General features: G+C 42.2%; 4 protein-coding genes across 7 annotated transcripts; all 4 read right to left on the bottom strand.

Moving 5' to 3' along the window:
• Positions 1 to 12,162: 12,162 nt before the first annotated feature.
• On the bottom strand, positions 12,163 to 28,079 carry pdcd6ip (programmed cell death 6 interacting protein). 2 transcript variants are annotated; one of them, XM_065470940.1, is made up of 18 exons: positions 27,789 to 28,079; positions 25,460 to 25,514; positions 25,303 to 25,372; positions 23,897 to 24,024; positions 22,702 to 22,855; positions 21,703 to 21,803; positions 19,563 to 19,694; positions 19,097 to 19,319; positions 18,809 to 18,932; positions 16,942 to 17,119; positions 15,739 to 15,850; positions 15,367 to 15,536; positions 14,770 to 15,018; positions 14,427 to 14,561; positions 14,202 to 14,296; positions 13,954 to 14,089; positions 13,674 to 13,864; positions 12,163 to 13,186 (listed from the first exon to the last, which is right to left on the bottom strand). In XM_065470940.1, exons 1-18 carry the CDS (start codon positions 27,992 to 27,994, stop codon positions 13,000 to 13,002), a joined length of 2,646 nt encoding a protein of 881 aa, XP_065327012.1. In that variant the 5' UTR covers positions 27,995 to 28,079; the 3' UTR covers positions 12,163 to 12,999. The 2 variants fall into 2 exon arrangements, with proteins under 2 accessions (XP_065327012.1, XP_065327013.1); XM_065470941.1 differs by having other exon boundaries at positions 19,563 to 19,679.
• Positions 28,080 to 30,790: 2,711 nt separating this feature from the next.
• ubp1 (upstream binding protein 1) lies at positions 30,791 to 47,540 on the bottom strand. 3 transcript variants are annotated; one of them, XM_065470938.1, is made up of 16 exons: positions 47,259 to 47,540; positions 42,343 to 42,494; positions 40,552 to 40,628; positions 40,356 to 40,461; positions 40,152 to 40,258; positions 39,850 to 40,002; positions 39,654 to 39,764; positions 36,412 to 36,519; positions 36,088 to 36,194; positions 35,938 to 35,992; positions 34,740 to 34,833; positions 34,527 to 34,617; positions 34,233 to 34,351; positions 33,992 to 34,134; positions 33,165 to 33,216; positions 30,791 to 33,070 (listed from the first exon to the last, which is right to left on the bottom strand). In XM_065470938.1, exons 1-16 carry the CDS (start codon positions 47,327 to 47,329, stop codon positions 33,033 to 33,035), a joined length of 1,584 nt encoding a protein of 527 aa, XP_065327010.1. In that variant the 5' UTR covers positions 47,330 to 47,540; the 3' UTR covers positions 30,791 to 33,032. The 3 variants fall into 3 exon arrangements, with proteins under 3 accessions (XP_065327010.1, XP_065327009.1, XP_065327011.1); XM_065470937.1 differs by lacking the exon at positions 47,259 to 47,540 and adding an exon at positions 45,945 to 46,886; XM_065470939.1 differs by lacking the exons at positions 36,412 to 36,519; positions 47,259 to 47,540 and adding an exon at positions 45,945 to 46,888.
• Positions 47,541 to 50,049: 2,509 nt separating this feature from the next.
• Positions 50,050 to 110,088, bottom strand: clasp2 (cytoplasmic linker associated protein 2). Its single transcript, XM_065470936.1, has 45 exons — positions 109,148 to 110,088; positions 103,686 to 103,764; positions 98,018 to 98,121; positions 97,374 to 97,465; positions 95,301 to 95,376; positions 94,389 to 94,486; positions 90,703 to 90,773; positions 78,543 to 78,683; positions 75,047 to 75,120; positions 74,847 to 74,939; positions 74,576 to 74,721; positions 74,322 to 74,457; positions 74,166 to 74,236; positions 73,989 to 74,048; positions 73,752 to 73,829; positions 73,355 to 73,522; positions 71,886 to 71,926; positions 71,335 to 71,487; positions 70,670 to 70,693; positions 69,242 to 69,343; positions 69,011 to 69,037; positions 68,088 to 68,114; positions 66,164 to 66,337; positions 65,884 to 65,928; positions 64,626 to 64,733; positions 64,237 to 64,299; positions 63,536 to 63,642; positions 62,915 to 62,938; positions 62,609 to 62,764; positions 61,173 to 61,264; positions 61,026 to 61,089; positions 60,263 to 60,322; positions 59,966 to 59,968; positions 59,351 to 59,514; positions 58,153 to 58,231; positions 56,584 to 56,727; positions 55,656 to 55,799; positions 55,431 to 55,537; positions 55,140 to 55,281; positions 53,063 to 53,258; positions 52,779 to 52,972; positions 52,550 to 52,678; positions 52,155 to 52,361; positions 51,866 to 51,982; positions 50,050 to 51,486 (listed from the first exon to the last, which is right to left on the bottom strand). Exons 1-45 carry the CDS (start codon positions 109,343 to 109,345, stop codon positions 51,409 to 51,411), a joined length of 4,656 nt encoding a protein of 1,551 aa, XP_065327008.1. The 5' UTR covers positions 109,346 to 110,088; the 3' UTR covers positions 50,050 to 51,408.
• Positions 110,089 to 112,515: 2,427 nt separating this feature from the next.
• On the bottom strand, positions 112,516 to 125,121 carry fbxl2 (F-box and leucine-rich repeat protein 2). The gene is made up of 14 exons (XM_065470935.1): positions 124,560 to 125,121; positions 121,202 to 121,263; positions 117,680 to 117,734; positions 116,985 to 117,059; positions 116,657 to 116,751; positions 116,043 to 116,207; positions 115,811 to 115,937; positions 114,428 to 114,502; positions 114,173 to 114,303; positions 113,799 to 113,859; positions 113,640 to 113,684; positions 113,346 to 113,402; positions 113,016 to 113,228; positions 112,516 to 112,687 (listed from the first exon to the last, which is right to left on the bottom strand). Exons 1-14 carry the CDS (start codon positions 124,587 to 124,589, stop codon positions 112,580 to 112,582), a joined length of 1,299 nt encoding a protein of 432 aa, XP_065327007.1. The 5' UTR covers positions 124,590 to 125,121; the 3' UTR covers positions 112,516 to 112,579.
• Between the last annotated feature and the right edge of the window lie 6,902 nt (positions 125,122 to 132,023).

Genomic DNA, 132,023 nt, shown 5'->3' with positions numbered 1-132,023 from the left:
ACAATTAAAGCTCAGACATTTTTTGCTCTCCTTTCAAATTTTCATATTTTTCCAAAGCCTTCTATCTGCTCTAAAGGACCAGATTTAAATCTTTGGCGGGCTGGCTCTGGTCCCCAGTCCATATGTTTGCCACCCCTGCCACAGAACAGAAACTATATATATAAATAGAAAACCATCCTACATGTTGCAGGGTTGGTGTTTGAACTTTTCTTCCTAAATCTCAGCTTTTTGCCTATTGCACAATATACGTGTTAAGCAGTGAATTGTTGCTTTTACACTTCTGTTTTCGTACTGATTTCATGATTAATTTAAACAGTGTTAATTAGTGATTCTCAGACGTGCTGCTAGGTAGATATCTGCAGGTTTAGACACAGCCAGTTTCCCGTCTTAAAGTCTCACTGAGCTCTAACTTTATAAGCGTTCACATTTATTACCCAAAAAGTCGAGCTCTTCTTGTTACCTAGTAAACAGAGTTTTATAAAGCTTTGGCTACTATAAATAGGAGGCCATGGCTTCTTCTTCTTTTCTTTTTTTTAACCATTGCGTCACATGATAAGAGCAACCAGTGTTTATGAATGTACCCATGCAGATAAAGTCATATCCTTTGATTGTCAGTGCGCGTAAATGTCTGTGTGTGCATGTGTGTACAAGAGATCGAGTGACACCTCAACAAGTGAAGCTCATAAATATTAATAGGGGCCTCATGAATATTCAGCTGGCGGCCTATGAATATTTAAACTATGATGGAGCATGTGGCCGTGCGACTAGACATCCACAGACAAGAAACAGAAAAATAGACCTCCTCTCCTTTTGCTTCCCAACCTCAGTGAGATGCAGCTTTTCTTTAAGGCCTCATTCATTCTAATCAAGACAACATAATTTTCATGATTTCGTTTTCATGTGAACTATGGCTCAGGGTAAGAGTAATGATCATCAGGATACTTTGCAGCACACCACCAGCTTCTGTTTCCAAATGAGGCAAACCTGCTGAGTGGAGGCTTACCGATTCAAACCCTGTAAACTGTCCACATTATAAAGATGAGATAAAAATAAAGATACATTCTGCAGATTAATAATGATAGTATGCATTACAGCAAAATAAAATTAAGACGACCTTTACAGACTTTGTGCCATCCTGTTCTATATTTACTACATTTAGATTGAATAAATGTCTTCTTACCATGTACATATTCTATGCTTTCTGTTTTTGCAGTATTTGAATAATCAGCACAATAATTGCAGTAAAAGTATTTTCCATGTTTGCGGAAAATTCAATCATGTTTTTGTAGCTTTTACACATGGAGTAAAACACATAGACTGTATGCAAAAGATGGACATAGCTACCATGATGTCACGCATTAGTTTAGAAAGTCCCTCAGTCCTGCCATCACGCTGGTGGATCCGGCTGAGAAACTGAGAAACAATGCATACTTATAAAGTGATGCATCAGTCACTGCGTAGATGAGCCTAAAGCAAATCCTGCTTTGTTGTCCCACTGGACACTAACAAAATAAACATTATTATGTATGCAGTAAGACTTGAAACTGATGACTGGAGCACAAAAACTCCAAAGTGTTTGCTGAGAGCAAGAGTCAAGAGGGTCATTTGACCATAGTCTTTAACACAAACAGATCTCTTTGAAAGCAGAGAGCTCGTCCCTTGCTGGTCATGAGAATGAATGCAGTTCTGCACAGACTTCGCTTTTCATTCGTACACTCTGTGAGCGATCACAAAGGTGTGGTTTTTGCAAAGAGGACAGCTATCTGCTTGTTAAGTCTGACATCATTAGCATTTCTAATGCTAATCGTTCCTTCACTTCTCAAAAGTAACAAAAACTGAGGCAATGCTGAAAGTTAAAAATGGTCCACATTCTTTAAACTCCGGTAAAATGATCAGTCTGGCTATTTCAAAAAGGTTTAAACTTCCAGGCATCTGTGAAAATGAGCATTTACAAGGTTTAGCTGAGTTCGATGTTAGCAGGAAGTTAGCTAGCAAACTAAAGATGATAAACCATGTGCTGATTGCAGTATGTTTAAAAAACTAAAACGGACAGCTCTGCTGTAACTTTGGATGTAAACAACTAAACAGTAGTGATGTTTGGAGGGTTAGTTGACCTATAAAGATGTGCTAACTGCTGGCTAGCTACAGAGCTATTGTTAAGCTAATGTAAACGCCTTAGAAAGGGAAAATGTTGGACAAGGTTTAAATTGTTCAAGTACAAGTTTCTAGTTGAGGGTCACTGACGGGCAGACACAGACGCTGTCACATGAGAACATGTGAAGGACACTGAAAATGGAGATGCGATGATCCACCAAAACCACTGGGTTTGCCATTAGTTTGTTGCTTGCTATGATCTTAGACGTAATGTCAACACTGAATTCTCAGTCATCCTGAGAGTGTTTCTCTTCTGACGTGTCCAAATATTTTGTGTCTGGGACACTGCGAGCCCCGGGCTCTACTTATACCATAAAAAAACATACAAAAAACTTTGCTTAAAGACGTGCTGCACATAAACAGCGCTAATAGAGAAGACGGAGAGGCCGAGAATGGCCTCTGATCCTCTTTGAGGTGTTGAGGTCAACACAGTAGACGCCTGGAAACAGGGATCCTATGTTATCACTTAATAAGCAGATAAGGACTCTCAGAATGTGTGTGCGATGTTGGAGAATAGGCAGAGTGTGGGTAGCAGCTTTCTTGAGAGCAGCAGTGAGTAATAGAAGACATTTGTCACAAGAAAATCAATTCAAGGTTCAGATCATCAGGTTCAGAATCTAAGACTTTTTTTTAAAACGCTTAATTGAAGGTCGGATTTAGAGTTAAACTTAAATATAGGTTCAGTTTGTGGTTCTGAGGGTTTGAGTTGTTATCTTGGTGGTTAAACCTTTTGATTAAGAGGTTTGTTAGGAGGTTTCAGAGAACGTCAACACATAAAAAACCTCAGTGTATGAGGTCTGTGTCAGAAAACTGTGTCAGAAAACAACCTCAGGCCAAAAGAAATCTGAGGCCTGCTCGTCCAAACCAACTCAAACTTCAGCAGTGTACTCACTCAGGTACCCGGTAACACACCTGTCAAATTTAAAGTGGACGGGATGAATGGCTGCTGAGATGGACAGACAGATCTCTTAAATTATGGATAAGACATCACATGAAACCTGGAAGTTTTTGTGTTGCAGAGAAAGTGACCCAACATAGCTGTGCATATGTAAACATTCTAACTATAACAACCTATGCATGCCTACATAAATCATTCTCTCATCTGAAATGGTAAAAGATTTTTAAAAAAGTGACAAGAGGTCCTCTGAAAAGGTTGCATTTTTTTAAATAGCAAGACTCACTATTCTGCATCACAACAGGGTTCACATTAGTAACACAGATATGACTATTCTCATTGGTAGGACGCCTGACGTGCATCATAAGCGGAGACTGCAAATATATCCTAGCATATGGATTACAGGTTTGGAGGTTTCAGGGGTGCGATTCGCCGATTTCACAATGATCGAGTATTCTAATTAGAGATATCACATGCTGCTCTTTATCGCCCACACACAACAGAGAAGAAGAACATTAACCTTATTTAAAGGGGGCTCCTGTGTTCGCTCTGTTATGTAATATCCTCTGGTCTAAACTGTACCTATTTCTGAAGGTATTTGAGGTAAAAAAAAAAAAAACAAACAAACCCAAAAAACACTAAGAAGTGCTGAAAACAATGCTGTAACACCTTTGGGTAAGTGGGTGATGAATTTAGATGCGGTGCGTCAGCAGTCAGAATTATAAAACTGTGAGCACGGCGAGGATGAATGAGGGTTCAAACGTGGGTAGGGCAGAGAGGGAGAGGAGAAGGAGCTCGGGAGAAGAATCCACCCGGCTGGGTTTTTTTTTTTTTTTGGTTTTTTTTCCTAATCAATGAGCGTGACTCACTGTGGATCACCGCTTACACGGAAATCATCCAAGATGGGCTGAGCTCAGTGAACGAGGCTCAAACTTGCGTAAATGTGGCCACCTACACACGCACACCTTTACACACACACACACGCACGCAAATGCGTATATATTGTATCATAAGACGATGTGTGAGGGTGAAGAAGGTGCACCTGTTAAGTGATAGACCTCAGCAGCACAATGGCTGTGTGGGTTTGCGGTCTATAACGGATGTTTGACAGGCTGATGAGCTATGGCACTCACACACACTCACACACACACACTCACACTGCTCCTTCCTCCACACATTCACCCCCCTCCCCTCCTCTTCTGCCTGTCTTCTCATCTCTTCAGGCGGTGGGCGTAAACTCCCTCCTTTTTTCTTCCTAAATGCCGTCTTTCCATCTCCACTCTCTGTCCCTCCTCTGCTCCTCCGGTCCTTCCATACGCGTTGTTGTGTTTTCTTCTTCTTCTTCTTTCTTTCTTTTTTCTTCTTCTTCCGCCGAGTGCGAGTTTGACAGGCCTTCAGAGAGAGAAACACAGAGGGGAGAGGAATCAAACAATCCCCTCAATTAGACGGCCCACACAAACGTGCGTCTGAACTCTGTACCATCTTCATCAGCTGTCGCAGTTTTCATCTTTCAGTCGCAGACACCTTTGTTCCCGAGTTGAAAACACACTGTTCACAACAAAAGGCAGAGGAAAAACCATTTAGCTTTGAAGAACAGGAAGCCGCGACGAGCTTTTAAGGTTTATTTGCATCTTAGAGGAGGGAGTCTCTTTCTCGCTCGCTCTCTGCTTCTCCTGCCTTAATTGACCCATCAGTTTGCTTGAAATTTGCTAAATTTACTCAAGCGGTGCGATGGCATTCACCATGCAGATGGATCTCTGCTGATTTTTGCCGCAAGATTTAATATAATCTGGCACGTTTTGAAAAGGTTTGAAAGCAATTAAGCATGAGACGGAAGATATGTGGAGGGCGTGGGATGCTCTTACAGTCCGGGGTTGTGCAATAATTATGATTACAAACAAGGGGGAAAAACACAGTTGGATATCTGATGTGGACGAATAATGAGCGGGTGGATTTTACACAGGAGCAGGGACGCAGAGGAACCACATCCGCTTTGGTCTCATGCCACTAAGCAGACTTTCAGCTGCTAACTGAGGCTTGATGACAAAACACAATGGATATACACTTAAATGTGAGGCTCATATCACAAACACACACACATGCACGCATGCATGCAGACAGCATGAGACCGCAGGCTGCAAAAGAAGCGAAAGAGAAAGTAAAACACAGGAAGTGAGACGCATGAAGTCCACGCAGAGAACCTCCGGACGTTCAGGGATGAGTCAATACTGTAGTAACACTGCGGCGCACTGCAGCATACCTGGAGGGGCTCAGACCTGTTGATGCAATCTGTGCTAGGAAGTCTCCACTTTTCACTTTGCTGCCATCAGTCTCCTCGACTCTCGGCTGTCAACCTCTCTCCCACTCCCAACTTTTCCTCCCACGACTCCCACCTCCTCCCCTCCTCCATCGCTCATGTGTTGCTGAGAAGAGAAGAAGAAAAAAAGTCCCTCACACCGTCTCATTATGCTATTTTAGTCACGCTTTCTTTTGCACTTTGTATCTGGATTGTCTTGTACTTTTATTTAAATTCAAAGTTCACTGGATGTGAATGCAGATTTTACTTATTTGGCTTTTTTTTTTTTTTTAAAGCTTCCTGAGGATAGAAACAAGCAAACAGGTTGACCTTCTGGAGATTTTCCTCAGATCCTACTGACAAATTTGCTTTCTGTCTCCATTTTTTTTACGCATCTGTCTTCTTCCCTTCCACCTCCTCCTCCTCCCTTTCTTTGCCTCCCACCATGAGGCACCCAATCTATTCTCTCCCCTTTATGAACCATCTTCCTTCCTTCTAATTCTCTGAATTACTCCCTTTATCCATCTCTCTGTCTTCCACTTAACTCTCCTGCCTGCATTGCTGACCCAGGAGCCTCAGAGCCTGTTCTTTCAACCGTGGCCATCATGACCATAAGCTGAGTCGCAAGGCTATTTATATTTGTTCCTAATGAGGTGAGATTTCTCTCCGCCATAGCAACGGTCTCTATGGATACCCTGCACTTGGATACCAGATCCCATCCTGTTTTAAATGTCTTATTATGGGCTGCACCCCCACCCCCCCTTCCTCTTGTGTGTCATAGCCTAATTAATTCTGAATTATTCGCCTTCGTGTCAACGCTGCAGAAAAATCGCCTCAAATTTGCCACCGAGCTGACGGCATCAGCACGAGTTTACATCAGTTCAGCCGGTCAGTTCAGTGCAATGGATCCGCACAAAAGCACAACCTGATGCACAGCTCACTTCTTCCAAATCATCAACTTCTGCAGAGGAGAGGAGAGACCTCTACAGGTGCTCTCATTATTTGAAACACGCACACACATATTTTTCAGGAGTACCTGTCTGATGTGTGCACGAGTGTGAGACGCTGATGGGTGCGCCACTGATCAGGTCTGAGCCTGTGAGCCGGTGAGGAAGCGGTTGCAGTGCAAGACCCAGGCAGCTGAGCTCAGATCATTAGAGGAGCTCTCTGTGGATGGGTGGGGGGGTCACACAGGTGCTGAGTGAGAGCCGCCGTCTCATTTCCTGCCACAAAGTGAGACAGCCAATCAATAGGGCGACAGCGCAACTTCTGGAGAAAGCCACAGCGGTGAGAACACACGCGCACGCAGACACACACACACACAAACACACATACAAGCACAGACAGGGCACAGTGTCTTTGTATTTACAGTAGCACTTGGAAATGTTCCCTGCCTTCTCCTGATGACAGACGCTCTGAGACAGCAGCATGCACATGTACTCACACAGGTACACACACACACACGCACGCACTGACAGGTGCTGCATTGTTATGGCATGTCCAACTCTGGCAGCTTGTTTTCCTCAGACCTCTCACCCTGTGTGATGACTCAGAGACAGGGAGATGAAAGGAGAGGCAGGGACAGGGGGCTGGGGGAGGGAGGGTGAAGACAGGGTGGGGGGGGGGGGGGGGGGGCAAGTGGGTGGAGGTGGTTGGATGTGGGGGTTAAGTAAATCATATCATTAATGCTATGTTAAGAGATTGGTTTGACCTCTGCTTGGCTGTCTGCATATGCAAATGTGTGTGTATGCGTCTGGCCTTTGTCCCACAGAAGCAGGTGGTAGCAATGACGTCCGTCTTCTTCCCAGCAGCGCACTCTCTCTCACACACACACACACATACACACACACACACACACACACACACACACACACACACACACACACACACACACACACACACACACCTACTTTCTCTGTGCGCTCTCCGTTGGCAGTCCCACTAGATTCTATCATGCTTGAAATTCACTCATCATATCGGGTGGCCTCACTGTGCCGCTCGCTGACACAAATTGCGTGCACGCATGCAAACAGACCCACCGACACACACACACACACACATATATACTGCATGCAGGAACACAGAGCGCGCTGGACTGACTTGATTATACAAGCAGAGCGGCTCAACCTGACAGAGGAACAGGCACCGAAAAGGAAACACGAAAAGAATATAAAAGGCTTATTTGCCCGTGTTGTATAAGCATGTTTCATCTTCCCACTCTCGCCTACCCTCACCCACACAGGTTAGATCCAATAGCTGGTGCCAGGCCTCTATCTTGCAACACAAACATCTCCATGTGAAGGAAATATTGCAGTGGAGTTCGTCTTTTTTTTCATAATCTCTTCCCTCTACACCCACACATGCACATAGTGGAGGGGGGAGGGTGGTGAGAGGAAGATTGGGGGGGGGGGGGGGTAAAAAGGAGAGGTGGTAAAAGAAAATGAAAAGAGAAGAGGTGAGGGGGGAGGGATGGTGGCGGTGATGGTTGAGAGGAAGAGAAGTGCTCATGAGAGCCAGGAGGTAGTTGTTATAGTAACTGTGTCTCTATACCTGTCAATCAGAGCTATTTCAGGCATCTCGCTTCTATGGGAAAAAAAAAAAATCGCACATAGCAGGGCCAGAGAGCTGCTTTAGTAGAGGCAAAATTATCAGGCAATGCACAGGCACTGATACTGGCAACTTGTGAGCTGACAGATAGCTGATCAAATTAACACCATAAATGAGATTTTAGCACTGTGCCTTTTCCTTTTAGAGCTTCTCGCACTCTCCTCAAAGAAAGCGAGCCGAAGGAGGAACGCTGAATGATAGCCAGGGTGTCTGCACACTAAAGAGGGGCCGTCACAGCAAAACTTATTCAATTACAATCACAATACAAGACCGCATACCTACACTGGATTTTTAGTCTGTGGTGCTTTCTTGGGAAGACAAAAGTCCGCTATTGTCCATTTTTCCCCGATCACACAGCGAGTAAAGGATTGATAATAATAATAATAATAATAAAAAGTCCTCCATAAAAACCTTTGGAGTCACTCTAACAAACAGACAACCTGAACCAATCACAGGCAGAGGTTAAAAGTTCACACAGGTAGACCCTCACTAACAAAACACCTGATAACTTCCAGCATCACTCCTGTTTAAACTACAAGGAGGGTTCATCCATGTATGTTTTATTCTCTATTAACTTTATAGAGCAAAGCTCCCAATTTACCAGTGGATCTACGTACTTACTCTCACCTATGATCAGGAGCTCTGGGTAGTGACAGAAAGAACGAGATCACAGTTACAAACTGTGAAAATTAGCTTTCTCAGAAGATCAGCTGGCCTCTCGCTTAGAGTAGAGCCACTATTCCTCCACATCGAAAGGAGCCAGTTAAGGTGCATCTGACAAGGATGCCTCCTGGGCGAGGTGTTCTGGCCAAGTCCCTATGGAGAGACTATATCTCTCAGCTGGCCTGGGAACAACTCGGGGTTCCCCCGGATGAGCAAGAGGAGGTGGCAAGGGAGAGGGAAGTCTGGACTTCTCTGCTTAGGCTACTGCCCCCACAACCCGACCCTGCATAAGCAGAAGAAAATGGATGAATGGAAGTTTTTGTTACATTTTTTTTAAATATTACAACAAATGGTTCAACACAACACAATACCTAGTCTCTGAATATAGAGCACATAGAACACAGCACACGGGCAGTGACAGGTATGGCCAGTGTTGACCTTATAGTAGACAGGCAGCAAAGGCGATCAGTCATTGATGAGATTTGAGAGCGCCGAAGTGACTGAAGAGTCCCATCCTGATAAACTTTTCCCATGAGGAACTGAGCAAGCAGGTCAAAAATTCCAAAGGAAAGTGTTGCCGGAAGAATTCTGTGAGGTTTTTTTGCCATTTATCCAAGACATAAAAACTGTTTCCCTTGCAGCGTGTGCAGGAATACCAGTTAAAAGGAAAAGTACCGTTGTGTCAACAATCCTGCTGCTAAATTTAGAAGAACATAAAAAAATGTGCTGCAGGAAGCATGCAGGTGTTTTTACTGAGAAACCCCTGCTGCTGATTTTGTATACTGTGATGAATGCCTAAAGCTTGTGTGTGGTTCTAATGTCAGTCCGGTCTAATTTGTGTAGATCTTTATCTCACTGGAACTTCCCAGCAAACATCCAATTTTGTTACATTTTTGGGATTTTTTCCATGTTGGACAGTTTTTAGAGCTTGACACAGTCACTGTGAACTCCCACCTCAGTTTCCTGTTCTTAGCTGACGGGAGCGCAGTGCGCAGGGTGGTCTTGTGCTGCAACTTGTGATGTGTTGTACCTTCAGAGATGCTCTTCTCCATACCTTGGTATATATATCATTAGGCAGGTGAGGAAAAAATCCTGTAAACAAACAATGCTTTCCAAAATGGAAGTGTTAATCATTTATTTTCATCAATCAACAAAATGCAGTGAATGAACAAAAGAGAAATGTAAGTCAAGTCAATATTTGGTGTGACCACCCTTTGCCTTCAAAATAGCATCAATTCTTCTAGGTACACTTGCACACTGTTTTTGAAAGAAATTGGTTGGTAGGTTGTTCCAAACATCTTGAAGAACTAACCACAGATCTTCGGTGGATGTAGCATCCTTCTGTCTCTTCATCTAATCCAAGACACATGGATGATGTTGAGATCAGGGTTCTGTGGGGCCATACCATCACTTCCAGTACTTCTTGTTCTTCTTTACGCTGAAGATAGTTCCTAATGACTTTGGCTGTGTGTTTGAGTTTGTTGTCCTGCTGCAGAATATTTTTATTTGGGGCCAATAAACAATCATTTATATTTCTGAAAGTGTTCTTTGTTTACAGCATTTTTTCCACACGTGCCTAAAACTTTTGCACAGTACTGTATATATTTCTATCTCTAGAAGTGGTTGATAGAAAAGTTCCTGATTTTTCACTGTCATTTAAATGTTTATCTGGTAATTACTTTGGTGTAGTATAAAAGGACATAAGGCTGGTCTTTATCATGTTTTTATATAATAATTATGCCCTCCTTAACATTTTTCAAAGCAGTCCATTGAGGCAGGTTGGAGTCCTTGCTGAGTCTATTTTGGCGCCTGGGCCTTATGTTTGACACCCTTTCCATAAACCCTAGAGATGCTTGTGTGGCAAAATCCCAGTATATCAGCAGCCACGCTCAGAGTCTCTTAATTCCTTTTCCTTCCTCGTTCTGAAGCTCGGTTTGAACTCCAGCAGGTCGTCGTGTCCGTGCCTTCGTGCCTAAACGCTCCGAGCTGCTGCCGAGTTAAATAAGTGTGCCTGGTAAGTGGCTGGTTAGTGTACGAGCTTCAGCTCTATATTCCATTATTTTATTAAATGTGCGACTGAAACAGTCTTTACATAAACCCTAGGACAAATGAAAAATTGCCCCAAATCCCCCGTTTGGGTATCTCTGCGCAGCAATTCCTCTAATCGAGTATTTCTTTGTAATTATCAACATCATAGCCAAAGAAAAGCCTCGATTCAGCCTTATTACCGACAAACACATGGTGAGGAGGAGAGCAAAGCGATGAGAGAAAGAGAGAGAGAAGAGTGGGGGAGTAAGAATAGTGTGAACACCAATATGGCTGAGTGCGGAGTTTGGGAGCCATTAGGCAGAAGGTAATTAATACCTGTCACTGCAGTGCTCTGTTCGCTGCCTTTATTCTGTTTCAGACCAATTAAAATATGACACTCCTCCGGTGGAGAACGCCTTGTTAAAATTAAACGGCAGAGACGCACAGACACCTTTGATAAACACATCCAGAGCTACAATTGGCTTTGGCAGCAGCGTCGGCAGAGCCATGCTGTATAGATATACACAGAGAGAGAAAAACATGGCAGTGTGTATGTGTTGTGTCACTTCCAGTAGGAGATGCGAGCTGTTAGATCTGATTAAAACTGTGTTTCCTTGTGAGTCTCACTCCAAAGCGCGAGCGCGCACACTGACGTAATCTTATGAGACGTTTATGAGCCAGGAGATACTGACCGGTGTAGATAACTCACTGCCAGCGATTCGCAGCTCGGACAGCAAGGACAGACGAATGGTAAGCAAAAACAGATGAGCCAGGGGAGCGAGGAAATGCCAGGTGGTGTACAAAAATAATAATTATTTAGAAAAAAAGAAAAGAAAACGCTTAAGAGCAAAAATCTGATGATAAGAAGGAAAACAAAGGATGGGAAGAGCACAGAGGGAAAATTAAGTGAAATATGGTGAGCTTTTTTTAAAGAGTTGTGGTGGTAGGAACCCGAGAAGACAGATAAGACAGAAGAGAGGAGAAAATGGAGAGAGAGGTGGAGTGATGGATGTAGGCAGGGGACCAGCAGCTCTCTGCCAACATCTCCATGCATCCTTCCAGACATCACACTGCGCTGCCATCTGCCTCCCTGCCACACACACAAACGCGCGCGCACACACACGGGGAGGAGATATGCGAAATCATTAGCGTCTCCTGACACTGAATAAATATCTCGGGATGAAATCTGTCTATGGAGAAATCACCTGCGGGGAAATATGATTGGATGAGATCACGACCTCACTGGAACGTAATTTGCATGTCATCTAAATGGGATCTGCCCCCAGTGCTCGGGGGTCAAAAAGCATCCGATTAGTTGGCTGGGACAAGTCAATCTCTGATTGGCTGAAAGAAACAACAACGGCAGGTAAAGTGCTGCTTCACACCCCCTGCTCCCCCTCCCCTGTGAACTGCAGGACTGCCCTCTTCTGGCTGCTTTACAAACCTCCACAGTTTAAGGAGAGGAAAAAAAATCAATAAATAAAAGACATCCAAAACACATAAAGACGGACAAATGGCGTCTGGCTGCTGTTGTTTTTAATCTCGAAGGTGATGGATAAAAACAAAAACACAAAGAGCAGGAGTGGCGCACACAGAGTGTCTCGGTTAATCACATACAGAGTCTTATTTATACATATATTTATATAGCAGAGCCATTTCTCCCACTTGTACAGCCTCTTGATTGTAACACGGAAATAAACCCACATTCCCGGGGTGAGAGAGCGAGGGGAAAGAGTGAAAGAGAAACAAAAACAGTCATCTACATTAGAAAACCTACCGGCCATTCGTTTTTCTGTTGTTTTTTTTTTATAGATTTATACATCAGAGAAGCATCAGTATTCATTACAAAAATAGCAATATAGTTAATATAGATGCGCTGGGAGATTTGATTGAGTCGATACAGATGCACAGTCTCCAGCGAGGAAATGAAGAGCCGCTCTGTGCGCCTCGATGAGTGTTGTTACAGCAGTCCACCTCAGTCAAAGAGTCAGTTATCATCGGAAAGAGGTTAAGGGTTTAATTTAATCAACAAAACTTTTAGAAAATGAGTACATAAAAAAAATAAAGAGGAGGAGGAGGAGGAGGAGGTGTTAGTGCACTGATGAAAGCTGAAACAGTTTCAGGGAAAAGTGCTGCCAGGATCCAGAAAAACATGAGCTTAACAAAAAGAAAGACGAGTTACAGAAAAGTGTTAAAGGCTTTTCAGCAGCTCCACCTTCACACAGCCGCTGTCAGGAGGAGAAAACAAAGTGTAAGACGAGTGGAGGAGCCCATGGGATTGAAGTGTTATTGCTGGGGATTTTTTTTTTTTAAATTTGGTGTTAACATGTGAGGAATATGGGGATGAAGAGGGGAGTTATTGCTGAGGGTAGTAGGGCTGTTGCTGAGGGGGTTGTTGGGGGTAGCCTGGGTAGGGCTGTCCTGCTGGAGCAGTTCCTGGGTATCCTCCCTGACCCGGAGTCTGGTAGGGCATGTAGGGCATGTTGGGCATGTTGTACTGGCCGTAAGCATAAGGATTGTAGCCCATAGGCATCTGGTAGTACCTGCAGGGAAAGACAACAGACGAGACAAACTTCAAACATTGTATAATCAAAACACTTCAGAGTCAAAGGTTGCAGACATCATTTAAAAGTTATCATGAAGCAAGTAACGCCCTCTTCTAGCATCAGTATACAGAGCTAGAACGGAGTTTGGGTTTAATGGCATTTGCAGCTGGTAAAATTAAAGACCATCTATAGATTTTTAATTGCTCCATGTTTACTGAGAAGATATTTCATGCACTTTATCTTCAACCTGTAGCTGCAGCTTTTCATCTTTATTTTTTTTCTCAGATTATTTGCTTCACTGAAGCCAGAAATCTGTTCCTGCCACATTTTCTTCTTATAAAAAGTAGCAGCAGAGACTCTCCGACCAATGAGAATGCGAACCGGTCGACCTGCAGCAGTTTTTTGTCACTTTAAGGACCAAATGAGGTGCTCAGATCTGAGAAATCCACTGAAAAAAACAGAGAGGACAGATGTGAAAACTGACCCAGGGTAGCCTTGGTAGGTGGGGTAAGGTGGTCCCTGGGCCTGGGGTGCCATGGGTGGTGGGTTGTTAGTGGGAGCAGCGGCAGGTTGTGAGCTGGCGGGTGTGGTGGAGGCTGCCTGAGGGGTCACGTTTGGTGGAGGTGGCCTGGCTGGGGGCTGGGGCTTTGACTCGGGTTGTTGAGGCTGCACAGGCTGGAAGACGTAAAGGGAGAGAACAGAAAGATGAGCACACGACTGACAGATGTTGATAATATTCAATGTTGGGCTGAGTATCCGCTTACAAAAACGGTTCTGGGTGCAGGGGTCGGTCCGGGAGCTGGGGCGGCGGGGCCGGAGGGGGCAGCGGGAGTGCTCTGATAGGCGGGAACGTTGAAGGCTGGAGCGCTGGGCTCTCGAGCGATGCTCTGCTGCAGGTCCCTGAGAGCAAAAATCAAACATCACAAACAGCAAATAAAACAAAACCCAACGCACCATCTGCAAAAACAGTCTTCCTTCTTGGCCAGCTTGGAATGACCGTGCGGGTACGTACTTGAGGAGTTCATCGCGCTCTGTCTTACGGGCGAAAACGATGTCGCTGCATTTGTTCTGGAACTTGAGCAGGATTTCTGTCAGGTCGTTGTAGAACTGAGCGGGGAGAAACAAACGGGGACAAAAATAACTAACCCGGTTTGGGACGCACAAAAGTAGAGCACATCTGACAAAAGATATGCATCGCTGCGGCACGGCTGGTCCCGCTGTTCTGCTGAGCACGTACCTTGGTGCCCTCGCGCAGGTTGTTGCTGATCTCCATGTAGCTGTCGTGGGCCGAGGCAAGCTTCTTGAGGACCTCCTCCCTCTGGTTGGAGTCTGTGTTGGACTGCTTCAGGCTGCTGAACTCCTGGTGGGACGTCTGGAAGCAGATCGCAGGTCGAGAGGACGGTTAACCTCCGACTCCTTTTATTATGTATGCACTTTATGTCCATCTATGCGTTCTTTTAATCTGATACAGTTAAAGCATCATTCCCGTGAGGGAATTCTGACCCAATTTAAGGAATAAACACACATAAAGGAATAAACACACATAAAAGCCGCACACTTCCCACCAAAGCCGCCTGTACCTGAACTTTCCCCAGCAGCTCTTCCTGTGTGCGGAGGCTGGCCTGCACTCGCTGGTTGTAGCTGCCGTACAGCTGGTCGAGCTGGCCCAGCGACAGCTGCTCCTCATTGATGGCTCCATCCTGAGCCAGCGCCGTCAGGAAGGTGGTGGACATGTCAAAGGTCACGGCCTTGATCTCTCCCTCCATAGTCTCCCTCTCTTTCTTTACCTCCTCCAGCTGAGCGAGCAGAGAGCGCAGCACGTTCACTACCTACAGGGGAAGGTAGACAGATATGACTTTTTCACAGTCCGACATTAACCTCCGACCTTTCACCCTCGTTACAGTGAGCCCAGCAGCTGGAGAGAGGTGCAGTTCTTTCAGTTCTGCTTGCTTAGTTATTTGAGCTCCCCAGTGAAACACAACACAGTATCAGCAAAAAAAAAAAAAAAAAAAAAAGGGAAAAGGGAGGCAGTGAGGGGAGGAGGTAAAGGGCCATAAGGAACACAATGTCCACCGGGGGTTTCTGTGCAGCAGGAGTCGACGTTTATGGGACACACACATAAAAAAAAAGCACAATATCTAAGCTCACAAACAAAGATGTAAAGATGTCAGACAGACCTCGCTGCCCTGTAGTGTCTTGGTCGGGTTGGCAGAGGGGATGGCGGCGTTGAGCTCGTTCTCTGGTTTACACAGCAGGGCGATCATGTCACAGTGGGTGTTGTAGCGGTCCCTCACCACCTGGTCGGCCTGCACTGCCTTGTCCAAGATGTTGCGGAAGTTAGCGCCCTCTGTGTAGGGAGAGGATTAGAGGAACTAAGAGAGGGCTTTTTACAGCGCAAAAACTTGCACGACAAGTTTGTGTCCAATAAATTAGGAATTTCCTGTTGTTCTTTTGCAGCGCGCTCAGTGTGTAATGGCCCCAATAAAAAAATAAAAAATAAAAAAAAGCCCACCAACAACAAATGAGAGCAACAATCTTCCTTGGCATACCGGCTCGAAGGGGCTTGTAGAGGTCTCCAGAGGGAGTTCTGCTCCAGCGCTGGCTGAACTTGGTCCTCAGCTCGTTGTCGGTCGTCTCTTCATTGTCCAGCATCTTCAGAGACTAAAGGACGAAAACACAAAGACGGTGAGAGGACAAAAACACCACTGATACACATCGATTAGCACAAAAGTGCTGTACATCTAAAATAATCAGAGGACATAACACCAGCATAAGATAACAGAGTTTAAAAACACATAAAATGAGGAAACCCGAGTAAGAAATGATACAGAAAAGTAATCAGAACCGATTCTGAAGGTGGGTTTTCAAACGGGTTTGAATATGTATCATGTTGGGGAGGTCCTGATGACACATGAGGAATCTGTTAGACTATTTGGATATTCTTATTATTGTTATTATAATGTCAGGATACGGAAAAATTGCTTATACAGCTGGTGAGATCGTGTCATTGCGGCATGTATTTTCAGAAACTGCCACACTTGAGACACACAAAGCAGCGATTATTACATCAGTGATTATAAACTTTGCTCGTCCATATTTGTCTGCCTCGTGTACTTTTTAATGATCACTCAACATGCATGTTAAATAAAAAACTGAAACTGGAGTTTAATTAAAAATAAAAACTCAATATATAAAAAATTTAAATCTCAAATAATAGTCATTTTTTGGCGAGCTCAATTGTATTTTTTTCTTTTTTTTTTGCCTCCTTTTAGTCTCATTAATGACTACTTTTTAGGAAAATTAGGGCATTTCGGTTTGGACTTTTCAACTCTGCCAACAAACTTGGAGGCAGATTGTGCTTTATGTTTTCCCTCCCATCTGTTTATTTGTTTGTCAGCATGATGTTTAAAAAATGGGTTGGCTGAAGCCGGTGGACAGACAGTCCTTGGCCCAACGATCAGTGGATTAGATTCCTGTGATGATGCGGATCTGGGATTTCCGCCATTAGGAACGATTAAGAGTTTTTTTAGCATTAATACGCTCTTCTGGTAATAATGGTGGTAGAAAACTCCAACATTCGCGGCGTCCAAGCCAGGATTCATATGCTACGTTTTCAAGAAAGCAAAGCCATATGACGAACAAGCTGTTTGCAGCCTGTTGTTCTAAAAGCGGCTTCTTTGCTTTGTTAAACAGATTTTGGGGTCGCTGCAAGCAGGAAGGTCAGACGGCACGTGTCTGCTCGCGTCACCGACCTCATCCAGGATCTCTCTGTTGCGGGTCAACAGCTCGGGCAGGTCTCTGATGAGCTGCTCGATGCTCTGCAGTCCTCCGTGCTGCACGACGTTCCTGGCCTTCTCAGCAATGGATTGTGGGATGGAGTCTCCTGACAGATCCTCCAGAGCAGCTGGCAGGTTTAGAGACGCCAACACCCTGATGGAGAAACGCATCATCTGTCAGTTATTACGGCTGCTTGAACATTAATTTGTAGCTCGTCAGCACGGAGCTCATTAAAAACAGCTTTTACAAAGTTTACTTGGAGAAAATGAGTTAAAGTAAATATTTTCATTTTACTGCTTTAATTTAATGACAATGCACTCATGTTGACGTCGTTGGCTCAAATTTCTAATAAAGATCTTCAAACGATGTGCTGAGAGCGCCGCACTGACGACACGAGTGCTTTTATCGACACATTAATGGTACCTGATGCTCCCTCATGTTATGAATTATTAAATTTATTTACAGAAGCACTTACTGACATGTTAACAGGAAGACACAGATCGCTCAGTGGTTTACACAAACAGCAACTCATATGAGAGTTTCCACATAAACTCGGATGGTGAAGTCGTTCTTTTTACGTTACACAGAGCAGGAGATCTTCCAAGAAATACTCCTGCATCAGGACACATGATCGCCACTGCTTCTCTAGAATACTGCTCTATTCTCACACGGGCCTGATGTGATGTTATGCAAACTTTGTACCAGAGAGACACGACAGGCAGAATCCCGAATAGAAATCTTTGAATCTTCACCATCTTTAACACACGAGCCAATCGCGTTGTCACACTCACTCATTCATAGTAGTTTGTAGGCTGCCTTCTTTCAGCTGCTCCCTTTAGCTGTCGCCTCCATCTCACCCATTTCCAGCATCCTCCTCTATTCTCCTTCACTACATCCATGAACCTTCTCTGTGGTCTTCCTCTTCTCCTTCTGACTTTGTCTCCAGATCTTGCTCACTCTCAGCATCTCCAGCTCAGCCTCCTGTCTTTTTGTTAGCACCACCGTATCTAAACCGTACATTGTGTACTATCCTAGATTTTCCTTTCGCTGTGTGTAGTAAAGATGTAGGTAAGTGTACTTTTTACACACCCATAACATGAATTAGGATTTCTTATGGTGCTCTGGTGGATAGGGGAAAGGCAAGTATGGTGGTGTTGCCTCACAGCAAGAAGATCCAGGGTCCTCTCGCCCTATGGTAGCTGAGATAGGCTCCAGCAACCCTGACTTGGATAAGTGGAAGAAACTGAATGGCTGGCTCTGATTGGAGAAGCCACGTTGATCACGTTGCAGAAGCCATAATAGATGTGTTTTTTCTTTTTTTGTTTGTTTTGTGTGCGCAGTAAAAGTTACTTATGGGGAAAAAAGACTAGCTTCACCCGTGACTCTATATATGCAGTTTTCAATGAAAACCAGAGCATCAACATAATAGCTCATCCGGCTCATCCTGTGATCCATCACAGTTCGCAGGTTCTTGCATTAAAGTCAGAAAGAAAGTGCACAAACTAATAAGAATTCAAATCCACTGAGCAGTCACCAAGGCTCACAGTCAGTCATATCTAGGACAAACTCAATCTCATTCACTCGAATCTTACCAATACTCCATGAGGAGCAGCAATTCCTATGAGCAACTCTCATATTTCATTTAGATGGAGGCTTTAAAATTACTGCCACCATCATTGCCCCAAAGTGATGAGGCTTTCTTTAATATCATAAACCTTGTTTGCAGTAGCAAACTGGCTGATAATTCAGGTTCTTGCATAAAGCCCCACATGTGATGGCGGAGAATCGCTCAGAGCTGGAGCTCATGTGAGGATATAGCTTTACAGACACAGCACAGCATACCCGTTGCAGAGATTAGTCGCCTCCCTCATGGTTCCCACCAGTCTGTTAACAGTCTCGGCCTTCCTCTGGCTGTAAATGCTCATGGACTGCTGCACGGCCATGGGAACCATCTTCTCAAACAAGTCTGAAGTGATAAGATCAAGACAGGCAAATGGTTTTAAACAAAAAAAATAAATCAGTTTTCAGATCATATAAAGACTCAGCTGAGCATCATTCTCAACACAGTTTCCTTCAGTTTTATCAGATTATTTCATCGTCTCAGTATGGAGGTGTGTCCGCGGTTCGTACCTGAAAATTTCTGACTGAGTGGGGGTGTGATGGCGGTTGGTTTGACCAGCGCTGCTTTGCCGATGTGCTCGAGGTCTTTGACTTCGGGCACCCGGTCGTGGTAGATGAAGTCGTTGTCTTTCTTGGCTGCTGTGAGGGATCGGTTGATCTTGTCTGTCAGATCCTTAACGCTTACGTACTCGTCGTAACGAGACGCCACAGTCTTAACCAGCTCTGCTGCGTGCTGGATTGATCAAATAATGGAGGAAAAGTTGTGGAGAAGCATCTTTTTTAATATATATATATATATATATATATATATATATATATATATATATATATATATATATATATATATATATATATATATATATATGTATATATATATATATATATATATATATATATATATATATATATATATATATATAAAAATAACGTTTTTTGTTTATCTAAAGGGCTGTAAAGCGAGGGGAAATCTGTGTACCTGCAGACGAGCAATCTCCTCCCCGAACCTCTTCTTCTGCTTGGCCAGGATGCTCTGATGCAGCTCGGCGTTGGCTTGCATGATGCAGTGCTTAGCCGCCAGCACCGGAAGCACTTCCTGAAAATAAAAATACTGACCAGGGAGCGGCAACCACAGAGCAACACGCAGGCATGCAGACATATATAAAAACACACGCACATACACGCACATTGGCAACGCAAACCATAAGATGGCAGGCGCACATCAGCGAGGTAAAAAAAATCAAATGAAATAAATACAAAAATAAATAAAAATCACATCACAGAAGCCAGTGACAGACAGGGGTGACAGAGAGGCGTGCAAACACAACACAAGCACGCACGCACAGACACAACCAGGGCAAACGCCAGCACCACGGCAAAGGATGCAGAAAGAAAGGAAGACAACGAGAGAGAAAAACAGAACAGGCCATGAGTGTTTTAACCTTCCAGAAAAAGCTGTTTCATCAAACAACCCAAAACCAGGTGTGTGTGTGTGTGTGTGTGTGTGTGTGTGTAAGGTGGTTTGAAAACAAAATGATAAATTTATCTTAAACAGTTAGTCTGAAATCAAGCTGGACCATTAAAACCTAGAATGGGTCCACTGTCCAGCTTTTTAAAATGTTTTTTTATTATTACCTGGTAAGTTTTCATACTTTTAGGTTTGACTTTGTTTGTTTACATCTGCAATACAGCTCCTACTACTAATATATACTGAGGCAACTGAGGGAAAGAGTTAAGTCAACTTCCTCCTGATTGGCTGCCCCTTGCAAACAGAAGGTTTTATCAGCAGGTGAGTGGGACAGCTGTGCTCACATATTAAGCATGACTGAGCTGTCTGAATCCTGAATCATGTCCTCATTTTTCAAATTTCTGGCCATGTTTAATATGAGTGTTACGGCTCAGCGGGGTCTGCAATGATTTTCCTCCAGTAGGTGTTTTCTCCTCTCGCGTACTTTAGGTACTGACCTTGGCAGCTGGCCACAGTCAGCAATTAGGACAGGTAGGTCAGGGAGGGGAGCACAGTTGTCCTTGCAGTGCAGTGACGTGACTTTGTGTTTTAGCTCAGAGGGAGAGGAGGGTTTAACTTACTCTGTTTTGTTATGTTCTTTCTTTTGATGGTGATCATGACTCGTCTGTCTCTTAGTTTAATTAATAATAAAATAAAAATCTTTATTCTGCTCCTTTTTCCCCCCAACCCAGAAACCTCCCCATATCCTCTGGACTTTTAGGTGAACGTAACTATGAGGACAAACTGCTGTAACAGCATATATGAAGCTTCTTTCTCGTCACAAGGGCAAGGCATGATTAGTGACTCTTAAATAGTCCCAGATTTGTCCTATCAGAGTCATATAAAGATTTTTATTTATCAACAATAAAATACGGAGAAAAAAAATCTCAGTAGAAGCTGAAAGCTAGTCTCGTTTTATACAATTAACTAACAAAATATTAGCCGATTATGTTTTTTGTTGGCTGACAAATTGATAAATCCTTTCAGCTTTAAGGTATACAGATGGAGAATTTTGCGTTTTAGTGTAAGAAAAAATATTTTTCAATGAGCTATAATTTACATTTGTACAGTTTATATCAAACATCATCATTTCTAACATGTCACAGCTGTTACATTTAGACATGTGGAAATTCCCACGTTTAAATACTTCAGTTATAACTTATAACAGCTGCTTTTTTCTCTATTTTGATGTTCTTAACTCCAAAATATTAAATGTGCAGCGTGGACCTTTGTTAGTGTGTGTTTCTATGTGTGGTTGCATCATTTAAATTGTTAGTAACTACTTTAAGATGTCTTTGATTAAACGGAGAGAAACCAATCAGAAAGAACACAGGTCAATATGTAGTTGAGTATTAATCAACCAGTCGCAGTGAAAACAGGATGGAAACAGAAAAATGAGAACACAAAGGGTGTGAATGGGACAGTCCCACAACCCGAGTATATTTCCCACATAAACACAAAACGATACACACAACCAGACACACTCTAAAGCATTAAGAGTCCACGCTCTGCATGTCTGCACCCCACGAGCACATGGCTGACCGTGGATGTGTGGGTTTCCATCTCGTGGTTAATGTGTAACTTTGTGTGTGTGTGCGTGTTCTTCATATACCTTGGGGAGGTTGTCCTTATACTGGCACTGCTTGAAGGCATCTCCGTAGAAGTCTGCCGCCTGATTGGCCAGCTTAGCGATGACAGCGTCTTTCATCTTATCTACATGGTGAACAAGAGCCTTTTAAAAGGATGCACCAGGCAAAGACAAACACATGAAAAGACTCCAGATAAGAAGCTGCTTTACTCAAAATCACACATTAACCCTCAAACACTAACGCCGGGTAGTCTGACAGTCCCAGGAAAGGATGGACCAAAGAACAAATTCCCACTTCCATTATTTATTTATTTTTAAGATTTTTTTTTAAATTATCACCAAATTCTTCACCAATTTTAGAAACTTGGAGTGCGCTTGTGATGCTTTTTTCCATTTTATGAGATTTACTTTAACATAATTTGATGGGAAGTATTTTTTATCGGTATATCCAGTAAAATAGACCCAACGTTATTGATAGTGATACAAAACTGGTTGATTGCTTTGGTCAAACTCTAAAGTGGTTCTCTGAGTGGTTTTCAGAGCTGACTGCTTCCACTGCATTAAAACATCACAGCAATACATGTTTGAAAAGTAATCTACAACAAAATTACACAACTTCTCAGCAGATGAGTTTTTGTTTTTTATATAAGAACCTATTTTATAATGTAATCTCTAAAACTCCAACACACAAACTGTGCAGACAGAATGGGGACAGAAGCTGAGTGTAACTGGGACCTAAACTGCTCCCATCAGCACTCGAAATTAATCTTGAGACCAAAAAAAACTGCTTAAGTGGGTAATTAAAGATGATATATAATTAATTAAAGTACAATACTTCATTTTATTTGTAACATAAGCTTCTGTGAAAATGTTAACTTGCAAGATGCCCCACGGAGCAAAACTCTTAAGCAGTAGTAGAAGCGTCATGCATTTTTTAAAAGTATTCAAAGGGGCTTAAAATAGAGTCTGTGTTTTAAATAAATGATAATCTTAGTCATGTCTTCAGGGTCAGGGCTTTGGTACCTGAAGTGGCTTTAAGAAAGAAGACCTCCTGGGCCTGGGCCAGCATGATGAGGCTCAGGGTGCCTACAGTCTCAGGGGAGATGTCCATGGTGGGCTCCCTGTTCAGAGCAGACAGCACCGTGTCCTTGATGTGGCCAAACGCCCCACTGGCCAGCTGCAGGAAGACACGAAGAGGAAAAAAATGAATCCAATCCAACACTAAAAGAAGATTTTTCCCCAAAACAGGGCTAACTGTGGCTTTCAGCCAGCTCCATGGGCCTCAAATGCATCAACAATGTGCAGGAGATCACACAGATCAGAGATAGCAGCACCGTCGGGTCACATGTTTGATAAGAGCGTCACATGTTAGAAAAGAAAAAAAAAATACAAATTTGTAAGTCCCGCCTGCTTCTGTCACACTCGGATCTCGAGCCTGGAGTGAAACGTGTCAGATTTGCATTTTGTTTGTTTGTTTGGTTAACTCTGCACTCTGCAGGCCTACTCTTTCTGAAGCTCGACATCCTTCTGGGGAAGCAGATCAATGCAAATATTTACTATCATCAGTGAAAAAGTCAGACTGATGCATTTCACTTCAACTCCTCGAAGTGACTTATTCAGTCTGAAGAAGTCACTTGGATGAGTGACGAAACGTTTCTCCCACAAAACGCTACGTCCAGATGAACAGATTCAACTTTGGAGATGGGGCTAAACTGTATGAAGCTCATCCTGATAAATTTCTGACAAAGAGGACAAAATAGACGTACAGCAGAGTAAACCCAAAACAGCTGTAACAGGATGGATCATAAAGGTGCTACAAAGAGCTTTGAACACTTCCTGGCTTCAAAAAACACAGGAAACCGAAACAGAGGAGAGAAACACTCGGTGCATCTACTCTCTGGAGAACATTTGTACAAACATTTAAATCCTGGAGATTTTACCCCTTCTCTAAATTTCAGAAACAAGAAGAATCAACTCAGTTAAAAAACAAACAAACAAACAAAAACAAAAAACAACAAAAAAACAAACACAAAAGTTGAATATTTCTCCATATTTTTGTAAAAGACAGCTTGAGTGAACTGTTTTCTGAGAGACAAAGGTATAAATTATCTTTTTTTTGGTGGGCTCAGGGTTTAGGTTTTGTTTAAGGATAACTAAATATCATCTAAGTTTTAACAGTGATGGTATACTGTATGTTACTGTGTGGTAGTACACCCACCTGATAGTATTTGGCAGAGGTCTTCAGTCCCTCGTCATTATCCAGATTCTGCTCTGACGCGATCTGACTGGCCAGAGCTGCCACGTTGAACAACACACACGTCTTCTCATAGCCCAAACTGGCCAGAGCTGCAACACAAAAGCACAAGAGGGCTCACTCTCAGTTCCACAACATACTTGAGATTTTCCACTAACCAAATGTGACGCAGCATACAAAAACACGGCCAAATTTTTACTTTATTACTGTGTAAAATGTTACTTTTCTTAAAATTTCAAAAGTTCTAGATCAACATGCTTTTATTTGATTTATTTCTATAAATTTCTATCTTCAACATGTCAAACGGTGTTTGTTCTTTGTATTATTGTGGTTTAGTCACAGTGCAAATAGATAAATAGTCATTTACAGTAAGTTTGTAAATGATTAAACTTCTGATAAAAACACTGCTACGTTTATAACAAACTGTTGATTGATCACAGTCACATGACGTTATCGCCACAAGCTTTAAGTGGCCAGGCATCACAAACAGGGAAAATCTGATTGGTCAGGTCGCACCCCTAGGTGTGCGTGGCTGCACTGAGCTGGGGATTTCCCATCCCAGCTGAGAGGTTTGCTCATTACATAGTTCTGAGAGATATTTAGAGACAGCGAAGTTGAGATAACAAGCACTGAAAATATTGGAAAGTCCAGATTGTTTGTGACTACGTCACTGCTTTTGTTTTTGTCCTGATTCTCTGTCTCTTCTTGCGCTGCATGGGTGAGAAAACTCAGAGAGGACAGAGTGACATCAGTTTTTTTCCCAACCGAATACTGAAACAGCTGTTTGCATGAATTTACACAAACAAGCATTTCAACCTCTTAACATCAATATTTTCACTCCTCCAAATTAACAGAAACAGAAACAATCCAATGGTTGAGAACTCTAGCTGATCAATATGACGTAATGTTAGTTCAATAAAGACAAATTTATTCTTTTTTCTTACGGGGCCTAATTTAGTAAATACATTTCACATGGCCTTGATGAACTTTAAAGTAACTGTGTGTGCATGTAATTTCCCGTTGCTCTGTTACACAAGAAACACATGTTAGCATCACATACGTCTTTATGAAATCTTTCGAACTCCATATGACATCTTGTTGGGCCTGTTTCGTATGTGCATTGAATTAAAAAGAATTGTTTCTCACTGGGTGTGTTTCATGTCTGTGTATGTGAAAGAAAGAGATGAAAACACAAAGAGACAGGAGGAATAAAAGAAAGAACAACAATTACGTACCTGAGGGGCAGAGTTTTAAATTTACAGGAACTATTGTGATATCATTTCCTTCTTTTACAGCCAACTGTTATACACACAATGATATGCACGTGTTCTTACGGAGGTAAAAATACGTGTTAAAAAAGCCAAACTTACCGAGCTTGACGGAGCCACCAAACAGCGATCCTTTATCAAAGGCATCCTTCCATGTGAAGGTTAAGCAGAGCTGCAGAAACAGGAAGAGGCTTTGTGTTTAAGTGCTTCGGCTCAGTAACTAACACACGGTCATGTGTGCTGCAGCTCAATCATTTACCTGGTTTTCAGAAAAGGGGAACTTGGGCTCGACGGCACACAGCTGATCATAATATCTGCGGAGAGAGACGAAACACCACAGATTGAAACTTTGATTTTGTTTGTATCTAAATCCAGAAATAACGTTCCTCTAAGAATTACTCAAAGGGACTTCAACTCATGGTAAGTTAGGAAAAAAGTAATGAAGAGACTTTGAAACATAATTGAAATGAACCAGCTGTATAGAGGTAGAGAATGTTATGACATCTGTGGTGTGAGGAAGCTCAGCCATTTCAGAGTCATCTGACAATGACTCAGGAAACAACATCACACACACGCACGCACATACACACACCTCGGCTCTTTGTCCTATCAGTATCAGCGCCTGCGATGTGTGAGCGGTCTATTATGAGGTATGACATCAAGGAATCCCTTTAACCGATCCTTCAACATTTCTCTCCTGAACTCAAAACACATCAGTAAACACACACTGGCGTTTAAAACAGAACAAACTGCATACAAAGTTTGTTTCCTATTCTCTCTCTCTCCCTCTGTCTCACACACACACACACCTGAGCAGCGGAAAGGTGAGCCGAGGCGTGCCACCTGGTTAGCTCGAGAGAGAAAGAAAGGTTCCTACGCAAACAATGGTCACCATAGTGACACAATGCTAACATTCAGTGATGGCGGCTTATTCAGTTTCGGCATGCTTCTGATCGGTCCTGAGCAGACTGCTACTAACCCACAGGTCCCACATCACACACAAAAGTCTGTGAGTTAGTTTAACTAACAGATATATTAATCTTTTTCAGACAGAATTATTTTTAAATTGGCTTCTATCAATATTTCCCTCAGAAAAACCAAGAAAACAAAAGAGCATAAACTAGCGCTCACACAGTAAGGAAATTTGTTCACATGTTTTTAGAGGGACAGGACAGAAAAAAATAACTGGGCTGACTTTTGATCAATTATTCCCAGTCAGTTATTTAAAATCAAAATATTAAAATAAATAAACAAACAAACAAACACAAACTTCAATATACCTACACAACAACAAAAGGTCGGGATCATGAATTTGCATACCTGGATACTTACTAAGGTAATGTGAGAAGACTCTATGCATTAAATAAATCATGAGTCACATTAAAAAGACAAAGTCCATACCTGTATATCACCCAGGAATAAGAAACAGGCCTGTTCATTGCAGAAGAAAGGCTACACTGAAATTAACCCACTAATATACTTTTGTGCCCTTATTTTGGACGTTAACTTTAATCTCAGCGGTCATGAGAACACAAAGGCTGCAGGTATATAATAACCCGTCAAGTTTAAGAAAAGTCACAAATATTAAGCTGATTTTGTCCCCCAAATTGGAGTTTATAAACACATTTATCCCTCTCCCTGGAAAATCTAATCCCCACCCCACAGCCTGGGGTTCAGGATTATCTGAGTGCCACATCTCTCTCATCCCTCATGAGTGCCATGCCTCATTTAACAATTATAAGTAAGTGTAGTTACACGGGAGGAAAGGCACCAGTTAACAACATAGAGGTGACAAGGACACAGAGGGACTTTGTGTCACAAAAATATATCACATCTATCCTACCAACTTCCTCTATGCAAAGCACTTAACACAGTGACACCATTTATGCTTTATGGAGCTCTCAGTGACATCAGCAACTTCTGGCTGACAGGAAAAGGCACGGTCTGGACTCTCTCCCTTTTGTTTTTGCATCTGTAGATGAGCAGACACATACTGAGGCTGTTCTCACCAACACAACCTCTGTTAGTGCTGACAACCGCGTCAAAGCTGCCAGTTAGACGTGATTAAACTACATTTTGCTATTGCTAACACTCACACTAAAGGGGCTTCCTTCTTTAGGCTTTTGTGACTGGTGTCTGTGTTTTAAGTATAAGTTTGTTTCTTACAACTCAGGTTCTTTTCTCACATTGAGAAAGTTCAAATTCAGTGTTTAAGCTAAATCTACCCAACCTTTAGTGTTCTTTGAGCCACTTTAGCGTAAAGGCCATAGCTGTAAGTGTGAACCAGCTCGGCTTTCCATGCCCAATTTAACCTCACAAGCAGTTGACAGTTCGGTTAAACCAGCCAGCACATCCCGCCTGTATTCCCCCCGCAGGGAAACTTGGCAGGAGTAACAAATGACTCAGTTATTTCCCCGAGAGCGTCCTCCTAGCATCTTAGCTCGGTGTTAGCAGCTCAAAGCTAACCCCGCTGGGTGCGGCGATGGCCGAGCTAAATCAGCGCCACAGGTGAGACAGCCGTCCGAACAGTCGGCGTTAGTTACACAGCAGGCGGTTCACGTGTTATGAAACAGTGTTTTGTTTTTTACCTGAGTAAAATCTCCAGGGAGCTCTCGTGTTTGTCTAGCGGCCTTCCTAGCGCGCTCTTGCGGAGCTTGTTGAGCTCCTCCACGGCGCGGAGATACTCTCCCTGATCCTCGCTCGCCGGGTAAGTAGACGTTACGAATTTCGACAGCGGTTTCACCAGATCCACTTCGGACGATTTTTTCAACGGGACTGAAATAAACGTCGCCATTTCGGCCCGTGAAAGCGCTTTATTAAATCAGAAAAAACAGATGGGAACAGCGAGCCAGGGACACAAACAAGAGCGACCTAACCACTTCCTGGATTCTGACAAGCGACGTCAATTACGTAATGGGAAGCGCCGAGGCGCACCGCGCAGACTCAGTGCCGCTTTACTGAGAAATGAGCAAATGGAAAGAGAAGGAGCTTTGATCTTTTTTTTCCATGATTGAACTCCGCTAAAACTGCTGTAAATTGCTGACCTATATACTGCCAAAGATATCTGAAACTTGAAAGCTATCACGTCACTGTCACGAGGTAGAAGCTGCAATCAGTTTTTTGTTTTGTTTATGTTTTTGCCAGTTTCCCTTATATGTATCTTTATATATATACAGATAATATAAAATCTTATTTGGCAAAAAGAAAAAAATTCAAGCGAGATCTGGCCAAGAAAACAACAGAAACTGAAACAACTATAACATAACAGTTCTAAAAATATACCATAAGTGGCCAAAGAGGATTAGATTCATTACAGTGTAGAACACAGAGTAGGTACAATGAAGTAGTCATAAGAATATTTCCAAAACAGGTAATTTCTTTATTTTATATACACCTCCACTGTAAATCCTATTGACTACAGCTTATTTAGCAAAATAAACAAGGATATTGGACATTTAACAAATCGTATACAGACACTGGTTGTTCAGCTTGCCTTGCAGAGGCAAGCTGAATAACACCAAAGGACATTAAAGACCACAGAAGAAAGCTAAACTGGATGATGGCAGAATACTTTTTTTGGTTAAGATAAACAACTCTGCAACATCTGCGTCAAGAGCAAGGAAATAGACATATCATTATCAAAGTCTACATTCAGAAAAAAGCTTCTGAATGTCAAAACAGAGGTGTTTACAAGAAGGTGTAAACCACAGGGTACAATCAAGAACAGGAAGGCCAGATCACACTTAACTGGAATACACCTAAGAGAGCCTGCACAGTTCTTGAAATAAATTAAATAAAACGAGCATGAACTTGAACCACAATGACAAGGAGAGAAAATATAGAGAAGGAAAGGATCTGATTCACCTGATCTCAACCCCAAAACCTTTGGGTTACTAAAGATAAAACCGAAAGCAGAGAAATCCACAAACAAGCAGCAGCTAAAAGGTGTCATCCAAGGCACATTTGGATGTTTTCACAAACTGTACAGCGCGACTTTATAAAAGCACTGAATATTTTACACATTATAAATTCTATTTTCTATAATTTCATGTATCCTTTCTTTTGTTTCTTCATTTTCTACTTTGTCACCAAAATGGTGAGACAGTTATGTGCAAACATTTGTCAGTAAAGATGATTATTGAGGAGAGGCATATCCCCCAGAATGTAGACACAATGATGTGGGTTTTTGTCTGGTTTGGTAATTAATTTGCACCTGCTATATTCACTCCTCAGCCCAGGTGTGATACAGCCTCTGATAAGAAAAAACCAGAGTGACAATTAGCATGATTTTGGGTCCCAAACATCTGCTTTGGGGGATCACAGGCAGGTGTTTTGTGCTCACAATCTGCTTGATAAATTATGAGTCAATGCGGTGCCTCATTTAATTGTCCTGCAACAAAAGGCCACTGTTCTGCACCATCACCTTTGTCAGTGTGCAGTGCAACAGGAACAAAAACAAAATAAACAGAATAAACAGCTGTTCATTATGTGTCACAGCTGATGTTTTTGCATGTTCACTAACTGAATTTATTGGCTAAAGCTAACAAAAAATAATGTGATTGCCTGCATCACTAAAGGAGTACTCCATAATCTTAAAGGAAAACCATGAGTGATGACGAAGAGCCTGATAGATGAAGACTGTGATGTTTGCAGATGACATTGTGATGTGTGGGGACAGTGGGGAGCAGGTGGATGAGAGCCTGGAGAGGTGTGAAGAGGAATGAAAGTAAGTAGAAGTAAAAGAGAATACACGTGTGTGAATTAAACAGGTGGAACAGAGAAGCTCCGAGGAGCAGAGGATGAAGGTGGACAGGGTTAAAAACCTGGGGTCAACCATCCAAAGCAACAGACAGTACACAAGAGAGGTAAGGAAAAGAGTGGAGGAGGGGTGGAGATGATGTCAGAGGTGATTTTTGACAGAAGGATATCAGCAAGGGTCAAAGGGAAGGTTTACAAGATGGTAGTGAGACCTGACGTGACGTATGGTTGGAGATGGTGACACTGATAAAAAGAGAGGGGGCTGAGCTGAAGATGTTGAGACTTTAATGTGGAAGTGAGCAGAACAGACAAGATTAGAGATGAGCACATCAGAGGGACCATCAAGTTGAGCCATCTGTGGAGAGACAAGATGGTTTGGACATGTGCAGAGGAGGGATAGTGGATATACTGGACAAAGGATGTTAAATATGGAGCTGCCAGGCAGGAGTTAAAGAGGGAGACCACAGAGGTAGTTCATGAATGTAGTGAAGGAGGACATTGCAGAGGGTTGTTGTGACAGGATGCTGCTTTGGATAAGATGAGATGGAGGCAGATGATTCACAGTGGTCACCCCTAAAGCAGCTCAAATTTGCAAATCTATGAAGTCTAAGTTATAAATCATTGACCATCATTTTAATCTTTCTAATGCCTGAACAACAACATAATTGCCAGAATACTTAATTAAAAAACAAACAAACAAGTGTTTATCAAACCTACCTACAGAAAAATAAAAATATCCATTATATCCATCATCCATTATTTTCATTTTGCAAGTTTAGTTTTTGGGTGAAAAAGACAAAAAAAAATAAAAATAATAAAGCAGGACACCAGACAAAGTTATGAAATCATTTATTCCCAGCACGTGGTTGTGTACATCTCCAGCATATGATACTGTGTACATGAGAAGCATCATCATCATCATCATCAGACATTAGGCTGTACATCAACAGTGGTCACCTCTCGAGCTCGCACTCTCTTACACACAGTCACACAGACAGTCACGCGGTCAGGCCTTCAGCGGACCAAAACTGCTAATCAAGAGTTCGCCGGACTCGCTCTATTAATGTCTGAGCTGATGACCACAGCTTTACTGCGCTGCGGCGCTCACGTCCTCCTAAAACACCACAAGAGCTACAGTCCTGGCTCTGGCGTGTGGTGAGACAAAAAACTTTTTTTTTTAGTCTCGACATTCTGTTTTATTTATTTTTTTGTTCTCCTTCTCGGTTAAGAAGAGGGTAGGGGCAGTAGGACTACTGACTACACATCAAGCTTGAATTTTGTGAATTTCTTCAGTGCAGGCTTGGTCTCTAACGTCTGGAAAAAGACAGAGGGGTTACAGTCACTGACAAAAATTACCATTTCCTACCTTTCCCCATCTTCCACATGCTCTTTACTACATTAGCAAGCTAAAACACGGTTTCATTATACCAACAGGAAAAAAGTTTTGTTTTTTTTATTTTTTTAAACTGACATAATGAAGTCTTTGCAAGAAAAGAAAAATGATACGAGTCCACACTTAGACACACACACACACATTCAGACACTGACACGCTCAAGTGTACGCACTTCAAAAATGCTGAAACACCGTGTACCAAAAAGGATTACGTTGACTTAACTGACCCCCCAGGAGCAGTGAGAGGCTTCCCGTCACTTTTTCAAAGATAAGGGCACTCGAAAGACACGACTTCCTGCGTTCAGCTACATAAAAATACAAGGTGGATGTGGTGCTGTGAAGGTTTTCTGCTCTCCAGAAATAAGACTATTGAAACCAGGAGATAGCGGGTGTTTGGTATTTTTTCTTTGCAAAGCAGATCCTGGAACAGAGGGTTTATTACTTTTGCGCACAAGCAACGCTGCTAAATTTGACTTAATTGTCTCTTAATGCTTCTAAGGTGTCCAGAGTCAGGCAGAAAGAAAAAAAAAGCCTATGAATGTAAAAACCTGTTTGGTCCCCATGATAGGAGGTTTTTGGATAGGCTGACTGTTTTCTTAAGAGGTTTCGTCCTTTTGTTTTGTTTTTCCTTCTTGCACACAAACGGCCAAGAATCACATATCTCTGAAAGAGTGTTTCAAAGTCAGTACACAAAGCAGAGGAGTCAAAGATGAAGTGTATGTGCTCTGTGTGTGTGTGTAAATGTGAGTAAAAGATCGCTCTATTTAAAAAAATAAAAAAAAAAAAGGAAAAAGAAAGAAAAAGAGCCAGTATGGCACCAGAAACACGTAAATTCAATGAAAGAAACGGCTGATCCATAAATAAAGCACGAAGTAAAACGAGTAAAAGCTCAGAATAAACAGGACGTGCATCGGGAAAGCTGGGCGTGACGTCGCGTCAGCACAGAGATATGGCTGTAAATCACTGAGGACGACTTCGCGAGACGAGAGTTAATGAAAGCAGTCCGTCTGACAAAGTCAAAGAAAAACAAAAAACATCTACAAAACGCCCGTTTCTTTCCGGGGTTACCAAGCTTGGCTGATCAATACGTGGTTGGTTAATTAATGGTTTATTAAGACAAATCCATCGAGAATGTTAAACAAGCAGGGCACGGTGGGATTCTCCTTTAAGCGAGTTAGTATGAGATCGCATGCTGTTCAGCAGTACAGGTTACCAAATACTGGCCTAGTGCTGGTTGTGTGCGTTGTGAAGAAGGGCAACGAGCAATAAGGAAACGCTTTCCTTCTCCTGCCGACCCCCACTCCTCTCCCGGAGCCGCCACCCTCCGATCTCCACACAAAAACCATACAAAAGACAAAAAAATTAAAAAATAAAATAAAATAAAAATACATAGAACATTGCTAACTTTCCCCCCTTTATCCCACATCCCACCGGTCTCTCTTCTTTGAACTAAATCTCCTTCGTTAATAATGTTTTCAATATGAAACAGTGGACACACCCATGTCAGATTCTAACATTTACATGGCTTTAGCGCAGTCTGTCTGCTTCCCGTCGAGCTATCGCTTAGAGAGACAGGGAGGAAGAAGAGGGAAAGAGTAGAGGCAGGCAGAGGGATGGACAGAGGGAGGCTTCAGCTCCAAAACAGAGGGTGGAGAATTAGTGATGCCATCTGTCCTCCTCACTACTTCAAGATTAGATGGAGTCCTTCGCCCGACTCATCTGCAGAGAAGGGGAAAAGTGAAGGGAGACATTATATCCTCGTCAAACAGCGATCTAGGTTGTGGCTTTCTATCTGTTAGCATAGACTGCTGACCTTTGACAGTGCTGATTAAAAAACAGCTCTCGTCAGGGAAGTTGTAAACCATCTGTGGGAGAGAAATAAAAAAAACAAAACAAAAAACAAACAAACCAGGGTGAAGCGCTGGAGCTCATGAAACATTCTCAGCAGGTTAAAGGTTTGTTTCGGTAGCACACAGGTCCGACTCTGAAGAGCGACACAGTGTGTGTGACACACAAAGAGCCCATAAACAACATGCAAATAAGAGACACGATGATGGCGCCCGGTTATTCCTCTGTAAGCTGTGAGTGTTTGTAGCTCAGGAGGCAGAGCAGGTCATCGATAACTGAAGGGTTGGTGGTTCACTCCTCGGATCAACATAGGTATTTTTCACTTGTTAGGCAAATGTGTAAACCACTACACGAAACCAGATCTCAAACCCACAACTTCTATGGTGCCCTATTTCTGAGCACGGTGTTTGTGGAGGTATTGTACATCCTGAAAGCTGAGTGAAAAGGACGTCACCATGTCCACTAAAGCACACAGTGAGGCATTTTCCTGTTTATGGGTGGACTGTGGCTTGGGAGGTAGAGTGGGTCTTCTTTGAGTATCCTTGAACCCCAAATTTCCCCTGAAGCATCAGTCAGGGTGTGTGTGTGTGTGTGTGTGATTGTTAGAAAGTACTTAAAGCAGAGGTTAAAAGCATGTGTGTGTGAATGCTCTCAGTGCACTAGCTAGGCACCAGCCCACTTACCATTTATTCCACTGTTTTTTAATTAAAGACTTCCACTTCATGAGTCATTCAGGGCCATGAATGTGACACTCAAAATATAAAGAGAGAGAGTGTGTGTGTGCGTGTGTACCTGGTCGCTTAGCAGGATGTGTATGCCTGTAGGACCCTGTCGGTACACCTGGTTGATCGTTCCCAGTGGAATGCTGCACACGCACGCCATCTTGCGGATGAGTTCTGCAGCTGTGAGCTCCTCTAGATACAGAGCATGGTACACTGCACAGAAACACACCAGACCGGTTCCACAGTCATGATAATAATCACAGACGGCATTTGGTCCCTGATTAATATCAGCAGCATCTGTTCCTCTTTACCGTGTAAACCAGAGGAGAGACAGTGTTCTCCATTTTCGTTAGTGCTGTGTCTGTCCAGCAGGGGGCTCTCTTGAGGGGACTCCTTACAGACATACACTGTCAGCCTGGGACGCACTGACCTGCATACACAAGAAAACAGCGTGGGTGGTGTATCACAGAGCCTGGAGCTGGCATGATGGGAGATAACTCGCTGTGTTTTTGTTGTGGGTGACATCATGTTATGCCTCTCTCTCTCTCTTTAACTTTTTTTTTTGCTTTGTATTTACCAGAAGCAGCCACTCACGTGTGACCTACCTGGATTTGAGTGCATTGAAGAGCCTGATCCCATCTGCTGGGCCACAAATCTGGACTAGATCGTCCCGGGTTAGCTTTAACAAATCAGAACCTTAAAACAAATAAATAAATAAAAAGGGAGGACATCCGGTCACTTCTAATACACGTGCACGTCTTTCAACATCATGACCGTGCCTGACCATGCTGTGTGTCTGACAAACTGCCTGTGCATACCTGAGAAGTTAGAGAAGAGCCGTGTGTAGGAGCTGAAGCGATTTTTCAGCAGCCACTTCTGTGTGTCCTGTATGGAGGCAGTGGGGCTCAACTGCTGTAAAGAGGAGCAAACAGGGGGTCGACACATTAACACAACTCAGCCCTACTGAGCTAAACCATATTTGGATTAAAACTGAGGGCACTAAAGCCTCTTTTCCACTAGAACCTACTCAGTTCGACTCGACTTTTAGGGTTTTATATTAGGTGGTAGTACCTGGTACCAAAAATATGACGCCAACAGACTGCATGACACTGACTGGCACGGGAGTGACGTCACTCTACTCATGAGCGATGCCATTTTTGAAAGCCGGAAACGGGGGAAATGGCGACACATGAAGCGGTGCAGACATTTACCATCAGTTTAGCAACATGTACACCAACGCCTCAATGTCCTCCATTGTTTTGTAGCGTTTGTGTCGCAAACAAATGACATCACAGGAGTTAAGAGCCACCTCGCTATAACAACCCCACCCACATTGAGCTTTACTGACTTGCAATAGAAAATGACCAAAACTGAGTAAAGTTGAATGGAGCAGGCGCTAGTGGAAAAGAAACTTTAGACAATTTCAAATAAAACAAAGAGTAGAAAAAAGTCATGGATCCAAACTCAACTGAAGAGTGGAGGTGAGACATTCGTCAGTCACCTATACCATTTTCTCCTCTCTGTAACTGAAAACACTACATTTCATATTACACAGAGATATAATGGCAGATAAATGGGAAGAAATATGCTTCCAATGTTCAAATGCAACTCAAATGGAGAGAATTCAAATGAAAGGTAATAACAGCAGAAAAAGTTATCTAAATATCTGCTGGAATAAATGTTGCTGCTCATCAAAAACAAACATGGATTTAACCACAAAATGCAATAAAATCTTAACCCTGTGTCATTAAGGGAGGAAATCATATCATGTGACACGGCAGCAGGTGTTCGTCACAGCAGACGTTTTCATTTGCGATTTTAAGAACAGAACAAATGTTACTAAAACCATTAACAGCGCCTCTGCACTGTTCAGCCGAGTCATTACAGTCTGACAGTGACTCAGCGCACACGCGGCAAAGCAATCAATTACGTTATCATCTACACCTGAGTCTCTCTTACACCTCTCACAAACACCTTTAACTTTCTGTTCATGCAGATGTGTCACTTTTCACTAACCTCCGAGTTGCCATGGCTGCCAGGGTCTGCCTGGTGATTGGGTGAGGACGAGTCACTGGAAAACAGAGACGTTGATTTAGGACCCGTATACACTTTACCTAAAAAACAGAAAGGTCTCTCACTCACACCGCACACACACGTTCAAGGTACCTGTCCAGTACTGAGGAGGTCGTGTAGGTCGACAGTGGGGTGGAGGCAAAGGAGAGAGTAGCTGCCTGGTTGGTGCTGGTGTAGGCGTTGTCTGGCCAAGGAGAGCACTGTGGAAAGCGCACTTATTGACACAAGCAGCTCAAACTACACAGAAACAACAGGTGAAGGAAATTTAGCTCCATCTAGCCTAAAGTCAAGTTCAGTACAACATCCCCTAAACAGCAACTGAGGGCCTCACTAATCAACAATGGGTCCTAAAAAAGGTGGCAGACAGTGTGTGGAGTGATTAAGAGGAGGAAGAGGAGAGCAGAGCAGGATGCTTACACTGCCTCTTTTGGCCAAGGAGTCGCCACAATCAGCGGGAAGTGTCCGCTTGCTGGACTTTTTCAGCTCATGGTCGCCCGCATCCTCTATGATGGGCTCAAGCCTCGTCTACATACAGACACACAGCAGAGATTAGCCAGCCAGCCAGCGGTTATCACACAAACAACTAAAACCTCCAACTAGATATGTGGGGAACAGATACAGAGGTGTAGTTATCACCGTAATTATAATCCAATAATAACATTTGAGCGCATTTTAAAACAGTCTGAGGAGAGTTTCACCCTCACCCGCCAAACATCTCCGCTTATATCACTGAAATATGAAAACACCTTTATGAATATAACAAAAAAATATTAGTGTTGTCACAGAAAAGGAGCAGAGACACTATTTCACAAAAGAAATGTAATATATTTGATAAAAGGCAATTCTTTAGACTTCATTACTAACTGATTTTAATACATGCCGCAAAAGATTCAAAGTGTTTTTTGCAAACCATTTTCCTCTAAGTGAGAAGTTATGTCACTGCAGCAACAGTGAAAATGAATTAAAAGCTGGGTCTCTGATAAAAGGTGCAGAGCATGATTGATGCTAATAAATAAAGGCTGGCCGGCCCTTACTGGTGGAAGAAACAGACCCTTCTGGCTGCTACAGGCCGAAGCGGCAAAGCTGACGAATGTCGGCTAAAATGTTACGCATGTTCTGATATAAACCCTCCGACAGACCGGCGATCTTTGGGGAGGATCACCACCTCTCCCACAATGTCAGCTGGGAAGGACTCCAGACCCCAAAAGCCTGAACTGGATGAGGTGTTAAGAAAACTGATGTTCTGACATAAGTGGTTTTATGTTTGTTATGTTTACAGTTTGTCCATGTTATGCTTTATGACTCAGTCACACTACAGTAAAAATAGAACGACATCCTCCACTGGGAAAACTTTCAGCAATCAGCCTGTGATTCTTTTGCTGCAAGTAGTTGCAGCTACCAACTAAGGCCGACTGTCTGACATCCTTGACCTCTGGCTGACTTTTTGTTTGCAAAGTGATTGAATGGGAGGTAACCTGTCTCCAAACAATCACGGTCTGACTCAAGACTGACTGTCATAGACTGTGGTCTAATTTATAGGCACACCTCGTCTGTGATGCATCTCTTTGCAATAGTGGCTGTATTCTGGTTATATTCATGTTTAAAAGCGAGGTTGCCGAGCACCTGTACTGTTGTCAAATTGCCGTCTTGCAGCAACTACGTCATCACTTGTGAAGGAATCTCTGTTTCAGCTGTATGAAGTTCTGACTGGACTGTGAATAAAAGAAATTAATGTGAATGTCTATGGAGGCCGATGACCATTTAATCACTAACAGATTGTGCATAATTTCCAACTTAACCTGGGTCCATCTTAAACTGAAAACAGAAAGTTGCTTTGAAGACAGCAACTGGTTGCACACCTCGTCTTCAAAGCAACTATTTTAAAGCCAACGAGGTCACAAGCTTATTGCAATTGCAGTAATTTTGGTTGTGCTGCGTTCTCGGACCCGTTTTCTCTAGTGTTACTGTAGCATTATTTAGCAAAGCTGTGACACCAAGAGTGCAGTTTGTAGCTGGTTTGATGACCATCTGTGTGGAGCGATGTTTAAGGGGGGTGTACATATGAGAAGACCCTGAAAAATCTCACTTATATAATCAGCTAGAACAAACAGAACAAATTAAAATAAATCCCTTTTGTCACATTAACACAACTATTTAGTCGAGACCAGCTATTCCCAAACACCCCTGCAGCTTCATTTGAAATATAAACATTTTCAGTGGCACGCCCAAAACTTCAGTAAAAACGCCCAACTGATGGTCACACATACCTAACAAAGCATTTCCTTTGTGCTTTCATTTATTCATGCTCCAGTGATGGAATTGTTGAACCTGATCTTCTATCAGCAGCTTTAGTTTCAAAATTAAAATCTTTACAATTAGTGACAAGAAAACGTTCAGGAGCAAAAAAAGCCCCAAAATTAAGAATAACAATAAATAATGGCAATTTTAAAATGAATTACAAAACCCAAGTCAAAACAAGATTCTAATATAGAAACACTTTTGATTTTAAAATAACCCTAAAAAGATGTAATCCTACAGAATCCAATAAGAAATAAGCCAAAAGCTTATTAGTTGGTTATAAAACATAAATAAAATAGAAATATGTTTCTCATCCTGTAGGATTTAGTCATATAAACGCTTCACAGATTAAAATGATACAGTCCCATCCATTTACATTTCTATTATAGGAGAATTAAGAATATCAGTTAACTTAACTTTCACTGGGAGCGAGCAGGAGGGAGTACATCAAAGGAACAGCTCAGGCTGACCGGTGTAGAGACAATGTTAGAGAGGCAAGATCGCCTGAATGTGTGCAGGAGGGATACTGGGCACACTGGACCCGCTGTGGCCCATTTAGACCCCACAGGGGGTTGCAGCCCACACATTGGGAATCATTGGTCTAGACAAACAGTTGAGCTGACAATAAAAGTCTGTTCAGTATCTGAGAAAATATGGTAAAACCACACAAAGTGGCACTAAATCCACTTCAGTTGTGTGCTGCAAGTCGACTAGATGATAGCTGGGCACAGAAATACTAACCAGTTATCCGGTTGTTGTTTCACAGCAGCAGCGTGCCTCTGATTTGGTGAACTTGTTATAAACAAATGAGGCGGAAAGAAGGAAAGATGACAGCCGTGTGAACAAACACGGCTCTCCTAACTTTAAACACACCTGGCAAACTAATGTGACATCAAATCTGTGCCACTGCACAGCGCAAAGTGCCAAACATTTCTGTGACACTGATGGTCTCAAATGATTTTTATTTTTTAAAAAAAGACCACCTCCCCCCAAAATAAATCAAAGGAAGGTTTTTATTTTTGGGCTCAACACGATCGTCGTATTTTTGATGATCTGAGGTTTAAACACGCAGTAACTGATTGTTTCAGAGTCACTGACATTTCTACACTTGAATGTGAGAAACAGTGAGAAACCACGGCCAACGAATTAAGAGGATTATATGACTTCAGCAGCTTTCTGAATAAAGTTATTGCTGTTCGTTAGTTCTTAAATCCAAAGCATTGTAATTTTCAGACTGGTTGGCAGTGATGGAGTCTTTTGTATTATGAACAAGAACTGAACCTGGAAGCTTGTTAGTATTATAAGCTAGTTAGTGTTAAAGTCACATAAAGCCTAGGAGTTCACAGCAGCCCTGTACCGACCTCTGACAGGATAGTGGTATCGTAAGAAGGCTGGTACTTTTCCTTCTCTTGAGCTGTGCGTTTCTCCATCTTCTCCCTGTCAGTCTTTTGCTTGCGATCTGCCCCCTTTGGCTAAACAGGAAGCAGAGAAGAAGAGATGTAAGTGGTGAGTGCTGGCACAGTTTCAAACGTGCCCTGCTTAAGATTGACTGAGCACCTTGAAGACTTTAATTTGGCAGGAGGCAGAGTGGAGGTGCTCCGTGTAGTCTCCGCCGTCTCCGAGGGCGAACGTGTCGATCTGGATCCTGAAGGGGACGCCCTTCTCTCCGCCGTGCTTCCTGGGAGTGAACTCTGTGCTAATGCAGTGCACCTGCAGACGGCGGGTAGACACGATGAAGTCAAAACGTGTTTGATGTGGAAATTCAGCAGCACGCTGAGCAGGTGGCTCAAAGAGAGAGGATGTATGTGTGCGTGTCTCTCTGTGGTTTGAATGAGTGTCAGAGGATGTCTGAGTGTTACCTGCACAAACACAGAAGTTCTTTTGTTCAAGTCCCACAGAAACTCTGCAGCATTCAGCTGGGAGGGGTGAGTCTTTGGCTCCACAATGCCCACTGACATGGGGATATCTGATACACAGACACACACACAGAGAAATATTTGAGTTACAAATCACACACATGACCGGGACAGTCTAAGCAAACATTTCTCGGCACGCATCTTTACCGATGTCAAGGAGACGGTCGCCAGGACGGTTCCACTTCCATCCCTCCAGCTGCTGGTGCTCTGTGTACTGCAGCCGACGGTCGTGAAACACCACTCGCACTATGCTCTACACACACAGACACACACATTAGATATAAAGTGTCCCGTTTACAGACACAGATGCATGATTGTCCTCGAGCTGTGAGGATCCTCTCACCTTCACCATCTTGTTGTTGAGCTCCGGTAACTCCCCTGGCTTCCTGTTGTCCAACATACGCACCTCATAAGACTGGCCTGAGTGAAAGTAGATGACCATTAAAAAAACACAACAACAACAAAAAAAAGAAAGATTTAACAAGGAACAGTGAGTGTATACATATATTTGAATTTAACACACTTAATAAAAAGGTACAGGCTCATTATTATCGTTTTAAATTTATGAATGACACTGCAGGAATGGTTCCTCTGATGAAACACTCAACAATACTGGGATTTAATGGCACTAAAACTCATTTTTGGATTACTTATTACAACTTCTGATTATTTTACTGTGAGCATTATATATTGATGCTATCACATTTATAGGTCCTTTTTAAAAAAAAAAAACAACCCAACGTTCTTTTAGTAATTTATTGTTATAGTTTAACTTCCGACTCCTGCCTGTTTAGTTACACATGACTGTGTTTTATTGCACTTTGTGTAAAGAACTTTGAAATGCTAGTTGTGATAAGTGCTATGCAAACAAAACCGTTATCATAAATCCTGGACTCTCTCACTGGTCTGCCTATCGACTCTGTAGTTACAGAGTTTAACCTTATCAAACTTCCAGGAACAAAGACCAAAAACACAAAAAAGTAGATACAGAATCCTCTGAGTGCTGCTGTGGAGACAGCTTGCATTTTATACTCTTTAAATGATCACACCTGAAGGAAAATTTGCCTTTTGATTCTTGATTGAAGTTTTGTAAAATCACCCCAGTGTGGTATAAAGTTGTGTCACTGCTGCAGTGGTTTATGTTTCAGTTTGTGTGAAACGGACAAAAACACGTGCATGCCCAAGTAAACCGTCTTTCCTAAAAATTAGCACAAATGCTCACACTGCACAGGCTGACCTGTGAAGATACCGCTCAGGTATTTTGTTTATTCATGCTCACTCCAGTTTAATTACATGCAATTTAATCCAGTTTTATTTATATAACACGACTTCACACCAACAGTCACCTCAAGGTACTTTCTATCGCTACAATATGAGCAATATAAACCCCAACGATCAGAAAATACCTGACCCTGCTCTCTATCAAACTCCTTCACAGGCTTTATTATGATATTTTATTGTTATATGCACAGCAAAAACAGCCGTTTAGACCATATGATGAATTTCTTACTTTGCTGGTTTTGTTTTCATACAAAACAATTCTAATAAAAAATTAAGTTAACTTGTAAATCTTGCATTTTAAAAGTAAAAATTACCGGCAAAAAACAAACAAACGAGCAAATAAAACACTGAGTTGGACAGATAATCATTATTAATGCACTGAGAAAGTAACAGTCAGTGGGGGTAATGGAGTGTTTGGAGGGCAGTACAGTGTTACACAAAACAAAACAACTTTTTCCAAGAAAAACCACAAAATCTCGCCTGTATGACCAAACCACCGTAAAACAAGGCCCCTGAGCTGTGTTTAAATAAATAAATAAATAAATAAAAACTGTGTGTATTGATATGTTAAATAACCTGGAATAATAACGTCTTGTTATGCATTCAACTTGCATTACAATACATTTCAGTAATAGGCAGATCTTAGTGTGTCACGTAGAGGCCACACAAGGCTAGCATTCACATCAGTAAGAGTTTCATTTTACAGTGATCCCTCTGAAATGCATTAAATTAATGCGCTCATTATTTATTGATGTTGGATTGTGGACAGGCAGCCATGCAACACAAAGTGGGTCGTGTAAAACCGGGTCAACAACCCCCCTCCCAAAATCACCTGCCGTCCTTTAGGTCTCACCTTGGTTTAGGTATGTGAGCGTTTCGTCATGCAGCTTGACAGCGGGCGAGGTGGCGGTGCACAGCACATACTGGAATGGGGGATTTTTGGTCTCATTTTCAGGAGGGAGGCTGGAGTCCTCCTGCTTAAAGATTGGCAGAGCCAGCACATCACTAGGAGGGGCGAGATAGAGACAAACAAGTCAGCGAGGGAAAAACAAAAAAAACAACAATACAAGAACAGTTGTGAGCGACAAGTTTTCCCCGTTAGGAGCTGATTTGGCGTATTTTCCTTGGCACTGGTCTCAATATTTTTCAACTAGCTTTTGTCTCAAAGTTAGTTTGAATCTCCAGCACCATGTGAGCTCCATCCTGATGACAACATAATCACTGTGACCTTCCTGAAGGCAAAGGAAATCGTGTATTTATTCATCAGTACTGGACGACCTTCTCTCAAATGTTTGTGTGATTTAAACTCTCTCACGTCACTCTTGATATGTCACTTTCAGTTGGGCAATATTTCCCTGTCACAGTGTGGAATAATTTAATGGATCACCTTTTTTTAGAATAAGTGACGAAGACTTTCCATCGATCAAACTGTCTCTCTAATTATGTATGCATGAGTCCGCAGGAGGATAAATGAACAGAAACACCCAGAGATAGCCTGAGCTGCTGACATATACCATCTCTCACGCTTGGCAGCCACTCTAGACAACGTTCCCGTACTTGGCTCACCCTGACAAATGCTGTGGGAGTGTCAATGAGGGCACAGAGAAGTGTGAGGAGTGTGTGCATGTGCAAAAAAAGAAGTCCTATCTGTGCAAAGATATGTAGATCAGGGCATCTCATTACCTGGAAAACTAATCTGGAGCCAAACTAAAACCTACTTGCCAAATTTCAAATAATTCCTGCAGCACCCTCCTCAAAACAACGAAGTCTTTCAAACAGCTGCCTGCTAGATTTATCCTGCCCTGTATCGCTTTCTCTCAATCACTCGCCGGTGTGTTTTCTCTGCAGAGCGAGCGAGCCCAGGCAGCACCAACATGGGTGCCACAACCCAGCTAAACCATGCTGCCCACGAAAACTACATCTGCTTCCTGAAATCTGAGGAGCTCGTTCCACTGAATAACACCGAGACATTCTGTTCCCATCGGCTGCTGACTCCAAACACACCCACGACCCACCCCTGCACCACAGACAGACAGCACTATGTCTGAAGCAGAAACTAATACTGTCAATGCATACCATCCCCTGAATACCAGTAATCTTGCTTACACACATAAGTGACAGGCACACACCTACGTCATGCTCAGATAAACACACGCTAAAAGCAGACGGATGCAGATAAAGCACATGTATGCCCTCGGCGGGCTTGCCTTCATCATGCAAATATCACGACCTCCCATTAACCTGTTACATAGCAGTGCACGCATACTAAGAATTACTAATTGAACAGGTGGTTTATAACAAAGTTACTCAGCTCAGTCTTTCCACACATATGGACTTCAAGATATATTTGGTGACTCTTTTAAACATTAGGAATTTATTTATTTACCCCTACCCTCCGAAAATGGAAAATCCAATGACTAATGACCAGCAAGTCTCAACCTTTCCTGTACTGGTATTGTGACAGTTCACACCATCATTCAGCTGCTTCCCCAGAGAGGTTCTCGTCCCCTTGTCGGATGTACTATGACAGCACAGTTGCAGGAAATGCACATGCATCCTCTGCAGACAGATTATTCTCAAGTAGTGCTGCCCAGCCAGTGTGCTTATGCACTATCAGCATAAATGCTGGAATAACCTGACCAACCAGAAACCAGGGAAAAACTGGCTTGTTATTATATTAAAACCAGCACTATGAAGATAAAATTTGTTACTAGACTGCATGTTTATTGGGCTCTGCGTGTACAGGCAGGTGAGATATTTTGGCAAAAACCAACACAATGTGTTTAAATAAGGGGTTGGGCCAGTAATACCTGAAAACCTCCACCACACGCTGGCATTCGTCTTACAGCTCTCTGGAAATCTATTGCAGGGATGAATGCCAATCTTCCAAAAGACGCTCCTTTATTTGGAATGTTGATGGTGGTCTTTGGTACAAGAGGGCACAGACATTTAAACTGGACTAAGATCAGATTAGTGTAAAGGTTATAGCATAGGACTGCTATAAGCTGTGGGTCATTGTCATTGAAAAACTAACTCTGCATTGATCTGAAGAGACATCTTCCTCTAATAAATGGGTCCAAATTAGGAACCGCAGATTTACCTCACAACATCTCAGAGTCACCAGACTCCCAACAGTTCAATCTAAGTTTGCTACTGGTGAAACACCACTAAAAAAAGATGTAGTATGCTTATGGACTGCCTGTGTGGTGAAACAGTTTTAGGATAAATATAACCATGCAATGAGAAATTAATTAATTAATTTTAGATTTCCAATACTATTGGAGTCACAGGCCAGGATTCTCTGTATTTCTTCTGCATAGTGACAAAGAGGCTGTGTTTGCAACTAGAGCTGGGTATTGTGTGAAAATGTTCTGGGAAAATCCAAACAAGTACAAACTAAATGAACATGGGATGAAAACAATATTGAAAAAAAAATGGACGATTTAAAAATAAATAAATAAAAAATATAATTATTATTATTTTATATAAAATTCTAGATAGCCATAGTCAAGGCTGCTACCACTTGATAATAATGGGCACCACTGAAAATAACAGTGCTCATACAAATCAAAACAATGCTAAACTTTCTAGACTTCAGTATGTTTAAACAGGCACAGTAACCTAAGCAGTTTAGTATGATTGCCCCCACAAACAAATGGGCCAAACATGATGGTGTGCTAGTGTAAAAAGATACATTAAACTAAGTGTATTTACAGTGACTAAATTGCTGCTACATTTTCTGAGGAAAATCATTCGGGAGGATGTAAAAAGGCATAAAAGCACGAGTTTCAAAAATGTCAAACGGAGTTAAAATATTCAGACTAAAAACATATGATCGTGGATCACTGCTTAGAGAGGTCAGGAGCAGGTAAACAGAAAAAAATACTGGCTTCAGTTATAAAAGATGAGGTGCATATATGTCCTGAATTGAGGGAGGAGAAAATGCTTGAGCAATTTCATTTATAACCTAGAACAGCTCCATTAAAAAGAGTCTAAATTCAGTCCCATCTGCCTAGACATGTGCAGCCGCTTGTTTTCACATAACCCTGATTATGAGAAACAAAGCCACAGACCTGCTCTTAAAACCAAAACAGTGTCTTCCTGACTTCCTGGGTGTAACAAAAACTTTACCCATCTCCTGGCAGCATACGCGTGCATTGAGAAACAGTGCAGACTGATTAAAAAAACAAAAAAACAACATCTTTGACCCTGGCAGTATGACACGTGTCCCCTTCCCTGCCTTTGTGTGTGTTTAGAGAAATTAATCTTCATCCCTGATCGTGGCACCCTGCAGTGACTACTACGAGTCCAAATCCCAAAACAAAGAGAAACCATAACACCCAGCACAAAGGGAGTAACACACCCAGGGGGGCTGTAATGTTAACACTCAGAGAGCTGTTCTTGCCAACGACCCACTGAAGCTGGGACTGGCATGTTGTCTTCAGTCTCTCTAACCTCATGCTGTAGGCTCCAGCGCCCAGCTCCTGCCCGATGCCGGACAGGCTGGCGTCGAAGTCGTGAACCAGCCCCGACTCGATGGTGGCGTCGTCCATCTTCAGCACCCAGGCCATCGGCCCCAGCTCCTTGTCCTCGGCTTCTACTCGGATGGCCGCCAGCTTGCTTCAGGTACGAGAGGTCGGCTTATAGAGGAAGTGAGCTCTGCAGCTTCTGAATGACACCCGTGAGAGGAAAGTTATGCTGCTAGCCCGCTAGCCGCTCCCTGGCAAGCTGGGCAGGCGAACCGGTAGCTTTCCACAGAGACTGGATGCATTGCCATATCTCCACTCGAGTTCTGAGAGTTTATTTTCGCACAAAGGGGTGCTCCAAGACAGGCAGACTGCCCGAAAGTAACCTAGAACCCACTCAGCGAGTAAATAGTTAGTCGTGACTGAAGATCCGAGCTGATTGTCAGCATGCTAATGTTAGCTATCAGCTAGCTTTGAAAAGGAAGCTTAAGCCAGCTAGCCTGAATTCAGCAGCGCCTTTGTTGCTTCAAGTATCGAGTCTTCATACAGTCCGACTGACGTTTGTTCAGCAGAACGACACAAGCAGAGGGAGGAAAAAATATCGTTTTAATCCACACACCGCATCCCACGCAGCGCCCCGCACCAGCTGTTGCTACCGAGCTATGAAGCTAACTAGCATCAACTTCACTTGCTTTCAGCTACGTCCGGTGACCTAAGAGCGGCTCTCCTCTGGCGCTCCCTCTACCATCCCACTCCGCGCTCCTCTTCTCATCGCGGGGCTGGAATCACCGCCGGGGCTCCTTATTTTTAACACGCAGTCCGTTAACCATCCAAAATGAAGCGTTTGACACAAAACCGAGCATCAACATGGCTCCCTCAGCACACAGACTGTCGGTCTCTGAAGCCCGCAGGGCTGCCACCGCCAGCCTCGGGAAGGATGCCAAAGACTGAGTCCAGCCAATCAGAGGCCGCCCTCTGTGCCCAGCGCAGAATTATTAGCCAATCAGCAACCTTCGAGCTTCCGTCATTGTGTCCAACTGTAGTTGCGCTCTGCCTCCCTGAAACTATAACACATATCTACAAAAAGTCGTTACTGTCAACAAATATGAACCCTGTGGGCATGCAAACACCCCTCAGTGTCACGTAAAAATAATGTTATATCTCTGATGCAAATACAGCGACAGGGCGCTGACCTTTTCACCCAGTTATTTATTAACAGGTATTGTTGTAGCTCCAAACACCCACACTGTGAGGATATAAACTAAACCAAACATTTACATTTGAGGTGTACATGAGCGGATACCTCGTATAGCCGCTGTTCTGTCTCTGTAGGGGGGCTCGGAAGTTTTCAGTGTACGGCTGCCAGAACAACATCGCGTCTCATCAGCCCTCTCCTCACTTCTCCTGCACATAAACACCACTCGGCCCGGTTACGACGACGAGGTCCAAACGGGAGGTCAGTGTTTCATTCATGTCAGTGTCGAGCAAGAAGAAGAGTCCAGTCCACAGAAGATGGCTGCAGACCTTTCGCGTTCTCTGGTCAATAATGACGCACCGCTCGGACCCTGGACGTGGCGCACTCTCAAGTCTGTTTTTCTGAGTGGGGCACACACGCTATTTTGGCCCTGAAAGGCGGGTGGGAGGGGTAGGTGGAGGGGAGGCCTGCCTCATGACTTAAAGTCCTTCTGTCTGGCTCAGGAAATTCAGAATATGGACGTAAACACACGACAGTCAGCACCAAATATGCAAACATCAAAAACGCAACGGAGTAACTTTACTCCGTTTTTTTTTAAATTCATGTTGCACACCATTAAAACAGGATAACACTTGTTCATTTTAAATTAAGGATTTGCAATGGACAGCTTGTAAAAAAATCTAATAAAAAATATCCCCCCTTCAGTTTAAAAATACAGTAATTACTACAATAAAAAAATCAATCAGTTCTTGTAAATTTGAATAATGTAATAAATAATATATGTTTTTAAATTCAGTATGTATATAGGTGTACAGAGGCTGTTTTAGCAGTCATCACTCATGTGTTCCACATTTAGTGTCACCAAAAGCAAATTTATCATGTAACTCTAGTTACATAAATGCACAACTGAAAACTGCTGTGTTGGTTAAAGAAGCAATGATCAGGCAAGTCAAGACTAAAGCTATTTGGTCACAATGACACCAGGTGCATTTGGAGGAATAAAGGTGAGGCTTTTACGCCTAAGAACACTACCAACTGTCAAGCATCATGGTGGTAGCATCATGCTCTAGGGCTGTTTTGTTGCCAGTAGTACACTAGACAAATTAGCTAGAACTTTACCTCAAATCAACATCTAGATGGTTGAAACTTGAAGACAGTTGGGTGTTCCAACAGGAGAATGATCCCAAACACACACGACAACTGGCTTTGTAATAGATAAAGTAGGGTGACATTACATTGCTGGAGTAGGCTTCCCAAAGCCTCGACCTCAACCCTATTGAAAAATTGTGAAAGAGGCCTAAAAGCCAGATCCGTACCAAGAAACCAACTGATTTAAATGAACGCTATACCAGACACCAGAAGCTTGTTGATGCCTACCAAGAGAGTGTAGTTGAGGTGCGACTCACTAAGGGACATTCACCAAATATTAGTGACATGTGAGTACATTTCACCTTATATGGTTTACAAAATATCCAAAATAAACTCAAACTTGTGCATTTCTTTTTAACTAAAGTCCTTAAAGATGTATGCTGAACAATCATTTCACCCTGCAAAAAGAACCGTTACAGTAAATAGACTGGTTCTCATTTAGCACTTGTCTACTCTACCTGCTCAAGTGCTTTCTATCCAACATTCCCACACATTCATACTCCGACAGATGGATTGGAGTTAGACAACTTGGGGTTAGTACCTTGCCCAAGAGCTACATGCACCCCAGTTCAGGGAAATCATGGAAAGTCTAAAAATTACCATGACATTCATGCCCACAATGAGTAAGTGCAATCTTCAGAGCATCTGGAGCATTTGAAGGATTAGATTGTGTGGGTTTGATCGTCTAGAAATATCAAATTACTATGTGATAAACCTTCCTTTCCGACCAATAACACCCACTTTTCATAACAAGGTCTTCTTGTTCTAGGAAATTAAGGCCAATTTATGCAGAAAACTGTCAAAAAGTCAAGATTTCCAAGCCAGGGAACTACCACGGTTAGTTGTTACCTGCAAAACACCAGAGTCGATTTAAAATGCAAAGTTTAAGTATGTAAAACTGCTAAAGTATACCACATCCATCTCCAACAGTGTAACTGATATGTTTTCCTAAGTTGGGAATTGTTTTGAGGACAGACTCGGTATGAACTGCAGGGTCTTGGCAGGTTGTAGATGAGTGCAGCGAGGCCAGGGGGTTTTACAGGTCAGACAGTATCTGGGACTCTCCTTAGCTGTTCCTAAATTTACAGCCCAGAGGACAGATGCATACATGAAATATAGCACCAGTTTCACAAATAGCTATGTTGCATAAGACCTAAATGTTATCTTTTATTCCATGTGTGGATTAGCCCACTTTCTTAACATGTTTCTTAACGAGTCCACGATCTCCCACCTGCTGCTGCTCTTTGCGGGAGAGCGACAGCTGGAAAACCCACTGCTTTATTGGACAGTAAATTAAACTCCAGTGTTGATTGGTTTGTCAAAGCAAGGATAAAATCCTGACGCACATTTTCACCAATTTCTTACAAAACAAACATAAAACCGATCACCTGTGCAGCTCAGAATCAAATTGTTTTAGAATAAAATAACTGCTAAATATTAATCAGTAAAGTAATTTTGCATTGATGCTTTCATACTGAGGTGTTTGCTGAAATTGAGTGGCTGTGACACAGTCACACTCAGTGTAAATTTGGGATGAAGGGACTCTTTAATATTTATGATACTGTAGAGGTTTGATCACTGATCCTGGATCAGATAAACCACAACATTCAGTTAACATTTAATAAATCTATCCTCTTGAATTGCATGAACAACACTCCTGTGAGGAGTTACAGACCCACCCATGCACTGTATTTCTGCTCACCGCGGCACTTAATTATACTGCAGAAATGAAAAGAGGCAGGGCTTATCGTGATCTGTACAAGTTCTTTATTTTATTGTAAGCACAGCTTTGTAAATGCACGGAGGAAACAACAGTGAAAACTAGAATGTTACAAGAAGAGGAAGGAAAGAAAGACACGAACAGGAGAAAAGTGAGACATGACTTATTTCTTTTTTTCCAGAGCTGTAAATAATACATTTCTACAAATTTCTCAGCAGAGATAAACAAAATAAGTGTGTGAGAGAGAGAGAGAGGGAAAAAAAATAAAAATAAAACAAGGATGGGCACAGGTGCGCGCGTGCACCCCCCTCTGGGGAACTCCCCTGAATGACACTGTTATTTGGATACTCCATTTTAATATCATATATAGATACATATCCACTATGTGATAATAAGCCATGTCCTGTCATACTTCATGTAGTAAGCAGCCATCTTTCTCCACGTGTTGCCCAGAACTGATCCGAGATGGGAGAAATGGAGGACATCATGGATTTATCTGAAAGGGGCGGACACTGTTCACATTAATTTAAAACCCCAGTCAGAGCACTCTGACAACAGACCCCAATAAAAAGTTATTAATCTTTTAAATTTCGTCTCATGCATAGCCAAGCACATAACGCCTCCTAAACTTTGGAATCTGTATGTACTGTATTTGCTATGAGCAGGCAGGACCCACTTTGACTCGTGTTAGTGCTGTGTGTGCTGGGGTCGGCCGGTCGTACCGTTCAGGCTCATCAGCACCTTTTTGAAACACGTGTTGACGTCTGAGTGAGAGAGAAAACTCCGGGTATTAAAAACCACTGCAGTAAAACCTCTCTGCGTAAAAGAAATCCAAACTATGACACAATGTAAAATTACATTCCCGTCTACCTGGCACCCCCCTCCCCCAAGTTAATGAGTGTTCGAGAAGGAAACGAGGAGACAGCACCGTTGGAGGAATATTACCGCCCAGGGAAATGAGAACCATGCAGATGCACCACTTCCTGTTGACCTCGAGATGCTGTTCAGAGGGACTGTGTTGTGGATATGGAGCGGAGCGAACAGGACGGGCGTTTAATATCTTCATCCTTGAGTGAGTAGTGACAAACCTGTGGAGGGTGTGACTGCATGTCTGTTTAAGTTTAATCCGAGTTTGAGGGTTCAGTTCAGTCAGAAGGGATCCTAAGAAATGGCGAGTAGAACTACAACTCTCCTCTGCATGTGTGATGACTGTGTGTACCTAACAGCTGTGTGTGTGTGTGTGTGTGTGTGTGTGTGTGGTGTATGTAGTTTGCTCCTGTGAATGCTTTGTTCTCAGTCTGTGTTGCTGTGTTCTCATGAACAGATGGTTTATGTTGGGTGGGCATAGCTGCAGTTCTGTAGTTGCCCTGTGGGACGGCGCTCTGTATCCTATAGGCCCTCGGTTGAGGGTTCGTTGCCGGTGGTGCCGGACTGGGCGCGCTTGATGTACAGATTCAACAGCTTCAGCTGCAGATAGAAAAACAGAAGAAGAACATGAATTAAATAATGTGTGCAAGCCAAGCCTTGGCTAGCTTTGTGCTAGCTGCTGTCTGTGCAGCCGAAGTTATTAAGCAGTATATTGTAGTTGTTTCTGTACTCGATGCAGTTTGCACTTTACCATCGCACTCTTGTCTTTTGTGCAATAAAAATAAAAGTAATATGTCAATTCCTTAAAAGTTGTAGACCAAGCCAAAAATCAGCTGAACAAAAAATTACAATAAATAGACGAGTCTTGGTGGAAACCTGTTGGCACGATAGCTTGAAATGTATACACAGAAAGATCCTGGTGACCAGGATGAGAAACGACACATCTTTAGCGAGCTGGTTTACGATGAATTCAACTTACCTTGCTGCTGGACAGTTGGCTGAGGTGCGGTTTGAGGTCCTCTCCTATCACTGAATAGATGGCCACCAGGCAGAACACACAGGCTTTCCTCACGCTGCTCTCAGAGTTGTCGTAACCCTGTTCAGACAGAAGAACACAACTTACAGATCTGCAGTTCTTCATAACAATCATATTTATGCACGAACGTGAAGGCTGTGTGTGATAAAGCCGATAACAGACAACTACGATACTGCACGGCTGATACTTTCATCCTCCAAATGAACAGTTACATATATGAGCTGTATGTTACCTGTATGAGTCCTGGTACAATCTCGGGCAGCAGGCTAATCAGGCCTTCGCGGGGAATCCTCTCCACCACTTTGGTCTGCATCTTGATGGCGGCCAGGTTGATTGGGTAATCAGCTGACTGGATAATGGGACACAACACCTTGATACACTGGTCTGGACTGATGGACAACGCCAACATGGCTGCCGTCTCCTCAGCTGCTCGAACCACCTACAGAAAAGCAGAGAAATATGAATATACAATATGACCAAGTGATAATCACAAAGCTTTTTTCCAGCTTTGATGATCCATAAATAAAATAAAGGAGTGTTCTGCACCACCGCTTCATAGTCTGATAATGCTTTGTGATAAAATCAGCTTCTCGGTGAGCAGATTAGCGTGGGTATGGATAAACGCACCTCCTTGTGCGGGTCTTTATGAGCCTCCAGGGCCTTCATGATGGTGAGCTCTGCGTAGTTCTTAAACCTCCAGGGCTGCTTGCTGAGAATCTCCCTCAGCACCCGCAGAGCCAGCGTTCGGATCACATGCTGAGAGAGGATTTAAGATAAAAGTGAGCGACTTTAGTTTTTTTTTTCTCCCCTCCCCTTTCATTTGGTTGTTGCAGATTTGAAATGAGTGTGTGTGTACCTCTCTGTCGCCCATCGTCTCGAGCAGGAGCAGCAAGATGGTCTTGAAGTGTTCGTCCCACACCTGCAGGGTGTTTTCGCGTATCAGCTTCTGCAGCTCACACAGCGCTGCCTTCCTCTCTTCTATGCGCTCGTTGTGATTGGATAACTCCTTGAGGAGCTCGGCCACCAGCTCCGACTGATCCAGGCTGCTATCTGTGAGGAGACAGGCGACAGAAAATAACCCACGTTAGCGATATCTCGAGGTCGTTATTTGTCCTTTTCCGCCAGAATGCTTTTGTGTACCATCAGTTTGAAGCTCCGAGTCGTCCAGGCTGGTGTCTTTGCGGCTGTGTTTAAAGGGAGAGTCAGACAAGTATTCGCGGGATACTCGGGGGCTGGAGGAGAGCAGGGGGGTGTTGAGAAGAGACGTTTTATTGTCCAGAGCCATACGCCCGCCGTCGCCCATATCTGACAGTCTGCCATCTGTCCCACTGCCCCCCTGAAAACAAAGATGGATTAAAAACAAAGCGAATGAACCAAGCAGTCAAACTCTAAAGAGTTCAAAAGTTCTGGTTTAAAAACAGTCTGAACTGCAGAGTTGTTTTATGTGTTTAGATGGTAAATACGCCAAATGAATTAAAACAAACGTGTCTCCGTTTGATTTCTTAAAATTGATTCATATATCAGGACATTTTGGATGAAGTTTCCTTTTTAGAGAGGATGTTGTTGTCTAAATGAGAGCGTAAGAAAACAAACAAACAAACAAAAACAACTCTATCACTTATGAAGGCAGACACATGAAGCACCAGGTGAGGAGCTGAGCAGGGTTTAAGGTGCTCTTATTTGTATGTGTATATTTACACTCGAACCGCTAAATGCTCTTCTAAGCTGGGGTTTGATGAGTCAGGTGTGCTGTGATTGGCACACTGATGACATGTGGGACACTTGGGTTTCAGTTGCATCTCATGGGGAAAATGTCAGGAGGTCACACCTCTGTAGTAGAGTACACTGTGTCCTTAAAAGGAACCGGGGTCACTGCAAGGGGCTGCAAAATAAGACCTGGCATGTCTGAAGTCATAAATTTGTTTTCAACGAGCAGGCTAGCTACACAAGCATCAGAAAATAATAACAGGGGATGCTTTTCAGCAGCTAGGCTTAAATAAAACAAACAGGATTTTATCAGCAGCTGTAGAAGATTATTTTTCACAGTTATCGGTCCCATAAACACTTAATGTATGCTTCTCACTCCCTGTGCTAACGGATGGCTGGTGGGGCAGATCAGATGTCAGTGTCCCCTACAGTACACCTGTGTGGGTGTTTCAGGCCTCTGCAAGTCTTGGAAAACATGTTGTAAGGTCAAAAGACGATATAATACTTTCTGAGTGCAGAGCTAAATGAGAGTGTCAAAACTTATTACAAAGTCTGAATACTCTGTCTTATCCTCTTTTTATTCTGGTATTTGCTTATTTTATCAGAAGTGTCAACTCTCACACTTTTATACTACTGGTGAGATCGTGGTGTATAGCTGCTTGCGTTAGGACCGCACCATGGTGGTATTTTTCATCTGGTATCAAAATAAAGAGACCATTCAGAAGCCTGGTCATATATAAAGCAATTTGCCCATCATGCACTGCATCATGGTGACTGGTCACGAGCCAAAGGCAACCCTTTAATATACACTATATGGAAAAACAAATGAATTCAAGTGTGGTGCTGTAACTGGACGTCACCCTTTCAACAAGCCAGTTTGTGAAACTTGTATGTTTATAAATTCACCAGATAACAGCATTTCACCATTTCACCGGTCTCCATAATTTGGTTAGTAAATAGTTTGATCCTTTGCTCATACTGAGGCTGCTAGCTTGTGTCTGGTTCTGACCTCTGGATAGTTTTAGCTTTAGTCACTTTGCCTTTGTTAGCTTCTTTAGAAAGTCCATGATCAGCTGGGTGACGGCACTAACATCAGCATAAAACTGAGCACCAGGAGCTTCACGACATGTTTCCATGGGTGAGCAGCTCCTGTAGGTGACTCACTGCTTTTGTCCATATAGTGTATTTATCAGCCTCAGTGGCCAGTCAACGGTAATATTTGCTTCCATTTGTAGTCGTTTCAATTGCTCGCCTCCAAGTTGAGAGAAGTTTAACTCCACACCTGCCCACTTCCCACAAGTTTATTGACATTCATGATCTCTGGCTGCTGCACCGCTGCTTGTCTGTTGCTGTGGGGAAACCTCATGAAGGTAGAATCAAATAAAAATATTCGAAAATGTTCAAACGCCCCCATAAATTGCGCCAACTGTTACACAAACCACTCAGGTCTGGTTGTATTAACACCAGGAACTGAACTTATGTCCCTAATGTGTTGGCCTCCTCCACTCACCTCCTCTCCTTCTCGCCGCTGGACGGGTTCATTCATGTCTTCTTGGCTGCGAACGCTGAAGTTTTGGATCGCCTCTGTGACACCTTTCAGTGAGCTGTAGATGTCCTCTGAGTTCATGTTTTCTGTGTCATAGTCAAAAGCACTGCACAGACACAGTAAAAGATGTGCTGTAATTTGCAAGCTTAGTTTTTTTTCCACAGGCGTGTTTTTGGCTACAAAACACCCTAAAATACTGTTTACTGTATAACAGTGATTTCACAGTGTAAGACTAGTTGTCAGACAAGTGTTTACCTTGGTGAGAGGGTGTTCTGGGATGTGTTAGTGGGCGAAGTGACTGGACTGGACCAGCTGGCTGGAGATCGGGGGGTGTGACGTGTCATAGGGCTGCCCACTGGTGCCTGAGAAGGTAACAAAACAACAAAGAGGTACGCCATTATTGCTGCAGTATAATGAGAGAGTTCAGGTGTAAACTGTGTATCTGAAGCATTCACAGTTTAGAGTCAGAGTATGTTTTACCTGTGCAGCATTGCCTGTGTTCTTCAGGTGGTTTTGAAGTAGCTTGGTGGCTCCATCCTGGAAGGTTTTGGGCAGAGCTGCTAGCAGCATGGTGAACTCTGGAGTGTTGAGCTGGAACAGGGCAATTAGCACCGACTGGGCTGCCTGTTACACACAAAATACACACTTAGACTTTGCATTTTGTGGACCAAACAGAGTGGCAGCTCTTGCAAGTAGTACTGTGTTTAACTATGGGATGAGGTGGCATTTGAGACAAGGATCCTTTTCAATTTATGATTTTGAACTGAGATGCAAGTTTATAGTTATGAGATAAAGCTTAAACACAAAAAAACAAAACAAACAAAAAACTATGGTTGTCACTATCAAGCAAAATTTATAGTCCAGCAAAGGTGACGTGATTGCTGTCTACTTCTTGTCTGCGTGCAGACAGGCATTTGCAGAAGACTGATCTGAAGCCAGGCAAAAGAATATGCTGTGGCAAAAATTTAGACAGTGACACAAGTTTTAAACAGAGTGTGAATGATAGCAAACTACCGGAACGCAACATAAAATTAAAGAGAAAATAACAGGTAAAATGAAACAAAAACTTTCTGCTATTGGAAGAGAACAGCCAGCGCAGCAAGAAGACTGCTTGGCCTAAAGGTGAAACCATCTCTGCAGCTATGGAAAGGATACTCCAAGAACCTCACAGATCACACGATTTTCTTCCCATGGAAATTCCTAGCTCTGCTGGTAAAGCAGTGCAATAACTGTTTTTCAAACCTGTGGTATCATACACTTCGTCTGCTTTTGTTGTAACATCCAGATTCACCAGTCAGCCTGACTTGCTTCAAATCAATATTATAAAGTTTAATTAGATCCCTCAAAAACAAAAGGGGCCTGGTGCAAGAGGACGTATTATGTTGTGTGCGTGTTTGTGAGACGATACCTTTCTGACGTCTGAGCTCTTGGGTTCAGTCGTCCAGGTGATGATGCGGGAAACAGCCAGCCGAGTCTCGCTGGAGTTCACAAAGTCCGGAGCTTCCATTTGTAATGTCAGTGTCTCGATGTACTTCAGAATAGCCACCTTCACCTGCAACGCAAACACACACATTTATACAAATTGTTAGGAAGCTGACCTGTAATGGTGAATATGCATAGCCAATATTCACCTGCAAAAACACAAATACAGAAACAACCAGAACCAAACACACACACACACACACACACACACACACACACACACACACACACACACACAAAAAAAAAAAGTGAGTCAGCATGTACAACCACAGCAGATTGTGCATCTCTTGCAGGTCTGAAAAATCAAATGATCCAATGAATGAGAGAAAAGTTTAAAATGCAGTCATGGTCATGCTTTATATAGTACAAAAATAAAATCAATCAACATAAAAACAATGACAGATAACAATATTAAAGAACCAATAAATGGAAAAATTCAACTCAGCCTCTGAAACGCCACAACTGACTCCTGCCCTGATTTTCCTGTCTTTCGTCTCTCTACAAATGCACCTCAGGACCAGAACTTCCTCCAAATCACTTAGCAGCATCGTGCGCGCCACATAATTGCTCCCCCCGGAGCGCACTGACCTGGGAGGACTGGCTCCAGGCTGCGGCCTGCTCGTCTAGAGAGCAGGCGTGGCGCCGCGCTCTGGGGGGGAACAATTTTACCCCGGACCCTCCCCTGCCTCGCCCGCAACACGAGCTCCGCACAGGCTTCAGAGAGAGAGAGGAGAAGCACCGCGTCAATCAACGGAGAGAGACAGGGAGACGAGGACAGGGGAGGGGTGGGGGACAAGAGAGGAAAGCAGGCAGGAGGCTGGAGAGAGTAGAGGAGTAAAAAGAGATGGGGAAGTAGACCTGGGCGATACTGAAATTACACTGTATGGTTTTACAAAATGAGTCAGACTCATACTGTGATACTATGTAAGCCAATTCTTACATATCAGAGGGGTTGGATATAGCAAAATATTTAACAAAATTACTATGATGATGTAGTTAAGTCTTCAGAAATGTAATATTTGCAACAGGTGGTGAAATTCTACTGTTTGTAAGATCCTTTATTGCCCAAGCCTAGTGGGAAAGGAGAGGGAATAGTGGGAAACAGGTTAAACATCAGGCAGAAAAAGGGTGTGGGAGTAGGCAGGAGCAACACGGGAGATAAAAGGGTAAAGGAGGGTTGGGAGCAAGGAATAAAGTAGTAGATAATCAGGGGAAAAGAAAGAGAGGTGTGCTGGGTAAAGATGAAAAAGGAGTTTGAGGAAGAAAGCTTGAAAGTAGCCAGTGGAGTGGCTCGATCAATCGCTATCCAATCACAGCCCGGGATTCAGGGTTTTGGGACGCAGAGCCAGCAATGGGCAGGTATGTAATAATATTAGCACAGCAGTCAGTTGAATTTCCAGCTTTGTGTGCATGCTACCCTTGCACAGACATTTGCACACTCAGCTCTCTCACATACACACTAAACAGACACGTATTATATCAACTTGTCATTTACCTTGAGGTTGGGCGTCTGTGTTTGGTCCACAGTGAACCTCATGAGAATGGTAAACTGGAGGTCGTTGGGAAAACATTCTCTGCAGGACAAAAAAACCACACATTTAGATTTCACGTTTTGTGCCATAACATACATCGTAAAAATAAAGTTCAAGGACTGTCAGTGAGTAAATAACCGAGTAACCACTGTGCCAGATGCAAAGTGGTGATTTGTGTGACTGCTTCTTCTTCTGCACTTTTACTAAACATTTGAAATAACAGAGATAAAAAAGTGCTGACTCTGAAGGTTGCTGCTGGTTTTTGGAGGAAAGCACTCACTGTAGGACTCACGCCAAGAACACTTTACAGCAGGGGTGTCAAACATAAGGCCTGGGGCCCAGAAACAACCTGTCAGAGGCTCCAACCTGACGTGCCGGAATAATTTAAAATGTGTGGAAAATGTGAAAATTACAAAAGAGGGCGTCAGAAATTTCAGACCCCAGATCTTTTTTTTCCTCTAGTTTTGTTCCCCTCTCAGTTTTAGTCTTACTGGCTTCTTTAAATTACTTTATTATTTAGAAAAACAGACATACTATTGAAATTACATTTATTTTTCTTAAGAAACCTCAGGAAGTTAATTTTTATAAACAGATGATGAGTTTGTTATTTCTTTAAGGTCATACCACCTGAGCAGTCCTGATCTCATCTAAAGCTAAGCTACACTTAATAAAGTGTATAGTTAGTGCTGGATCTTGTGCCCTGAATCCTTCCTTAGTTATACTGCAATAGGCCTAGCCTGCTTCAGGGTTCCCATAATGCACTTAGGGTTTCTTTCTCACTCACATTTTTTCACTCTGTCTGTGGTTATACACCACTCTGCATTTGATCATTAGTTATTAATAATCTCTGGCTCTCTTCCACAGTGGAGTTTTTGTCCCATCTCCCTCTCTTCACCCCCTACCAGTCGCAGCAGATGAACCTGGTTCTGCTGCTCCCTTCCCACTGTCACCATGTGCTTGCGCTCACAGGGATTATTTGATTGTTGGGGTTCAAACTGAACTAAATTGATAGGTTATCACTCAAAAGTTTTACTTGTCCGGTCTATGTAATGATCACATTGGACTGTATATAGACCACAATGTGTTGGTAAAGTAAGATAAAAGCCACTTTTTAAAATCTTGATTTATACTCGCTTGTCTGTATACGAGTGTGCAACTCACCTTGTGACATCCAGGGCTCTCTGCACTTTAGCCTGCACGGATCCCAGCAGGTCCGCTCCCATCTTCTTCAGAAGCTGTGTAAGCAGGACAAACAACCAGTCCTGCAGATCGTCCTTATGGACCTGGATGAAATCTACCAGTGTCTCCAGGAACATACTGAACACCTAAACACACACACACACATAGAGTTTAGGTGACAAACTGAACAACTGATCACTTATTCTTAAAACACTTCATGCACACATGCACATGCATACAGGCACTCCTGCATTGTTTTACTGGATTATACTGAAGGGGAATGATGTGAGAGCAGCATTAGTCCACATTAGTTCCCTGTGGTTCCCATTGGAGTTAGTGGCATTTCACTCATTACTGCAGCAGTCCACCTTCACTCCCAGTCACCAAGTAACACACTTAAATCACACAAAATGAAAACAAGCCAGTCACAACATGTGGGGACCATCGCTACATGCCACCAGTTGATTTCAGCAGCACAGTGGAGCTACGGACAACATTAAGTGAGGTAGGTTAGTAAGTGTTATGTAGTTCTCAATGCCCAAACAGATTAATGAAGCAGATTTCATCCAAACACAAACACTGATTGGCCAGACTTACTCTCTACAGAGAGTTCCAGAGGTGTGAGCAGCATGAGGGAGAGAGAGACATCTGTTAGCATCGTCACAAAGCATGAGTGTCAGAGAGTACACTCAGCATCTTCAATTTTGACACAATTTTTTCAAACACATTTGAGCAACAACCAATTTTACTTTCTCCCTGACATGGGAGAAACTTGAGTGTAAGTGCAAAAAAGGCTAAAAAGAAACACTGACAAATATGGGAGATAAGAAGGAAGGAGTACGAAAAGGAGTGGTGTGAGATAGGCAGATGGAGATCACTGGTGAGATGCAGTACCTTGAAGGAGGCTGAGCTTATACCGGATTCTGCCGTGCCGTACACCCTGCCGGAGTCTCGCTGAAATTCATCAAATCGTCAAAACGTCAAACGAGGGGGAGGGGGAGGAGCTCACACAGCTTACGACATGTGTGAGAAAACGGAGCACTCAAGACGGTGGAACAGAAGTGGCAGTGTTAGAGAGGCCGAATCGCAGCTTGTTAGTCAGAGGAGAGAGCGGGCAGCCCAAATATGTACGAGTGTGTGTGTTTGTGTGTGCTTTTGAGTGTGTGAGCGGTCAGTGTTGTTGCCTCAGACTGCAGGTAGAGGAGGGGAAAAGAGAAGGGAGAGCCAGCGGATGTGAAGAGTGCAGCCAGCGGTTTGGCTGCTCAACAGTGACAGAGCAATCCCACAGGACGGCGGCGAGCGTGATGGCACACTCATTCAGGTGTGGCATGCCGTTAGAAAACAGTCCAATGCACGCGTTCCATGCCCGTGTTTATGTCTGAGTGTGAGTAAATTTGAGGAAACATTTTGACCTGTTTATCCCGTCTTTATCACTAAATTCATTAGAAAGATGTGACAGCTAAAGTGTGTGTGTGCTTTTTAAAGCGGTGTAACACTTTCTGTGTTTGGCAGAATCCGGTACAGTCAAGGATGATGGGATAAACAAAGTATTTGAAAAAGTAAAATTAAAGCAAGTGAATTATGAATCTTGTGCCACGGTACTGTAAATGAATGCTGTGCGTCTTTGTGCGAGGGTTTATGCTGCATGCATCCATACCTTACTGTGAGGGTCAGCAAACATCCTGGTGAAAATTTCACAGAGCCTCTTCAACTCAACCCGACTGCAGACAAAACACCAGCAGTTAGTTGGAAATCATCTATGACTTTATTAACTGCAAATATGCCTGAGTGACCTGACACTGACCTCAGGGTGCGCTGGTTTTTAAGCAAAGCCTGAAGGCCCAGTAGACCCTCCTTCCTCTCAGACCAGTTGGCACTGGCACAACGATTGAGCACCTGGAGGAAAGAAGACTTCTATAAGATGCAATACATGCACTTAATAAATATTCAGCTTAACCTCCTAGGACCTGGCGTCCACATATGTGGACATCACATTTTGGGTTATTTAGACCAAAATACTCAATTTTGCTCTTCAAGGGCCTGATATCCATTTACGAGGACATTATACTGCTACTGTTCTATCAAAATTTTAAACGAATATCCTCATATGTGGCTCTGATTTTTCATAAAAACAAAAATAAGGTAAAAAAAAATCATCTGGTAATTCTTTGTTTTTACATTTATTGGGCCCCAATATGCCCAAATATCAAAGAGAAATTAAAAATGCATGCCGTGGAAGAGTTCGGGTCTTTGGAGGTTAATATTGAAGTAACACGTTTTTAATGGCTTTTCAGATTTAAGCACAGGAGACATGAGTATATAAACCTCACTGATCATATTCACTCACTTATTCTGGGTAGTAATATCTTCACTGCAAAATTCTAGTGCTCAAAATTAACTGGAGCGGGAAAGGTACTGTGACCCTGGCAGATCTGTATATAGACTATAAAGACGGTCTGCATAATTTCCAAAGTTTTTAACTAAATACAAGCTTCCAAATTCTCACTTTTTCATTATCTCAAATTGCACACTATGTTAAGGAAAAGTTTTCATAAACAGAATAGAAACCGTTTCAGGTAAACACCCTCTTTAAGAGCGCTTGGTACTCTCTACAAAGGTCAAATTTATTTATATATCACATTTAAAACAACAGAGTTGACCAAAGTGCTGTTCATTAAAATGCTCCAAACAACAAATATCAAAGTTACTTGATTGTTTGCACACTCCTGTGTCTTCAGCTTTTATACAGGAAGCCAAGGACCAGAACACAGAATTGTCAGCACAGTTTTGGGAAGAATCTTTGCCCCTTAATCATAACTGTCAACACAAATTAAATACTGATTTAGGTGATGCACAGGTTGCATTACTCTAAAACCAAATGGAACCGCATATTTCCATTAACATGTTTTCAGTGTGCGCTGTTTGGTTGACACATAAGGTCGGTATGGCCTGACCCTTATGTCAACGTTTTAGTGGCTTCCTGCAGCCTTATCCAGAGGCACCAAGCATAACAGTAATTTGTGGATTGATGGATGCTCCTTAGAAAACCTTGAGGTTCCACCTGACATTCAAATTGCTCTGCAAACTTTAACTTTAAAAGAGCGCCTTAATGATACTGTTCCCTTCTGTGAAACTTCAAACCCATCTAAATTTAACTTAAGACATTTAATTTTTTTCTAAGGACCTAGGTTTTAGGAAAGCTGCCCATCGCAGTTTCTATTTTCTGCTGATGTTGTTTACCTCAGCTACATCTTCTGTTTGTCTCATGTAGGTGGGGATGGCCCCTCCATTTCTGGAACTGTAGGATCTCTCTGAACAGGCGCTGGATGCGTCGCTGTTGGCATCGTCGTCAGAGTACATGCCGTAATTCTCATACCGTCGCCGTGCTGGCTTCTTCTGCAGGGGGAACAGAAAGGGCATGACATTACAATGAAAACAAAAACCAACAAGCAGGACATTAAGAAAGCATGCACTAGCACATCTTGATAGAACACAAACCAAGCACACACACCCACACACAGGTAAGAGGTAGGAAAAGAAGCTGACCTTGGATCTCATGTCTCCCAACAGCTGACAGCGTTAAACAGAGGTAGAATCAGGGTTTAGTTAACACACAGACACACAGTGTAGGAGCTATTGGCAGGTTACTGGAACGTGCACTGTTTGTAGCCGGGATGTTCCTGGTGACTAATTTCTTAGACTAGTGTAACCGACGAGTCTAAAACTAAGAAACACTCAGATATTACGTTAAAATTGAAAACTGTTTAATGGACAATGTCAAAAAACTCTATAAACAAAGGCATTTAAAACCATTAATTACATTTTTCAATAATGGATCGTGTCACTTAACCTGGTGTGACCTTTCAACGTGCTTTAAGAACACTGCACGTTATACTTCAAATAGATAGTGAAAAACAAACAGTAAATAAATAGTGTTAACAAAAAGATCAGGCCTAGCATAACAGATTTATGGTGTTTCTCAACAACAATGCTCCATCTGGTGGCAGACGGCTGCATAACATTTAGGACAATAATTTACGGCACTGGGCATGAATTAAAATGTCAAACAATTAGATTAAACGGCTAGTAAGTCTAGTACCGACTAGTCACAACAACTATGATTAGTTAGTTGTGCACAATGCTGTGTTAGAATTTGAGTTTCCATACCAGCGCATCTGCGAGAGCCTCTTCTACATCTGAACCAGTGTTCAGGACCCTCATAGCGCTGACTGAAGAAGAGAGACGGCTTGACTGACTGATTCCAAAACCTGATCCTGCAGACAGAGAGAGGAAGGATGTACAGAAAGATAGCAGAATAAATACATTAGCAAAACAGATTAAAACAAGTTTGCACACACTCAGCACTCGTCCAAAAATGATGTCATTCTCCAGATCATCCATTCGCTAACTTTTACACAACTCACACACACGCGGCACTTTCCCACGAGACAACCCTGTAAGTTGATGCGATGACGCGTTAGGTGACATTGCAGATGGCACTTGGGGGTAAAAAAGCATGATTGACATAAAACGCAGGAGAGCATGTTGACGTCCCTGTGGAGGAGGGACGCAGCTAAATAAAGAAGACAAAGAGACACTGATAAAACCAGCAGAATGGTTATAAACTGGCAACTGAACGGGCGGAAACATGCGATTCCACTGGAGAGCCCGACACCCTGGAGCAGAACGTAAAAAAACAAAACAAAACAAAAATCAACTGAGGCTGATGGACGACGAAAGAAACGGGCTGGTAAAATGTGGGAGATGATGAACTGCAACTAAAAGAGAACAAAAAGAAAACGCAGAGAGAAAATCAAGTCAAGTGGTTGGGTGGGTGAGGGACGGAGAAAGATGTACTCAGCCTTCACCTGCAGCCCCAAAAGCATCAGGTGTGTGAAGAGCTCCGGTGGAGCGAGAGTAGCTCCGCGTTGCTGCAACCAAGATTAAAACACACACACATACAAACACACACAGAGTTTAGGATTGAAAACTAAGACCACACAAACTCACACTTATCGAGTAGCGCATGAGAATAGAAAGAAAGACTGAAAAACATAAAGGTGTTATTTCTCTACTTTCCTGCCGCATGTGTATTTGAGACATGAAGATTCATGAACCTTTTTTTTTTTTCCAGATACTGGATTAAATTTTAATCTAAAAATCAAAGAGCTAAGAGTAAAGCTTCAATACAGTCAGCTTCTATTCCTCGGATATCCTACTAATTCCTCTCGGGTATCTGTCTGCTGCTGCTACTCACCAAGAGGTGTGAAGGAGCGTACGGGGCTGGTGTCCCGGCTGCTCTCTCTGCTGGCCTCTCTGCTGCAGCCCTGACTCATACTGGGCCGCGGGATACGACTGCCCCGAGCTAACGCCACCCAGGTAACAACCACGGAGTGCAGACAGGAAAAGAAAACGGAAAAAGGGAAAGGGGAGAAAAAGTACACATAAAGAAAGACATGAGCAGTGACAAAGAAGTCAAAGAGGAAGGCACGTGGACAAAGACATAAATAAGACAGAATAAGAACAGGTGACAAACTGACAAAAACAAGAAAAATGTGAGCACATGTTTTTTATTCCCCTCTGATGTTTAAGAAAAACCATCTTAGAGGTGTGAGCGCATATTATTTAAAATGACTGCGCTGTTATTTCACTGATTAGAGCTGAAACTATCAGCTAATCTACTGGTATTATTTACTGGTATCACACCCTAAAGAGTCTAAAATCTTCCAGTTGTTTCCTTTAACAGAATAAAAAACTCTAAATCTTAACACTGATACTAATAAATCATTCATGTTTTAAAGACAAATTTGGGTTTTCTATCAGAGTTTATCACTTACATGTAAACAAATTATTAAAATTTCTGCACATTTAGTTTCTTCTATTCATCTAATAGTTCTTATTAACTGATTTTATCACCTTCAGAGCTGTCTGATACACACAGGTGCTCAATGTGTCTCTTTTTCTCACACACACAAAGACAAACGGACAGAAAAAGTGATTGAGAAAGAGATGCAGCAATCAAGCGGGTGGCTGAGGGAAAGGCCTGTGTTTCATTCAGCAGCACTGCAATCAATTTCTGTTCATTGCTCTGTTCATCAGCTTCAGCATCTAGCTAGCAAATCAGAATTAATCACGGGCTACCAACGGTCTACCGAGCAGAGATGAAGCTTCGCTGATCCTGTGTGAAGCTTTCTTCAACCAGCCACTAAAACAGGTTAGTAAGGAGAGGGGGAAGGTATGACTCGTAATCCGTGAACATGTGCTGATCACAGGCACCCATCACCATAACGACACAGCCAAGACAGACAAGTTAGAACGATGGAATCTATGAAGCTGAGGCAGCGACTGATGATGGGAGAGACGGACTGCGACGGCAGCAGTGATCGAGGAATTTTTTTTTTTAAATCATGGATAGAAATGGTGTGAGGAGACGGAGGTTAAAGTGAGGATGAGAATAGGCACATTGAGGTGGATTGATGGGCAGCACAAGGGTCCAGTCGAGGTCGAAGCCTTACCTCCTCTGCTTGCTCCGTTGTAGATGGAACTAATGCTAGAAGGAGCTACGAGACAGAAGCAACAAGGACAGAGAAAAAGGAGAGGAGCAGAGGAAGAAAAGGAGGACAGGGAGCAGGAGGGAAAAAGGCAAGTTTAGATCCACGTTTACAGGGAATCACAGAGACTGGTCATCTGAGTTTGATGGCACAAAATATCACCCAACACTTGAGCAGTTTCTAAAACAGGCACAGCTAATTTATAGAAAGACAGTATTAGTTCAAAGCACGTTTATGCACTCACCCACAGACAGGCGGGTGGGTGATGAGTCTCTGGAGCAGCCCTGGCTGCGGGGGATGCGGCTGCGTCTGTGTCCATCCCCGGTGGATCCAGCCAGCACCCTGTGAGCCCCGGTGCTCATGGTGCTCAGGGTCGTGCTTGTCAGCACGCGACCAGGGGAGCCGCTCCGACTACCAGCTTCAGAGAGACAGAAAACATAGATTATCCGTGGTGCACGGGACATTTATCAAAAAAAGCTGTAGTGACACCACCCCTCTATAACGTGACAACTTCATTAAAACAAAAAAAGAAAAGAAAAAAGAAGTGATCAGTTTCTTATACCAACAACTGGCAAAGGTAGTTGGTAGTTTTTCAAGCACATGTTGGCATTTTATGTATATCAAAAATACACATCACTAGGGAAGGATTGCTGGAGCCAGCAGAGCTACAGTGAGTTCAAATTCTTTCAAATTCATTGAGAAAAAGGGTAATTCATAGGTAACTGTCATTTACTGGATTGTAATTTTGAATTTGTATTGAATTTAAATTGAATAACAGTCTCAATTTCTCTTCCCGAGGCATCCGATCTCCCAAAGCTAAGGCCACAGCGTGTTTCTTTCTACAGTGGGTCATTTTGCTATAAACTAGAAGACAAAAAACAGTCCAGCAGAAGAAGCTCTGCAGTGCTGGAAGTGTGAAAACAGATGCTTGGGAAACAAGCTCCAGTGCTCAAGACTTGAAACCGACCTTAAAGAGGACCTATTATGCTCATGTCCAGCTGTGCAATGCTTTTTGTTTTTTTTAATTCTGAATTGTGTGGCTTTGGTGTTGCCTTCAGTTCATCCCCTGTTGGAATCAAGCAGCTTTATTTGCTTCAACTTTATTCTGATTGGCTGCCCCTCACAAACAAAAGGTTTGACCACCAGCTTAGATGTCATAGAGATCCAAGAGTTGGAAAAAAAAATCTGAAGCTCAGTATTTGGAGCAGCCTAAAGCCTAAGCTTTTGGCTTACAGGAACAACTCAGAAGCTGACCTCAGTATTTCAAACTTAGGCCATATTCGATGTGAGCACCCACCATCACAGCAGATTAGACGATGACAGAAAGCAGGAAAAGCATAACAGGTCCCTTTTAAATTGATCCCTTTAAGACTAAAAATGAGCACGCAGACCAGATTCTCTCTTCTTTCTCTCAATGAGAGACAAAGCTCATCTAAATGCACACACTCACACACACACACACACACACACACACACACACACACACACACACACACACACACACACACACACACACACACACACACACACACACACACACACACACACAACCTACTGAACTATGTGCTAACACCTTGCGACACAGAACTAAATAAAATGGATCTAAATGACAAAACTGTGTTTAAGTTGTTTTCTGTGGAAATATGATTACTGCACAAAGAGTTTTGATATCCAGCAGCTGATAAAAGATGTTATAAGTAGTGATCAACTCACGCTGTCTGACAATTTCTTAGCTTGGATTTTTTAAGTGCCGATAACGAAAAAAACAAAACAAAACAAAAACAAAAATCCCCCCAAACAAACTAGTGATAAGATGGTGAAAGAAAGGTTACTGAAACCAAACATAAGCTACAAAACTGTGAGAATTAGTAGCTTGGAATCTAATGATGTGCTTACATAGAAAAAAAAAAAGAGTGACTTTCGACTTTTCATTGTGTAACACATAGAAATGCAGAAACATGAGGCTCCCAAAGCAGTGTATTTCGCATGGTAACAGCATAGCCATGTTATAAGTCTGTGACTACAAATCCCAGCATGCCTAAGCCAGTGTGGGTGAGACTCTCAGTGACCTTTCTGCGTGCACGTGAAGATAGTGAGGTTCGGGAAACAGAGGAAAGAAAGTACAGCTAAAGAGAGCGGGGTAAAAATAAGTAGCGTTGTAATCTTACCACCGACAGGGGTAGCAGACTGAGATCCTGAGCCATTAAGCCCATTGGTTGGGAAGAAAGGGGGAAAAGCAGAGGTGAGGGGGAAGGAACAGCAGATTAAATCAGATGAATTATGGGTGTTAGCGCAAAAGAAGCGTCATGGGAGTTTAAAAAAAATATAAGAGTACGAAGGGAGAGGATCCTGGTGTTCCATACCAAGAATGAAGGCAAAGCTGAAGCACTATGTTGAAATAATTCCATTAATTAAAGAGAAAACAAGTACTGAAATGTTGCTGAAGCAAACACACACACACTTAACCAGCCGCAGATGACAGACTTGGGAAAGCAGTGCATGTTGGGACAACTCACATAGCATATGTAAAAAAAACAAAACCTGTTTACAATGAGGGAAAAATGGTTTAAAGTACATATACTGAGTCATACCCTCACACACTCACACACTCACGGAAAGCTTTCCAACCCTCTTAACTCCGATTTGGTCCTCAATCTAAATATCCAGATTTAACTGGTGCACTGGTTTGTGGCCCAATCACTGTCTGATTTTAAACTGGTCTCCAAGCTGGCCCCAAGCAGCATATCAGCAGTTAATGTCTTGGAGAGCAGGTACACACGCAAAAAACACACACACAGCTGCCTAATGTGCTGCAATATAAGAATAGCCCAGAGGCTTGTGTCTCGTATTTTTAATAACCTGAATGAAAGCCAGAGCCAGGCTGGAGAAGCGGAAATGAACTGTTCACCACACCATCCTCAGTGATGAAACACAGCATGCAGAAGAAACACACACACACACACACCCATACGCACACGCACACACTCTCCTGTTTACACAAAACACCCTGATCAGAATGAGAGCGGGTGGGTCACCATTCCCACTGTGATACACAGATAGACAGGCACACTCTGACACACGGACAGAATACCTGGTGTGCAATCGGATTCGTCGGAACCTGAAGGCACAAAAACATTCACATGGAGCTTATCGTCACCGTGGAGGCAACAAGTTAAGAAACTCCACAAACAAAAGTTGAGGAACCGCAAATACTTCTACAAGCTCACTCTCTCACCATTTCTCCTGTTTTACCCAGACTGTTTCACTCATAGCTGGCTTTAAATTATGCTCTGTGTTTTGGCTGATGCGAGGAGGTACGTACGTTGTGACTGGGACACCATCTTGGTGCGGCTGCGTCCTCTCGAGTCCACCTGACTCGACACGGTGCTGGCAGTAGACAAAGGCTGCTTGGTACGCACACGACCTGCATGCAAGTAGAAGCACAACCATTAAAAACAACCCCAAAACAGACCTGCATTTTATGCACTAATGAAACTAGTCGCACACAGTTTGCAGCTGAATGAAGCCCAGAAACTAAGAAGCACTAGAGCTGATGAAAAGCCACTAATACTGAAAGCTGCTAAAGACTGGACCCTAAACTCAACATTCACATTCAGCCAGGTGCAAACACAGATGAATACAACAGGGATGCTTCAGTGGATTAGAAACCCGTCTCAGAAAAGAAACACCAGAAAATAACCAGTTAAGTATTTGATAAGGTATTTTATTATAGACTAAAATGATTTAATGATTAAAAGGGAATTTAAGGGAATGATCCATTAATCTCCCACCAACCAATTACTTTTAGAACCCACTTTATAATAGCATTCACATGTCCAAACTCAGTGGTTAAAGGGGACCCATCATGCTCGTTTTCAAATTGATATTCTTATTCTAAGACTCTACTAGAGTAGAGAATCCCTTTTTATCTCATTTCATACTCAGTTTATACTCTTTCTGAAACAAGCTGTCTTAGCTCCACCCCTTTCAAGTTTGAAGTTACCATATTTGGGATAACATACAGAGCCAAGAGAAGGAAAAAAAATCAGAACATTTACAGGATGCTGAAGCTTGAGTTGCTGGCTCACAGGGGTTACTTGCACATATGCTGACCCTCACTAATTCAAACTAAAACCATCGTTAAAAGAAGCATCTACCATAGTAGCAGTATAAATAACACAGGAATATATCAGAGAGCATAATGGATCCCCTTTAAGCAAAGTCACTTTTCTATTTTAACACTTGTTTATTATTATTATAAAATCGATCAAACACATAATTGTTGGATCCAAAAAGACTAAAATCAAAATTTCCATCTAGAACATCCCTACAAATATGCACACAAACATCCACCTAACCACAGTCTTACCATTGTCTGATTTGGTTCCTATAGACAGACAAAAAAGGAGCATGTTTTAAGTATCACAATTCACCTTCTGTGTGCAATATTCAAGCAGCACATCCTTATAGTATCCTATAAAACCTCAACAGCTGAATGATACAGTTTAATGTGAGTACAGATGGTTAGACAACTGCCATATTTAAAATAAGATTAAGCTTTAGTAAAGCAGAAGATGATTTTAGATGTGTTAATATTTGATCTATGCTTCTGTGAAGAGCGCAGTCATAGAAATGAGGTTTTGAAGTTGACAGCAGGGGGCGCTGTGGCCACACACTGTCACAACTGAGTTAACATGGACTGCATGGAGTGAGGAGAAAAGAGCAGAGAAGTGGAGTGAGATGATCTTACCATCCGTTTTATCAGAGGCATCATCTTTAGTAGCAAAGAGAAAGAGGGGGAGGAAAAAAAAGAGACCAATGACAGGAAAAACCCCAAAAAATAAAATGAAAAAAAAAAAAATTTTACAGAAATTATACAAAGGGAAAAGGAATGGGAAAAAGGAAAACGAATAATGTGAATAATAAATGTGAAAAGAAAGTTGAAAATAAGAAAAATAGAAAAAGATGAAATACAAGAGAAACAGGAGAAGAAAGGAGCACAGTGTGAATTAGTCACATAACATCTGTTTATCTGAGAACCGTGCAGATGTAGGGATCGACATCGAAAATATAGAGACAAACTGACACAGAGGACAAAATCCGGATAGAGAGCATGCATAGAGTATATCTACACACAAGCACACGAACAGGCAAATGAGCAGGCAGCAGGAGAGGAGAGGAGTCAGTGTAAGCGCTAAAGTGTGTGAGTCTGGACGTCCATCCTTCTGCTATGCAGATGAGTCAAGCTTTTATACAAGATGACGTACTTCTTACTTCAGCCTGTCAGAAACTTTAAAGAACTTCCTCTGTACTGATCTGACGAGACTCTTTATAGTCTGACTTCCGGCTGATCACATGCTGACCTACGTCTCCACTGTCTGAATAAGCATCTAACTTGACTGGCAGAGCCCTTACCCAGTGAGGAGTAGGACCCCGGGGGCAGACGGCCCGCTCCCCCGGTTTGCCCGACGTGCCGGTATTTAGCAACTGCTGCTGCGTTAACATCCACGTCGCTACGGGAACGCTGCAGGGAGGTCGATGACACCCCACCCTTTGAACCCGCAGGGACTGACAGGACAGGAGGAGCAGGAGGATCGTGTTGGAGAAAGGGTGGGAGGTGATGGGATATATATATATATACACACACACACACCTCAAACACATGCAGGCACAATACTATACAAACACAATATCGAAACCATACAGAAAAAAACAACATCGGGCAGACAAATATACGCATGTGTACGCGCACATGTGTGTTGTAAGATAAAAACATAACAGGATGTGATTGCTCATGGGAGGAGACAGGCTGATGTAAATGAGAATGAAGGGAGATGGTTTTTATAGGAGCTGATGTTTGTCTCAGTGTGTGTGTGTGTGTGTGTGTGTGTGTCTGAGCAGGAGATTATGTGTTGAAGAAGGCTTGTGCGTGTGTGTGTGTGTTTGTGTACATGTGCTCAACTCACCTCGCCCCGGTGCTGCTGACCATTTAGAAGTTAGAGGCCGACTGGAAAAAAAAAAAAAAGGGCGAGAAAAGTAGGTCAGTATATAACAACAACGCAGTGAGTAGGTCTTAATCATGATCAATATACATTTTCACTGATGTGTGGAATTGAATAAAACAGCTTTCTCCAGCATTGTTAAAACTCCAACACTCAAAACACTAAAGAATAAATGACACTGGACTCAAAACAGACAAATATCCATTTTTCTCATGAAACAATTACACAGGATCTGGGTACCTCTGCAATAAAAGCTTTTTATAACTCTTTATTTTTATTATCAAATGTTTTTGTCACATAGAAATAGGGGTGTATGTCATGTATATACATGGGGTAGCTGTGACTCAGAGTGACTCCGACTGTGAATGTGTGTGCGAAAGGGTGAAATAAGACATGGTTGTATAAAGCATTTTGAGTAGAAAAGTGCTACTATAACAGTTTAAAAGTTCGCCTTGACCTTTAGTTAGCACTGTGCCATCGCAGATCTGAGAATATAAATAATATAATAATTTAATATCAACAGCAATCAACAAGATGTAGTGCAACAGGAAACTGCATCGTTCTGCTTTCTGGATGCTCTCATATCAGCTTGCTTAGGAGTCATGTTTGCCCGAGAAACAATACAAAGAGGAAAACAACAACTGCTTTGAATCAGGATGCTTAACAACCTGAAATAACCTTCTAGGAACTGCTCAAATTTAACATAAGAGTGAAATGCAGTGGAGTAGATAAATAGTTTCAGGTTCCTAGGATTGCAGAGAACACATCATGGTCAAACAAGTGTATATTTAAAGGGGGCAGAAAATAACTTTCACATCTATATTTTTACTCTTAGACACTACTAGAGCAGCTTTGCATGATTCACTGTTCAAAATAATGCTCATTTAAACATAATTTACACTGTGCTTTGGTGCAGCCCCTTAATTCATCCACTGCATGAAAGAAGGTGTTGTAGCTTCTCTCACTTCAAGCCGCCTTTGAGCAAAGCCAACAGGATCCTAAAACACACATTCGACCCCTGCCGCGACCGAATCACCCTCCTGCCAACAGTGATGCATCACAGAAGGAGCCACTGTTTCACCAGACTTGGAAGCAGTTTTTTTCCTCAGGCTTTGAGGCTACTGAACTCATTCGCTACACATCTCCATGAACAACAGTGACCTTGTGTTTCATTGTTTATATGAATGGGCACTCTGCTTTAATTCAGGATTAAAGATAGATAAGATAAAGATAAGTAGAGGAAAAATAAGCGTATGTGTGACAGATGTCAGAAAGATGTCATCTATGTATCTGACAAAGATGTGTAAGATAGGAAATGAATAAAAAAACAGTCAAAATCACTTCTATAATCAGTGTCATCATTAAAAGAAGACTTAAAGTAAACATGCAGAACTGAAGTTATCTATGGAGGGACGGTGTAGTGCGTTCATTACTTGAGGCTCTCTTGAGATGAAGATGAGGAGCGGTCACTCTGGGGAAGTGAGGCCACGCTGCCAGAGCTCTTCAGGCAGGACTGGAGGGTCCTTTGGTATGAAGGCTCTAAGGAGTTGTAAAGAGCTTCAGCTTCTGCTGGAAAATGGTTCCTCAGACCCCAGTAGGCCCTGAAAGAGACAGAAGAGCAGAAGAAAACAGAGGCAGAGATGAAGACAAAAAGAGCAGAGGTGAGAAGGAAGAGAAATGTACGAGGGAGGATAAAAGTTGGGTTATGAAGGGGGGTGGATGGAGCAAAAGTGAAGAATCTGGGGGATTCATAAAGGAAAAAGAGGGTGGTGAGGAATTTACCACCATTTCTTTCCCCACATAATGTGTTTTTCGGTATGTCTGTCTTACTTGCGAGCCTCCACTCTGGCCTCTGAGTCGGCATCTCGAATTCCTTTTTTGATGCTCTCAACCAGGACTGCAGTGTGTCTGAAACAATAACACAAACGGACGCACAAAGAGTGAACCAGTCAGTCTGAAACACATCTGGAAAACACATCAATGGGAATCTGACACTGTGATGCTTTTGCATTTATGAAGTCAGTATGAACATCACAGCTGTCCTCTGAAAAACTGATGAGCGCTCACCGTTCTAGAGAGTGGGTCTGCCATTCCTGTAGCAGAAGGTCCAAGAAATCATAACAGCGCCTAAAGAAAATACACAAAAAACAATGTCACATAACAACATCTCCGAATGTATTTTATGTTCAGCTGATGCTAAGCTTCTTATTGTGGTGTTGACACGAGTGGCTTTGCTAATCTCACCTTCTCACTGCTACAGACTTGGATGTGCAGTTACTGGTTATCAGGGGGATGAGTCTAGGAACGTGGGTGTGCTGCAGAGAGGACAGGCAGCACTGAGCAAAAGTACACCGCAAAAGCCCAAAAGCACTGATTTAATTACGTGTTTATAAAACTCACCCGTATGATGATTCGGATAGCAGAGACACCAGAGGTGGCCATGACTTTGGCACAGTTGGGAATGAGGTTAAACAGGACGGGAACGATGGCTTCCGCTCCGTGGTCAAATTTATTCCCCAGCACTGATGAGAGGTGGCTGTAAGGAGACACCGGAGAACGCTCAGATGATGAAACCAAACACGAGTCTTCAAACTCGTGCTGCAGTGTGATTGTGTTTGCTGTATATATATTTGGGTAAATTTCTCAACACTCACGCCACAGTGATACAGGCCTCTCGGACCACTTGTGAGCGCAGGTCTTTAGCGGACAGTTTGAAAGCTCCATCTAGTAGCCGTAGGTGCTGGTAGAAGCAGTCGTAGCTGGCCGCGCCTGCCACCAGCAGGGAGCGGATTTTCTTAAGCTGTTAAAAAGGTTAAAAAAAAAAGAAAGAAAGAGGGAAAACAAACAATAACATATATTATTCATTAAATCTTATTGACCCAACTTCAAAATTATTTTCTGAAACTCGGTACTGGATTTACTGACAGCGTTGGCTCTCTGGTCCCAGTCGTGTTTGTCATCAGAGCAAATCTCGCGGATCTTATTCAGGTTGTCATCAAGATCTCTTGTTGAGTAGATCTGCAACACAATGACACAATGACAATCTGTTTTTTTAAATGCCTGTATTAGTAAATGATGAAATGAATGGGTGGATGTGTTTTATTATAATTTGTGTGAGTTTGTACCTGGACAGTAGGGACATCTGTAAAGGCTTTAATAAAATCCTCTTCATCAACTGCCCCGGCACTTTCCTTGGACACTGAGAAAAAAAGAAAATCAGAACAGAGCTGATTAAAATGCAAGTGTGTGTTCATTTAAATTATAATACATCCAAATTTAATCATCCATGAGTCCACAACCCTAAGGCCAAAAACACCTTGGAAATAATGGATGGAGGGACACGCAGAAGAAATACTAGAAACGCCCACGCCTAGTCACTAGGTCTTTTTTCTTTAAAAACACCCACAGTTAGTAGACACTGATACAACTAATGGATTGATGATTAGTGGGAGGATTCAAAGGGTTCTGGACTGGCAGGTTTTGTGATTCTGCTTAAACTAAAAAACAAAAAAAACAAACAGCTACCCTTACAATTATACACACACACACACACCACTGTGAGCAGACTCTGTTTCTAATGGACTTCCTGGCAGTAATGGGAATGTAAATCATATCTCTCTCGGGGCTGTGGACCACACCTCCTATAACTCCTACATTGGGGAGGCAGGGACAAGTCAGAAATAACAGACAAGGGAGGAAGAGACAAAAGGAAAAAGAGCCAAGGAAGGAGCTGAGAGTAATCCTGGAAAAGAATATGAAAACCATGAGATTGGCTAGCCTGAGTAGCAGCTGTAATCACGGAGCTGAGGACAAACATGGGAAAAGGAAGGTAGAAAGCATCTCTTCCTCTTTTCCCCCGGGCTGGCTTGGATATCAAGCTGCACCACAACGACATGTTATGTCAAAACTCTACATGGCCCTTAGAGATCTTGGAAACATCGATGCAGCCGGCTGGCTAGCTCTAGCCAATATCCCCTGCCTGTCATGGATGCAGCCTGATCATGAAAGCCACCTACCAGAACACCAACACCATTTCCAATTAGTTTTATTGCAGGGCATGCTGTCAGAGTGAGCAGTTATAGATGCAATAAAGCATATTGTCATTTGTGTAAACAGACCTGGGAGATCATAACGTGGAAATATGAGTATTAAAAAAAAAGGTGCTGCTTTGATTGAAGGCTTGACATAAAGCAGCCATCTTGACCTTTTACAGAACCAAGAATGAGACGCCTGTTCTTTACTGATACAGGATTTATCTAATACTGCAACTTACTATCACGCCATCTTTCTTCTTTCTGTCTGAGTGTTGCTTTCGTGGTGTGCGAGTGTGTGTGGGCGTACTGCCGTCTAAATGCAAATTCACACAAAAATTGACAGATTCCCATAAAAATGGATAAACGGAAAAGCAAAGCACCAGAAATGTTTCAGCTGCTCCCCACTGAGATGTGTTTTCATCGAAAGTGCTTCAGTTGCTTTAATCACTCACTGGTTCTCATGTTGAGAACAGATAGGACTCTGTTTTAATTAATGTGTGTTTCTATCCAGGGTCATTCCTCAAACGGTAACTATAATCAGAAAACACTTTGACGTTTTCTCCATTGGATTATTGCTTCTGTTACTCTACGTCACAGACATGCTTGAGTTTTTGAAAGTATGTTACTGATACTCAACATTCTGAACAATTTTGGCTTGTTGAAACACTTAGATTTGGTTTAAAACTGGTTTGGTTGGTGCTTCAGTGTGTTGTGCTCCTGTAAAAAATTATGAGAGTTAAGAAATGCCTAAAAACATAAAAGGAATTAAACAGTGCAAAGGTTCAGCCCATAGCACGTAGTATGTACATGACAATAATCATATGAAGGCAAAATTTTTCATTAAAGATTTTAGAATGATTACACACACACACACACACACACACACACACACACACACACACACACACACACACACACACACACAAAGAGGGGATTGAGTGCCTGGTCTTTCATGAAATGACCCTGCGTCATTGCAGCACTAAAGTGATCAGTGTGCTAAGGCTTCCAAAACGCAGGAGTCTTGTTGCTTGCTGCTGTGCCAACTACCAGAGCTGCCACTGCTCTGCTAACGTGTTGCTGATGCCACAACTTCTGTGTGAGAAAATCGCAAATTTGAGCCAAAAGTCACGATGGGCCTCTCCCTTCCTACCGCATTGAACTTACCAAGGTACAGGTTTTTGAGCTGTAGCCCTGTGTGTGCAAAAAAATACTTGTAATACACCTTATTTAGCTTCTCGCAGTCAATCCATAATCAGCAAGGCTGTAATGATATAAGAGGGAAGAGATCACAATCTTGTTTTTCCATGCAACAGAGCAATGCATTCAGACTACCGGTGTATGTGTGGATGTGTGCGCCTGTGTGTGACACAGATAGAGCAACATGCAGCATGTTCATGAGAGCTTCCTACTGAAATAATAAACGACGGGAAAAATCGATACATGCAAAGAGGGACCAAATATAACATTCCAACCAGCTGCACCAGAACGGAGAGCTGACAGAACAGAAGGCAGCAGAGAAGGATTCAAATCATTTCAAAAAGCAGATCTTCTGAAGGTCTGAGTAAACTACAGATATGAGACCAATAAGTATCAGAGAGGCGAGACAGATTTCAGAGGACATACAGGGGTGTCTCTTACTGCACCCTGTGGCATGCTTACTCATGTCTTTTGCTTCTTGTAATAGCTGTCAAAGTCACTGTCCTTATCCTGTTAACAACAATTCTATACCTTTACTGACAGTCTACATCCAATCAGGCATTCAAAACAAACTAAAATTGACCAACAATGAATTATGAGGACAGTAAAGGTCATTTCCCCCCTCAGACAAGAAGCAACGCATCTAAAATTCGTTATTTACATTGTTTTATATACTGTAACACCAAAGCTAAGAGGGAATGCATATGTGGACCGTGGTCATTTCACAGCTCACAAAATACAGATTAAAATTTATTAAGAAGATGAAAACATCTTGTCTGAATTAATCAAAAAATGTCACTAAGGCGCCAAACAGCTCTGGTCTTAATCAGCAACGACAGGGTCTAATTGTGGGGGACTACAAGTAATAATACTCATAACACCAATCAGTAATTATTAAATGATATCAAACCCACATCTAAGGGACAGAAAATAGTCTATATTAGGTTTATATTACATCTTTATCAGATGTTACACAAATATCTCACAGTGGAGGAACACAGACCAGAGAGGGAATGTTTCTCCTTGCACCTTAACTGCAAAGAGGGGTATAAGTAGCTGTATGTCTCAATGCTTATATATAGTTATAAGGAGGGTGGATCACAGTTAGATCCAACAGTTAGATCCTGTACACAGCCACAGTAGATTTTGAATTTAAACTGCTTGATATGTAGACTTTCAACTTTAACTAAATGGATTTCACTGCATCTGAGCAGAGAGTATAAGTCACAGTTCATCCTGAGACTTTCACCAGCGGCCACATCAAATACTGATGGCCCACTGCTCATGTGCCCATCATGATATGCCAGACAATGTAATAGGCTTTGGATCATAAGTCGTTTCTCACACTGTCCTGTCCAGTGTGTGTGTAAATGTAAATTAATTTACGTACCTAGCTTGCCACCAGTAGCGCTGGGCCTGCGAGCAGCGGACGACTCTGCAGGCTTTTTGGGAACTTTGGGAACCTTGAAGGCAGCTTGGGCCGAGGAAGAGCGACTTCCATCCACACTGTCGTCATCATCAAAACTACGATCTGTAAGGCGGAAGAGAATGTGTAGCATTAGCATCCAACCTGTGTGTAAATACAGTTGCAAAGGCTTTACAACATTACCTTGAAAAACACAAAACAAACAGCCTAAAAAAATAGAACAATTGGTTTATTTTTTTCACAACATGCAATAAAATAATTTACTAATAAACATGTATATAGTCAATAAGATTACCTTAAAAACAAAAACAGAAAAATCTGCATTTGCTTTCAGAAGCAAATATACTGAATCCCAGTTTCTAAAAATCTAGACTAACATTTTTATTTGTTGAAACCTTTAAAACATTTCACATAACGTTGGCTTTTATTCGTCACTTTAATGTTAAGTATACAGAGGTTAAGGCCACTGGAAGACAATGCATGGTAGAGGGAAAAGTAATGGTTAGAAGCACAAAGAGGATGTAGCCTACCGAAAGCTAAGTCAGGAATCACTAAATCAATACCAATTACAAAAACTGCACTCAGTGGGAGAAACAAAAAAGCAAACCCTCAGACTTATACGATCACTTCAAAGGAGGAACGAAGCCAAATCTTCAAGATGTCCAACCTCCACACCACCAGTGACTGACAGAACTGTCCAGAGCCCAAACCCTCAATCTGCATGCTAGCACAAACTATGCTAGCTGTCCAGCTTGCATGAAACTTGAGAATGTTTGAAATGATGCTGCAGCATTTGCAACAATATGTGAGGGCAGACACACGCACGCACACACACACAAGTTGACTGTGAAGATCAAACTGTTGGCATAGGAATGTAGTTGCGCTCCAGTCGCTCTGACAACCAGCTATGGAGAAATGCGCCAAAGCCACCACCCTACACCTTGACTCATACATCAAGTTATTTACATGCACACAGAGACACACGCAGTCGACATGCAAATTGAGTGACAGGCATGAATGTGTACGTATGAGCCTTATTCTCCAATGTTATGGACAGACGATTGTGTCAAGCTTGATAAATGTTAAGTGGACGTGTACAGACACACATCAACAGCCATGAACTGACATTTACACACAGTCTTTGACACATAAACACACAGTCCAGCACACCCAGGTTCATCCTTCCACTCACAGTCACAGATGCGCTGGCAGATAAGTCGCCTCATGCTTCTGGGAGGGCGTGGTGTTGGGGTCCCTCACCTCTTCTCCAAACTGTACCCCAAAACAGGTACGTGCACACCACACGCACACACATACACACACACCTCACATACACTTTATGTGAGGTGTCTAAAGCTGCGCACGCACACACCCCTCACATCGCTGTCCGAAAACCCCTCCACCCATACAAGTGCCGGCATTTTCTTTCACTCCTCTCCCTCTCCTATCCCTCCCTCTCCTAGCCTCTCTCCTCCTTCTCTTAGCAGCCTCACAGCCAATCAGGCGGGAGGTGACATCATGTTGTTGCAGCCAGTGTGGAGGCAGGAGGATGAATGCGTGTGCGTGATGGGAGAGAAAGGGAGACACACACAGACACCCCAGGAATATTAACAGGGCTTCTCTATGTCACTGCCAGACCAGCTAACCTAAACTCATTACAACCACCAGACAGCACAAATGCCATCTTCTAGCATCCCCCCTCTCTCTCTTTCTCACCCTCACACACACTCACACACATCAACAACAACAACAACCTCTGAACACACTTTCTGTTGCTATATTTCTGTTTCTCCACATGCACAAAGGAACAAAGGATAATGGAACAATGATTAAAGGAGAGTGATGACAAGGGGGTACAAAGGGTGAACCACACCCCTCCATCTGAGGCCTTGACCCTCCCACACAAACACACCCCCACAGAGCAGTTAACAGAGCCTGTAGACAGAGATGTTTTTGAGTTTGTTTCTGAAGATAAAAAAAGCACAGAGAATAAGAAGAGACTTTTTTAAACTCGAGTACTAAATAAACACAATTTTAAAAGTATCTGTTACGGTTGCAGCATCTTCATAATTACTTTGCTAACGGGGCGATTTTAGCTTTACAAAGCACGCACACATAAAAGTACATCTGTTTTTTTGAGAGATCGTGTTAGAGAAAACTTTTGAATTTCCACTGACAAAAGCAGCCACTTAACTCTCAGTGAGAGCTCTACACAGTAATCCAGATAGTATGAGGCGAGAAGCTGCAGGTTCAGCTAAATCTGCTGAAATCACAGGATCCATATAAAAAAAGAAATGTTAAAAAACCAAACACAGCTTGCACACGGTGGTGCAGTTTATTTATTGTAGCATGCTCTAAATAGATAAACAGATAAACCTGGAGCCCCACAGAGTGCAAGCTGTAGATTTATTTTTATTCATTTATTGTTTTGACATTTGCAGTTGGCTTTTTTTTTTGGCTCTGCACCTGACTCATTTTGTGTGCATATGCATGATGCTTTCTAGTGTTCTATGTATGTATAAAAAAAGAATTAACATTTTGACACCTTCAAAACCACCTTACCATTTTTGAAGTGTAGAACTGGGGCCTTATTAGCAACAATCGTTCTGGCTACCTAGCCGTAACCAACTGTGATACTGAATACATTACTTTTTCCTTTCACCAAAATGAGCAAAGTAAAAATGCAAAGTGAAAAAGTACATTTTCTGAGTGGGGCACATAAACATCCTTGTAGCATCTTTTCGAGCAACAAGAAAAATAAACACCACCTATCACTGTAATTATGCATTAGAAGGCTTTATACAACAGGTTTTCAGCTGTCAGAGGGGAAATTACCTACAGAGACCAAAGCTGTTTTAAGCAAAAATAAAAATATATTATTATTACTATTATTAATTATTATTATTATTTAAACTGCAATGTTTACTGAACCTTTTGACAAATAACAAAAATAATGAATTAAATGTAAATTTGTATTTATTATGATTTAAAATTTCTATCATTTTTGCTACCTTTGGCATTTCTGTGCAATTTATTGCTTGAAATGTATGCTAGTTCTCACTGACTGCAGAAGAAATGGAAGAATATAGTGATGTTTATAATTGCACTGAATTATAAAAACATGCATCATAAGTGAATAAATTCACAATCAGATGCACCATTAAGTGAATTTTAATCGGTAATAAAACCCACGGCTCCATTACATTAGCAGTACTACGACATCCATCACGGGTCTTAGCATTGATTATCAGCTCCTGCTTTTGTCTAGTCAGACCCCACGGGGGTAAATGTCACTGGGTGAAGGGCAGAGCAAAGACACCAGAGAGAAGAGAGAGGAGGGAGACTGAGAGGGAGAGATGGAGAGCGTGAATCTCTTCCACAGAACAGACTGCACACATGCTGTTGCCATGACGACCTGTGCAGACCAGCTTCAAACGAATTGAGCAGCAAAAGCGGGGGTGGGGGTTCAAAATATCCCCAATTTGGTTTAATCAACAGTCGGGTTTACTGTTTATTAATTTACTTCATGCTAGTTACATATCAGTACACAGAAACAATCACAGCATACTTAAACACAGAGAGAGAGACATCAGCTACACCATGTACCAGGCAGCGTTACCATGGAAACTCCAGGCCAAGCGCCCCTCCTCTCTCCATGTGGAGAGAAGAGTTTAAAAAAAAAAAAAAACTGGAATAAAAAGAGGAGAGCGGACAACCAGCTGAAATCTGGTAACCGCCCAGAGAAAATGAAGCAATCCTAAAGTGCAGAGATATTAAAACACCTCTACAGAAGCATGCAGCAAAGCAGCAATTTCCCAGTCGTTAATGTGTATTACAAGCCAAAAAATAAACATATGATTAGACATAAAGGAGTGCTCCCCTGTTTACTTGTCCCTGTCTAAAGAAAAAAAGATGAGATTAGCTCTCTGTCTAGGCTAGACTTTCTCTCAAGTCTTCCATCAAAATTTGTGGGGCTTTTGACCACATGATGGCAGCACTGACTCTGCTCTAACCAAATTATTCTGTGGTTCAAACATTAGCAAACCACCTAGAAGGAAGCAGGATACAACACCCTGCTGATCAGAGAAGGACAGAGAACTTGTTTATGCATATGCGCCAAAAATAACATTTTAAAAAGGCAGTCACACCAAATCTTCAGAAAGCCTATTAACTGATTCACCTGAGATGACCTGAGAAGTTTGTGAATGTTTTTACATCAGATATAGGTATCCATATAACAGTGGAACAGTCTGCAATACTGGTGCTGGTGCACACTAGAGCCAAAAGCCCACGTAAAGCTTCATTTAGCTTTAGTGTCACATTGCTCTATGCAAACTTTGCTCTACCTCGCTAATAGATTGTGTTTGTGTACAGGCAGTGTCGCATATTCCTGCTCAGGCCCATGTGACAACATGCAGAGTCCCACATAGAGGATGACACAAAATATCTTGACACTGCACGATCACTCATATGAGAGTGACGACAACTGGAAAGAAGAACACGAGCAGCACTGTGGTGTCTGAGACAAAAACTGCTAAAAACTCTCGGCTCCAAAATAAATGAGCAGAAGTACGTATGTAAAAAAAAAAAAAAAAGACTAATAAAAAACAAACAGCAAATCCTGCAGACATGTTGAGTGAAAAGATAAACCACTGAATATACAGCAGTTTTGATGCAAAATGGGGTAATACTAGAAAAATACATACAAAGGAAAGTGCAAATAAAAAGAAAATAACTTTCTTTGCTTCCATAGAATGACACTCGAAGTTTTTTTATACATACTAACCATATATTTAATTGTAGCCATCAGTTTGGTAACATAAGAGGGTCAAATGCTTCACTTGCAACCAATCTGGGACAGAGAATGACTGAGCGAAAGGGGAGCAAAGGAAAATAAAGAGACACGTTTGAGGTTTAAGCTTGGATTCTCTAATAGGAGACAGGCTGCTCCATTTCCAGCCCAGCTCAGAGAAAATGATCTCATTAAAAGAAGACACACATACACAGAGACTCAGACACACACAGGTATAATTTGAGTCCTAATATCAAGTCGGGGAGAGGGATAAGCCATAATATTCAGAGGAAAGCTTTGCCATGACAATCAGAGTAGCTTGGAAACAGGGTCATGATTCCCTTTGCAGAGACGGTGATGCACTGAAGCAGAATGAGCATGTCTGCAAGAGACACTCTGTGTGTGTGTGTGTGTGTGTGTGTGTGTGTGTGTGTGTGTGTGTGTGAGTGAGAGAGAGTCTGTGAGTATGTGTGTGTCACTCCCTGTCAACACTGAAGTACTATGCAAGCAGAGAAAGCTGCTACTGATGGTCAGTTTGGGGCACTGAATATCATTGCTCTTCCTGTGTGTGTGTGTGTGTGTGTGTGTGTGTGTGTGTGTGTGTGTGTGTGTGTGTGTGTGTGTACACGGGGCCAAATGTCATTAAGTAAGAGCCGAGCGCGGCACCATGGGCAATGACATGCTTTACTTTCCCAAGAACCAACACCAGAAAAAACCATGATCGTTATCACAATTTTGATGACAAAAGTATTTTTTCCCCCTTTGCTTATGTGAAATTTTGACTTTTCTCAACAACTTCTTTTCATTCGCTTCAAACCAGGAACCCTATAACACAAAGCCACTGGTAACATTTCTTCTCATGTTGTGCAATTTGGGGCACAACATGACACAAGGGTATGTAACCTGAAACTACCGGTGTGTCGCTGTGATGATGGCTTTCTTTGTTACCAGAAACTAAACTGCTTTGAAGAGAAGCGTTTTGTAATTCCATTCGGGTTGGGAAAATCTTTGGCATGATGAAGACAATAAAAACTACTAACTAACCCATACACAATGTGGGAAACAAAAGGGAGGGAGACAGATTTTTGGGGGGCTCTGCATACCGACCTACTAAACAACACAAAGTAACCTCATTTCAACATCATGTAAACATTTTTTTTTTTTTTTTTTTTTTGTTCTCGCAAAAAATTTTGACCTAAAGTAGAAGAACCCCACATTTGCAAAGCTCTACAATGGACCTTACTATTGTAATGATTACTTTTCAAATCCTAGCACATTTGCACTATTTTCACATAACCACAAGTAACTGAAAGGCTTCACCAGTAAGCCTGGAGATTGAGAGCTGGGGTGTTAACACAGAAGAACACTTGACCTGATATTACTCCAAAAGAAAGAGTTTAAGCTAGAGGACAGAAAAGCAGAGACTGAGTGGCTACTTGAGTAAAGCCACACTAGACTTGAAGAGCACAGTGGGGAGAGGAAGCTGCAAGAAAACTGGCTTGGGTGGATACGGTGCGGTGCAACTATGACCTCAAGCAACAAGCTACAAAACTATAAGCATCTCTCAAAATTTTAAACAGCTCAGGTTGGGTAGACCATTGCTCTTGCAGATGTGCACGATTGCAATAAATGCAGCATCATGGAGGCATTTGAGGACACCCCAGTTTTCCCCTCGCATGCACGCACATGCGCACACACACACCAAAGCACTTGGGGTGAAAGTGCAATGAGTTTAAGCTGATTTCAATCTAAAACCATATGCTGGGCAGCTTTTGTGTGAGTGCCAGCATCCACAGCCAGATGAGATTAAACACACAACCACACACAGCCGGGCACAAACAAACAAACACACACACACTTACCATTATCATCATCCCCAAATGCCATAGTTACAGCGTTATGGGTCAAATCCGCTGGTTTGGTCTGTATTCACTTCTGTCCCTCTGTTCTTGCCTTTGTTTTCTCCTCTATCTCCGTTTCTCCCTCGTTTGTTCAATCTCTCTCTGTCATGATGAATCAGGGAGAGGCAGTGATAGGCACAGCGCTGTGACTCGGCTACTGCCAGAGATCTCTGTCAGCTTCCTCCCTCGATCCTCTGCCCTCCTCGCGTCCCTCCCTCCTCCCCTCTATCCTCTATCCTCAGCAACAGCTGCCTCAAACCCCTTCAAAGAGAACGCCAAGAGCTGGCCTGAAAGCGATGTGGGGCAAGGGCAAGTACGAAGGCATTTGTGTGCCTGTGTGTATTTTGGTAGATGGTGTGAGCTTGTGTGCCTAACTTAGAGGTTGAGGACTCTTTACAAACAACAACAAACCTCATACTCACCACATTCTGTGGCAGACCATCCACTACTGTTTTTGATAGTCTCTCAACAAAAGCAACGCAAGATATCACCGATGTTAGACGTGAAGCGTCAAACAAGAATTAAGAAAGCAGGAATGTGGTGAGAAAACAGACTCCAAAGATACTTCATTATTCGACAAAAAGACTCACATTTATCTTTGCTGTACATAAAAATTTAACAGAATGGTACTATTTTAACCCCTTTCTCTTCTACTTATCTTTGTAACAAGTTTCAGATTATTTTTTCACTGTATGAATGATGCTCATAGGTCTTTTTTGTCAGTCCAACTGAAACTAACCATTATTTTCATTATTCAAACACACGGAAAAACAAACACTTTACATTCACGGTTTCAAAGATCTCCTAGCCAACAGTCTTGAAGATGATTAACATATCACTGAACTAAGGGATTAAATGATTAACAGTCTACACACTAAAGCAAAGACCTTTGGTTTTAGACCATGATAAAACAAGGTATCTGGCACTTTTTATTTACTGCTAAATAATAATAAGGCTGCACAATTAATAGCAATTTTGGCCTCCGACAATTGGTGCACTTTTCCCAATAGAACACCAAATCGAAAGAAATTGAGCGCTCCCGAGATCAAATACTATAAAGTTCTTGCATGTGTCAGTCACAGCTGTTCCCTGCACTGCACAGCTTCAAGTTTCTTGGATGCAGCATGAACGAGTGACATTATATTAAAAAAAAAAACAAAAAAACAACAACAAAAAAAACAGACAATAAATAACAGACCGCTGGGGGGGTAGAAGGTAGAAGGTAGAAGGCAAAGGGCTTGTTTGGAGAAGCAGGCCATCATCTGCCGTGAAAACACTGCAGATTGACGGGAATTTCTTGATCATAATTCTAGTCATAATCATGTAGCCCTATTTACATAAAAAACAGTAATCATAAAAAGCAGTGAAAATTAAAATTACTGTTTGTTTCAGCCTCATTAGGCAGGGAAAGGTATGCACCCAGAAAAGTACAAACAATGCCAACTGTGGCATGACCAGCTGTAGTAGCTGAGGTATTACAAAGAAAGAAGCTTAAACACACTTGAGGTAGCAGCCAAGGCCAAACAGCAGGGCGTGTAGCTAAAGTTCACCGAGGTAAGCCTCTGCAATTACTTCCACTTCATGTTTACTCAGGGAGTTTGAAAATACGGTCAGTGCAAAAGTCCAGATTGTCAAGTTTTTAAAACAAGAGAAGAAAACAAGTGAGTGGCAAAAAGGGTAAGAAGAATGGGTATATAGAGCAAAAAAACGCAGTCACAACTAGGGATATTACAGAGATACAAATATAGAAATATACGTAAATTGGGTAACTACCTCAAAATTTAATCTAAGAGCAATTACAAAGTAACAACATGACACAGTTGACATAAAAGGAACAGATGTGGAAGATGACGTTGAAACTCTCAACACCTCATACTCTTAATTCTGTCATTATGAAAGCAACACGAGAGGGAACAACTGTGTGATTTCAGTAAACCTAACACCTAACCCACAGAAATATGTAATATGTAACCCCAATCGCCACCTCCAATCTAAGATGCCCTAACCATAACTGTGACAATTCATAATGCAGACTGACAGCCAGGGCATTAGAGGACATATACCCCGAAGTATGTGTGTGCAAATGTGTTTCAGAGAAACAAAGCAGAGGCCCTTTCACTTTCTCTCTCCTTTACTCTGTCACTATTTGACACAACGCACCTGAAGGTGTCATATTTTGTATTTAACCCGGTCAGCATGATGGCTGTGACAACCAAAACATTAACAGATGATTTTAGTAAGGCTGAGATTTTAACCTTTAATGACTGCACCAGAGACGTGCGGTTCTTCTTAAAAGGTTTAAACCAGGCCACAGAAATCAGTATGGGGCTCTAAACTCTGCCTAAGTTTACCTATACTGGAAAGAAATAGAAAGAATTTCCTATTCCCTACATTAAGATTGCTTATATTTCATAAAAATAATATGAATCTTATTGGACTCATTTTATTTTCTCATGGCCGTGGCCCCTTTCAAAAATTAAAATGAAATAACTAAAATAAATAAATCACAGTGCTTCCCCCTTAATGTAAACGCACAATTTTTAGTTTTAAATGTAAAAAAATTTGACATTTTTCACTCTGTATGACTAACTTCCATAACATTTATGGTCCATATAGAAATCCCCTCATAGGGCACAAACCAAAACTGACTCCAAGCACCTAAACTTGAGCACGGCTTGACTGCAAAACCGGACTCTCACCTGAGCGAAGGTAGACAGACAAGCTTATAGAAACTAAATCAACTAAACACAATATTCTTGAAAGATTTCAGATATTTTATACTTTTTTATCATTATTTCAGACTGACCTAAAAACTTAATTTACTTATCCCTTTCTTAATAACTTGATATTAAGAAAGACATAGGGAAAAAAACCCAAACATGTGACATCAGGAGGTAGTTTGACACATTTTTAGTACTTTTGCACAACTCGGCTAAACTTGTGTACAAAATTTAACACTCACACTTTTATTTTAAGCATGTTTGACAATTTAGAGGTCTGGGCTGCTGAACACTGCTCCACAACCTTTTTGATGCGCAGGACATGATCAGTTGCCTGACAGCCAAACAACCAATCACAGCTATTTTTTGTCACAGCGAGTTTAAATGAAAGCGAGAGTGCCAAATGAATAAATATTCTGTCTGGAAACAATCGCTGCTTTCATCCTGGGAAAAGCACATGACAGATGACAACAACGCAGAGTTAAAAACATTAACAATTCATCACAACAACTTCACAATCACAAACCCAAATCACAACTTTGCTCCAAGCCCCGGGGAAGTGGGATTTTAAAAGTCAGACTCCCTTCATCTCACTTCGGCCCACAAAGACAGCAGCTAAAGCCTTACGTGCCATGTCTTTCCCTATGCCTCCCTCCAAGTAAACCAGCTGCAACAGCCTGTCAAGCACCAACTCCCTGCTGTAGCCGGTAGACAGATACAGTGACAGGACAGCCTGAAGGTATATCATCCAATGACAACCTCTGCCAGACACCAACAGCAAACCCAGCTGACCTCAGAGGGAGCACAAACTCAGCTTAAAGCCACATGTCAACTCAATTTGGTGGAGATTTAGAAAACATTTCAGTAAAATAATATTCATAATCTTGGAAACTTCATCGCTCTCATAATTTATAAAGTACTAAATAGTCTGTACACATCAGTGGTTCCCAAATGTGTTGGACGATCGTGTGACAATCACACATTATTAATGCAATTCGCAACTGAACAAAATGCAATGCATAAAATGTTAATTTTCTCCACCAGTACTTTGCATGCACTCATTCCCCGAACAGAAGAAAACTCTGTACCCTAAAAATATGATTCAGAAACTTCAAAGGGAACCCCAGTCTGTTCACACAGTTGCAGGGTGGTGGGAATTATGAGAGCGTGACAAATCAAAGGCCCTGACTGACAGAGAGGAGCTGACAGCAAAAATCTGCAAGGGAGGAAATACATCACTCTGTTGTTTGGAGCAAAATAAAAATGAACTGCCAGTGCAGACCACCCAGCACCTAAAGAAAGACTATAAGACAGCATTGTGAAAGCTACCTGCTTTATGGATTCAGGTAGACTGAGAATGTCAAGACATTTGGCCTGCTTCAAAAGAGCACTGGATGTGTAACAAGGCAATGGAAGCACAGTGTATACTTGCTGAGCAGCAATTAAAAAAAAAGACAAAGAAATTTCTCGATGCTGCAAATGGTTTATCAAGAGGGCCTGCAGCAATGCATTCCAAAGAAGGGTTGATGGCATGTATGACAGAGGCTGCTTTGCACAGATGATTAATAAGTGTGCCTTTGAAGATCAGCCCTGCCCTTTGCTGCCTGTTGGGAAGAATATGTTTAAAAACAAAAACCCACTGGTATACATAACCAGATTTTAAACTGGCAAGCTATACTTTATATACTAATGATGCCTTTACTGGAACCCCCATCAGCTTTTATGCAGCTCCATGCTTCCAATTTCCCAATTATCAACAGTTCCACAAGAGCTCTTATCAACCAGAAAGTAGATGCACAACCCAGAAAGATAAAGGCAAACTCCTGGTCTCTGCTTTTAGATGAGAACAGTGCTTTTTGTGTAACTGAATAAATTATCATACATCAAGGCAGTGTGACTGCAGTTTGTTAAGTGACATGATAGATGGAAAGAACAACGGGAAACCACTGATTCATTGTTTTTGCTTCTAAATGATACTCTGTTAGCTCAGCTCAGAGGATGTGCTCATACCAAATACCAATCTCATACCTTTCTTTTCTCAAAATTCAAACTCTGTTTATCTTACTGGAACGGATACTAAAAAAATGAAGTCTCATGGGAACTGAATAACCTATATTCAATATTTAAGTAAAGGCTTTCAGACACACACTTAATAAGCATCATGTCTGCTTCTAATACATATGTAAGCAGGGAAACCTCACATTTTCATTTGTGCATAGTGTCAAAAACTCCCTGAGGCGCTGCTTAACCCACTTTTATAACCTGAAAATTTAAAAGTGCAGAGTGAAATATTACTGTGAGGGCTACTGTCAATATAATTACAATTCTCCAGGGTCAAACAACACTGGCTCCAAAGACCACCGTACTGCTGGGGAAGGGAAAACTCAGCAGCAGCCTTCAGCTCAGGTTTGGTTCTGCTGAAGCACTTGTACGCGCACATGGATGTGCACGCACACGCAAACTCTAAACCATTAATCTTGTTAGGACCTCTTACAGGAGCTCATGGCAACAAACTGACACAACCACAAAAGCACATGCAGATTTAGACACACAAGCACAGGCACCCCCCGCCCCTCAAAAAACACACACAATGTTGCTACCTTATGAAACACACCCACTACATGACAACAGTAAAACCATCTTGACAATGTGACTCAACTTGGTAGCTATCCAATTCAAGTGTGGCAAAGTAAATGAGAAAATGCACTGACCGTGACTCGGGCTGAGAGCCATGTTGCCTGAATTCAAGGCTTCATCAAAACGAGCAAATATCGTCTGTAACCTGGAGAAAGAGAAAAGGAAGATTAGTAGTGTCGAGGACAGATATACAGTACAACGTTAATATCACCAAAGCTGTCAAACCAAACATATTTGAATGAAGAAATTACGAAATTACAATAAAGTCCAGATTTTCAAAAAAATCTGAGCACCCCACAGAGACGTTTGACCAAAACACAAACAAGGTGCTAAGAATTCCAAATGAGACTCATCATCAAAATCAGCAGCAGCAGCAGCAGCAACATGTGGACAGTCTCCACGCCTTTCTGTCTGATTGTGGGTGGGTGTGTCTATTATGGCAGTCACACTCATGAAGCTGCAGCAGCAACACCCCAAGTGTCCTCTTATAACATCCTACTAGCATCAGACAGACACACATGAAACCACCAGCCAGGTCTGCTTAGTCATGTGATTAATAGGTAGCATTGTCAGCGTGGTAACAGGGCAGATATCCAGCTCAAGCTAAAATAACCTGGTCATCCTCCAAATGCACAACTGGTTAGACAAAAACACAACAAACACTAAAACACATGACCCCGAATAACATGCCTTTATGTCTGCTTTGCCGAAAGGTTAACCATGGATGGGCGCACACAACAATTAGAGCAATACACACCGTGCTCTTTCTGTCTCTGTCTTTTGGTGTCTGCTTGCCGGTCCACAACCGCCAGACAGCTAAGCAGCCTCTGATAAGTGACGATTAGCGTTGCAACTAGCTCCTCAGCCGTGCACCATTTTCACGTGGTTCGCTTTCTTTCATTAGCATTTTGTGCATCTATTTGTTTCAGCAAAAATCTAGCATTTAGTCTTCAGCACTGATTTGCATCAGTATTTCCCTGTGGGCTGATTAATAGCTTGCTGCGTTGCTACGCAATCTTGCATTAGCTCCCATGTTGGTGACACACTCTGGTCCTCAGCTCCCCTCAGCTCTTTGTATCCAACATGGTGCAGTGGCTCCGAGAGGGAGGGAGGGAGGAAAGAAGACGGGAAGAGAGGGAGGGAGTGTGTGTGTGAGAAAGAGAGAGAGGGGGGGGAAGCCAAACGGCGAGAGACCAAAGCATGCTACGGGCATGCGACAAAGCACCACCTACTGTCACACATACACACTGTACACACAAACACCAACTGAACAACCTAAACAGCAGTACGTACAGTAAATTTCCAGGCAGCGTCTTTGTGTGTCTGTATGAGCAGGAGAGAGAGTCAAATGGGCCAGTTTGTGTGACAGACAGCAAAGAGATTCAGTTACCCTTTACATAACCTCCCTCTCATACACAGACACACACGTACTCGTCAGAGGGGGAGGGGCTGTGTGGCTAACAGCAGACAGCGCTGCTCCTCCTCCCTTAGTGTCTCGCCTTCTCATCCCAGTTGCACATGTTCCCTCCCTCTTCTTATTTCTTCTATCTTTTATCTTTTTATCGCGGCCATTGATAAACACCTTTGTCCTGCAGAGGACTCACGTCCTTCAGGTAACTCATCTCCAAATCAAACCACATGAGGCAGGCCTAATGAATGCTCACTCAACCAGCATTTGACCTACTTATAGGAAGCTGCTGTCAGATGGTAGCCCCTTGTTCTTACCAGTAATGGACCCAAGATTACAACTGTACTTCCAGACACAACACCAGTAAATAAGCCAACTGTAAAATTAAGTTCCACTTTCAGGTTTCTCCATGCACCATTATGTCATTTGAAATAGGTTTGTAATTTCAAGTCCCATTCACAACACCTGATCACCAAATGCAAGAAGTGTTTTGGCTCGTGTCAGCAGGTTTAACCTGTGTCTAAACATCTGATCTAAGGTCATAAGATATGCACATCTATATGTTTAATTTAACTGAAAATTGATTAGATGAAATGACTTATTATTAATTATTTCAAGTTAGACTGGATCATTTTGAGACTGTTGTAAGGGGGGAAAAATGTATTTAATTATACAGATAATCCCATCAAAATTCAGTGTCTCATTTACAACAGAGAGCTGTTTCAAACAGAAACTTAATTTTGGGAAATAGCTTTTAATCATTTACCTGACACAGTCCAAAATAGGTTTCAGATTGTAATAATCACTTGCCTCCACGTATCTTTAAAAATGCATGCTTGTTTGGTATTTAAGGGATGTGGTCATACTCATCCAACAATTATTCCTCTTTTATGACTTCATCTTTCTGTCCATTATCTAATGCCAACTCTGCAGAGTTGATATGTCATCAAGTCAGCAAGATCCTGGCCAGAGCCTTGCTTTCCACTCAGTAACCCTTTGGGTTGCTCCGTATGAAATTAATTATTAAATAAACAAAACAATTTAAACTGAATTTAAAAAAAAAAATCCCACTGTACAATAACATTAGTATATTAGGTATATTAAGTTACAACCCCTCAAATTATAGGGGTGGAAATTTTTGTACTTTATAATTTGCGTTTGCGTTATTTTTTCCAAGCATTACATGACACTTGGAGTGGTTGTGAAACTGATTTGGCTGCAGTTTTTAAACAGAGCTTTAATGTGTTTTCACTCTGAAACTTTCACAAGGATACCTACTGTAATGTTTTGAAGCCTCAAAAATAAATTAGTAAATAAATGCATAACACAATTTAAAAAGCACAAAATTCTCATATACCTCTATGGGTTTGTAACTCAGACAACTTTCATAACATGAAGGTAAAAATTTAGCATGGCTTCATTAAACATATGAACAAAAACACACAATGCAATTCCAACAGCTTTGCTCCAGGTTTTGTACTAAGGCCATTTGCCTATAGCAGACCTGAAGCTGACTGAAACAGCACTAATAAAATTAATGAGAGTTTTGATCAGTAAAACTGCAGTATTGTAGATGTTCTCACCGCTATTCTTATACAAAGTAATAAAAACTGGTTTGGGAGATTCGCGATGCATACAATACATATAAAAATTCACGTGCAGAATTCAGTAATAATTATACACAACATCTGTTCAGGAAGAACAAGCGTAGGCTGTAAATCACTGCATCTGTCAGGCCTCCGATATTTAAATGAAGGCAGACAGCCACACCACTCTGTAAATCCCACACATTCAGACAGTGTGTTTACACTGGAGACGGACTGGCTTAATATGCACAGCACATGACACATGACCACAGCCAGCATTCACAGACGCAAGACTCATACTGAGCAATCAGCATACAGCACTGGCTGTTGCTCGACTCTCAAACATGGGAGAAAGCAGTAAAAAAGGGGGTAGAAAGAAGGGGTCACTGTGTGCTCAGAATAACCTTCAACCCTGCACATGTAGCCAGGACGACCAAAGCGGGACAAAACCCCACATTAAACCTCTTCTGATGACTTGAACACAGTTTTTCCACTTTTTACCCCCATTTCTGTTACTCCACCCAACGCCTTTGTACCCCGTAGCTGCACCCTCTCACCCGCCTCCCTCATTCAGTCGGCATTGTGCTCTGGATGAAAGTGCCTCTGTGTGTGTGAAGGGCAGAGTGGTGCATGGTGTGGCTTGGGACAAACTGAGTGCCAAGGCCACGGGACTCCATAGAAACACAGGCAACAACAAACTCAAAAAATAAATATATTAATAATAATAATTTTAAAAAAAATACTACGAAAAAGAACAAAAACTCACCGTGCAGCTGGAAGTCCTCTCTTTCCAATGTCTGCTCTGACCTTCTCTCCAACGTGACGATAAACATCCACCAGCGTTGTTATTGACGCCTCACGTACCTAAACAGCAGACGTTCACCAATTTAATAAAGCTCCACACATAAACACATGGAAAGAGATTCAAGTGATGGGTTACCTAGCACACTATAAAAAATGATCTTTGTGTTTGTTAAGACTGAGATCGATTCTCCCTCATAATTCGACAAAGATTACACTCATGCTCATAGACTAAGAGACGCAAACATGCAAACACACTAAAAACTAAACCCGTGAGAGCCCATACTCTTCCCTCCTATGAGAGCCATATGATTTGCTAGTTATTGCTGTAAACACTGTTGTGATTGGCTACAAGGATATTGTTGAAGGGATTCTTAGCACCCAAGGGTGGGCAGGCCTTTCTAGGATGTTGATTGGCCAGGACAGTATGTGGGTAGATAATCATTGGGTAGAAGATAGAAGCAGATTTCAGCTTTGGGGTGCAACTCTGCAGGAGGTTAAACCAACCTCTCTCTATTCCTCACACTGACACACACACACACACACACACACACACACACACACACACACACACACACACACACACACACACACAGAGCTAATACTCTTGTGTGGTTTAACAACCGGGTGCTCATGATTCAGCAGTGAAGCTGGGTGGTGGGTACAGAGCCCATCTCCTCACTAATAACAGTAATAATCACAGAGCTGCCTTAAGATGAAACCCAACACACTTGACTGCTGAGAGCTGAACAAAAAGGCTTATCGACAAACTGGCTCAACAAAAACAATGACGAGCCACACGCAGTCAAAACAAACACACAAAAAGGTACAATTTTCCCCACCATCATGTAATCATGTATAACACTGCAGCTCTTACCTGTGGGTTTTGGTCTCCTGTCAGCGAGCAGAGATGAGGAACTATTTTACTGAGGCTCAGCGGTTGGGCTCCATACCTGAGAGTGTGAAACAGAGGCACAAGAGGAAACGTAAAAGAGAGATGTGACAGTTGCCGGTGATAAATATAATTATCTGGTGTTCTTTTATAATGGAAACCTTGCTCCTCTCATTGAAAATATTTTTAGAAATGTGAAAAATATATCTATTCTAAGGCAGACTGACCTTTTAGTAGCCTGTTATAAGCTACAAATACTATCTACAAACCATTGGATTAGATGTGGGGCCTCCCCACAAAATACTTTGTGTCACATGTATATACAGCCCACACACACACACACACACACACACACACACACACACACACACACACACACACACTCACACGCACGCCTCAGAAATTTAACATCACACAAATATAAAAAACATTAGCAGACAAAGATGGTTTCTTAATTTCTTCTGTTTTGTCCATTCCAGTTATGTAAAAGAAAAACCAAAAAAACCAAAACAAACCCACACTTAGCTTTCAGAGCACTAACTGCAATACCATGCACTGTTGGTGTTTTCACAACTCTCTGAAACTCCACTGATGGGCTGGAGCACCAGAGAGCACTCCTACTAAGATGAAAATAAAAGCTGCAATAACGTCTTAATTATTTACATCGACCCAGTCCTCTAAGAGGACAAGTGGACCAAAACTACACCCTCCATGCACAACAGACCCACCTGATCCACTCACCCTAGAAGTAAAGAGCTCAGGTTTTAAACTTTTAACCTGTCTGTATGTTCACTGTGCACTTAACAAAAAATAGAAATAAATGAAAACCCAGAAGCAGCCCATTTCTATGCCATGTTTTACTCATTCTACTCACTCATTATGGGTGCCCGGGTACGTAAAGCACACATGCTCAGTGTATCTATTACATAGCAGCTTAGCATTTAGCACAACAGTGTCACCTTCCATTAGCAAAAAGATGCTAAAATTAGCACAGCAATTCTAATAGTCTAAATTTGCTCAGTGTCTGGGTGAGCTCAAGGTGGAAAACAGAGTAAAGGCCAAACCACACAGATCTCGACTGCTGTGAGCAAGCAGCAACAAACAAGTACCTGTACAGACAGAAGTGTCCCTGTAGGCCTACACACACAACCTGTCGTAACTACAACCTGCCGTCCAACAACTTACTGCCCAAATCTGAATAAAAACCAATTGCAATGAAATCAAAAAGGTTAAAACCCATATTTATTTGAAAACAGTAGAAATGCAAAATATAAAAGACTACAACTGAGCAATGTTATTTTTTTCCTTTTGTTTTTTTTTTTTAAAGGTCATTTTTACCCCTCTGCCTCCCAGCAAATTTCAAATTCCTATGTTGCTTTCGTCTCATTTATTGCAGTGACAATATTTACAAAAAACCTGACCTCTGACCTTGAGGTCAAGTTCACCGGGATTGAAACTCTTCTGAGATTTTTAGTAAATGCACATATTGTTTGAGTTTGAAACATCTATGTGACCTTGTTGTCAAGTCATTGCATTCACAAACTTAGCTATCCATGCCACCCGTCCGCCTGGAGGGGTGACAACAATACCCCAAACAAACCACACTTAAAAAGAGTTTGTAAACAACTCAATTTTAGTAACTGATATTTTGTCTTTAAAACTGCATCCTGCTCTAGTCTCATAACATATTTTGAAAAGGGACAAGCTAGTGAGGTGTGGGGAAATGGGAAGAAACGTGCACCACCTCAGAGTCACACAAACAGTTAAGAGGATTAATCCTGGAAAGTCGGAACATGTGTGCTCCTTGAGCAAACAAAATGGGTCATGGAAGGTGGTGGTAATAGCTCTGTGCAGCCCTCACTGAGCCAAACACTTACTAACAGAGATTGAAAGCAGCGTAGGATTGCATAATCTGTGTTATATTATCCACCACATTATGAACTTACTTAAGGATTAAAATATGAGATTTAACACACAGAGAATGAAAAACATTGCCTATGCTTAATAAACTTGCCATTTCATTCTGGAAGCATTACAGATAAAGGAGAAGTTACTCACATGCTGAGCGTGGCACTGAGACAGAGGCAGATTCCTTCTCGAGAGCGGAAGTTCTTGTGCTTTAAACCAGGAAGCAGCCTTTCCCAAACATACTGCATGAAGGAGAACAAGAAGGATAAAAGTGTGAGCAAGAGTGAGAGAGAAAAAAAAGAAAAAGAAAAGAAGGGGTGTCAGTAGGTCATCATCATCATCAACTCATCATTGGATGAGCAGTTTATGGAGTACAGAGGAGGGCACAATCTATGGAGATGAGCACGTGAGGCATGTGTAAATAAAACAAAACATTATGGAGTAACTTGTGTAATTCCTTCAATATCCACAAGAGGGGGTGGATAGGTAGAGTGCATGCCCACTGTAGTGTTTTTAATGCATTACTAATATGGAGGTGGCTTTAATTTGCCCATCCCCCCCCTCTGCTGTGTCACATTTTTAGAATAACATTTTCTAGAATAACTACAACTCCATATACATGTCTTGTATAAAATTTAAATGACATTTGACAAAACTGTCTTCATGTTACATGTGGTACACTGGCTAGGATTTACCTGTTTAGGCAATGATTTGTGTGTGTGTGTGTGTGTGTGTGTGTGTGTGTGTGTGTGTGTGTGTGTGTGTGTGTGTGTGTGTGTGTGTGTGTTTCTCACCATTGGCGAGGCAGTCTGTTCCATGCAGCGAAGGATGAGGGCTTGGCTGTTCTCCCTGACCTGGTCCTTCCCATCACCCAGCCTGTCCACCAGAGCTGGCAACACTACACACAGAGAGAAAGGGAGTGGGTGGTGAGAAAGAGTCAGTATATGAAAAACAGTTCACTGTGCATGCCGCACATGACACCGAAACTCTAAATCTCTACAAGATTTAAAAGCCAAAGATATTTAAAAAAAAACCAACAAAAAAAACCCAAAACCTAGTGCTGTACAAAGTTGAATGTTCATGCTTAATATCATATGAGTGTGTCTGATAGAAAAGGGGAAAAAAAGGAAAGAAAGCTTAAGTAATACAACCATCAACACCGTAGCTTTGACTAGAAAAGGGAATGAGAGGGCAGGAAATGGGAAATGGACCATGGCTAAAATAATGTCAAATGCCCTCGTGTCAGAGAGGCTGATGTAATGCAGTGACAAAAGAAAGCCCTTTCAATGCTGGAAAACCAAGCTATGAGAACTGTAAGTTACTCCAATTCTCCCAATTTAGGAATAATGTTTAAAAAAAAAAGGCTAAAAGTATTTACATCTTAAATATTAGGTGTAGGAATGTGGCTGTTTTTAACTTAAATTGTACTTCTAATCAACAAATCGTACTACTAAACTAACTAAACTCACAACAAACTGACAACTAAAATTAGAAAAAGAGTTTATTCAAAGCCTGACATAACCCAGCTGACCTTCTCTAATAAATAAAACCAATCTTTGTACATCTGTACTCTGAAATAGTTTTTTGCTAATAATTATTAGACCTTTTCCCCAAGCCTATCAGGTCTGTGGGGGAGAAAAATCCCAATCACCACAGTTTGTATGTGGGTGTGTGTAGTGTATTTGGATGACATGGTTTGTGTGTGTGGCATGTGCGCATGCAGCCTAGCTGGACCCTGTTTGACAGGACTAAGCTATAAATAAATCAAATATGGATATTTATTTATAAACATTCATATTATTTTTATGCAAAAAAGGTCAACAGGTCTACTACCAGGACAAAACACACCACCAGCTCCCACACTTTTCCAAAGCAAAATAAGAAAAGGAAAAAACAAACAAAAAGGACAAACCTCACAACCTTGTCCACACTTCCATCTCCATTAACCCCTCATTAACCCCACATACCTGCTCATACTCACAACAATAACAAACTACTGCAACTTAAATAGTGGCACTAATACATGATGTACTAGTGTATAAGCACAGTAATGTATTTGCAGAACACCAGCGATAAAATATGACACCAACCTCCAATGAACTATGTTATCGAACAAACGTGCTGTTAAAGTTAAATAAATTTTGTTTTATCTATTAGTAGCTATCGCAATTTGCCCCACCCAACAAATGGATGGGATTGGTGCACTGCTATGCAACATAACCCTGGGCTGTCCACAGCTTTGAGACTGTCATTGGTGCACTGCAATTTCAAGAAACAAAAAAATGGTCAGCCATTATTATAAAAGAAAGAGAAAAAAGACAGGAAAAAAAGGCAGGACTTGTTTATTTAGCAGTGGAGGTCAATGCTACAGAGGCTTTGGATACACTAGTTGTCTTGTTTGGTTGGGTCACTTCATTGTTATTTTAATTAGTTGGATTTGTTGCAAAGAAATACAACATAAAATAACAACCTTTAATTTAAGTTAAAAACTGCCACATACATGTTCACCTAATATTTACTAGCATTAAACAAACAAAAAGTCCCCAACTGTTTCATTAGACTGCAATCTTAGCTGTAATTAAAATTTCTGAGATTCTGCTACTTCTCTGTGTAAGGCTGACCTGACTGAACGAAAGGTTCCACGCTGCCTCCATATAATCTTACAAATATATTACGTGTTGATGTACGAGTATTCTTTATTACACAGTGTTATCTTTGCAAATGGTAAATACAAATTTACACAGATGCACCTCAATTTATTTTGGGTTTTCACAACACAGATTGGACTGATCAACTCTTTGGTCAGTAAACTACAATCCTACCAAATTTCTCAACTGTTGGACAACTGTTGGTTGGACAACTGTTACGGTTACATTCATAATGAGAAAAACAGCACATCAACAACCTTTCAGCCAAACAACAAACAAAAACAAAACAACCCCAAACACTTTTGCAGCAGTTTTCATATTAACAGCTCAGCTACCACCCAGCCATATCCTCTGAAAACTGTAAACCAACTTGTCTGTGTTAGAACATTTAACACTTCAGCCAATGAGTATCAGAACTGATATATTTCCAAATGTTTAATTTTATAATAGCTTTTTTTTTTTTTTTTTTTTAAGAGCACACACATCCAGCAAGAGTTTTACTAACTCCATCATCCAAGGGCAGAAGCTGCTCCTCCTAAACCAACTAGATATGAAGCCTACTTCCTTACAAAAGGAAAAAGGGCTCAGAGTCATATGTTATGATTTCACTTCCCTTTCAGTGAATTCACTTGGAACAAAACATACAGTTTGAGATATTACAACGACACGTCCTGGCTGAAGACACCTCGAATCACGCGTATTCACAGATGACCTGTGAAGACATATGCGAGGCCTCCGCCTGCACATGTACCCCTCTTATCACAGTCACCCCTCAGTTGTTAGACTCTGGCTGGCTATCTACTGCAGGTAAGCTCTTTTGTCCACAGACTCTAAGTCAGGTCCTGTTGATGTTAGCCAAAACTACACAGTTGGCATGTAGGCCACGTGTAAAATGTTAACTGCATGTTTTGTTGCCAGGTTCGGTGCTAAACCCTGGACAATATCATCCCCAGGTGTGATACGAATCCAAAGCCAGGAGCTGGCTCTCACATGCCTGCAGTTCTGCCATCTATCCCCAAGAGAGCAGCACATCTGCTGCTGTGGTTACGCTGCTGTGAATACAGCCTCCAAGCAAAGGTCCACCTTCAGGGCTCCAGAGAGACCTGACGCCTCAAAGGAACAACCTTCAGTCCTCTTAGCTATGGGACAGAGTTGAGAGGGGCTCCAGCAGCAGGGAGACACTCCTTCCTCCTATCTGTTGTTTTAGAACGCACTACAGGTCGCTAGTCATCTCTGCACACTTTTGTTTGACTCTATTATTTGAATGCGAGATTGTGGCCTTTATGCTGGATCTGCCATGCCCCAAGGTGCTGGTGGTCCAACCTCAGTTCAATGACTGCTCTGAGGGCCATGTATACATGTCTTGCACTGAATACGTTGAATGGGAATAAAATGTTATGACAATAACTTTTGTTCCCTGAAAAAGAGGACCATGGTACAACATCAAAGCCCTTTTTCCACTAGTTTTTATTCGGATCAGCTCGACACAACGTGGTATGACTCACCTTGACTCGTTTTCCATTACAATCCAGTACCAGCTAATGTGTGTGTGGTTGTTATAGCAATGCGGCCGAGCATTGGGAAGCTGCATTGTTTTTTGCAGCCGTTTCCTTCATTTCAAGGTATCAAAAGTGGCAGTTTTGATTTACGTGAATGAGATGCTCTGATGGCTCATCAAATGACAACACTGATTAGCCAATCGGTGGCATGCAGTCTGCTGATGTCACATTTTCGAATCCCATGGAACCCCAGTGGAGCAGGTGCTAAAAATAAAGTGTGTGGTACCAGGTACTATCACCTAATGGAAAACCATGAAAAGTGTGCTGAGCCCACCAAGGAGGTACTAATGGAAAGGGGCTCAAGTTGCAACTGAAGATGGGCTATCAAACTGAGGGATGATTATAAAAACAGGTGTACACGTGCAGAAGGGGCCTGACATATCTCATCACAGATCGTCTGCCTTAAACGTAATAACAGAAGCGTCTTCAGCCAGAACACACAGGGGCATGATATCCCACACTGTACTATATACTGTGCTGTACCGCGTTCTTATACTTCTGGAAAAGATTGTTATAGACACTTTAACACTTTGTTTGAATGTGCTGCTAACACAAGATTTTTATGTCTATTTATGATTCCTTTAGGCTAGAAAAGCTATCAAGCGTATTCCATTTAATCTGGAGAGAATAGATACCCTGCCTTTTTATATATATTTTTTAAATGAAGCGATATATCTGTGTGCTGTTTTTAAAGATCTCCATCTATACAGTTGAGCAGCTTCGGGTTAAGTGCTAGACAGATTCAGCTAAGAAAGTGTAGAATGCTGTTGGTTTTCATGTCTTCATTCTCAACTTGGGCAGCCTCAAAGTCAACAAACACAAAGGTTTGAATGGTCTCTCCCAAAATTTCTGTATTATATAAACTCCAAACCTCACTCTGACATTCATGCAATAATACACAACAAAATGGCATAACCCCGCACGCACGCACGCACGCACACACACAGGAAAAAGACAGATGACATCACTGTATCGCTCCCCCCACTGATGTTTCACGCTAGGAATGTGGGTAGGAGGGTAGGAGTGTGTGTGTGTGTGTGTTTGTGAGTGCACATTACACTACCACAACAGCTGGTTGCCTTGGCAACAAGGACAATAACCTCAAACAGAAAAAGTGACAGCGGGGGCCATTGTTGCACATGACTTCATTTCTTTCATTAAAGATGAAAACATACACAGGCACACTTCTACCGAGCAATCTAACTGGCCAATCACGTCTCTTCATTTTTTATTTTTTCAGTCAACAAGAAAATATAATTATGTCAAAGTAAAGTCCTTCATGATGTGCATGTTTCACTTCCCTTTCCACTTAACACAAGGGAGCTACTCGGAAGTGAAGGATGGTCACTGCACAGTTTTAAAGAGCACACACACACACACACACACACACACACACACACACACACACACACACACACACACACACACACACACACACACACACACACACACACACACACACACAGTAATTGCAGCTGCCCTGTGCAATAAGTCAGCCCTGTAGATCAATACAATCCCTCAGTCTCAATGATGTCATCTACAGGGAAGGAGAAATGGAACTCAGAAAGAAGGAGGGAGATTCCATGGCTGGCATTGGCTCAGAGAGATGTTTTTACCGTCAATCCGTAACACACACACACACACATCTGCATTCATATAAAGCTCTTGGATAAAGAGAGTGCGTGTGGTAGACTATACACAGTGCGACCAGTCCAGTCTTTACAGAGTAGCACAGCAGGCTTCAGCGGGTTTGCCGGTGACAAGAGGCAGTGTGGCTGACAAAGACAGCTGGTGACACCTTAAGGGCACCCACAAGGTCTGGCACTGAGATAACACAAATACACACTGGCAGAGCATGAAATCTGATATGAGATTTAGTCCCTGAGGTCATGAATCAAGGTGTGGTTTTGGGGTGTATTAGAGTGAGCTACAGTGGGCCTAAATATAGAGATGCATAATAGACACGGAGTGGTGCCAGGCTGCTGGGTCTATCTCAGAAGAACCACAAAGTGGAAGTGAGAGACAAAATGGAAGGACATATGTCAAAATGCCGAAGAGTCACACGACATCTAGTGAAACTGACTGCTATATTGTTTTTGTTACACTTCTGAATTCAAAAGGCCAGACAAACACACTTCCTTGACTAGCGATTGCTGTTTAAGATTAAAGAACAAAGAGATAAAGATCTATTTGCAGTGAAACTTAAAAGGACAACTTAAAGAAAACAAAGCGTAGAGATAGATAAGATATCTCACCTGTGCCGAGGTATCCTTTAAACCGCTCTCCCATGCGGTCCACAAATGCCCCACAGATATCTATCCCCAACAACGCCACCTACAAAATAGAATAAGAAAAATCAAAGAGTTATAGCGGGCCACACACAAAAATGATTGTATTATACATATCAATACACAGTCCGTTTTCTACATCAGTGACAGCAGTGAGAGGAAGAGAAAGGGGAGGAGGATTACATTCGATTCTGACATCCTGAATATTTTTTAAAGACCATTGAGGTTGTTTATTAAGTTTCTACTGACTCAGCAGACAGCTGAGACTGTGAATGATCTTTTTCCATATTGAGAGAATCAAAATTTTGCCCCCACTCGCTTTAGAGATGTAATTTAGGCCAGTCAGGCATTTTCCGAACCTGTCCGAGTCTCAGCTATATCACAAACACGAGAGACTACCAACAGAAACAGAGTACAAACTGGAAGTAATTTATTCTAAGCTGCTTAAGAGTCTAGAGGAAAAGAAAAACAAATAAAGACATTTCAGACATTTTAACGGTGGTGAATGAACATAAATAAACCTTCCAAACTTTCACCAACATACAGTACAACCAGGGCTGTGCACTTAATCCAGTTTAAATCGAAAGACTAAATTAAGAGACAACTTAATAAACTTAAATAAAGTCTATTATTTCTCCAAACTATGTGAGTTTGCGTCTTAGATAATCATGTTCTGAATATCGACCAACATAATTGTGATTTCTGCCACAACCTAGTAGCTCCAAATACATCTACTTGCTTTTGAGAACTGATGATACTCGAGCAACCTCTATGTTTTGGTGATAACCCCAACATGGAACAAAAAAAAAAAAATCTCAAAAAAAGACTGTGAGAATTTAATCACACAAATGCTTAATGAACAGTGACAGGCTGAGGCTCAAAACATGCTTGAATTGTAATGTAGATTCTGTCGTTAACTCGGAGCTCAAACCGAGACAATGAGTGTCGTGTTTAATGGCTAACACCTTGCCGTTTCAAAGATAACTGCATGTCAACAGCTGCGGCACTCCTGGTTATGCAACACCCAGTCAGCTGTGTCCTCTTAAACTACCTGCATAACTGCAGCTAATGGAGGTGCACACTGATCTGCATTTGAAAATCCGGTTAAAAATGATCCTGGAAAGAAACATAATGACTGAAGTCACAAGTGGAATAGAACGTGATGGCACCATTATTGTGGTGTAGGATTGTGTTCTCTAAAGTCACCTTTAATAGTCCTTCCAAGCTCTTCTCCACTGCCTCTCTGTGTTTTAATTCACCTCACAAGCAGAAGAAAAACTAGCCTGCGATATGATTCTTAGGGGGAAGGTATACAGAGTTGTGTCTAGCAGTAGAGATGAGTTTTTCCACTGTGGTCCTGACTAGGATCACATGCGCTGTGCTGCTGGAATGCTTGTTTTGGCAGTGCTGTGGTAAAAACTGAAGTGAAAAAAAAAAAATTAAACATGACTCTCTGGACTCAGTAGGGGAGTCAGACTGCAGTTTTTCCCTATTTTAGTCAAAGGAAGAGCAAAGGCAGGTATCTACAGAAACAAAAAGGGGAGCGATGAGGAAAGCATGAAACGGGGATGAGGGCCAAGTCATGACACACAAAGCAAAAATCACCTGGAGAAGAAACACAAGCCCTGGGTCAACATGATGACTCCCTCATACTGACCTAATTTACAGGGAAGGGGGTGGCAAAGACAAGAAAAACACCAGGAAAAAGACGAAAACGGTAAAGGATGGAAACAGCCCCTGGGCCTCCCATCCCCCTCTTCCACTCAGCACCCCAACGAGCTTGGTGCCCATAACCATATGGCATCTTCAATGGGAGAGACAGAGGAGAAGAGAGTATGAGAGAAGGAAGGGACATGACATGAGGAAATGCTGGAGAAAAAAAAAGCCTCATTTCTGAGAAGATTCAAGTCAGGTATGCCCCCAAAATACTTAAAAACCCTATGCAATAAACCCTGTGCATGTTTTTAGTAGCACTGACACCAACACAGTTTCTGTATCTCCAGATTACAAGATTCAAAATGACGGGGGAGCTGAGGTATGTTGGAGAAAAGAAAAAAAACAAAAACAAAGTGCAGTATGAATGGCTCTTTGTGAAGGCCCAGCCTGCTTAGCCTGCTGATACGCATACCAGGTACAGGTTTTACTCTGGATTCCAGTAAGGGTTAAAGTGAGTGTTTGATTGAAGAAAAGAAAAAAAAAAGTGTCTAACGCTCACAGAGAAATAAAGACAGACACTCAAACCATATGCTTATAGAACAGACAGTTAATAGAAAACAAACTGCTCACAATTTTTGGTAAATGAATGAATGTTTCAGTTATTTATCAAGCACAGATGCTCAACACTAGCTGGCTCTAGAATCTTCTCACACTGGTCGAGTTACATTTAAATTATAACATGAATTCTTAACAGAGAACAGTGGTAAGGCAATAGAAAAGACCGCATATGTAAAGGGATTTGACCAAGTTAATAAGCAACTGCAGCTCTACCCCGAACCATTAATCCAGTGATTATAAAGAATAAAGACAAGGACCAGAAGCAGATTTAGACCATTGTCTGATCCTGCTCCTAAGAGCCAAGCTACTGTTATAGACTACAGTTCAACAGTTCCTGCAGCTGCTTCCCACAAAAAAGCGGCGATCAATTCCCTTCACTGGACGGTGTTTCCTGTGAAGCACCTGCAGGAAGAAGCCAACACAAAAATAATTTTATTGCACAATAAAAAAAAAATCTGAATATGGTGACGCTGAAGTGGACAGCGCCAAGTAGGGATCTGAATCATAAATCTCCAAATTTATAATTTCCTTTAAACAATACATGCAGCTTTATCTGACATGTGTTGACAGCGATGTCAAACTCCATGCAGCAAAGTAAAGTCAAATAAAAGCATTTTCTATTGATGCTGTGTTCTGGCTTAAATATAATACAATGGGTTCAATGAAGCTAAAAACTGGTGTAGGCCCACAGACTGTACATGACAGATGGACACAGCCACAAGAACATCACTCGCTTGTTTCTGGACTTATTTCTTAGACGAGTCCAGAGTTTCATTTATTAAACCTGGAAAACTGTATGCTAACACAACTGATCACACAGCAAACCACATTAATCGTCAGATAACGCATCTTGAAGACACAAACACCACAAACATGCTCTTGAGGTCCACATCAGTAACATTTCTCAGGCCCATAGGTCACTGCTTGTGTAGGTCTGCTCCCTATGACCTATAAGCAGAACTGATAATGACATAGGTATCACTTATAAATATTACCAAATACCGTTCCTTATTCTAACTGTAGACTGTGGTTATGTTTCTATAGGCATCTATCCTAAAGCACAGACTGTAAATCATAAGTAGATATAATATATTATTATTATTATTGTTATATTTAAATGTATACTTATTTTACTGTATACCATATAGTATTTTAATTTTAGCTACATACTATTCCACCTATTTAACGTATTTGCCTGTTGTGCTTAACTTTATTTTCACAAAGTTGGGATAAATTAAGCTTTTCTTATCTTATCAACGCAAGCTTTAGTGTGTGGCATCTCTTACACTCCATTAGACACAATTACACAATTCAAAGTGTTTGGACAGAGGAGTGTGGATCAGTTTGAGCAGTGATGGGTCATATGGACCTGCTCTCCATAAAGGCAGCATGCAATATTAATATTCTCTCTTCTATAGGCTCTCTAGCTTCTATACTCTTGTGTAAGCAAAGTTGATTTCCTATTCTGTCTACACAAACACACACACACACACACACACACACAGAGAAGAAGCAGATGAGGCAGGCAGACGAGGATGACATTATTGAACTGATCAATAACAAAAGGAAACAGTGAAGGGCACACAAACGCAGCCAAGAAACAGAATATTTTTTCCATTACTAAGAGGCACTTGAGTGTGACACTCTTTGTGCCTGAAAGATGAGTATCTCCGAAATGTATTTGTGGGTCTTGAGTTGTGTTTTCCACTCACACTTAGCCTGTGTCTGACTCTAGTTCTTGTTTCCTTAAATGCCTCCTGTATTCATCTCCTCTCTTCAACTCTTTATCACCCCCCCACCCGCAACTGCTGACTCAGCATGTTGCTTAAAGCTTTAAGGCCTTCTACCCAACAGAGAGATCATGAGCATCGCTAAAAGCCTGCTGTATGAAGGCCTCTGGGGCTCCCAACTCACTTGCACATCAGTGCAAAGTGACTGATCTGAGCTCGAGTTACTGGCTGTGTCATCTACATAAAAGAACAAACCTGAACAAAGAGAGATGTTAGCTTATCACAGCCACAGGAGATAAAAAAAAAAAGGCTATAGCACCATGCAAAAACATTCACTGAGCATTTCTCTTCAGTATTTTTAACAATAGCGAAAAATTCAGCTTATAAAAAGCTTTCTTCTTGAACATCTAACAGGGATACTAAGCGGACAATTGGTGAAGACTCCACAACTTTTTTTGTACAGTGCTTCTCACAATACCGATTTCACTATTCCTAAAGTTTCCATGGTACTAAATAGAAATGAATATTAAAAGTTTTGTTTAAAAGATCACAAGACCAAAATGACAATAAAGTCCAGAACACTTTCTTTCTCTAGCTGAGTGTCGTCAAATTAAAACTCTCTTCAAGAGGCTCAGATGCTTCCTTACGCTGAGCACACAATTTCCACACTCATACAGACTTTCTGAGTCCTGCATATCAGTGCAGATGAAACTAATCAGTCCAAAAAGTGACTCGAGAGTAATACTGCAGCATGGCTTTAAAAGGGATTTCCAGCTGTTATGACTTACTGTCTGGACTGGTGTGATGTGCTGGCAGAAATGTCACATTCCTAACTCTGTCTGCAAACCAGCACATTACACACAAAATCCAGGACTTAAACAAGGAAAATACTGAGAAAATCTTGAAGAGAGAGGAGATCAAAGGAGAGAGAGAGAGAAAATAAAACATGGATCATAACAATGAATCTTCCAACCCCTCCCCCATCCCATCCAATGCTCCAGCAGTCTACCGTCCTGACAATGGGTCTCCTTAACACAGACACACACAACCAAAACAGCAGCACAAACCCAACAAACCACAGGAATGCCCCTCAAAAGCACTCCTCAATGCCTGGGTTGCATTTAAAAATGTCTGCCTCTTGTGCTCCAGGATTAGGATAACTTGGGTGTCATAAAGAATCACAGAGCCTCCTGCTTCTTGCCAGCGCTTTTGTTTGAATTTTCCAGTGCACACATTAATCTCAAAACAGACTTGGGTCTCCTTCATATCGTTAATAGGTCTTTAAAATGTTTTACATCATCTTTTGAAAAATATCTAAGTAAATTTCAGTGCTGTCTCTTCCCAGGTACCAGGCAAACCAGTGGAAAACAATTCACGAACAGGCCGAAGGAATGGCTCATACGATGACAGCTCAAGCTCTCTCACCTTGAAATTGCTGGAGTTCACCCATCCCGTTAACTCGTCTATAGTCTTGTCCAGCCGGGGTTTGTCCTGCTCTACGTCCGGGGAGCGATGCGGATCGTTCAGATAGTCAATAAGGTCCTGTCCGACCTGCAACCTGCGGGTAACATCTTTCTGCAGTACCTGCTGGTAAAAATAGTCCATGTTGTCATGTTCCTCCATTGGGCACTCAGTGCCGTGCGGCCAGCCTCTGAAGCCGGCCGGAGACAGGAGACAGTGGTCGGTGGGACGGGGTGCAAAGAACTCGAGATGGGAAGTGTAAACCCTTCAAGGAACAGAGACACCGTGCAGTCTGGACTGCCTCTAACTGATGTTTAATCATCAACGTACAATCCCTTGCAATATATATATATATATATGTATATATCAGTGTGGCATAGAAATCATCCCTCCACTTTATACGTTACGACAAAGACGAAGCTGGCTGGTTTCCTTATTAGATACCGTTAGCTCAGAGGGAACTTAAACTTGGCGAAACTTCGGGAAACGAATAACCGCAGTGGCCCTCAGCCGGTTCCTTTAATATAACCGCATCAGAAAAAAATAGCAAATATGCTTGGCTGTTATGCTAACAAAAATAGCACATAGAAAGCTAGCACGGCCACCCAAACAAATATGGACAGGTTCACAAAAGCTAGCTCAGCTAGCTAACGTCAGTTATCCGCAGGCCTCAGTCCGCTGCTCTATTCCATGTCCGCAGGCTTTAAAGACGTTCAACGGTCAGCTCCGTCCGGGGCAAAGTTGCACCAAACTTCCACAGCAAGAGCTCAGCTCCAGTCCAGGGGTCTCTGATTTCTCTTTAACCCAGGAATAATCGCTGCTGCCGTTAAAGCTGATATTAGGCGCTGAAAGCTGCGCGTTGCCGGGGACTGCAGTTCACCAGGAGGCGCAACCGATCAACGATCAGGCCGATGGGTCTTCGGGCCCTGCACAGCCAGCCTGCATAATGCCTGATGTAAAATGAATAAGTGCATTGTGAACCACATCCGTACTAAAATAGGGAAATATATACGCTTATTAACTTAAGATATATTGTCATTGATTGTGGCTGGTTAATTTCTATTTTCTGTTCTAGAAACGATAAACAAAATTACTGTTTACGTGTGGGCGTGTCCGCTGTCTACACGGCCCTCTGCTGACATCTAGCGGCGTCACGGCTGCACAGCCTCTATTCAAATTGCGGCAGTTTACTATGAAGTAGGTCTTTCAGATACAAAACAAAATCTCAGACTGCAGAGACAAAGCACAGTTACTATTAGTCACCTTTATTTATTTATTTTTTAAATTGATTTCTTTTTCTTAAACATAAAACTGTTAAAACAGCTGTCAAATAGGGCATTAGTATCACAGCCAGTCGAGTCAGCTATGTATCTCAAATCCATCCAAGTCTTCCTTGACCTTTCCATCTAGTCTCTCTTGTTTCAGTCCTATCCATTGTCCTGCCAGTCTCCCCAGTCTTTGAGCACTTGGCACTACACGACACTTATCAGTCTCTTGTTTAACACAATATTAAAAGCTGCTTTTGTTTTGTTGCATTTTCAGTGCGTGAAATGATGGTGTTCATGCCCCGTACGTGTGTAATCAGGCATGACGAGACATCATGTTGAAATCCTGTTGATCTAAAGAGGTGCCTGTATAGAGTAAAATTAGCTGTTGGTTTGTGGGGTGTGGCGGGATTTCCAATCTCTGCTTTTCAAATTATCCCATCACATATGTTTTGTAGGATTAGATGAACCAGAATTTGTCAGGGATCAATTACATACATAGACTGGCAAGTTCCACCAGACCTGTATAACAAACTAATTGCAAATTACTACTCACGTGATCCTTTAAGTCTTGATGACAGCCAATTCATTTATGTTTCTACATCATCTGTAAATTAACATTTACACAAAGCTAGACTAAATTAACCTCCAAGTACATAAATTCATGTGATTGTCAATAAAGTTGAGGTGCCTTTGTTCACAGTCTCATACTTATTATCTCTAAACAAATTTCCTTTTTGCTTTTGAAGCAAAGTTGCACCAGCGTCAGCCCTGATCCAGACACACACAGCATAAATCTGAATAGTGGGTGTCACAGTCCAGTTTAAAAACAGTTGTATCAGTGTTACTAACCTATTCAGAATCAGTTTAGTAACGGTCTGAATAGCAGTGGGACTGGAAACCTACTCATGTAAACAAGTTAGTCTGTGGCCGCTAACCTAATTGAGGTTGTAAACAAATGCTTAAGTAGTAGAGTAGAAGCTAGAGCACAAGGGCTACTGACAGGAGGATTGGATAAGGGCCTGCGAGCTAACGTATCCACGCAGTACACGGGAGAGGCCACTCATCCCAGCAGCATACAGTGTCAATATAATGCTTTTAGACACCAAGGGTCTGAATCATAGGTCCTTTTGTTGTAACACAGCAACAGTTTTTCCTTTTACATCTCAAAAAGAAACACAATCGTATCCTCCTCTCTGAATAGACAGGCATGGACAATTACAATAAGCACTGAAAAAAGAAACCAAACAAACAAAAATTATTGGCTTTCCCCAATTTTTGAGTGAGTTGCCATAAATCTTTTTTCCCCCTCTCCATTGCAAAACATTCTCTGTACAAACAGAATTAAAATGTCAACAGAGGTTTCCCAGATGCACAAATATGTCACATGTTCCACTTTTTACTTCCTGTTTTGTTTTTTTTGTTTTTCTCCAGGACTGCAAAGCTGAGCCAGCTGTGCCAGAGCTTCACTGTTCGTATCCAGAAGAATCTGTGGATTTTACCCACAGTGCAGCGCTCCACTTCCTCCGTGCTGTGCGTCTATTGGTCGAAGCAGAATGAATCACAGGATGGTCGTGTAGAGGTGTCATGTGATGATACCTCTCCACAGAGAGTGCCCAACATGAAAATATCTTTTTCTTTTTTTTTTTAAAGTTTGAACATGAAGCGCTGTAGTTTCACTGTTTCACCCTCCCACCCCACCTGTAGCTGTCCAGATGCAGTCCTTTACCCCCGCAGGTGGGGAGTCAGAGATGTGAGGGAGAGCAGAGTGGAATGGAGAACCTGTTCTGGTCTTCACGATGAGAAAGAGAGAACGAGACAGAGAGAGAAAAAGAGAAAAACTCCGTCCATCCGTGTTCTTTCCTCCACCCTGCCACACCGTCACCCGGAGGGCTGCTGCACTGCTGATCGGTGAGCAAGAGGAGAGAGAAGGGGCGGGTTCAACTGATCAGGGATCAGTGGCAATCAGTCAGTGTTTTGATCAGTGATCAGGAGCAGTGAGTGGGTCCAGCCCCCTCTCTCCCCTATGCCTACCCCAGTTCCCCCACCCCACACCCCCCACCCGACATCAGCCCCCTTCTCATAGCAGCAGGACCTGTAGACAGAGGTGGCCCCCCCTGGCCCTCCACTGTCAGAGGATGATGCAGCAGCGGCACAGACGCTGGCCACCTCCATGTACAGAGGGAGGGGGTGTCACGGGGGCAAAGTAGGCATGGACTTTGATCTCTGGAAGGTGGGCCTGTGTGCGGGAGAGATGTGTTAATACAAAAGACCAAAAATGTACAAACCCCTCCCCAATAAAACAAACAAAAAAAAAAAATCCCAAAACAAAACAGAAAGACAAGGAAAAAGCACATGCTCAGGACTGCCTTCTGTAAAATATTTTTAGAAATGCAACCCGCTTGTGTACATCATGAGTGAGAGTAGTATTGATTTTTTCATCTAACTCTCAGCGAGAATGCTAACAAGCACATTTTTCAAAATGTCAAGCGATTCTTTTAAAGCTCCGCTCCAATCCCCAACAAGAGCTGAAAAGCAGCATGTATTTTCCCTTCATGCCCACTGACCCTGATGCGTTTGATGCCTGCCCGGGTGACTTGCTGACAATCGTAGAGCTCGATGCGCTCCAGACGGTGGCAGGTCTTCAGGTGCTCGAGGGTCACGTCAGTGATGAGGGGGCAGTTGTCCAGCTCTACCACAGTGAGGCGCTCTTGGCCGCAGGTACTGCTGCTCAGAGCTCTGATGCCATCGTCTGTGATCAGCTCGCAGTGTGACAGGGACTGCCCAAGGTGCAGGAGATCGGGTTAAAGATGCGCAAATAGAAAGATTAAACCTCACACAGCAATGAAGACGGGCTGAGAAAAAAGCTGGTACAGTATCAGACATTGTTTGCTTACCAGTGCTTGAAGCCGAGGGCAGTGGATTGACAGCTGAACCAGGGTGTTATCTGTCACCTGAGGACAGGCCAAGCTTGATTAATGTACTGTTCTCACATGTCTGGGGACAGCTGAGAGGATCAGTTCAAGCATTAGCAAACATGTGATATCGTGATCATATCTCGTTCTCAGTCCCAGAACTCTGTCACGTCTTTTATGTCACAACTTCTACTTTTTGGCAAACGTCATTTGACAAAAATCATGTATGATGAAGTATGATCTGGGGAGTAGATGAGGGAACTAAAATGTTCTTACCAAAATACATTCTTCTAAGTCCATTTTTTCAAGCTCATGACAGTTCTGTGAAGACAAACAAAAGGTTTTGTGAGAGAAGTTTTTAACTGAACTCAGAACACGGCTGGCATAACTAAAGGAGATAAGAAAACATAAGCGAAACAGCAAAATAAAACTTACTCTGGCCAGGACAGTAAACCCAGCGTCCGTAAAATGGGAGCATCGTGCAGCTTCAAGGATCCTTAGACAGACAGACACAAAGTTTGGGAAGAGTTTTTTTTTTTAACATTGTGAAGACTAACAGTATTGCAGCAGCTAGTCTGAGGAAGGGATACTGAAGATCACTGGAGAACACACTGGGTTGGTCAACAGGTGCAAAATATAAGACTTCTTGTGCACAAAATGTCTAATATTTTGCATGATTTGTTTTTTAATCGCTGAATTAGGTTGAGAGCCTCAAATACATATGATTTTACACCATTTTTGGAAGCAACAGCAGTCATATTTCTTGGATGTATGAGAAATGTTGTGAGACGGGTGTGTGAGCTTCTTACTTAAGTCGGGGGCAGTTGAGACCCAGTGCAGTGAGAGAGGCATCAGTGATGTTACTGCAGCCAGAAACACAGAGGTTCTGCAGCTTGTGGCATCCTCGGCACAGACTGACCAAACCGTCATCCGTTACTTGCTGGAGGCAACAGACATTAAAAAAAAAAACTGATTACAAAAACACAAAAGGCATGCAGAGCCTTAGTCATGCATTATTATCAGGTGCTCCCGCTCCGCTTCCAACAACCAAATGTTTGTCTTACTGTGCAAGACTGCATATTTATGGTGGTGAGTTCTGGGCAGTGTTTCTGAAGGTGTTTCAATGCTCCGTCGTCCAGCTGGGTTAAAAAAAAAAAAATCATTAATCAAGTATCAAGTATTTTGACTCTGTAGACAACTGCAAAGTATTCAAAGTCAAACAATCAAGATGTGACTGAAGTTCAGACTTTCAGCTTCAATTTAAGGGGTTTAACACAAGTATTTATTAAGTGTTGGAAATTAAAAGAGGTTTGTATACAGCCCCACCCATTTTCAGAGGCTCAGAAGTTATTGGACAGTTAACTGACAAAGATTTTCATGGACAGGTGAGGCCTGTTCACTCATTATTCCATGACAAAATAAACACATAAGAGCTAATTCTAAGTGTTGAAGTTGCATTTTGCAGCTTTATACTGGAATTCTCAATATAAGGTCCAAAAAGATTTATTTAAAGTTTAAAGTTTATTTATTTTCAAGGAGAATTTCATGAGGCTGAAAATCAAAATAAACCAGCAAAAACTTCAGGAGAGGCCAAATCAACAATCAAAATTGGACATTCTTCAGTAGCCATGTCAGTCACCTGATCTCCACCCAGCAGAGCAGCTTTTCAGTTATTAAATGCAAAACCAAAGGCAGAGAGCATCTAGTGCAGGCAGCCATTCACATACAAGTATTAAAAAACAATCCTCATATTTAGAAATATGATAGTTCATTCAGTTACTTTTGAAAAAGAGTGACTGTGTATGAAACAGAAGTAATTCCTAAACTATTAATACTATTAATGTTTTCATTAAAGAATTAAAGCTGAAAGTCTGCACTTCAATCACATCTTGACTGTTTGACTTAAAATCCACTGTGATGACGTACAGAGTATTTGGATAATGACAAAAAAAAAATGGTGTCATTGTCCAAATACTCCTAGACCTAACCATACGGGTGAACAACTCATTTAAAATAAAATAAACCCCAATTTCACTTTCTAGACTAGATTCAGTTCATGTAGGGTGTGGAAGGAAATTTTCAGCCTTGGCGGAGGTATGCAGTCATCACGTGTGACTACTGTCCTCTGTGGGCCCTCAAATGTGGATACACGGATATTTCACGGCATTTTTACAAGAAAGATACATACACAAGACTGGGGTTAAAAAAAAACCCCAGCTGATCACATTTTAGTTCTACACAGGCATCAGGAAAAGAAGATACCAAGAAACAAGCAAATTTTTATCCCATCAGCTATTTTTAAAAGGCTTTATTTGAACACTGTATAATGACTAGGTGAGCTTTTTTGTAATAATATGATAATTGATTATACAAAGGTGTAGAACTACTTTTAAAAGGGCCAAAGAAGGCATGAAATAACCTGAAATAAAGAAAATAAATGTGCGTACCTGTGTGCAGCCTCTGAGGAACAGTGCTCGTAAACCAGCGCAACCTCTAGCGAGGGCCTCGATGCCATCGCGCGTGATCTGGTCACACCACGACAAGTTCAACGTCTCCAACATTCTGCAGCCATCACTGAGCATGCGCACACATTGCACAATAAAAGAGAAATATCAAGTTAAAGACAGGTGAGCCCTTGTGATTTAAATACCGCAGCGAAAACAAGTGTGTTGGTGCTACCCGAGGGCCTTGAGGGAGTGGTTGCTGACGGACACGCAGGAAGTGAGATCTAGGTGTTTGAGTTTGGAGCAAAACTTGCTGAGGCTGAGGCAGGTGCTGTCTGTGATCTTAGTGCAGCCGTTAAGGTTCAACACTTCGATGTTTCTGCAGTTCTGAGCAAAAGTCCTGGGAAACAGGTGAAGCATGGAAGAAGTGAGGTGGAGGGACTTCTTTCTGACGTTTTCACATGTTTCTATTACAAAGAAAAAAAGCCTTGCTTTGCAAAGAAGAGAAAGTATCGGTTAAATCTGCTGCTTACAGAGATGATAGAAATACATTATGAGATCCAACAATCTCAGAAAGATATAAAAATTAAACACCCGTGGGGTTTAATTTTGTTTTGTCAGTTTTTTGTATGTTTGCAGTGAGCAAAGAGAAAATTAAAGGGAATTAAGGTTCTTTGCACAGAGTCCCCTGGGAATGAAGACGCACACACTCGGCTAAAACTTTAAATATAATCACACAGGGACCAAAACGGAAGTAATCAAACCAACAAAAGGATGTTTGTTGCTAAAAATCAAAGCAGAAGCACGTTTATTATAACGGTGCATGTCAGAGGGTCAATGTATTCTCACTTCATTGAGGCGTCTCCAACACTCAGGCAACCCCTCAGGCTGAGCTGCCTCAGGAAGCCTCCACAGCGCTTTGAAATGTTCTCCACCACCCGGCCCTGAGGGACACACGGACGGACAGACAGAGAGAGTAATATGACTTGGGCTACAGGACAGGGGATCAGCTGTGACGTCACAGTCGGCACCAAAGCCTACTGACCCAGCACTAAGCCTTGGACTAGATAATGCTACTCAACAAGCTCTCACGTCCACACACACATACACACACGCAGGAAATGCTCAAAACTCGAACCCTTCGCTCCTTTTTTTCTCTCATGAACACGACCCTCACCTCTATATCCGTCTGGAAGTTGAACAAGTCGATCTTCTGCCAGTTGCTGCCATCTAGGGCCAGGACGTTCCACGCCTGAGAGGGTGACAGACAGGTTGTGCAAAGAGACAGAAAAATGGGTCAGACAGAGGTGGAAGAAGGTGAACTGTGACTTTTTTAATCATCATGCAGCTACGGGTTTGTGTACACATCAACAGTCTCCACTGTCAGTCCTTGTCCTATCTAATGCGAGGGTTTCCTGCTCCTCTCTCTTTGGCGTCTTTGTAAACTGAAGAAGTTACATAATTAAAGATAGTCCGATGTAAAAAAAAAATACATGAAACAGGACAACAGGAAAGAGATAAACTACCTTTATAATAACATTTGTTTTGTTTACATGTTACATAGCAAAAGAAACCCTTCCTTGGGCTTTGTCACAGGTAATAAAAGTTTAATTTGAAGCTGTGGTATGAGAGGCTGCCCCAAAAGCTCTGCATTCAGTCAGTGGCTTGTAATGATAATTCACACAGATCATTTTATAAATCACTTTAAGCTGCAGTTCACTGTGGCTAGACTGTGGTTCCCTTTACACAGAGCCAGCAGAGGGCACCACATTATACACTTTCCTAGAGGATTCAGTAAGTACAAACCAGATTTACCTCCTTTTTAATAGTAAGGTCTTAATTAGGATGTGGCGTTGAAAGGGAGGCGCTTACCTTGGACACCTGGGCACACCGGCACAGTGTCACCACATCTAAATAGGAGAATATTCTAGAAAGAGAGACAAAGAGGAGGATGACGTTTTCTCATATCAGTGATCATATGATCATACTCAGATAAGGAGCTCTGCTCAAGCACATGCTGGAACACCTTATTCTTTCTTTGCTGCTAGTGAAAGTATGTTTTTTTTCTTATGCCTGTAGGGAACAGAACAATCTGTGGTGTTTGGCCGGTAGGCCCATAGACAGGCAGTGTTTGAGCTATGGGCTGGTCAGCCACAAAGGGCCACATGCAGCAGGCTACTGGGTCAGCTCAATCCATTAATCTGCCAATGAGTAATCTCTGGCACTCAGACAAGCAAGGCCACCAAAAGGCCAGTACAGACAGAGATACAGTATGAACATGTATAGAAGGGCACACATACACACACACACACACACACACACACAAAACGAAGCCAAATACCTCTTGTCAGTTCTTGTGATAAAATGGTCTGTTAAATCTCACAGAAGTGACTTAAAGGGAAAATCTTTAGAAAATCTGAGGTGTTAAGAGAGCTGTTAGTGCCAAAGTTTTGAGTGCAGCTGGGGTCTGATTGCCCTTTTAACCCTAGGAAACAGGAGCTGGCCATTGTTTCCTTCAAATAGACACGGACAAAGGCTGTGTGTTTTGATGTGTGTTAGGCCAGGGCATGTCAGGACGAGTCTGTATAATCTATACAAGAGTCTGGTGTCACAGAGTACAGACATCATACAATTGACAAAGCAATGCATATGTGACTTCCATGCACTCTCACGCAGGGTACACAGATCCTGGAGTGGTTGCTGGCACCCAAGGGGCCGACCAATCAAGCTGATCGTGCACATCGATCTCCTTCCTAATAACTGGTTAATGGCCACGCTGCTGACCAATGATTGATTGCCCGTTTTAATCAGCTACAATCTGACTTTCCACTATGTGTGTGAGAGAGGCCTCTTAGTAACCACAAAAGAACTCGGTTACTCACACTCACAGCGAAGCAATCAGTCAATCTGATTTGGTGAGTCCTGTTAACCTATCTGAAGTCTGTAATTGGTACCAGCTGAGAGAGACTGCTGAACACAGATAGATCATATTACCGGCAGGGTAGCACTGACATGGACTTTTTCTCATAAGACACACAAAAGAAAGTGAAGGACGTGACATAATACAGACAAATTCAGAGCAACAACACCATGAGCATGGTATCTTTTTCCACTTTACTACACACAGGAAAGCAATAAGGGGGCCTTTGAATGCAGAGCACGAAATAAGAGAAAAGCCTTGGATCACTCTATCAGATCCTGCCTGGGTGTCCCTATTTTTCGGACAAGGCACATAACAGGATTTTCATGAAGCACACTCCCATTTGTTGTCACCCGGCCCTTCAAGCATGGCTAGAAAAGGGAGAGTCGAGCCTTCGCCATAAAGTCTGGGACTGGTTGTCATGGCAACAACTCAGACATGAATTTAGTGGTAGTGGAGAGGGTGCTGAGTCAGTGCTTCTGGGTAAGAGGACCGTGAACCACCCCGAACGCTGCCTCTCCAGGGCTTGTCTGTCAGACAGGGTTCTTGGATGTCACACAGTTTTCACAGTTTATATCTGCGCTGCGCTGGCCTACATAACGGCTGTTTACAAGTGCACCCACTAAGACGCAGACTGCTGCACAGGCAATTCAGGCTTGCTCGCTAGTGATGCTCTGTACATAAACGGCAACGCTAATAAGAACACAAATTAACAAAATAAATAGCCACTACTCCTCGAGTTGCATATTTTCCAATGTGTAACACATGGTGGCATACTGCAGCACTTATAAAATATGCATCTTGGGTTAATCTGTAATTAGAAATTAACCACAGGCGTGAATGTGAGCACATTTGACTCTCTGCCCATAGTGTACCCTGCCTGTCACTCCATGACAGCTGGGAGAGGCTCCAGCGACCACTGCGACCTAATTTGGATAATTTTTAAAGAAAATGTATGGACGACCAACCATAAACCAGAAAGGCTAAAAAATGTAGCCCTTAACATCAGCTTATTCAGATCAGCAAACATGCTGGTGCGGGCCCAAGCTGTGTAGTTGTGGATGAGCTCTGGGGCAATTGGGTGTGCCCACACAGGACTGACAGGTGTTTTGTTCTTTGGGGCCCCTATTAAGGGTTTTCTATTGGGATACTGTCTATGGGGTTGCCCACAGAAAACCCATGTAGGTTCTATGTAGGTTAGCCTGTGTGGTCCATTGCAGTTTTGCCCCTCTGGGCCCTATAATGGTATTCTGTGGTCCTTTGGGGTTTCTATAGCTTGCCCAATTAAAACTTATATAAGGACCCCAAAGGGCAAAATTGCGTTTGGCCCTGTGTGGGTACACTCAGTTGGGCTTCGTATGGGATAAGTGTGGATTTGCCCTCCCCGACACAGTCCCATAGTTTGCCCACATATACCCACTGTGGGCCCGCATTGTTTATTATCAATAATGCGCCAAACAACATACAGGCAGATATGACTATTGTGGAGGACATGGCCCACAGAACATGTTTTATTACACTGTCCGAAATATGTGGCTGTTAGAAAGCAACTGATTCAAAACCTCAGTAAAATGGAAGTGAAACTACACATTTTGACTAACTAACAAAAGATCGCTGGTTCAAGCTTGGGAAGTGACATAAATCATTTGGGGTTTGGATCAGGAAGAGTATCTCTACCAAATTAACTATGTGGTTACCCCTTGTGAGTAAAGCAGTGGCTAAAAGTCATGTTTTTTTCTTAGAGAAACATTCTGGTCCACACTCAGTACCAATTGGTGGCGTATTATGGGCAGCCAACAATGAGCCTCGGTAGTGGCATGAAATGTGGGGCCCTCTCTTCCAATCTTTTACTGCAGCACATTGGGGCACATCTGGCCCCCATAGTGCAGGGCTAATACATGTTTTTCTGCCCACCAGTGGAAATGCGCTGGTCATAATGGGCGTGCTGGGAGAGCGTATGGACCAGCAGAAGAGCAGAGCACTGCGGAATTCCCCACCAGCTATGACAAAACTATTTATAGCTCACTTACAGAGACATACAGTTTGCATAGGCCCAGGAGTGTTTCACACATGCGTGCACACACGCATGCACACAAAAATGCAGCTTTCACAGAGTGCACAGCGTGTCATGTGTCAGCAGAGATATATGCAGGTGCAACCCTTTCCATTCCGCATAAACGAGCGTGAAGGATGAACATGGGTGACTGCGCGAGTGATGTCAGATTAATGGGTCATGTGCAGCTGCTGTGGGACAAAATATTGGTCTGTAGGTCACACACAGCTAAAAGAACCTTATTTCAGGCTGGTGGCTGACAAACATCATACTAAACACACAAAGGCACCTACAGCACCGACAGAGGCAGAGCAAACACACACCGTTCCAGGCTGCTTGAGCTAATGAGTAACCCTGACCTAAGCCCTCGTCCCTGGGTGTGTTGTGTTGCATGTTGTGTGTCTGGTATAATTATTCTTACCTAAGAAGAAGCTCTTTGGGGAGCTTCTTATTAATGGGGGCTTCATCGCTGTTTGAGAACACCTGTCGAGAGATAAGATAAACAGTAACAATGAGTGAGTGTCTTTATATGTGTGTGTGTTGATGTGCAGTGATATGAAAACATTATCATCCTCACAAGATTGCTACACTAAACAGAGCTAAACTAAGCCCAGGAATCACATAATTTTATTTCACCAGCTTGTTATACTTAAGAAAAGAAATAGACCCCTGCACAGTTTACAGCTGCTGCTTCCGTAAGCTATGCTAATAAACATGCCAGAGCTGCATTTGGATTTCCATGTCGCCTCCTTACAAGCTTATAATTCTGTTAGCCTGGTCAGCTTGTTGGCATGCTTATCTCAATTAGTCTACTCGCTGGATGTCTGGCCATCTGCTGAGTGGGACACACACACACTCGCAGGTGATTCCAGTCAAACCTCTCTGTGTGAAGAACAGAGGCAGAACATTCGAGATCAGGTGGGCTGCATTCAGCCATGAATTTAAATTACGGCAAACACCCACATCCACTGTGCCTCTGCAGACACGCATCCTGCCAGTGATACACTTGTATCCTCAAAGGCTCAGAAGCTGTAGCTAATGAGGGGGGACTCCCTGCTGTTGAACACGCAAACACAAACACCAAAATCTGAGAACACAAAGGGGATAGGAGGAGATGCACGAGATGAGCAAAGGTTGATTCTGAAAATGTCTCAGCTGTAGTCTAGCCCCCCCGACGACAGACGCAACCTCCTCGAAAGAGAAAGCAGCAAAAGGAGAGGCAAGAGGTGAGGAAGACGATACTGAGTGACAAAGGCAAGCCAAAGGAGCCGTGCTCCAGTCAAGAAGTACTGGAAAAACATGTCTGAAAGTCATCAGAGTGGAAGAAGACGAGGGAGGAGGAGGGAGGAAATGCAGGCCATTTCAGAAGGAAGTGGGGTCAAAAAAAAAAAAAAGAAAAGGAGAGGGAGTTGGTCCAGTCAAGGTCCGGCAAACGATTAACTAAGCTGGTTTGAACTTTAACATTGCTAAGGGAACAACACAAAAGTGTTGTTGAACTCACACATACCAGAAAAACCGCTGCCATCACTGAGGCCCACATGCCCTCGTACTGAATAATGCATCATTACACACTCATCTGAGGCTGTTGAGTAAAGCATGCTGTCATTAACTGTAACATTAAACTAACTGCAAATTTAAAACATGCGTATATCTATTGGTGAATTTAATAGCATTAGAAGGAATGCACTGAAGGAGACCTGTGGATGGGTATTTGCTGTGGAAGGCTGCTACCTTGACCAGGCCTCTGCTGGGCTTCCTGATTAAATCAAAGTCATAAAAATCAGCATGTACTGACTGACAGGCAGGCAATTTGACCTGTCAAGAGACAGCATGTTGACTCAGTGTCTCTGTAAAGCTGGGGGGGGGTATAGTTTAGGACTAAACTTAGACTTAAATCCGAACCACATCTGTAACACATCACTCACCTTTGACCTCTCCTCCATCTCTCTGAGGGACACAGGGAGGCCATGATGGAACCCACTGGGCTCCACACAGCATTACGCTAACATAGCGCACTCACAGAACAATAATATCATTCTGTGGTACAAACATGGTTTACTGTGTAATGAGATCAGGTTTGAAAAATGTCCAGAAATTCAAATTCATCCTTTTACATTACAGTCAAAACAAGTAAAACGACTTAGAAAACAACCTGATACTCCAATAATCCTCCTTATCAGAGTTACCACCTCAGCATTCTGGTGCCCTTGCTCCCCATGCAGGAAGAGAACCATTCCCAAACAGGAAACTCCTCTCTGAAGTCATGCTCACTATTCCTAGAGAGGGTGCAACAAGCCTAACATGCAAATCTGGTTTAAAACGCCTGTGGCACGTCAAAAAAAGACACCCATGAAGAAATTAAGACTTGGGTCGAGTGTTGCGTTCAATTTTAGGCCTGCAACGCAACAACAACAAAAACCATAAAAAGGACTCGATCACCAACTCGTCTGTCAGTTGACCCCCTTCCCCTTTCTTCTCAATTGGACACACCAGCCTGCTTCCCCACCGTACACTGGTTCATGCTAAGAAGCTTAGAAGTCTGCTGAGAAATCCATTGATATGGCAACAGACACACGGGCGCTACTAACGCCGTCTGTTCTGATTCACTCGCACGTCAGCACACATGTTCCTACTACTGACAAACATGTGAACACCTGACTGAGGGCGTCAAGTAGCATCAAGTCAACCCCGAAAGCATCTCAGCAATGTGTGAATAATAACTCCTGATAAACAAGACTCGCATCTATGGGCAGCCATGCCCATAGATGCGAGTCTTGTTTATCAGTGTTAAATCAGCAGTACATGGTGATTATTGCACCACAGGTATGCAAAGGTTTATGAACAAAGTAATATACAAATACTTGGAGATGCTTTGGTTTTGTTTACTTAGTAACATAACGTTTTACACTACACATGATGTACTTTTTTTTAACTCCACAACTTTCAGATCAAAGTTTTTGTTCTAATAAAAGACGATTATCACGGCTCAAATTTTCAGTAATATCTGAATTAATGCAAATGTGTTGCTTTACTCAAACCTGCTACAGCACAAAAATGCTGCACAGGCGTGGGTAATAACACCCAGTAGTACCACACATACTGTCTGCAGTATGACTATTTTTTTTAATATCTTGCTCATGAATCCAACTAAAAAAATTTTTAAAAACCCAACAACTTCAAATAATGACCCTGAAAGCTCTGGTGCTTTTACTTTTTATTGCCATGTAAATATGGATAAAGTGATCTGGAGACACACAGCATTCATCCTATGTGCAGTCTGATTACTTCTTGAACACAAAGGCCACCTGTAGTGGCACCTGCCCATCACAGGTATTTTAAGGAGGCTTTAGATGTTTTCATTGCGTGTATTTAACAACAATCCATCCTCTCCATCTGCAGCCCCCCCTCTCTGAAAGCCTGTAACCTCAGGCGCCAGTGGCAGCCAGCCTCGGCCCTGATATATTGACTATCCTCAGCCACAGCCCTCCTCCTCCTGTCCCGCAGTCCTGAGCTCCATGTTGTCGCTGTCTATTGGTGCGGCAGGACAACAACAGGATTTCGGATTACCCTTGACCAACAAAACGCCTCAGCTCCTGACTGCGTGTAAAATTAGGAGCAGAGCACGGTCTACCACACACGCGCGCGCACGCAAACACACACGAACAGACACACAGAGATATATACACACACACACACACTTTGCTTATACAAGCCCACGACTCCCACGTCTGCTAGAAACAAACACTTTAACCGTTGGTGGTCCACTCCCTCTGTCATACCTCGAACCGGCCCTTGGTGATACCGTTCATGTCTGCGGCGGCACGTCCCAGCTACACGCCGCGCAGAAACCACTCGAGTCGTTTGACGGTTATTGTTTTTGTCGCCGTTTTATTTTTGGTCGGTCGGAGTGTAGGAGCCGAGCTGAAGCTGGGTCTTCACACCCTCCTCCTCCTCCGCCTCCACCTCCCCCCCTGAGCCGCCAGCGAGGCTCCCGTACTCCGGGTCAGTGAGGTGAGGGTGAGGGTGGTGGTGGTCCGGGGCGGCCTGGGGCAGCGTTGACACTCGACGTCTCGAAGACCAACGGCTCCCCAGCAGCCCGTCTCATCACAGGGCTACCAAAATAACAATAATAACATGGACGGTCTGTCAAGTGACTTCACTTCCGCCTCTCCCTTCATCGCTTCATCGGCGGTCAGCTGGCCGCGGATCGCCCAACTTTGCTCAAAACACACGGGAATCGTTAGGCCGATGTCCGCCTTTACTCGTTGCACCGCACGGTTCCCGCAGCAGACGCGCGTGTGGCGGCTGACACGAGCGATTTCCTCAATGTTTTCTGTTTACTTGCGGGGAAGGGGGAGGGGCGACGTGACGTCATTGCTGCGGGAAAACCACGCGTGGTCGATTTGTTTTGATTGTGGGCTTGTTGCAGGGATTTTAGGAAGGGAGGAAGAAACCAAATCATAATTAATTGGGGCTCATTTACCAGCACAGGCAGAATTTTAATAAAATTTATTAAAAAAAAAACCCCAAAAGGGATGGAGGGGGTGACCTGACACGAACCCGTGGGTTTGCTTAGAGGGAACGTGTGAGCTCCACGAGCTTTTCTGCTGTAACACAGCCTGTTTCAGGCACACCTGAAAGACGCACACTCAAAGCAGTCTGGGCTGAGTCCTTTGTCAAACATCAGTGCCAATAAAGTTTCTAGATTCAAATAAAAGTACAGAAATTAAGTAACTAACGGAATCGTCATGTTATTATAAAATGATTACTATGTAGCCAGCATGTGTTGGTCAGTTTAATCTGAAAACGAAAAACCAAAAAACGATCCCCACAGTAGTTCTGTCTAAGTCATAAGAATCCTATTTTACAGTACATTAAAATTCACGTCCCTATACATACAAATGACCCACTAAATGCAACCCTTAACAAAATAGTATATAACTCAATAAAATATAACAAAACGAATATCTTTGTAAGGTAAAATTGCATTAAAAACAGTTTAATTAAATTAAGTAAAAAGTTAAATTTAATTAGTATTAAAAAAGTAACATAGAATAAAAATAATCATCATCATTTTTAATTAAATAGGCCTGCCTTTTAATTAAAAAGAACTCAGTTATTTGATGTAAAGTATAAAAAGATCATGATAAGCATTCAAATGTTACTTTCACCTCTTAATTGAAACTGGTAATTTGTTTTTATTTACAATTTGAATGTATGACTGTTACAAATATCAGAGCTTTTACATTTTTTCATTGGTCCAGGTATAAAAACATCTTTGCAGGTGTTCTCCACCTCCACGGCTAGAGGGCGCTCTGATGCAGCTGGCCTAACCTCTGTTATCCTAAAAGTAAAACATGGACAGCGTCAGCATGTTCACTCCACTAATACAGTACAGCTTTGTGGAAATTGGACTGCGCATGCACAAGGATTTCCGATTTATCTTACTCTATACGGATTCAGTTTAAATGTAACGTTTATATTCAAGATTTAATAAAGTTGCATGAAATATTTAAACTCTACTATTAACGTTTACATTTAGATGTAAAAATTCATGTTTAACATTTAATTAATATTTAGATGCAGATGTAAATGTTTGCAAATGTAGGTGTAAATAAGGTAACAGTGTTTGTACATAATGTTTTGAGCGTAATATGCAATTCATTTTAGCATACTTAAGTTTACAATTAGTACCTCATAATAAGTGTAGTAAAATTATAATCACCAGAGTATTTAAATTTTGATTACCTACTTATACTACCGCTGAGTACTTGATGATAGACTATGATATAATAAATATAAATATTTATTAACATATTGTTTAATGGGTTTTATTTCTTTATCAACTTATATGTTTATATTAACATATAAACATCACATATCTGATTGGGTAACAAGTTGGGCGACCTGCCTCGTGTCCACAGCACCTCAGTGACTGTGTCTGCAGGCTGACTGTGTGACAGTATAACGGGTATTTTTCTTTACAAAGTAAATGTCAAATGGAGCAAAAGCACAGGTGTAAACATACATGGTTCTGGCTTTACTATGCTGCGAGGTTCAAGCCATGACCTTACTTCAGCTGGTACAGCTTGTCAATAAAAGTTTACTTTCCCTGAATGCTTCAAGGCCATTATATTTTGAATCTGTCCATTTCTTTTAGCTCTGTGACCTCTACTTAAAAGTGTTTTTTTAATATTAGAAAGATTTCTTATTATCAAGCTACAAGGAATGTTAGGTTTTTTCTGAGTTTTATTTTGTGTGACAGCCCCAGGATTGGCCCTATCTCCTCCTTCCCTGGTTGAGTGTTTGTTCCAGGAAGTCAGAAGGTGGTGCTGACACCTCATCAGTGATGCAGTAAGTCAGGCTCATGAGCTGATAAGCCTCACTCTTGTCTTCTTGGACTCTGCTTCATACACTTGCGCACTACATTGCACCTCTGAACTTGATCAAAGGTAAAATTTATTTTAAATTTCAAAAAATGTCATTGTTGTGTTTAGTGTGACACAAAACACTAAAACATATTATATACTATATTACAAAACAAGCTCAGGTAGACACAACTTTCATAAAGTTTGACCAAACATGTAGTTTTTCATCTTTGCGCCACCCCATACCAACACATTGCTCAGTAATGAGCAATCTCTCATCGACAGTCAATTTAATTAACTCCCTTCCTTGAAAAATCCCACGCCCTTCTCCTCCTGACTCGGCTGTGGCTGGCAGCTCAGTGTTGAATGTGTCCTGCTGGTCGCAGTGACTGCATTGATGTCAAGCAGCACGGAGCCCGTCACACACACAGTCTTTCAAATGGAAAATGGACCTCAGCTGTTGATGCAGTTCTTTTAATTTTATTTACGTACATCATATTCACAAGTTTTGTTTTCTTAAACATTTTCATTGGCTTTGAGAGTATTTTACCTTCTTTATTTTGTCTTCTTCTTACTCTTCACAAACCTCTCTTTTTTTAAAGGTATTAAAAAACATATTAATGCTTATAGCACTGTAGCTTGTATGCTAATTTTATGGTAGTTTTACTTTAATGGAGAAAAACAGAATATCAACCAAAAAAATTAAAAAATCCAGAAAAATTTCATTATATAAAAGTTAAAAATTGAACTGCTTGTCAATGAGTAAAATAAGTATTTGACCCCCTACAAACCCACCAGAATTGGGCTCCCTCAGATTATAACCAAACAATTAATCAATTTGGGATATAGTCCTAATGTGCACAAAGCACACCTGTCCACAGAATAAAATTTGTCCATTCTAACCTCTCCACTTCCATGGGTGAGACCAAAGAGCTGTCAAGGACGTCAGGCACAAGATTGTAGACCTGAACAAGGCTGGAATGAGCTACAGGACCACCAGGTCTTGGTGTGATTATGTAAAAATGGAAAAAATATCAAATTACCAAAAATCACCCTCAGTCTCTAGCTCCATGCACCATCCCTACAGTCAAGCATGGAGGTGGAAACGTCATGTTTTTGGATGGTTTTCTGCTGAAAGTATAGGACGACTTCACTGCATTGAGGGACCAATTGACGGGGCCATGTATTGTAAAATCTTGGACAAGAACCTCTGTCCTGAGGATGAGTGGGTGGGTCTTCCAGACATGGCAATGACCTAAAACACAAAACCAAGAAAACCAAGGAGTGGCTAAAGAAGAAGCATGCGAGGGTCATGGAGTGGCCTAACCAGTCTCCAGACCCCAGTCCTGTAGAAAATCTGTGGCAGTAGCTGAAGCTTCAAGTTGCCAAGGGGTATGACGTCAGTACGAGGGGATATCCCTAATATCTAATATAGTTATCTCAGGCACTCAGCTCTGGCTGTGAGCACAGAAAGCACAGCCACCTGCTGTTCAAACCTTCTGTTTGCATTAGACAGCCAATAAGAAACAGGAAGGAGTTAAGACAGCTCGTTTCAGACAGAGGATGAACTTGAGGGCTGCACTTTAAACTGTGAATCATGCAAAGCCACTCTGACAGACTCCAAGACTCCTGATTTACATGAAAAATTATAGACTGTCAGGAATGTTTTCATTAGCTCTGCAGGAAGACGCATTTTTGAAACGTGTTTTACAGGATGGTGGCACACACACACACACACACACACACACACACACACACACACACACACACACACACGCATACACGCATACACACACACACACACACACACACACACACACACACACACACAGACACAGACACAGAATCAATCATTTCTCTTGAAATAACATTTTCTTTGAATGCAGATTCAGTTCTGGCCTTTCAAAGCTGTCCCTGTTTGTCTGCTTTCCACCCCTCACTGGGGTTTTAGGAGACTGTTGCCATGGAGACAGAGCCATACCTCCATCTGTCCCCGGCTTCCATTGGTATGACCAGAGATTTCCTCCGAGTCAATCACACACCTCCGTCTGGCAGGACATGTCTCACATGGGAAGTCAGCGGTCTCGCACATACTCAGAGGAATTGTGGTATTCGTGTGTGTGTGTGTGTGTGTGTTTACTTCTACAGCACAGACTACTTAATAGGTGTGTCCTGGAAGTCCTGTGGGATTACACACCTGTGTGATGTCCGGACGAGCGTCTGTCAGAGTGGCCCCAGGACACCTGCAGCAAACATAATTCTCACCCGCCTCTCTGAGATGGTGCAGGTGTGAATCACCATCTCTCTCCCCTCCCCTGTACGACCCCCGGTCATCCAGAAATAGCCCCTGTACATGAGTCAGGATCCCAGCCCACCTGATCTCTGCGTCCAACCCTCTGAAGATGACATCTGTGACAGCATGAGAGGTGCATGAGTGCTGGCTAAAAGAATGTGACAGGAAATGTAGAGAAGAGGGACTGACATGGAAAAACATTAGAGGGGGGATTCAAAGCCAGCAGGCAGTAATGGGGGACTCCAGAGGGATACAGGAAACACGGAAAACTACGAAAATGGAAAACATGGGATGTGAAAGAAAGATGTGAAAGAGATGACTAAGTGTGAATCTTCAATAAAGATGGCACCACTCCTTAAGGAATTTAAAAATCAAGTTTTTGTTGTTGAGATTGCTTTACTTGGAGAAAGAGTTCTGTATTTGAGGGTTTACACATCGCTCCCACAGCGGCTCTTAAATTGTTTTCCTCTTTCTGTTCCCTTTTTATTTCTCTAGTTTAGACAGAAACACAGTGAAATGGAAACAGTCCTCTGTAGTGTGGTGCAACTGATCGCATTTACTCAGTTGAGAGCTGCAAGTTTGTGTTTTATTTTGTTTTCACATTTTGTTTAAAATTCAGTTGAGTTTCAGTTAATTTCCAGAGTAGATTTGCTCATTTTGGTTAAGTTTCTATTAATGTCAGCGTTAGTTTAGTCTTGTTGAGTGGAGGACATATGTCAGAGGCAGGATTTGGGAAAACCAGCAGAGGTATTACAGTAAAACACACAAAACCTTTTAAAAGCAGTTGTTTAGATGGCAAAAGTCTCAGTAAACACGTCCACCAATGCTTCATCAGCTAAGTTTTGATAACAAATTTTACGAGGTCAACAAGTACTAAAACTAAAGATATTTTTAAAAATCTTTTTTATATTATTTGTTAGTTGAAAAAATAGTTTAATTTAGTTAACTTTCCTTAGTCTATTTATTTTTATTTTAGTTAACTAAAATGTTTTCTTCACATATATTTTTAGTTTTTAAGTTTAGTTTTAGTTAACTATAATAACCTTGGAAAACATTGTCAGCTACAGGCACTTCACAGACAGACAGTCATGGGCTTATAAATTTCCCCCCTAATTAATTGACATGCTGTTTAGAAAAAACAAGCAGCTCCACTCTTTGATATTTTTCACTGTTCTCTTAGATTTTTATATTAGACTAACAAATGAGTGAGCTCTGTGAGGTCTAAATTTGCATCAGTGATGACCCCGATCCTACCGTAAAATAACTCTGTGCAATCAAATTATATAACTTTTGTTCTTCAAAAAGGTTCTCACAATGACTTATTAAAAAACTTTCACTTTAACTGGCATGCAGGTATTTATTTAGTTTCCCCCTAAACTGAATTTCTGAATTCCACAAATTATGAGAGTAGTGTTAGTGCTGGAGTTACAGGCTTAAATGAAAAAAGGTAATTAAATTAAAGTTGGCATGTCTTTGATCAATTATTTCTTGGTTGTAACAATGCTTCTTGGTAATAAATGGGATCCCTTTGGAAAGTCTTTTTATTTTATTCCCCCTTAAATAAAAACAAGACAAATCTTTCCTGCCAGTGCCAAACACCTTATTCTGTGACCAACACAACCACCACAGGTGACTTGTGATAAATGCTGCATTGAAGAATGGGATACCATCCCACAGCAGTGTGTGTGACAAAGCTGGTGGCCAGCATGAGGAGGAGGTGCCAACCTGTTGTGGCTGTGCATAGTTTTTCCACATGGTACTAAGGTCCCTGTAATAAACTGTTATATCACCAATATGTCCTATTTCTTCAGACTTCAGACTCTTCATCCAACCCAACAAATGACACCAATCAAGAGTCAATAGCAGAACAAGCTGCTCAACTCACTAATGCCTGTTTCTTACAAATGTCCCACCATTTGAAGGGGAAATAAACGGGCTTTCCAAAGGTGTCAGATTTATTGCCAAGAAGCATTGTTACAAAATAATCAACCAGACACAAAATTCCTTACTTTTTGTGCTAAGTTTACAATAAAAAACAAATGTTCTTGCATGCATTTACCTCCACGTCAAGTGCAAACATTGTTACTTACACCTTACTTCATCAGTAATAACAGCACATCCATTTTTCAATGCAATCTTACTTTTGAACTTTATTTAAAAAATAAAGCAGTCTTTATAATTTTTCTAATATCGCCTCAGATTTTCTGATCTGAGTTTGAAAACCTGAGAAAACATCCATAACTCTTAGATAGACGACATCCACTGTCAAAACTGTGTGAGATTGTCCATTAGTTACCAATTTACAAACTCCAGACTGAATTTTCAACTTCCAGATATTTAAGCCGTCACTTGTAGATGAGCTTTAAACGCTGACTCACAGGAGAGCAACCGCCATGCTGCAAATAACACCATTCTCACGGATGTGATTAGATGGAGATGGATGTTTCCTGTGTTTCTGTTTACAAACACATGTGCACGCGGTGATAGCTTTTATTTTTCTAGACAGTAACGCACGTTTAGGTCTACTGGTGTGGATCCTGTGTGTGTGTGTGTGTGTGTGTGTGTGTGTGTGTGTGTGTGTG

The sequence above is a fragment of the Pelmatolapia mariae genome, linkage group LG22 (genome assembly GCF_036321145.2).
Source record: "Pelmatolapia mariae isolate MD_Pm_ZW linkage group LG22, Pm_UMD_F_2, whole genome shotgun sequence".
Classification (NCBI taxonomy): Eukaryota; Metazoa; Chordata; class Actinopteri; order Cichliformes; family Cichlidae; genus Pelmatolapia; species Pelmatolapia mariae.
This window is presented reverse-complemented; position numbering and strand designations above follow the sequence as displayed.

Coding starts and splice junctions, on each gene's coding strand:
- pdcd6ip (XM_065470940.1), bottom strand. CDS start 27,994: ATGGCGACGTTTATTTCAGTCCCGTTGAAAAAATCGTCCGAAGTGGAT. Junction 22,856..23,896: donor CCTCTGCCAAATACTATCAG/GTGGGTGTACTA, acceptor GTCTTCCTGCAG/CTGGCCAGTGGGGCGTTTGG. Junction 14,297..14,426: donor ACCTGCGCGAGGGCACCAAG/GTACGTGCTCAG, acceptor CTCCCCGCTCAG/TTCTACAACGACCTGACAGA.
- fbxl2 (XM_065470935.1), bottom strand. CDS start 124,589: ATGAACGGTATCACCAAGGGCCGGTTCGAG. Junction 121,264..124,559: donor TCACCAAGGGCCGGTTCGAG/GTATGACAGAGG, acceptor ATCTCTCGACAG/GTGTTCTCAAACAGCGATGA. Junction 113,860..114,172: donor CTCAACTGCCCCCGACTTAA/GTAAGAAGCTCA, acceptor TGTCTGTCTAAG/GATCCTTGAAGCTGCACGAT.
- clasp2 (XM_065470936.1), bottom strand. CDS start 109,345: ATGGAGGAACATGACAACATGGACTATTTTTACCAGCAGGTACTGCAG. Junction 71,488..71,885: donor GTCAGCAGCACCGGGGCGAG/GTGAGTTGAGCA, acceptor CTGTCCTGTCAG/TCCCTGCGGGTTCAAAGGGT. Junction 66,338..68,087: donor GTCTGCTACCCCTGTCGGTG/GTAAGATTACAA, acceptor GTCTCTCTGAAG/CTGGTAGTCGGAGCGGCTCC.
- ubp1 (XM_065470937.1), bottom strand. CDS start 46,060: ATGGCCTGGGTGCTGAAGATGGACGACGCCACCATCGAGTCGGGGCTG. Junction 40,259..40,355: donor CGACCGTCTCCTTGACATCG/GTAAAGATGCGT, acceptor TCTGTGTATCAG/ATATCCCCATGTCAGTGGGC. Junction 34,618..34,739: donor GCTCTTCTCTAACTTCTCAG/GTATGCACAGGC, acceptor ATTTGTTTTAAG/GTTCTGATTTGTTAAAGCTA.